The sequence below is a fragment of the Pseudorca crassidens genome, chromosome 1 (assembly GCF_039906515.1).
Source record: "Pseudorca crassidens isolate mPseCra1 chromosome 1, mPseCra1.hap1, whole genome shotgun sequence".
NCBI classification, from domain to species: Eukaryota; Metazoa; Chordata; class Mammalia; order Artiodactyla; family Delphinidae; genus Pseudorca; species Pseudorca crassidens.
Genome location: NC_090296.1, coordinates 21,910,125 through 22,054,303, shown reverse-complemented (window position 1 = coordinate 22,054,303; position 144,179 = coordinate 21,910,125).

Below are 144,179 nucleotides of genomic sequence, written 5' to 3'. Positions count from 1 at the left end.
CTGCAGGGGAGAGTATCACGAGTTTTAGCTGGTTATTTGTGATCCTCTTTCAGAACTACCTTGGAATTAGAAGAGAGTAGCTCTGACACTGGCAAATGTAGTTTTAATTCTCCTAAAAGAAATTTTCTACCTTTGGGCTTCTAGACTCTGTCAGATCAATATCCTAGCTGGGAACTCTATCCTGGCAACTTCCTCTTTTCTGCAATGTAACACTTGCCTTGTTTCATTAGAGTTTTTTCACAGCCCCTGTACGGGCATGTATTGTATGATGATCCACTGGTAGCAGATAATTTGCCCCAGAGAGTGTGACCACTTTTCTTTGTTGCCTGAGGGTATGAGAGATCCTTATTAATTTCACCGAGTCAACAGCCAGAATTGCAATAGACTTTGTGAATGCAGAAGAGAAAAAGGTACAGATCAGAGAAAGTAGTCAGTGAGGACATTTTCTTCCAAATTTACCAAGGTGGAACCTTCCTCTCTCACTTGTAAGGCTGAAAAAAAAATTAAAGAATAACTACTGAAATCTCATATCTCTTTAAGCTCTTTCATTCCTAAGAACTTAAAGTGACTCTGTAGACCTACATCTCATTTATTTTCACGACATCCCTGTGGAGTCAGAGGCTAGTTTTTCTTTTACTGTCCAGAGGAAAGGCAATGCACTAAGAACTCAAGTGACTTGTATTCAAGGTCAAAAAATGAGACAAGTTGTAAAGCCAATGCTTGAATTCAGGCTTCTGGCTTCTCACCTAGTGGCTGCTTTAAGATGATAGTATTTGGGGAAGAAACATAGATGGGAGAACTTAAAATATATGATAAAGACACGATATATTGAGGTTCAGATCTGGAAATGTTCCTTAGTTCACAGATGTAAAAAAATGCTTTCGAGGGACTTCACTCGTGGCGCAGTGGTTAAGAATCTGCCTGCCCATGCAGGATACACAGGTTTGAGCCCTGGTCCAGGAAGATCCCACATGCCACGGAGCAACTAAGCCCGCGTGCCACAACTACTGAGCCTGTGCTCTAGAGCCTGTGTGCCACAACTACTGAAGCCTGTGTGCCTAGAGCCCGTGCTCCACAACAAGGGAAGCCACCACAATGAGAAGCCCGCACACAGCAACAAAGAGTAGCCCCCGCTCGCTGCAACAAGAGAAAGCCTGCGTGCAGCAATGAAGACCCAATGCAGCCAAAAATAAAATAAAATTTTAAAAAAAATTAAAAAGAAAAAGAAGAGTGGAAGATATTGGCCATGGCACATAACTGATGCTCATTAAATTGTTGTGGAATAGAAGGGTTGTATAACAAAAAGTGCGTGAACAAAATCACCTCAGATTTGTAGGGTTGGAGCAAGATCTCCTTAGCCCCTATGGTACCTTTGTACAAATTAGGCAAAATGCTTTTCTTCCAGGTGCACACAGCCCTAAGTCAGGGTGCAGAGCTCGGTGAGTGAAGCCCTGGCTGGATTTCAGTGTCATTTATCCAACCCTTCAGCTGGATGCTCTTTATGGCAATCTTGGGGTAGAATAGCACCCTTAAAAGTCACCTAGTCCTTCTCCCCACATTCAGGGAATATAACGTCATGTCTACCCCACAATAGAAGTTAATCCACTTTTAAAGACCTCTTGGAAAAATATTTTCACTTCATCAGTTTCTCATAATATTCTGAAGTCCTTGAGGTTAGGATAAGGTTCATCTCTATATGAAGGGAAAAAAGAACAGCAACAATGAGGACCGCATAGATTATGAGCTTGCAGTGGATTTAACAAGGTTCACAAGAGGCCAGTTTATAATAAGCTTTCCACTGGAAGTGGAAAACATCAGAGGGAAGTGCTGGTATACAAATATGCAGCCTGGCCAACTTCAGACAGTCATTCAGAGAAGAGAACCTAAGTTTCCATGAATCAGGACTGTAGGTATCTGCAGCCTGTGTAGATCACAGGAAGCACTAAAGCCCCCAAGACATAACTAGTTTCTACAGAAACCCTCTTTCTTAGACTCTATTAATTTTGGTAAGAATATAATTGTAAACACATGGTCACACTAATGTTGGATGGTGGGTACATTTTAATTCACAGCTTAAGAAAAAGAGAAATGGACAGAAATGAAGTGACTAGCTCACATGGCATTAGCAAACTTTAAATTTCTAATTCCATCTTTCCGCTAAATCTGATAATTTCTAGAGTTGACCAGATAAGTCCCTGAAATACCAATAATGTGAATACTTATCATGTGTCAGTTACTGTGCTAAGTTCTTTCTATAGTGTATGGACTGAATTGTGTCCCCCCTAAAATTCGTATGTTGAAACTCCAACCCACAATGTGACTGTATCTGGAGATTAGGCCTTTAGGGAGATAATTAAAGTTAAATGAGGTCATAAGGTAGGGCCCTAATACTTTAGAGCTGGTGTCCTTATAAGAAGAGAAGGGATGCTAGAGGTGTCTTTCACACACGTGCATATGGAGGAAAGACCATATTAGGACGCACTTAGATCCTAGACTTCTGGCCTCCAAAACTGTGAGAAAATAAATTTCTGTTGTTCAAGTCCCACAGTCTGTGAAATTTTGTTATGGTATCCCTCTCTAACACATATAATTAGCTCAAATAAGCTTGTTACTGAGGCCGGTGGTATTATTTTAGGAATTAAGACTAGCGATTAACAGTACAGGTGGTTTTAGAGCCAACTATCTGACCTCAAATCCTAACTCTACCACTTTCTACTTATGTGACCCTGGGCAAGTTCTCGATCTTTCTTTATATAAGTTTTTCCATGTGAAAATTGGCAATAATAATAGTATCTTTATCATTTTCTATTCATTACTTTATTAAAAATAAAATAATCAAAAAACAAAGAGATTGCCAAATACTAAAAAACAGAAATTGTAGGAAAAGAATAGTATCTTCCTTGTTGGGTGTGAAGAGGGTTCAGTGAGTTAATGTTTAAAAGTATTGTATTGCTTGGCACAGAGAATACCCTCAGTATGAATAAGCTATTGTTATTACCCCAATTTTAGATGAAGAAACTGAGGCTTAGGAAGATTAACTAACTCAAGGTCACCCAGCTATTATGCTGGGATGTACCATTATTGTAACTAGATTCTTCATTTGCAGAAACCAAGGACTTAATCTTTACACTGTATTGACTCTGGCAAAGGACAATCAAGTGAGAAATGCAGTTAAAACCTTTTTCTAAGTGGCCTAACAATCTAAACATTTTGAAATTTGCCCACTTACACTGTAGGGCCAGGACTTTGGTGGGACTTACTTTCAACCACTTAACTTTGCTAAAACCACCAGGGTTTTGAATGTCAGAGAAGGGATCTTTTGTTATTTCTCTTCCTTCTCAACACTATCCTGACTTGCTTTCTCCTGTCCCAGCAGTTCTAGAAAGTGTCCAAAATATAGGAAAAGCACTCTTACCATAAGGTATATGAGGAAATTTAGCTAATAGAAAATGCTCCATATGAAACATTAAGTGGGCACATGGGCACTGAGAATGGCAAGGTGACCTCAGTCTACTAAGTTCATCCTAATTCTTTCCATTGGGCAGTGAGACAGGTGGGAAATGCTGAGGGATGCTAGTTTCTATGCAGCTTCTTGGCCTGTATGGAAAGCACTGAATATTGGGAAGACCAGGAAATCCCTCTCATCTTTGTCTTAGGTGAACCATTGGCTCTTCCCTCTCTGTTTGCACTTCTGCTGGCTCTGGCCTTGATTCTGTGGTTGCTTAAGCTGTGATTGCAACATACCCTACCTTCTGGGGAGCTGCTGGCCACACAGCTGTTGGCTATTTAATATACTCTTGACCTGAGACCCTCACGCATGCTAAATCTTTTTAGTGGCCAGAGGGAGGGGAATTTAATTGCTTTGGCTCATGATGGACCATCTTCTCCTCTTTGCTTCTGAAGTCTTGACAGAGACATTTTCTAACTCACTTGACCTTCCAAGATCTTTCTTTGTACACAGTTGATCCTCTGATTTCTACTTCTCTTCATATTACATCCTTGTGTCCATTTTTTAACACTTATAATAATTATCCACTATACTTCAAGGTCATTGAAGGTAAGAAATATGTATGGGTATAGCCTCATAGATGCCATGGGTTATGCTGGGCACTGGAGATATCTACAAGACTCTCTCTCTCTCTCTCTCTGTGTGTCTCTCTCTGTGTGTATGTATATATATATTAATTAATTAATTAATTAATTAATGGGTCCTACTTAGCTGCTCTTGAGAGGACCTAGCCATATATACTTCCATATTATAGGTTATTGGAAGATAAAGCATTGAATAGATATTTCTTTATATACATACACTACTTTGAATCATGGCCCAAAGTCAACATCTTCTCAGGCAAACACAATACTTCAGAACTTGATAACTTTCAAATTTGTAGGTGCTGGAAGGTTCTAAGACGATGGGCTTCATTGAAATTCTCCAGCTTTTTCAATTGTCTGAACTCAGTGCTGTTCTGAGAGGAAGCTCTGATATCTCCATGGTAACAGGGCTCCATTAAAGACATGACATCATAAAGCTGTGCTTTTTTGAGGACACCTGGGAATTTCAGGTATAGACGGAAATGCTATTAAAGGCCAATTATACATACACAGTCCGTGTAGTTATGTGCACATGTATAGATATGCCTAATTTAGTCACAGTTTTCATTTCATCCCATTTATCATTAGGCTTTTAAAGACTCAGATCTCAAACATGGATATGGTTCAAGGTGTTTTATCTTCTTGAAGAAGAGCTCATCTGAATTTTGAGATAAATATCTACTATTAATGTGCTGCTGCTCTTGAGAAGAATAGAAAAAAATCAAATCCTTTGCTTAGCTACTTACATTCCTTTTAACAAAATTAAGGGAATGTTGATTCTTAACATACCCTCTGAAATGGATAAAATATAGCATCTCTATGCAAAATTATGCAACACCATGCACCTGTCTGGCCCTTCATAGCTTAGGTCAGTTCCAGTAGCCTGCCTGAAGGGATCATTTTAGTTATGAGAAGGGATTGTACAGACAACCTGGGTCAGGTCACCTCAAGTGTCTTTTATGTTGCTTTTTCTGATTTAAAAAATTAGTCCAAATATTCAAACCATTTGTTATTTTGTAGTTGCCTCTAAATACTTTGCACAGAGTCTGATAAAGGAAAAGGTTTTTGAAAGAGAACACAGAAGGGTCCGTGATTTAAGAACGGTCTTGATTCCCTCATCATTAGGATAATCCCTTTGCTTAGTTCTGGATTCCCTTCCTATCAGAAATATTGCTTCTAATGGCTCCATTTTCATATTATACAATGTAGCCTGGAAACGTCTAAGTCAGACTGGATTCACTCTGAGAATGCAGGAAAATATGACAAGTTTAAAGGCTAGCTATGAAGTTGGTTGGCTCAGAAATAATATAAACTGGATAGGACTTATAAGAAGAAAATGTGAATAATTTGCATAGCTTGTGTTGCAGGAACATGTGTGTCTCAGTGTTTCCACTAGCTGAAGAGGTGCTCCAGCTGGAGTATTTGCCAAGGTGACTTTTCTCTCCAGGGTGTTTTTAAAGGTCCTTGCTGTACTTCCCTCGCCCCCATTCCCCACCCCCTTCCCTATAAATTCCTTGGAATTGGTAAAGATATGAGGCTGAATGCTTGGCTTTGTTTATGACATTGAATTGAACTGAGTTTTTTAAAATCAAAGTCTAATGCTGTTTTTCTAAATAATAGCTATGTATGGTCTCTTCATTGACATTCATATTTTTGTTACGAGAAACAATTTGTTACATTTTCTGCATTTCAAATGAGTCCGGAGCAGTGGTCTCCATCAGCATTTTTCTGAGGGCTAGGTGAACAAAATATCTGAGAATCAAAAATTACTTTCTCTATGTCTGTTAAATCCCATACATTTATAAGTAATTTTTTTTTCTCAGTGGAAAAAATGTTCAAATAGGAGGTTAAAGTTGGAAGGAAACTTAGAAAACATGTAGTTCAATCCCTTCATTTTTGAAAATGAAGAGACTAAGCCAGAAGAAGAAACTAAGCCAACAACTAATTTGTAGCAGAACCAGAGCAGGAAACCGGGAATCTCAGCTACTTAAGTTTCTTGCTAACATGTGGGAATATATGTATAAACGTACACATAATATATGTATGCCTACATATATGTAACTGCACATGTTTACATATATATATGTAAATATAGCTTGAATTCTAGTTTTATCTCACCCCTTATGACTCCAAATGTGGTCGGTGAACCTGCAGCCTTTCCATCACCAGGAGCTTGTTAGAGATGCATAATCTCAGGCTCTACCCCAGACCTACTGAATCTCAACCTGCCTCCTAATAGGATTCCCAGGTCATTCATATGCATTACCTTTGAGAAGCACTTTTAACAATTCCTGGTTTTCTGTGATAATGAAGTATAGTTATTCAGAACCCAGAAATAATCTAAAATGTTCATTATATATGTTGATTTCTCATCTCTCTTTCACTAAATTTTAGTCACTTCCCGCTGCTATAAGATGATATTGAAATTTGTCACTTCTCTTCCAATCCTCCCTTTTAGTAGAAAAGATTGCCTTCAGTTCAGATTTTGACTCCCTCTGTGAAATAATAATTGTTAATATGTTTTGCATGTTTGTTCTGTGCCCGAAAGTGTGCTAAGTGTTATCTCCTTTAATCCATGCAATGATGGTGTGAGGTTATAATGATCTTGATGTCTCCATTTTATGGAAGAGGAGACTGAGGCTGAAAAAGATTAACTAACAGGTTGTGTCAGGGTTTGAGCTCGAATGGAGATTTGGCTCATTCCAGAATGTAAGCATTAACCACAGCTTATATTGCTTCTGCAATTCAAAGTTCTAATTTGCTTTTTCTCCCAAGCATTTATGCCCTCTGAAAAATTAAATTATCTTACCAAGTAAAAACCAGAAGTCAAACTTGTCACAGTGCCTGGTACCTAGTGGGCCCTTGAAGAATATTTGCATAAATGTGTAAATGAATGAAAAGGCCTAGGTCTCCCTGATAAGAAAGCACAACCTCTCCATAACACCAAAAGAAAGAAGAGATGTCCAGCAGAAGAGACATTTCCCATTTTAAGGCAGTTGACATTTCCTTGAGGTCCCTAATCCCTCCACCCCCCTTCTGCTTTCCTTTACCTTTGACCTATGTATTACTGTACGTAACTTACTGTTCTTCTACATTTTCAGTTTTAATTATCTTCTGTTATCTTGAACAGTAGTCTGACTGGAGGACCGAGGCCAAATGTAGTGACATCCTTGGAAGCTCAGAGCTACTATTTCAGGGATTCTGAGAAAGTCCCATTAACCTTTAATCCTCTTGCATTTCCTGGGAATTTCAGAGCTAGAGCCTCAAGCTTTGGGTTAAGATTTTATGCTATTAGTGTTAGTGTCAGTGAAAGATCAGGAACCAGTCCCTGAGGAGGGAAGAAAAATACAGGGACCCTGAATGCCTGGGACTAAGAGAGATGGGGGATGAGGAACAACAGAGGCTGATCCATCTGAGACGTCATTCTGGGAGAACTGAAGAGGAGTGGCCTGATACCCACTTTTGAGCAGAGCTGGCTCTAACGAGGTAGAAGGTGGCAGGGACCAGCGAAGGGCAGGGGCAGCCTGCTGAATATTGGTCTCGACTGTGCAGCTGCCACTGTGTGTGTGTGGACTCGGTACCAGGAGACAAGTGTCATACCACCCTGGGTCTCATTTCCTAAGCTATAAAGTAATGGGGTTTTGGGTGTTTAGATATTTATTTCCTTTGTTTGAGAGGTTAAAAAAAAGGGGTTCTAAATTGGAACAGTGGCAAGCTGGGCTCTGTGGAGACAGGTTTGAGAGGGCCAAGTAAGGAGGGTACAGCTCACATCTGCTTGGATGGTTTATTTGGCCTGTAGTCTCCTCCCTGGCCCTTTACTCTGGTCGGTGATGCTCTTGAATTTGGGGAACAGCCCCACAGCCCCATGTTTCCTCATTGCACCAGCTGATTCTCAGACCTTCAAAGGCTTTGCACTGTGTAGATTCCCACCACATAGCCCCTCTGGGGGTTGAGGAGGGAAGAGGCACACGTAGTCTAAAGGGATGTTTTGGGATTTGCTAGAGAACATTTTTTTAAACTGCTGAGCTGACAATGCTGATCTGAATGTCATCCACTATTTTACTATTTTTATTTTGTAAATGATTAATATATTAAAAAGAATCCATGCCCTATATGCATTAATTGATTTTATGTGTTTGTGTTTGATTTAGTTCCTGGGTGGAAAAACATCTTTGCTAACCAATTTATGGTCCTTCAGCCAGGATTATATGAGAAATTGATTTAGGTCTCCTCATTAATCCATCCGTATGTGGGGCATCAGCCACATGCAGACTTCATGCAGGAATTGGAGATAAGGATAAACAAAATACAGCCTCAGCTTTTAAGAAACTCAGTATAGTGGAAAGGAGATAAGTATGCAAATAGGTAATCGTAATACGAAGACACAAATGATACAGTGGAAGTGGCAATAGAGTGTCATGGAAACGTGTAGGAGGGAGGGGCAGGCTCTGGGAAATTAGATGACGTTTCAGAGGACGTGTGATCTGGTGATAGTGAAGTCGCAATACGTAATTTGCACGTTATATTTCTAATGTCTTGAGAAGACATTCGATTGTTTGAGGGCTCGGCAACAAACCTTTCCCCTTCTCTGTGCTCCCTCTATAACCCAGCAAACAATTACAGTCAGCTGAAATGCATCAAGGCAAATAGTACGGGGTTAAAAGTAAAAGCGGCTCTTTGCTGACTTGGGTCAGCTCCTGGTAGCTGCAGAGAACACTTAATTTTAACTTTTTCTGATTAAGGCTTTCTCCATCGGCTCCTTCCGTGGAACAGGTAAGCAAAGCAAGCCTGCTAGCAAACGACGTCACAGATTTTATATTTCAGTCTCCATGCTTCTGGCGTACTTAGCAGGATGTCATCTGCCTGGTGTACAAGGAAAATAAAATTGCTTGCGTGAGGCCCTGGTTACAGGGAATCAGGAACGAATTCAATCCTTGGCTTAGAAAAATCTAATTCTCTCGATATATTGAAGTCTGCAAAGCAGTTATCTTTCTGAGCAGCTAGATGTAACCTGGAAATGCAGCTCCTAATAGCCTTGGTGAGATTAAGTGAAGTTTCTGTGATTGTGGTTGGCACACACAGGTCGTGTAGGGTTTGATTCCCTTGCTCCCAGTCAGCCTGTATCTGCAGTCCCTTCCACACTCTCCATCTACCCCACACTCTTTCCCCACTGTCCCCAATCCACTGGCATCTCTATAGGAGGAAGGAGAAATGAGTGGCTTGATAGTTTAGAAGGATACATTAACAGAAATTGATGGAAGTGGCCCAGGAAGGCCACTATTCTATTATTCTTGTGGTAAGAAAGGTTACCAGGGCTTGATGGAACCACACTCTCTTGCTGAAATATTTTGTGACGAGGAGTCTTGCTGTTTACTGGACTTGCAAGGGAAGTGGGAGAGAAGTTGAAAGGGAAATTAATATGAACTATAACTGGTATAAGGTCAGTCACAGGATGGTGGGAGGGAGCAAAGTTGAGGGATGGTTTTGTGGAGGGGTGGGAAATATTGCTCCGAAGTCGTACTAGGACCCTTTGCGGTAAGAGGTGTACTTTGTGAACAAGGGGTCAGTTGGTCGGTCTGGTTGGATTATCATCAGCATTTCAAATGGAAATATGTGTTGGTAAACATGCAAACAGATTCGGTGGCACCATTTTATCTCTAATATTCTTTGCATGTAACAGTTAATCCCTGAAGAAATTCAGACTCCTTAGACAAAAGGCACCTCAGCAGCCACTGCCTGTACTTACACTTTAGACTTGGATTTCAGTTCAGCATTTGTTCTTTCTTTTCTTTTCCCTCCTTCTTTCCTTCCTCCTTCCCTCCCTTCCTCTCTCCTCCTTCCTTCTCTCTTTCATTCTTATTTCCTTATGACTTCAGTGTCTTCTTCATATCCCTTGCCTATCCCACAATTTTCATAAATTAAAAGAGTAGAATATTTTTTAAAAATCTCTTTTTCTTTATTTCCAAAATTGAACCAAGCGGCAGATTTATTTATTTATTTATGTTTAAGATGCAGTGCCCTGAATAGCATTTGAATAGTGTCTTTTTTTTTTCCTCATTCTCTTCTTGCTCTTCCAGCAAATTGTCTTAAGGACCATTGTGTTTATTTTGTATTGTCCTCATCTATATTGTTTTATAGACTTCTAATTAAAATTTTTCATATTTTATTTTAAAAATATTTTTATATCTCTTTTAAAAAATGTACATACCCTAGATAATAGCAAAAACATTCAAAAGCCTAAATTAACATGTGGTCAGAGGAGGATGCAATAGAGATAATGACCATGGAAGTCTAAGAAGAAAATCAGGCCCTGGAATTAATGATGACTTTGTTCATTTCTGAGTGTGAATATTTGTTGTGGTAAAAGCAGCAAAAGAGATAGGAGGATTAGGTAAGATATTGCAAAATTAGGATCTGCAGCAACTTCTTGGAAAGTGCTTTTTTGAAATTTCTAAGCATTGTGAAAATGGGACTGTCTTTATTTTCTGTCTTTTATTCTTGGATCTTCAAGGACCACAAAAGTGTAGGGGCAGAGAAAAATCTTTGTAGTTTTAGCTTATTAGTAAATTACTTCTGTTTCTAAATTATTTCCATTTCTAATACCACTTTTCTCTTATTCCCCATGTTGCAATTTTCAGTCCTTCAAGACCCACCTCACAGTTAACTCTCTCAATGAAGCTATCTCTTAGTGCCCTGGCTGAAAGTCCTGTTTCTATTGGCTGTCCTCTAAAACAGTGGTTCTCAAAGTGTAGTCACTAGACTAGCAGCATCAGCAACACCTGGGCACTTATTGGAAATGCAAATTCTTCCCCGTTTTTCCCCCAGCCTACTGAGTCAGAAACTCTGAAGGTGAGGCTCAGCAATCTGTGATTTAACAAGCCCTCCATGTGATTCTGATCGAAAAGCTCTAAAATTTCGCATTCTGTCTCGTATTTACGTGGGGAATGTGTAACATCTGCTCCACTAGATAATGTGCTCCTGGGAGGATGTCTATGTCGTATTTGATTTTTAGGCCCCTATGAAAGGTAAAAGACATTGAAACATAAAAGTTTGTAGATGAATGGGCATCATAGGGTATTGATCTGATGTAAGAAAGAGAGAGGGGAACACAGCCTAATCCAGTTTCTCAATTTTCCAATTTGCCTTCTGCTTTGACTGAATGGACTGGATAATTACTAAATCCCTGTTTCACTTTATGGCCAAAACCCTGTTTTGTTTTATGCAGTGTCTGTCTGAACACAGAATAGATGTGCTCCCATGTTATGGTCACTAGATATGTGTTCACTGATAATGATCTGCCCGGCAATTGCAATACTGTTGCTTAGAGCTTTTGTGGAGTCTGTTGGTTAAATTTAAGTAAAGGGCAAATCTACTTTAAATATATAGAACAGTCTATTAAGCATTTTTGTTCTTCAGAAGACACTGTTCCATCCCGTCAAAACAGACTCTCACTTACTTCAGGTGTTGCCTGCGAGGCTGCTGAGCCCTCTGGGTGTCTAACCTTGGCCTCTTGTCATCAGCTATTAAAACTGCTAAAACAGAAGAATGCTTAACCACTCCAGCTGTTAAAACATTAGTACATGCTTTGGTGAGCTCAAATTTAAATGCTTTGAACAGCCCTTTAAGGGATCTTCCTTCTCTTTTTTAACTTATAGTCAAAATTCAGCAATGGTTTTAACGTTTTCATTTGCTGAATGTGCTCATATTTCTCCCTTTTTTCCCCTCAAAATGGACCAATTAGCCATTAGTATAAGGATTAATTTTTAAGCTGTTAGTTTTGTGCTTAATATTCACCAGTAAAGACTCTGATTACTTTTCTTGCTTTGCCTGCTCTCTGTTACTCCAAGCCTTTACAGCTTTGTTTCTTTTTTTTTTCTCTAAAATTCTAAATGATTCTTATAAGGTGGAACAGGATAATATTGGCCAAAAAGGAATCAGAGGGATCCTTTTCTTCTTACCAGTCTAATAGATCTGTGGTGCAATAACCAGCCCACATCCCATCACTGTTTCCTGAACTCTACATTAATCCCTTTGTCTTTCTTAACTTCTTTTGCACTCACGTTCAGTGTTACACAAATGTCAGCTTCTTATACATTCTTTACTAAATTTATAGTATTTTCCTTCAAATTTTCTGGTTTGCTAATTCTTCTATATATTCTCAATTTGGGCTCTCCTTAAGAAATACATTTAATGTTCCCAAATTTTATAGCTGAATTCCTTTTCTTTCTATAGAGCTCCAGATCTCTATTCTACCTGTATTCACCTTGGTTATCTAAGATCTTGCTACTCAAAGCATGGTCTGTGTTTCAGTATCATTGGCATTATTCAAGAGATGTCAGAAATGTTGGATCCTGGGCCCACCTCAGACCCACTGAATCAGAAACTGCATTTTAACAAGATTCCCCAGGTGATTCCTGTGCACATTAAAGTTTGAGAAGGACTGTTGTAATAAGCACCTCACACTTAATTAGGACAAAACAGAATTTTGGATTCCTTTTTTCTGTGCACTTCCTACCCAGGTGCTCTTTCCTATACCTGCTCCCCTCCCACCCCAATTTATTTCTTCCCTCAATCCTTTCATACACTCCATTAGAAAGTCCTATAAGATCTATCTCTGATATATATTACAAAGCCATCCATTGGTATCATTCTTCATGACAACTACCATTGTATTACGTTCATTATATCACTCGTCACTACTTGAGGTTATCTTCTCTTTCTATACTTACTTTTTGTCCTTACTCCATCTAGAAGGTAAAATCCTTGTGAGCAGAATCTTGTCTGTATTGTTCATCTCTGTATCTCTAGCACTTAAGATGATGAATGGCATGTAGAAGATGCTCAAAATATTACTTGAATCAATTAATGAGGTTTTTCACATTACCCAAACAACATCTATCATGGATTAGATGCCCCATGACAATGTGAACAGTTGATGAGTTGGGATTCAACACTGGCTTCTCTCTGGGTCCCAAATTCTGATACAGAGAAATGTTGCATACTGAAGAAGGAAATTTCATTCTGAGCAAACTTACAGGTAAATTAATAATCAATACTGAGAATCAAATCGTTTAAGTTTATATTTAGTCACATATCAAATGTGCAATTCTGGTTGTTATTTAATTTTGAGTTTTCTCATCTGTAAAAGGAGAATATTATATTACATGTAGGCCATCTGCCATATATCTTCCTGATTGAATGTATTCTATGAAAAATATTTAACCTACCCATTTTCCTTACCATAGTTTTCAATAATTATCTGGTACACATCAGCTAATTGTCTGGTACAAATCAGCTAATAGGCTATTTCTGCTCTCGTATTATTGCTACCAGGTATTATGTTAACTTTGAATCAATTATGATTTTTTTGTTTGTTTGTTTGCGGTATGTGGGCCTCTCACTGTTGTGGCCTCTCCCGTTGTGGAGCACAGGCTCCAGATGCGCAGGCTCAGTGGCCATGGCTCACGGGCCCAGCCGCTCTGCGGCACGTGGGATCTTCCCGGATTGGGGCACGAACCCGCGTCCCCTGCATCGGCAGGCGGACTCTCAAGCACTGCGCCACCAGGGAAGTCCTCAGTTACGATTTTAAATGGAAGCTGAATATGTTTAATTACATAATTTTGAGCTGTCCAGGTTTAATTTCACCAAAATTGCATCAAACTGGGACACTCTGAAAAATGACTTACAAAAAGGAAAAGTAGTATGAATAAAGCTTTGATATGTACTAACTCACCTATTAAGTCCTATTCTTGTATGCTTGGTAAGAATTTTCTCTATTTATTGTTCTTATCAACAAAATAAACTTTATGTAGCCCACATGTACATGGATTTCTGACCATGTAGCCTACAGTTAAAAAAACAACGCTCACAAATTTTGAAGGCTTTGGACTGGAGGTTCTCTAAGATCTCCATTTTAAAACACATAAATATATACACATAGGTTGCTTTGAATGGCTTATTATTTATTTTTAGCCGTGTTGGGTCTTCATTTCTGTGCGAGGGCTTTCTCTAGTTGTGGCAAGCGGGGGCCATTCTTCATCGCGGTGTGTGGGCCTCTCACTATTGCGGCCTCTCGTTGCAGAGCACAGGCTCCAGACACGCAGGCTCAGTAGTTGTGGCTCACAAGCCCAGTTGTTCCACGGTATGTGGGATCTTCCCAGACCAGGACTCGAACCCGTGTCCCCTGCATTGGCAGGCAGATTCTCAACTACTGCACCACCAGGGAAGCCCTGAATGGCTTATTAAATACATATAATAAATTACAGAAAAACAAATTTTTTCATTTTCACCAAGAACTTTTTTGAACAGCGTATTCACCCTTTTGTTCCACTACCTTCTGCCACTTTTCAGGCAACTTCATAATTCCATCTTCCCAAAACTTTTAATCTTTTTGAGCAAAGAACTGTTCCAGGTGCCTTTTACAGTCTTGCAAGGAATTGAAATTTTTTCCATTAACAGAATTTTGTAAAGACTGAAATAAATAGAAATCCGAAGGTGCAATGTCTGGTGAATACGGTGGATGAATCAGAACTTCCCAGCCAAGCTGTAACAGTTTTTGCCTGGTCATCAAAGAAACATGCAATATTGCGTTATCCTGATGGAATATTATGCGTTTTCTGTTGACTAAATCTGGATGCTTTTCGTCGAGTGCTGCTTTCAGTTGGTCTACTTGGGAACAGTACTTGTTGGAATTAATCGTTTGGTTTTCCGGAAGGAGCTCATAATGGAGGACTCCCTCCCAATCCCACCATATACACAGCATCACTTTCTTTGAAGTGATGATGAAGACCAGCCTTTGGTGTGGTTGGTGGTGGTTCATTTCACTTGCCCCACGATCTCTTCTGTTCCACATTGTTGTACAGTATCCACTTTTCATTGCCCATCACAATTTGTCTTAAAAACAGAGCATTTTCATTACGTTTCATTAGAGAATCACATGTGGAAGTATGGTCAAGAAGGTTTTTTTTGCTTAACTTATGTGGAACCCAAACATCAAAGCGATTAACATAACCAAGCTGGTGCAAATGATTTTCAGTGCTTGATTTGGATATTTTGAGTATGTCAGCTATCTCCCATGTGGTATAATGTTGATTTTCTCATATTGTTTCGATTTGATTGCTATCAACTTCAACTGGTGTACCTGACTGTGGAGCATAGCCCAGTGAGAAATCTCCAGCACAAAACTTTGCAAACCACTTTTGACACGTTCGATCAATCACAGCACCTTCTCCATACACTGCACAAGTCTTTTTGTGTGTGTTTCAGTCGTGTTTTTACCTTTCTTGAAATAATAAAGCATAATATGCTGAAAATGTTGCTTTTTTTCTTCCATCTTCAATATTAAAATGGCTACACAAAAATTCACCAATTTTGATGTTTTTTTTTAAATGCATGCTGATAGGACAGCTGTCACATACAGTGTAACAAAATTGTTTGAAATGAAGTTAAAGACAACTAAGTACTACTAGAGACAGATTATGGAAAAAACGAACGAACCTTTGGCCCACCTAATACATAGGCTTTCCAGGCAACATGAAGAAATAGGGACCAAATTTAGTTTCCTACGTGAAATAATTAAAAACCAGATTAAATTTATGAAAGACTATTCTTGAGATACCAATCAACAAATAACAAGATGAGCCCTAAAAGTTCCTGATTACCGTCTAGGCTGCAGTTCAGGGAAGGAAAATGCAAATGAGCACAGTGCCCTCCCTGAGTCAAAGAGATGGAGCTGGTTGTCTGGGGAGGCCAAGGGAGCTAGAGCCATAGAAAGGAGAGAGCTACAGAGACGGGAGCTTCAGAGACCTGAAGGTCTCCATCAGATCTTCCCTTGAGTATTGATTAGTGCATGTGTGAGGCCAGGGAAATAACCTTCCGAAATGATTCGAGGGAAGAGTGCTCAGAACTGACACAGAACCAGAAATAGTAACTGCTCCATTAGCTACAGTAGAAAATGTCATAATTCATGAATACATTGGATTGAATAAGCAGAAGGGTTTTGCTTCAGTGGTGTGGTAAAATTAGGCCTAGCCTAAATACTGATGTATTACTACATAACAAAGCTTAAAAATAAGACCTGAAAATAGAAAATTGTTTCAAAGTAAGTTTGTTCCAGAATAAAGCTCAAAAATATCTACAGGAAAACCAAAACATCCAGGACTCAACAAAATAAAATTTACAATGTCGACAATTCAATAAATTATTAAGAATGCAAAGAAGCAAGAAAATACAACACATAATAAACAGAAAAATTAATCAAGATCAAACACAAAATGTCACAGTAGACTGAATTAGTAGATAAGAACATGAAAACATTTATTTTTTCTGTATTCCATATTTTAAAGAACCTAGAGGAAAGGTTAAGCATGTTAAGTAGGGGTGTAGAACATGTAAAAAAAAACTCAAAGTAAACTTCTGGACATGAAAACTATAATGTCAGAAATGAAAATCTATTCTTGATGTGCTTAACAGCTGATTAGACATTGCAGAAAAAAGGTAAAGGAATCTGAAGACATAGCAGCAGATGCTCTCCAAAATGAGATGCACAGAGAAAAAGCCAAAAAAAAAAAAAAAAAAAAAGGAACAGAAAATGAGTTGTGAGACAACTTTAAATGATTTAATGTATGTGTAATTGAAGTCCTCCAAAGAGAGGAGAGAAGGAATTGGGACAGAATGTTTTAAAATAAATTTTGTCTGATGATTTTGTTTGATAATTTGCTAATTATGTCTGATAATTTTCACACTTTGAGGAAAACTGTAAACCCACTAGTACAAGAAGTTCAAAGCCCAGCAGACGCTAAGCATATCATAATTAAAATGTTTAAAATGAGTAACAAAGAGAAAACAAAAATAAAGCAGTTAGAAAAAAAGATGTTATATACAGTGAAGCCAAAACAGCAGACATCTTGTTGGAAAACAATGTAAGCCATAAGACAGTAAAGCAATGTCTTTAAAGAGCTGAAAGAAAGAAAGAAGGAAAGGAAAGAAGGAAATGAAGGGAAAGAAAGGAAGGAAAGATAAGGATGGAAAGAAAGAAAAGGAAGAAACAGACCTAATACTATACCCAAAAAAATCTTTCAAAAGTGAACGAAGGGACTTCCCTGGTGGTCCAGGGGTTAAGAATTCGCCTTCCAATGCAGGGGGTGTGGGTTCAATCCCTTGTCGGGGAGCTAAGATCCCACATGCCTTGAAGCCAAAACCAAAACATAAAACAGAAGCAATATTGTAACAAATTCAATAAAGACTTTAAAAATGGTCCACATCAAAAAAGAAAAAATCCTTAAAAAAAATTGAATGAAAAATAAAAACACTTTAAGATGTAAGAAAAGAAGTAATTCATGACCAACAGACCCAGACTATAAGAAATGTTAAATGAAGTCTTAGAAAAAAAAAAAAATCCAAATCAGTAGAACAGACACAAAATTGATAAATAGACCTACACCTATATGCTCCATTGTTTCTTGTCAAAGGTATAAAGGTTATTCAAGAAAGATAGGACAACCTTTTCAAGAGATGAGGCTGCCAAAGTAAAACCTTCAGCCATACCTTGCATAATAGTAAAAAATTAGAGTATAGATTTAAGTCAGAGACAAAAGTAAAATTTCTATAAACAAATATGGGAGAAAATCTGTATAGTTTTTGATTAGGTAAAGCTCTCTTAGAAAGGATACAGAAGCATGGTGTTTACAGAAAAGAATTTGAGAAGTTGGTCTTGTTCAAAGTTAAGAGAATCTGCAAAGTTAAGATATCCCATAGACTGGGAAAAATATTGGTGTAAGTCACATATAGGAAAAAGGACTTTTATACATAATATGTAAAAATTCTCAAAATTCAAGTAAGAACCATTTTTTCAAAAAAATGGGCAAAATCTTTGAATAGACAAAGCATAGATATATGAAAGCAAATGAACACGAAAAAGATGCTCAACACTGAGTTACTAGGAAAATGCCATTTAAAAGTACAGTGAGATATCACTACAAACTTATTAGAATGTCCAAAATGAAGAAGAATGAAGATATCAAGTGTTGGTAAGATGTAGATCAAATGGAACTCTTTATACTCTGCTGGTGGGAATGTAAAATGGTACAGACAGTTTGTAAAACAGTTTGACAGTTTCTTACATCATTCAGTATATACCTAGCAAATGGCCCTGTCATTCCACTCCTAGGTACTTAGCCAAGAGTAGTGAAAACATAGGTCTAGACAAAGGCTGGGTCATGGATTTTCACAGCAGCTATATTTGTAATAGGCCCAAACTGGAAACACTCTACCTGCTTATCAAGAGGTGAATGGATATTCATTCTATATATAAAAGCTTACATCTGCTAATGGAATGCTACTCAGCAATGAAAATGAATGGACTACTTATACATGCAGCAACATGAGTAAATGTTTAGAAAAGAGTTAACACTAGGAGGCTTGAGACTGCTGTCCTTAAAAAGACATGCTTAAATATTTGGCCCTTGGTAACTGGGAGCTTGAATTTCGAGAGGGTTTCCACCATTCTCAGAACTGTTAAAAAATGACTCAGTGTACCTAAACTGTTTGTGCAAACAATACAGTTCATGTTGAACACCTGCCTTCCTTCTGAGAGTCTGGAATTTTGGTTCGTATCAGACAGATACTGCCTACATGACCAGCCCCCAGTAAAAACTTCAGGAACTGAGTATCAGATAAGCTTCCCTGGTAGATAACATTACACATGTGTTGTCATAACTTGTTACTGGGAGAATTAAGTGTATCCTGTGTGACTTCAGGGAGAGAGGACTCTTGGAACCTTGTGTCTGTTTTCCTCTGGCCTTCATCTCATGTTCCTTTCCCTTTGCTGATTATACTTTGTATCCTTTATCCTGCAGCAAACCATAGCCACCAGAATGACTAGATGAATCCTGTGATTAGCAAATCATCAAACCTAAGGGTGACGCTTGGACTCCTGACACAATAAATCTCAAAAACTTTAGGCTGAGTGAAAGAAGCTAGACTTTCCCCCCTCAAACAGAAGAGTACGTACTACACAATTTTATTTATATATATTTATATATACTTATCATATTTATTTAAAATGATTCATTTATATATATAAATATGTATAAGATTCTAAAGAATAAAAACTCATCTATAGTGACAGAAAAAGAAATCAGTTGTTTCTTGGAATGTTAGTGGGTGATGGTGGGAAGAGCAGAAGGAAGGAAGTAGAGGAAGGGGCGTGAGAGAACATTGGTGGATGATGGGTGTGTTTATTTTCTGAATTATGGAGACGGTTCAATAAATGTATACATACGTTAAAACTTATCAAATTGTGCAAATTAAATATATGTAGTTTACATAGGTCAGTTATACCTGAAGGAAGCTGGTCTTTTTTTTTTTTTTAAGTACATATCACTTTCTATATAATAGGTAATATGTTCAGCACTTTCTGTGGATTGTATTTTTTTTTTTTTTAGACCTCATGAGGTAAGCACTAGTATTATTCTCAGGGGGCTGAGTTTTAGATAAGCAAGGTTACTAACCACAGCACTCAAAGTCAGAGAAAAAGCCTGAACCTCAAACCAAGTCTGCAGAATTCCAAAGCATATTCTTTATTCACTATTTTAAATTTCATAGATGAGTAACTGAGAAATTAACTTTGGTAACTATTTTGATATTTCTCTCCTTTGAGGGATCTTCCACTGGCACTTCAATTTGGGCATTACAGGATATCATTAGTTCAAATTTGTGTCCTCTGGCTCTTTGGTTTCTAAACATCCAGGCCCTGCCATGATGGCCTTAGGCCTTTGAGAGACAGCAGAGGCCAATGGCTCCTGTTTCAGAATTCACTTACCTGACTCCTGGTTTGCCTTTACTAAAGGTTCCTTACTTCATCTCCCTGTCCCTTCAACCCTTGATTCTGTTCTCCAAGTCCCAACTTCTGCTTCAGATTTCCTATTGGATTATGGATTCATTTGGTCCCTTTTCATAAGGTCATTAACTTTGGCTCTGTCCACCTTATATTTTTACTATTGAAGCCATGGGATTCTTGGCAATGACAGCACCCACTGCTCTAGGCAAGAGACCCTCTTTCCAGCCCTGCATGACTCCCATAGCTCAAGCTAAACTCCTGTTCTAGAGAAGAAAAATCAGACACTCAGGTCAATAAATCAGATGAACTTTCAAAGATTAAGCTAAAATTAAAAAAGAAAGAAAAAGACTGTCTGCTCCTCTGTTTTGATGTATGTTTAACTTACTGCTGTTAGGAGCTCTGCTGTACATCATCTGCTGTTGTCACATTTGTCGTATCAATCAGAGGCACCTATGAAACTGCCAACTCCATCCTTTTTATTCAGCAAGGATGTCTAATCCTACAGCTATTAATAACATTATCTGTCTTAGTTTATCTACTTCTTTTCCAACATTTTGATTCCTGGTACTGATACGGCTTGTCAGTTGCAGATAGAGGATGTTAGGAAATTAAACAATATTGGTTGTAGCAGACGGAAGTAATAGGGAATGATTTTCATGGTGGTGCCTGGTACGTGCATTGTACTGTAAACTAAGTGAGGTATTTTCAAATGGAGAAAAAAGATCATTTTCTTAGAGTGTAAACATGAATGTTATCACTAGATTGTGTAAGAAATAGTTTCACAGATATAGGAGATAGTGTAATCGCCAAAAATTTCATGTCATGCCATAGACTTACAGTCTGGCCAGGACTCAGAGAGTTCACATTTAATTTATCTTTCCCACATCTAATAATACTAAGGATCAGAAGTGAAAATAAATTCTTGCTTCAATAGCATTTGGAATTTTAGGTTGGCATCTAAAATTGTGCTTCCAAAAGTCTCATTTCTGTGGAGCCAGGGAGTCTATATGTGAATGTCAACTGCTAAGTATGTTCTTACACCTGGGCTGCAAGTCTCTTTCTGCCCCATGATCTTTTTTTTTTTTTGTGGTACGCGGGCCTCCCACTGTTGTAGCCTCTCCAGTTGAGGAGCACAGGCTCCGGACGCGCAGGCTCAGTGGCCATGGCTCACGGGCCCAGCCGCTCCGTGGCATGTGGGATCTTCCCAGACCGGGGCACGAACCCATGTCCCCTGCATCGGCAGGCGGAATCTCAACCACTGCACCACCAGGGAAGCCCCCCATGATCTTTCTTAATTAATGGATACGATACAGGAAGAGAGGGATGCAATTCCATGGCAGCTTATGGGAAGGAAAAAAATCTTTGAATTTTATGGTAACTTAGTTTAATAATTAGGCCAAACTCTGTGTCAGGGTTTTTTTTTTCTCTTTTTTTCTTTTCTCTTAAAGAGAAAGATTGAAGACTTGACCATTCAGTATAGCAAGAGAAAATTTTTCTTAATTTTACTTGTATCTGGATAATCCACCTTAGACTTTAAAATAATGAAATAAAAAAAAAATAAAACAAAAATAAATAAATATATAAAATCAGAAATTTTACTTAATTTCTCAAGCCCCCATCTTCTTCCTCCTCTGTATAGTAGAAATAAGTGTGTGGGGGGGTGGAGGAACCAAATGATATATTGTATGTAACCAAATTTAGCACTGCTCATGATTTTGGCCCAGTTTGTTATAGCAGGAAGGGTGGGTAGGAGTAGTTGCTCAAAATGAGTAATTGCTTAACTTTTAAAAAGAGAACAGTAGAGGTATTAATAAGAATACTTTTGCTTGCAAGTTATGGAAACTCAAGTCAAACTGACTTAAGCAAAGAGTAGACTTGGCTCATTTACCTTTTAAGTTCATGGGTAGATTTTGTTGGTCAGGGCTGGATTGAGGGGCTCAAATGATGCCTTTAGATTTGTTTCTCTCCTTCTTTATCATTTATTTATGCTTTGTCTCACATGGGATCCACTCTTAAGCATTCTCTTCCTAGAAGGTGACTCCTGGAAACTCTATACTTAAATTCTGATGGCTCTCAGTCCAACTGAAAGAACCCCCAAACACTTCTCCAAAAATTTTATTGGACCAGCTTGCATCCTAAGTCCATTCTTGAGCCAGTGACGATGGAGATTCATCACTCTGATTAGCAAGCTTGGAGCAAATATGTATGTCAGAAGTCAGGATGTAGCTATACCATTCAAACCATATACACTAAGAGTAGTAGGGAAGCGTTCTTGAAGGGAAAATGTGGATTATTTTTTCTAAAACAGAATAGATACTGGGCAAGAATTAATAGCTGATAATTATATAGTGCTTATTTGGTGCCGGGCACTGATGATCTGAATGCCTTAGATATATTAAATTACTTAATCGTCAAAATAACTAACTTTACAGATGAGGGAATTGAAGGGCAGAGAAATTAAGTAACTTGCCCCAAGGTCATACAGCTAGTAATGAACAGAGCCAGGGTTCAGATGCAGGCAGTCTGGCATTAGAGTTTATACTGTCTAAATCAATGGGGAACACTGCCTCTTGAAATTAAAAAAAAATCTACTACCACTCTGGAATTGCAACTATTAACTTTTGCCTCTTTTGCTTATAAGCCGTTAGACATGGGTAAGACCTTGATTTTATTCCTCATCTATAAAATAGTGGTGGTAATATTACCTGGAAGTTATTCTTTTTTTATTTATTTATTAATGTTTATTTTTTGCTGCATTGGGTCTTCGCTGCTGTGCACGGGCTTTCTCTAGTTGCAGTGAGCGGGGGCTACTCTTCGTTGCGGTGTGCGGGCTTCTCATTGTGGTGGCTTCTCTTGTTGCAGAGCATGGTCTCTAGGCGTGCAAGCTTCAGTACTTGTGGCTTGCAGGCTCTAGAGCACAGGTTCAGTAGTTGTGGTGCACGGGCTTAGTTGCTCCGCGGCATGTGGGTTCTTCCTGGACCAGGGCTCAAACGTGTGTACCCTGCATTGGCAGGCCGATTCTTAACCACTGCACCACTGGGAAGCCCTACCTGGAAGATTAAATAAATAAATATATTGCTAGCATATAGTAGGCACTTGACAATTGGTTACTAAAATGACAATCACATTGACATGCCCTGGGGCATTCCAAAAAAATCCCCAACCCTCTGAATTCCTGAAACACATCCATCATGGAATGTGAAATAGTACTGTCTCCTCTACTTACCAGGAAAACAGTTAAAAAGTAGATCTTAGTACTTATTCTCTTCTGCCTGATTACATTTTAGTGATTGTCTCATCACTGATTTTACATTAAATACAGAGGTATCACTAAATAATTCTGTCTTGCAGCATAAATTAAGAAAACGAATGTGCTTAGAATCACACTTCCCCTTCTCCTTTTCCTCCTGGTCAACATAAGGTACCATTTACTGAACTCCTACACACAGTGTGTGACACATCATTCTGTTCTAATTTTCTTGGCTTTTTCTAAAATGCCTTTCTTACAGAAAGGAAATAGATCACTGAAAAGTATGACATTTCCTTCCAGTAAATAAATAGGGGTTTATGTAACTCTTGAAAAGAGATAGTATAAATATGTATTTTAGTAACATTTTATTACAAATATTGGTGACATGAGTTTTCCAAACAGGAACCATATATTCAAAATAGTGAGATGAAGCTGTTAAATTTTGGAAGAAAGAGGCAACTATTTTTTGTTTTTCTGTTTCTTTGGCTACCTGTCAAAATATGTTTTCTTTTCTCCTTCATGTGTAATCTTGCTTTTCTTCTAAAAGAGAACTTTACCATCTCCTTTAAGGAGGCAAAAATGACAATAAAAAATATTATGACATATTTCAGAGTCTGGCTGTGTGAACAGGTAAATAATATAGTTCCTGATAAAACACTGGGGAACCAGAAAACGGAACTCCCTTCTTCTTTGATTAAAAGGGTGTTTGGGAGATAATATTTAGCTGAGAATGTGGAGGACACTAAAAGGAGGCTTATCTTTTCTCATGAAATGCCTGGGAATAGCCCATAACATATTGCTTAATTTTTCTGATTACATAGTCAAAACCAAAATTTCACTTTGCCTGGCGTCTGGTAATCTATGATCAACTGAAACCTGCTAAAGTAGACTTTCCATTTGAGTTTCTTTGTCCCCATATTCTCTGAAATGTTGTACAGAGAGAAGTATTATCAGTGACCTAGGCAGATTTTGGCTCCAGTACTGGCTGTCGGTATGTGTGTGCCATTGGGAAAGTTACCAGTTCTCCAGATGACCTGTTAACCAAATAACCAGCTTTTGCTAAATTTACGTAAATTTTTTAAGTTTAAGAAGAATATGAGTTACACTAAAGTTGATATGCTGAGAAAATGGTCAAAGAATTTTAAAAATGATAAAAGTTTCTGTAAGAAATGCTGTTTTCCAACCAACATTTTCCCTTTTCATACATTTTAGATTGTTTCCACTCCTGAATTTGGATGCTTTTGACTGTCATTTTGTACTTTTTTAAACTTTAAGCATTTTTAATATTCTGTTGCCAGCATCTCAAATGTTATCAGCTTTCAGTTTGTATCTGTAGCCATTTAAAATTTAAATTTAAATTCAAAAGCGTGTGAAACTTCAACTTTGAATGGAATTAAATCTTTATCTTAGATTAAGTCCAATTTTCAGTTATTTAAAATAGATTTAATTACATTAAGTATTTAAATTAAATTGAGAACTTAAACATAAATCCAAAATCATCTTGAAGAAATAAAAATAACCTAAAAAAAAATCTCATCACATAGGAAAAGCAGAAACTCTGTTTGCTGATAAGAAACAATTGGGATAGGCCAATGTGTTACAAGTTTATTGAAATACTGGACACAAAGAATTTAAGGGTTCAAAGTGTACAGAGAAAGTGGGACTGTTCAGAATATTTTGCTATGGTAGATCATAATATGATTAGTGCCTCTAATACCTAGACCATAAATCAGAAAACGTGAGGGAAGAATTTTAGAAATAGACTAAAAAAATCCTAAAATTGCTAAAATCTGACAAAACAGAAATAATGTTAACATGAGTTTAGAAATCAGTAGAAACTGAGAACTTTCCATAATACATGCTGACATTTCTATTTTGCTAAAAAAAGTTTTATTAGCAGAAGTCAAAATTCGACCTCTTTTTCAGCTTTTAAAGTATCCCTCCTTGATTTTCAGTTTCCTCATCTATTCAGACGATAAAAATCATTTTCATTGGGCTTCCCTGGTGGCGCAGTGGTTGAGAGTCCACCTGCCGATGCAGGGCACACGGGTTCGTGCCCCGGTCCGGGAAGATCCCACATGCCGCGGAGCAGCTGGACCCGTGAGCTATGGCCGCTGAGGCTGCGCGTCCGGAGCCTGTGCTCCGCAACGGGAGAAGCCACAACAGTGAGAGGCCCGCGTACCGAAAAAAAAAAAATCATTTTCATTAAACCAGTGAATTTGATAGAACAAATTAGACATTTAGGAATGTCTAATTAATTGCTAAATTAATTTTAAGGACATGAACCTACTGCCAGTTGCTAACTTCTCTAAACCTCAGTTTCCACATCTGTAAATTGAGAATGACAATAACATAGCCCCCTTCCTTCTTTGTTCTCTCACCTACATTTCTCTTGTACTGTTTATGTATTTCGATGAAAGAATCTTGTTTCATCTCTATAAATATTCCCAGGGCCTGACACATATAGAATAATAATAGCTCATTTCATGCCAGACATTGTGAAAATGTTTTACCTAATTATCTCATTTAATTCTGAGAAAAAAACCAGTGAAAAAAGCAATACTATCTTCTCACCATTGATGAGGAAACAGATGCTCAAAGAAGTGACTTATGTTATGAAAAAGAGGCACAGGTAGCAGATACGGAGCTGAACTTCAAATGCAAGTGGTATTATCCCATGTTTGTTGTACTGAATTCCGAAGTGTACTAATAGGCTTTCTCTCTTTCTCTCTCTCTCTCTCTCCCTGGTATATGGTACAGTGCTATGCTATTATATTTTCTGGTTTATAAGGCCCTCTCAGGAGGCTAATATAGCATGTAATGCAGATATTTTCTTCAGTGTATATGTGGACTGACCACATGAAGATGAGAGAGAAGGAAGGTGGGATGGGCAACGTGACCAAATGGTGAATTAAAAAACACCTACAAGGGAAGGCAACTACCCAAATGTGCTTATGTTTTGACCTACAGTAAGACTAGTGTGGATTATTCTGAATCCAAGAGAATTTCTGGGTCGTTAGTCCTCATTACATCTCACTAGCTTCTGTGGAATTACATGAAGTAGATTTGTTGAAGGTGTATAATGAGCTAGAGCCACAGACACCACTCTCTCTCTTGTTTGTAAGGAGGTCTTGATGCCTTTGCCATCTGCAGTTTACTGCTATGAATGTGGTGAATTTACACATTCTGAAAATTAACAGAGAACACCTGCAAATCCTTTTCTAGGCTGAAAGCTCACCTGATGTAAAGCGTTAGCTTGTCCATTGAAAAGGACTTGTATATTCATCTGTCCCTTAAACATTTAATGTGCTCTTACTGTGTTTCAGACTGTTGGCCTTAGAGCTACAAAGATGAAAATGATACTGCTCCTGCCTTTTGGAGTTAATAATCTAAAGGGGAGACAGACAAACAGGAAATTACTATGTAGTCAGATAAGTACAATATAAGAGATACAAGGTAAAGATAATTTCCAAATTACTGAGAGCTTAATTTGTCATTTGACATTGTCCCAGCATTTTATGTCTATTATGTAATTTTTAAAAATAAATTATTTATTTATTTATTTATTTATGGCTGCATTGGGCCTTCGCCACAGTGCGCAGGCCCCCCACTGTGGTGGCCTCTCCCGTTGCGGAGCACGGGCTCCAGGCACGCGGGCTTCAGTGGTTGTGGCATGTGGGCTCAGTAGCTGTGGCACGCAGGCTCAGTAGTTATGGTTCACGGGCTCTAGAGCACAGACTCAGTAGTTGCAGTGCATGGGCTTAGTTACTCCGCGGCATGTGGCATCTTCCCGGGCCAGGGCTCTAACCCGTGTCCCCTGCATTGACAGGCAGATTCTTAACCACTGTGCCACCAGGGGAGCCCTGTAATTTTATTTTTATAAAATTCTATGAGGTAGTTACTCTTATTATGCTGAATTAAGATGAGGAAACCAAGACACAGAGACTTTAAATAACTTGTCAAGTCACGAAGGTAACAAAGAGATAAATATTTATTTGAATCCAGATAATTTATTACCAAAGTTGGGGTACGTAAAACACTGTACAATATTACCTCTTGTATGGGAGTACAAATGGGGCTCCAATAGAAATGTAAATCACATTCTCAAGTTATAATAAAGGCTGAAGACTTAAAACAAACTTCTGCCTTTGGGAAAAGAAATACAAAATTAAATATGCATGTTTCAATTGAGATAATAGCACACAGTACTTAAGAGCTAGACTACTGGGTTGTATCTGGTCTTATCTATTTATTGCTAGCTGTGCAATTTAGGATAAATTACTTAATCCCACTGAGTCTTAGTTTCCTCATCTGTAGAATGGAATAATGTTAATGTATAGCTCATAGGCTTGTGATGAAGGTTCTGTTGATGAAAAATTAATCAATAGTTAATCTAAGAAAGAAATGGAAAATTTTTATTCATACCAACTTGGAAGACCGTCTTTCAGAAAGCTCTGAGGACAGTTCCACCCACTAGAGATCAAAGAACAGTTATATAAGTTTTTGAGACAGAGGGTTATCTGCACGTACAAAGTGAGTAGTGGGTCATTGTGACCCTTTACAAGATTAAGAAGGAATGTTATTTCCTAAGGGGTTATGGTTAATGTAGATGTACAATCACACTAAAGGGGAGGGAGGAGGACCAAACAGGCATTGAAAAATTTTCTTTAAATATTTCTTGTCTTGCCATAAGATATGAATTTTATTTCATCAGTAACATGAGATTATATTGCAAAGTACTTAGCAAGGTGATTAGAGATTAGTAGGGAGTAATGAATAAATACTAACTTTTATTAAAGGCGATCGAGGAATTTACAAATTATTTCTTTACACCATAGAAACTAGTACCATATTCATTCTGTCTGAGTTTTGAGAGGAAGTAAAATATGGTAGTGGTGAAGTAACTGGTAAGGTGGCTAGTGGGGCAAAATATCAAAGAAAAATATAATAACCAAAGGGGGGAAATGGTTTTAAGATAAATTCTAAGCTAAAAAAGCCATAATTCAAAATCGAAGAAACTTTATAAATTTGGATTGACTTAAACATTACTTAAAAGACAACAATTTCCAAAATGGCAGAATGAGGAGCTCAAAGTACTGCAAGAAGGATAAACAAAAAGATCTACACCTAGATGCATCAGAAACTAAAGACAAAAAGAAAAACTTGAAAGCAGCAAGAGAAAAACGACTGAACACGTCCCAGGGGCATTAACAATGTGAGAAATGGGTTATACCTCATCAGAAACAATGGAGCCAGAAAGCAGTGGAATAACAACATTCTGCAATAAAGACTGAGCGAATTTCTTGTGAGACCCTTTACATTATACTATCTGATGTAATCCTGACCAAAAACTTGTTAAAGTTTTCTTTTTCTCTTGTTCCTGTTTTACAGATGGGAGCACTATGAAACCAAAGAGAAGTTAAATAAATTACTTGAGGCCATATAGCTAGTGAATGGGACTTGAGCCCAGATCAGCTGGATATCAAAGGGCATCCTCAACTCACTCTGCCTTCCCATGAAGTTTCTTTCCTTTAGTCTCCGTGCCTCCAAGCTACTCTCTTTTGAGCTAGTGCTGCTGCCTGGACCCTCCTAAATATCACTTTCTTCATGTTACTTTATTATTCAGAATCCTTGAATGGCTTTTTGTTACCTATAGCATGAAGGCCAAATTCTTGAGCCTGATTTCTAAGGACTTTTAAAATTTGGCACTTAAGTACCACTGAAACATGATCTCTTAATATTTCCCAAGTTGACAGGTTTATCTCATATCTGCCAACCCTTTTCTTTCCATCAATTGAAACCTTCATTTTTGGGGGGCAGGGGCATAATTCAGAGCTCATGTCTTTTAATTCTTCTTTGCTGTTTCCCCACTCTTTCTTTATGGCCTTCCTTTTTACATACCTCCATTACCCTATTTGAGTTTATGTGTTGCTATATATATATATATATATATATAATTTATATTATATATATGGCATATATATGTATATAAATATAACTGGATTGGAAGCAAGCTCTCTTATTTTCCATTATATCTTTAGCAGGACTTAGCACAGGACTTTCTCTGTTATAGCAACTTATTAAATATTTATTGAATGATGCCTTATGGTTTTTGGATAAAAAAATTAAATATTAAAATCAAATAGTAAGAAAAAAAATCACTGTATCCTGGTACTTAACGTGGTCCCATTTGATTGGAAAATTCTCTCAGTCTGGAATCTTATTAAAATCAAATCTGAAGGAAACAAACTTTTTTCTCTTTTCTTGCTCTAGTCTCATGAGGCCGCTATAGTATTTCAGAACCAGCACTTATGAATTTCTTCTCAACCACCATTGCTGTGGATCCAGGGAAAATCAAGATAGCTGCTAGTGGTCATGGAAGCTCACAGCTCATAAATTTGATAGTTAACATGGTAGCCAGTTGCAATTTGATGGGACAGGTATGGGAAGGTTTTTTCAAATTTGGAATGTAAAACATTCTGTGAATCTCATGCTTATTATGGAGAGCAGGTTGATCCAATTAACTGACCCCCAAATAGATTCTATCTTAGATATGTCATAAAAGTAGTGTGAAGGGTTATTATTCATGGAAAAGTATTTGATTTCCTAGTGGAAGCTGAACACTTAAAAATTGCTTTTTGGGTTTTTTGTTTTTTGTTTGTTTTGTCTATGGATCTGTTTACTTCTCAAAATGTGGTCTATCTTTAAAGACACAGTTGGGTCAGTCACTAGTATGGATGTCTTTCTGTTCTTTTTCCTTAAAACTCCTTTCATCTCTTTCTCACCTCTCTCACTTTGAAAAAAAAAATCAAGAAACATCCTTTGCTGGTGTTCATACATACTAGTTTCATATATTCCATTAAAAATTCTATAACTCTCCCATTCATTTTTCTAAGTCACCCTTCTGACTATATATTCATTCAATTTACCAAAAGTAAAACAGAGTTAAACGCTGTGATTAGTGACTGGTAATTGATGTTGGTTCTCTGCCCAGACCCTGATTAAAGGTCTTATTGTCTAAGGTAGGTGAGGGGAGAGGGCTATGCAGGAAGAAGAGGGTGAGTTCAGGTGAAGAAATAGGAGGGACATTTTTTCTTGGAAAGTGTGGAGGCTGGGTCTTCATATTTTCAACGTTCTCCCATTTTTACCTGGATTGGGGCCAAAAAGGTATAAGGGTGTGCCTATAATTATTGCTATCCTGGAAATCTCAGCCAGCCAGAGGAGCCAGAATCAATACTTAAGGCAGAGCAGATACCTGTGAGGGGTATCCAAGCCACAGTCATGGGACTACATGGATTTGGATTACACACCCCACAGCTCTCAGCTGACAAACTGTATGGACTTTTTTGTTAATCTTGCAATAATGTGATAGACATTTTTTGTAAGTGAATAGTTGGACTCATACCACTCTTTAGAAGGATTTTATGCTACTTAATCCCTGCTATATGCCAGGCACTGTCCTACCTGCTTGAGATACCCACTGGTGAATTAGATAGGCATAGACCATTCCTCTTACTGCTTAGTTTAGTGGAAAGAACAAGTGCTTCTCTCCCCTTGATTTTTTTCTATTTCCAATCAATAAGAACAAAAACATTTACTCACTATCAGAGTTGTTTGTCTAAATTATGGCAATCAACCAAGCATAAAACCCTAATATTTGGGTGGAGTGATCTAACAGTAATAACAACTACAACAAAATGTATATAGAACTTTGGTATTTATAACATACTTTCACCTATATGATCTCTTTCAACCACATTGAGTTCCTGATTCCTCATCTGGAAAATAAGACATAACAGTATCTATCTTGCATGAATGGATATAGATAGACAGGGTCTATCTAGGGTCATACCTGCCAACTGTAAATGTCAGCATTTTATAGATGCTGAACCTAAACCTTAGAGAGGATATGTGAATTGTCCATGGTTGGAAATAAAGTCAAAGGAAAAAAAATAAGACTTAAAATACAGTTTTTGGACTCTAAAGTCTATGGTTTTTCCATTATATGTCAGTTGTTGCTCAATTGACCCATCAATTAATTAGTAGTTGGGAGTATCCCCTCGGAACTTCTCCAGATGTAGTATTCCAGGAAAGCTGATCACATTTCACTCCTTTTGGGAGCCTATATAATAATAGTGCAGTCAAACAGAAAAGAAAGAGGAGAGACAGAGACCGTTACTTTAATGTAAGAATACAATTCATTCACAAGCTGACCCCTAGAAATCATCAGTTTGGTGCATATTCTTCTAGTCAATATTTTAGAATGCATTAACTTTCCAGGCTGTTCTTTCTTGAGCCCTAGTCACAGGGAGCTGTTTTTGCCTTTGTTCCATAGAATATTAGAGCAGGAACTGACCTTTGAGGCTACCTAGTCAAATCCCTTAGTATTCAGATGAAGAAGTCACAGCTAGAAAAATGTATCTATAGACTAAGGCAAAATCCTCAAAAGGGAACACAATTAGTAACTTAATGAATTATTTTCTACAAGTAACTGTTTGCTTACAAAATAAACATTCTATGGCTTGCCATAGGATGATAATTGAAAATTAGTCTGAGTTTAAATTGAGATAAGATTTTGATATGTTACATCATTGTTTTAGGCCCAACAGTACCTTTGCTGGACCTGATACATGGTAGGCTCTCAAAAATATTTGCTGTGTGAATGAATGTAGCATGTATGATCTATGTATATGCTTTAAACACAATTTATTAATCGAAGACCATTTTCTTCATATTTAGTATCATCATCATCATCATCAGTGAAACTTTATTGAATGCATTCCATATACAATTGTAATAGGAATGGAAAAGAAAGGATATGGTGTAGAAATATCGATCACTTGGAATTGATTAGTGTAATGATTAAGGTTTGAGTATGTGTGTGTGTTTGTGTGTGTTCACTGGGGAAGGAGATGGTGATGGGGCTTATGAACGGGAGAGAGCAGTATAAGATGTTAACACTTGTGAATATGGTAGTGACATAAACTGATAAAGGAAATAGAAATATAGTGATTAATATTGCTCACATTGCAGGAGTCCAGTTATAGGAGAAGGTGTGGTAGTCAAAAATGTCAATTATTTTACATAGTAAAGTGAAAATAAAAGAGTCACTGAAAAAGGTACTGGACTAGTCACCAGTTTTTGAATGTCAACAACATAGAATCTTAGTATAATAATAGCAACATGCATTGAAAACTCACTATCTTCCATCCATGATTACAAGCACTTGACATGTATTCAGTGTCTTCATCCTCATCACAGCCCTATGAGGTGGGTGATAATATCATCCCCATTTTACAGATGAGAAAAATGGAGCCTAGAGAGTTTAAATAAATTGTTCAAGGTCACTCAGCTGTTACGTGGAGGATCCAGGTTTTGAACTCAGACAGTCTGGTTCCAGAGTCTATGTTCTTAGTACTTTGTTGTACTACCTACTAGAAGCGTTATTGTAGAAGGAAATTTAGGGATCATGTAGTATAATAAGCCTCACTTTACAGATGAGAAACCCAAGGCCCAGAGAAATTGAATGGTTTGTCCAGGGTTACAATGATTTTGTGACAGTCTGAACCATGACAGTTTGTGTTCATGTGTGCAAGGCTGAAATAATTGGAGACAGTTACGGTAACATTAGTCTGCAGGTACCATGCACTTTTGTTATTGTTGATGTTCACAAACCCGTCCTGAGAAGCTGGGAAAATGGAGTAGCCCACAAAGTTTTCAAACTTTCTTTCCTGTGCGAGGCACTTAATTTATTCTGTGAATGAAAAAATCTGGGTAAGTGACAGTTTCCTTTGAGGAATACACAGCATCAGTTCTTTGGATGCTCAGGTTTCTATGTATGAGAAAAGACAACACCAAAGAAAAAGTGAGTGGTGGCTCCCTGCCAGGGCAATTAATGAAAGACACCGGGGATTGAACAGGTGGTCTTAATTCTCTTTTCTCCCAGGCAGCACCCTCCACCTCTTGACACTCCAGAAGGAAGTCTGTCCACAGTATTCCCAGGAAAGAGATTCTACAACCTTCCTCTTCATTGCTGACAGAATAATAAGAAAGACGAGAAGGGCAGATCTGGTACCATTTCATCCTTCTAACTAGAAAAGCTCCTCTGGTAAATGTCTTGAGTCTGACTGGGACATGCATATCAAAGAGAATTTGGCTAACCTGAAATGTCATATTTCATGGGGAGTTCAACAGGGCAATTTATCACAATTGACCCTATCAGAGAGGGACCAACCATCCTTAGTAGACACGGGGTTGCAAAATGCCACCACATTTGGCCATAAAATTTATCATGTCAGCAGATCTATAGTCAACACTATACACTGTGAAATATGGCAGTGCTGCTGGGATATTTGTCTTTGTTGGGCCAGACAGGTTCGCCTTGCATTTCCACTTAGTCCATATTCATACCCCAGCACCATCTATAGTGACCCATCAGGACAATCTTCTTGGAAACACGACTTACAGCTCCAATAAGCTGGGAGAGGAGGAATGAAAGCCTGTACAATGCACGTATTTTGGGGGCATGCTGTTAAAATGCTGAAAATTTTTCCAGTGACTCTTTTTTTTTCAGATAATTATTTTAAGAAAAGTAACACATTAGGAGGGAATTTAGACTCTTGACAAATTAACACCATTGGAGACACATATGTTTACCTTTTCTTTCATTTTCTCATTTCACAGAAAGAAGCAGGACAGGCATAGTGAAATATCTTCTTCATTTCTGAGTCCCTCCTTGAGCAGAATTATGAGAGTGGCAAGGCTGGTTATCAAAGTTGATGCCTCCCAACTCTGTTCTCAGTGGTGTGCTGCTTCTGTTCCTAGTATTCTTGGAATCTCTGCATTATCACCTTTTCCTAAACTCTGCTCAAGGCAGTTCTTTACCCCACTATGTTGTAAGGGATGGATATAGCTTCATATCCTCTGACTTCTTTTATTATAATAAATTTAAAATTTTTGAACTAGAACACTTTGGCATTTCAATTCTTAGCTTCACCCTTGTTGTGATAGTGGTCGGACGGGAGAACTATCAGTTTACCCTGGAGTATAGCAGATTGCACATTAGGCATAGCTTAGGGGAAAGCTCAGAATTGGGTGTTACGAATTTTGGGTTTGAATCTGATCTCTGTGATTTGTGCTGATCGATGTTGGGCAAGTCCAGAAACCTCTGAGAGTCTCAGATCTGTGGAACTTTTGGGTAAATAAAAGCAACTCTTTCTCAGAATCAGTGTGAAGATAAAATAGAATTTTATACATATCTGTATATATATATATATATATGTATATATATTTTTCATAAATTGAAGGGCATAATAAAGTGATTTTTCTTTGTTGTAGAGGCAACAGAAAGAACTGGATTGGGGGTCAGAATTTGTGTGTGAAAATTCTAGCTTTCCAATTACTAATTGTGTGATCTCAGGCAAATCAGTTAGTTGCTCTGAGGCTCAATCCTTCCATCTGTTGAAATAATGAGAATAACTGTGACAAAGAGATCATAAGATATATGTGACATCCTTTGGAAATTCTAAGGGTAGTATGCAAATGTTTATTAATTTATACCTCATCATGTTACAGAAAGTGTATTCGTACCATAAGAAACTTTTATTTTGATCCCAGGTAATTTAACTCTAAGAGATCTAGCAGGCAATCTGCACAAGGGAATCTGGTTAGTTGGATAATTTGCATTTTATATAATATTAAGGCAGGTGGCATCCCTAGAAAAAGCATTTCTAATCCCTAATACTAAGACTAGAAAGAAATTTGTCCACAGGGTCCTTAAAGAGAGGACATGATGACCAATGTCCTCAACAATGTCATTATAATAAACACAAGGACAAGATTCATTGGGCTGTAAATAAATGTTCTTTTACAGTTTTTCTAGAGTTGGAATGCCATAAAACAGGCAAAGGATGGATACAGCTCCAACAGAATAGTTCTTTATTACTGCAAAGCTGTTGTAGTAAAATTCTCCCACTCCCCTAAGAATCATTGCAGACACATAGTCACAGGTACTCAAAGATGACTCAGATCAGTTGCAATGATTCCTAATTACTTTCTTGCAAAGCTCTTCTGGTTTCTATTCAACTCTCTATACTACAGTTTCTAAATGGGCAATAGAAATTACATTTCCTTGCTGAACCATTTGACCTACTTATTGCTGCTGTCATAACTAAAAGAGAAGTCCATGTACATGGTGGAAATATCTGAGTTACCTCTTTCCTGGGGAACCTATATCAAATAATCCGAGTGCTTGTTAAAAATGCAAATTCCTGCCAAATCAAAATCTTATAGATAAGAGACCTGTGTTTATAACAAGCATCAGGGGTAATTTTCTTTTCTTTTCTTTTTTTTTTTTTTTTGTGGTACGCGGGCCTCTCGCTGTTGTGGCCTCTCCCGTTGTGGAGCACAGGCTCCAGACGCGCAGGCTCAGCGGCCATGGCTCACGGGCCCAGCCGCTCTGCGGCATGTGGGATCTTCCCGGACCGGGGCACGTACCCATGTCCCCTGCATCGGCAGGCAGACTCTCAACCACTGCGCCACCAGGGAGGCCCCTGGGGTAATTTTTATGAAAATTAAAGCTTGAGACCCTTACTGGAGATTGGATAAAATACTGTGACGTAGCACCATCATGTCCCAGACAAACTCCACATATGTTCTCTGTTCTCTGTTCATGTCTGTGTACGAAAGGCTGTGTCTACAAAACATTGGAAATGGGATTGGACTTACCTAGAATTTAATCAGACTCCCAACACACAACTCTCTTGACCACAAGAAGCAAGTTAACTACCTGGGAATAGTATATTCCACAATTTCTGGATGACTTGATGTTGGGCCAGGAGGTTCAGCTAATTGCCTTGTGACCCACAGAAAATCTTCATTCTAGACACAGCCCAGATATCCCCTCTGAATTCTTGGGTTTTTTCCTTTTTTTTTTTTTTGTATTTTATTTTATTTTTTTTATACAGCAGGTTCTTATTAGTTATCTATTTCATACATATTAGTGTATATATGTCAATCCCAATCTCCCAATTCATCCCACCACCATCCCCACCCCCCCGTTTCCCCGCTTGGTGTCCATATGTTTGTTCTGTACATCTGTGTCTCTATTTCTGCCTTGCAAACTGGTTCATCTGTACCATTTTTCTAGGTTCCACATATATGCGTTAATATACGATATCTGTTTTTCTGACTTCACTCTGTATGACACTTCATCCACATCTCTACAAATGACCCAATTTCATTCCTTTTCATGGCTGTTTATATATTTTGGAGATTAAAGCTTTGCCCATTGATTCATTTGCAAATATTTTCTCTCATTCTGAGAGTTGTCTTTTCATGTTGTTTATAGTTTCCTTTGCTGTGCAAAAGCTTTTAAGTTTCATTAGGTCCCATTTGTTTATTTCTGTTTTTATTTTCATTACTCTTGGAGGTGGGTCAAAAAAGAACTTGCTGTGATTTATGTCAAAGAGTGTTCTTCCTATGTTTTCCTCTAAGAGCTTTATAGTGTCCGGTCTTACACTTAGGTCTTTAATCCATTTTGAGTTTATTTTTGTGTATGGTGTTAGGCAGTGTTCTAATTTCATTCTTTTACATGTAGCTGTCCAGTTTTCCCAGCTCCACTTATTGAAGAGACTGTCTTTTCTCCATTGTATATCCTTGCCTCTTTGTCATAGATTAGGTGCCCATATGTGCGTGGGTTTATCTCTGGGCTTTCTATCCTGTTCAGTTGATCTGTATTCTGTTTCTGTGCCAGTACCATATTGTCTTGAGTACTATAGCTTTGTAGTATAGTCTGAAGTCAGGGAGTCTGATTCCTCCAGCTCCATTTTTTTCCCTCAAGACTGATTTGGCTATTCGGGGTCTTTTGTGTCTCCATACAAATTTTAAGATTTTTTTATTCGAGTTCTGTAAAAAATGCCATTGGTAATTTGATAGGGATTGCATTGAATCTGTAGATTGCTATGGGTAGTATAGTCATTTTTCACAGTGTTGGTTCTTCCAATCCAAGAACATGGTATATCTCTCCATCTCATCCATTTGATTTCTTTCATCAGTGTCTTATAGTTTTCTGAGTACAGGTCTTTTACCTCCTTAGGTAGGTTTATTCCTAGGTATTTTATTCTTTTTGTTGCAATGGCAAATGGGAGTGTTTCCTTAAATTCTCTTTCAGATTTTTCATCATTAGTGTATAGGAATGCCAGAGATTTCTGTGCATTAATTTTGTATCCTGCAACTTTACCAAATTCATTGATTAGCTCTAGTAGTTTTCTGGTGGCATCTTTAGGATTCTCTATGTATAGTATCATGTCATCTGCAAACAGTGACAGTTTTACTTCTTCTTTTCCAATTTGTATTCCTTTTATTTCTTTTTCTTCTCTGATTTCCATGGCTAGGACTTCTGAGTCTATGTTGAATAATAGTGGTGAGAGTGGACATCCTTGTCTGGTTCCTGCTCTTAGAGGAAATGCCTTCAGTTTTTCACCATTGAGAATGACGTTTGCTGTGGGTTTGTCATATATGGCCTTTATTATGTTGAGGTAGTTTCCCTCTCTGCCCACTTTCTGGAGAGTTTTTAATCATAAATGGGTGTTGAATTTTATCAAAAGCTTTTTCTGCATCTATTGAGATGGTCATATTATTTTTATTCTTCAATTTGTTAATGTGGTTTATCACATTGATTGATTTGCATATACTGAAGAATCCCTGCATCCCTGGGATACATCCCACTTGATCATGGTGTGTGATCCTTTTAATGTGTTGTTGGATCCTGTTTGCTAGTATTTTGTTGAGTATTTTTGCATCTATATTCATCAGTGATATTGGTCTGTAATTTTCTTTTTCTGTAGTATCTTTGTCTGGTTTTGGTATCAGAGTGATGGTGGCCTCATAGAATGAGTTTGGGAGTGTTCCTTCCTCTGCAATTTTTTAGAAGAGTTTGAGAAGGATGGGTGTTAGCTCTTCTCTAAATGTTTGATAGAATTCACCTGTGAAGCCATCTGGTCCTGGACTTTTGTTTGTTGGAAGATTTTTAATCACAGTTTGAATTTCATTACTTGTGATTGGTCTGTTCATATTGTCTTATTTCTTCCTGGTTCAGTCTTGGAAGGTTACACCTTTCTAAGAATTTGTCCATTTCTTCCAGGTTGTCCATTTTATTGGCATAGAGTTGCTTGTAGTAGTCTCTTAGGATGCATTATATTTCTACAGTGTCTGTTGTAACTTTGCCTTTTTCATTTCATTTCATTTCATTTCATTTCATTTCATTCCATTTCTAATTTTATTGATTTGAGTCCTCTGCCTCTTTTTCTTGATGAGTCTGTCTAAAGTTTTGTCAATTTTGTTTATCCTCTCAAAGAACCAGCTTTTAGTTTTAAGTTTTAGTTTTTGCTACTGTTTTCTTTGTTTCTATTTCATTTATTTCTACTCTGATATTTATGATTGCTTTCCTTCTACTAACTTTGGGTTTCGTTTGTTATTCATTCTCTAGTTCCTTTAGGTGTAAGGTTAGATTGTTTATTTGAGATTTTTCTTGTCTCTTGAGTAGGATTGTATTGCTGTAAACTTCCCACTTAGAACTGCTTTTGCTGCATCCCATAGGTTTTGGATCTTTGTGTTTTCATTGTCATTTGTCTCTTGGTATTTTTTTATTTCCTCTTTGATTTCTTCAGTGATCACTTCGTTATTAAGTAGTGTATTGTTTAGCCTCCATGTGTTTGTGTTTTTTACATTTTTTTTCCCTGTAATTGATTTCTAATCTCACAGTGTTGTGGTCAGAACACATGCTTGGTATGATTTCAATTTTCTTAAATTTACTGAGGCTTGATTTGTGACCCAAGATGTGATCTATGCTGGAGAATGTTCCATGTGCACTTGAGAAAAAAGTGTAATCTGCTGTTTTTGGATGGAATGTCCAATAAATATCAATTAAATCTGTCTTGTCTATTGTGTCATTTAAAGCTTGTGTTTCCTTATTAATTTTCTGTCTGGATGATCTGTCCATTGGTGTAATTGAGGTGTTAAATCCCCCCACTATTATTGTGTTATTCTTAATTACCTCTTTTATAGCTGTTAGCATTTGCATTATGTATTGAGGTGCTCCTATGTTGGGTGCATAAATATTTACAATTGTTATATCTTCTTGGATTGATCCCTTGATCATTATGTAGTGTCTTTCCTTGTCTCTTGTAACATTCTTTATTTTAAAGTCTATTTTGTCTCATATGAGAATTTCCCATCCAGCTTTGTTTTGATTTCCATTTGCCTGGAATATCTTTTTCTATCCTTCCCACTTTCAGTCTGTATGTGTCCCTAGGTCTGAACTGGGTCTCTTATAGACAGTATATATATGGGTCTTGTTTTTGTATCCATTCAGTGAGCCTGTGTCTGTTTTTGGAGCATTTAATCCATTCACATTTTAGGTAATTATCAATATGTATGTTTCTGTTACTATTTCCTTAATTTTTCTGGGTTTGTTTTTGCAGGTCCTTTTCTTCTCTTGTGTTTTCCACTTAGATTAGTTCCTTTAGCATTTGTTGTAGAGCTGGTTTGGTGGTGCTGAATCTCTTAGCTTTTGCTTGTCTGTAAAGCTTTTGATTTCTCCATCAAATCTGAATGAGATCCTTGCCAGGTAGAGTAATCTTTGTTGTAGGTTCTTCTCTTTCATCACTTTAAATATACTGTGCCACTCCCTTCTGGCTTGTAGAGTTTCTGCTGAGAAATCAGCTGTTAACCTTATAGAAGTTCCCTTGTATATTATTTGTTGTTTTTCCTTTGTTGCTTTCAATAATTTTTCTTTGTCTTTAATTTTTGTCCATTTGATTACGCTGTGTTTTGGCATGTTTCTCCTTGGATTTATCCTGCCTGGGACTCTATGTGCTTCCTGGACTTGGGTGACGATTTCCTTTCCCATGTTAGGGACGTTTTCAACTATAATGTCTTCAAATATTTTCTCGGGTTCTTTCTCTCTCTCTTCTCTTTCTGGGACCCCTATAATGTGAGTCTTGGTGCATTTAATGTTGTTCCAGAGGTCTCTTAGGCTTTCTTCATTTCTTTTCATTCTGTTTTCTTTATTCTGTTCTGCAACAGTGAATTCCACCATTCTGTCTTCCAAGTCACTTATCTGTTCTTCTGCCTCAGTTACTCTGCTATTGATTCCTTCTAGTGTATTTTTCATTTCAGTTATTGTATTGTTTATCTCTACTTGTTTGCTCTTTAATTCTTCTAGGTGTTTGTTCTTTAATTCTTCTAGGTCTTTATTAATCATTTCTTGCATCTTCTTGATCTTTGCCTCCTTTCTTTTTCCAAGGTCCTGGATCATCTTCACTGTCATTATTCTGAATTCTTTTTCTGGAAGGTTGCCTATCTCCACTCATTTAGTTGTTTTCTGGGGTTCTATCTTGTTCCTCATTTGGTACATAGTCCTCTCCCTCTTCATTTTGTCTGTCTTTCTCTCAATGTAGTTTTTGTTCCACAGGCTGCAGGACTGTAGTTCTTCTTGCTTCTGCTGTCTGCCCTCTCTCCCCTCTGAATTCTTGATCTAAATTTATATATGTGGTAAACTTCATGTCCTGCTCGTACCTCTGACTCAAATTAACATGTACTTTCACCTCCTTTTTTTTCAGTGTTCTGCCATCTTAAATAGAAAGTCCAACTTGCCTGCATGCATGCAAGAAACCTCAGAGCCAACTCAACTTTTCTTTCTCTCCCATTTTCACACCCTAATCAGTGAACAAATTCTGTGGATTCTTTATAAACTAACAGTGTGTTGATTACAACTTTCTAGTCCTTCCAACTAGATTAATATCCTAATCTTAGCCCATCATCCTCTTGTAACTGGTCATTTGCATCAACTCCCTAATATATGTTAGAGCCTCAGACTCAGATTCAGTGAACATCCCTGAATCAGCTACTGTAACTCATCATTAGGCTGGGTATTTCCACATATCTATCTCACTTCATTCTCATAAAATTCTGTTATTATTGTTCCCGTTGGCAGCTGGAGAATTACTTCAGTAAGATTGCACAATCACTGAATGGCAAAGCCAGGATTTCCATCCCAATCTTGTAACTCAGAATTGAGCTGTCTCAGGTTTCTCACCTTGAGTCTGTTCTTCACTGTGCTACTATGGTTATCTTCCTTGGACACAGGTCAGGTCATAGTACTCCCTGCTCAAAAACTAAAATCATTCTCTAATCTCTATAGCAGTGTTTCTAAAAATTATGTACTCTATCAATAAAAAAATTTGACTATGCATCCAATGTACATAGACATGCATTTATTTATGAAACATTTGCATTCACTAAGTATACTAGTATATATTATATATATATATATATATATATATATATATATATACAGAAATATGAATTTAAAGGGAGAGAGAATTAAATATAAATAGAAGTTGTAGTATATTTTTTTCATGCCCCTGTGGATTTTTAACCTTCTCAGGGAATTTCATTGCACTTCAGACACCACTGAATTCAAGTTTAAGGGCCTCTGTGATCTGGCCTCAACCCAAATTTTTGAGCTTACCTTTTAGAAATTTCCTTTCAGTCCTCTCTACCTAAGCCTCAGTGCTTTACTCACAGTTTCTTGTAAATACAGTGCACTTTCATGTCTCTTTTTCTTTGCTCTAATTGTTTCATCAACCAGAAGTGAGCATTATCCTTTTTTTGGCAGCAGAAAACTATTCTGTTAGACTAAGCAAAAAAATTGTCTCCTTCATCAAAAGACCCTAGTCCAAACCAATCAGTCCTTGAGCACATGGCCTGTATCTCCGTCACGACATTTATTTTATTCTGCTGTTTGCTCTGTGTTTTAGAGTTGTGTACTTCTCTTTCTTATTCGTTATAGTGACATCTTTGAATACAGTATTTATGTCACATTCATTTCTGCATTTCTCATAAGGTGTACTATACTTAATTAAATAGTACATTTTTAATAAACATTTGTGAACTGAATAAGAGAATATTGGCTTTTGTGAATTCAAAGAATATCCTACATGGAAAAAAGTCAAAACAGAATCATTACAGAGGAGCAGACAGAGAGAAGGAACCAAGAAAAGAGCTGAGGAGATTGGTTCAAGGTGGCGGAGTAGAAGGACTTGCTCTCACTCCCTCTGGCAAGAGCACAAGGATCGCAACTAACTGCTAAACCGTCATTGACAGGAAGACACTGGAACTCACCAGAAAAGATACCCCACATCTAAAGACAAAGGAGAAGCCACAATGAGATGGTAGGAGGGGTGCAATCACAGTAAAATCAAATCCCATAACTGCTGGGTAGGTGGCTCACAAACAGGATAACACGTATACCACAGAAGGCCAACCACTGGAGTGAAGGTTCTGAGCACCACGTCAGGCTTCCCAACCTTGGGGTCCAGCAATGGGAGGAGGATTTCCTAGAGAATCAGACTTTGAAGGCTAGTGGGATTTGATTGCAGGACTTCAACAGGACTAGGAGAAACAGAGACTCCACTCTTGGAGGGCACACGCAAAGTAGTGTGCTCATCGGGACCCAGGGGAAGGAGTAGTGACCCCTTAGGAGACTGAACCAGAGCTACTTGCTAGTGTTGGATGGTCTCCTGCAGAGGTGGGGGGTGGATGTGGCTCACCGTGGGGACAAGAACACTGGTGGCAGAAGTTCTGGGAAGTACTCCTTGGCGTGACCCTTCCCAGAGTCCACCATTAACCCCACCAAAGAGCCTGGGTAGGCTCCAGTGTTGGGTCGTCTAAGACCAAAAAACCAACAGGGAGGGAACCCAGCCCCACCCATCAGCAGACAAGTGGATTAAAGTTTTACTGAACTCTGACCACCAGAGCAACACCCAGCTCTACCCACCACCAGTCCCTCCCATCAGGAAGCTTGCACAAGCATCTTAGATAGCCTCATCCACCAGAGGGCAGACAGCAGAAGCAAGAAGAACTACAATCCTGCAGCCTGTGGAACAAAAACCACATTCACAGGAAGATAGATAAGATAAAAAGGCAGAGTTGAAACTGTGATTTAAAATCTTCCAACAAACAAAAGTTAAGGACCAGGTAGCTTCACAGGTGAATTCTATGAAACAGTTAGAGAAGAGCTAACATCCATCCTTATCAAACTCTTCCAAAAAGTTGCAGAGGAAGGAACACTCATTCTATGAGGCCACCATCACCCTGATACCAAAACCAGACAAAGATACTCCAAAAAAAGAAAATTACAGACCAATATCACTGATGAATATAGATGCAAAAATCCTCAACAAAATACTAGCAAACAGAATCCAACAACACATTAAAAGGATCATACACCTTGATCAAGTGAGATTTATCCCAGGGATGCACGGATTCTTCAGTATATGCAAATCAATTAATCTGATACAGCATATTAACAAATTGAAGAAGAAAAACCATATGATCACCTCAATAGATGCAGAAAAATCTTTTGACAAAATTCAACCTGCGTTTATGATAAAAACTTTCCAGAAAATGGGCAGAGAGGGAACCTACATCAATGTAATAAAGGACATATATGACAAACCCACAGAAAACATCATTCTCAATGGTGAAAAACTGAAAGCATTTCCTCTAAGGTCAGGAACCAGACAAGGATGTCCACTCTCACCACTATTATTCAACATAGTTTTGGAAGTCCTAGCCACGGAAATCAGAGAAGAAATAGAAATAAAAGGAATACAAATTGGAAAAGAAGCAGTAAAACTATCAGTGTTTGCAAATGACATGACACTATACATAGAGAATCCTAAAGGTGCTACCAGAAAACTACTAGAGCTAATCAATGAATTTGGTAGTGTTGCAGGATACAAAATTAATGCAGAGAAATCTCTTTTATTCCTGTACACTAATGATGAAAAATCTGAAAGAGAATTTAAGGAAACACTCCCATTTGCCATTGCAACAAAAAGAATAAAATACCTAGGAATAAACCTACTTAAAGAGGTAAAAGACCTGTACTCAGAAAACTATAAGTCACTGATGAAAGAAATCAATCATGACAGAGATGGAGAGTTATACCATGTTCTTGGATTGGAAGAATCAACATTGTGAAAGTGACTATACTACCCTGAGAAATCTACAGATTCAATGCAATCCCCATCAAATTACGAATGGCATTTTTTACAGAACTCGAAAAAGAAAATCTTAAAATTTGTATGGAGACACAAAAGACCCCAAATAGCCAAATCAGTCTTGAAGGTAAAAAATGGAGCTGGAGGAACCAGACTCGCAGACTTCAGACTATACTACAAAGCTATAGTAATCAAGACAATATGGTACTGTCACAAAAACAGAATATAGATCAACGGAGCATGATAGAAAGCCCAGAGATAAACCCACGCACCTATGTTCAACTAATCTATGACAGAGGAGGCAAGGATATACAATGGAGAAAAGACAGTGTCCTCAGTAAGTGGTGCTGAGAAAAGTGGACAGCTACATGTAAAAGAATGAAATTAGAACACTCCCTAAGACCACACTCAAAAATAAACTCAAAGTGGATTAAAGACCTAAATGTAAGACTGGACCCTATAAAACTGTTAGAGGAAAACATAGGAAGAACACTCTTTGACATAAATCACAGCAAGGTCTTTTTTGACCCACCTCCTAGAGCAATGGAAATAAAAACAAAAATAAACCAGTGGGACATAATAAAACTTAAAAGCTTTTGCAAAGCAAAGGAAACTACAAACAGGACAAAAAGACAACCCTCAGAATGGGAGAAAATATTTGCAAACGAATCATCGGACAAAGGATTAATCTCCAAAATATACAAACAGCTCATGCAGCTCAGTATTTAAAAAAAAACAACAACAACCCAATCCAAAAATGGGCAGAAAACCTCAATAGACATTTCTCCAAAGAAGACATACAGATGGCCAAGAAGCACATGAAAAGCTGCTTAACATCACTAATTATTAGATAAATGCAAATCAAAACTACAATGAGGTATCACCTCACACCAGTTAGAATGGGCATCATCATAAAATCTACAAACAACAAATGCTGGAGAGGGTGTGGAGGAAAAGGAGTCCTCTTGCACTGTTGTTGGGAATGTAAATTGATACAGACACTATGGAGAACAGTATGGAGGTTACTTAAAAAACTAAAAATAGAATTAACATATGACCCAGCAATCCCACTACTAAGCCTATACCCAGAGAAAACCATAATTTAAAAAGACACATGCACCCCAGTGTTCATTGCAGCACTATTTACAATAGCCACATCATGGAAGCAACCTAAATGCCCATCGACAGACGAATGGATAAAGAATTTGTGGTACATATATACAATGGAATATTACTCAGCCATAAGAAGGAATGAAATTGCGTCATTTTTAGAGACGTGGATGGATCTAGAGACTGTCATACAGAGTGAAGGAAGTCAGAAAGGGAAAAACAAATATCGTGTATTAATGCATATATGTGGAATCTAGAAAAATGGTACAGATGAACTGGTTTGCAGGGCAGAAATAGAGACACAGATGTAGAGAACAAACGTATGGACACCAAGGGGGGATAGTGGCGGGGGGGGCGAAGGAGAGTTGGTGTGATGAACTGGGAGTTTGGGATTGACACGTATACACTAATATGTATAAAACGGATAACTAATAAGAACCTGCTGTATAAAAAATAAAATTAAATTTAAAAAAAGTTGAAATAGAAACTATCCCATTTTCTTTGTTGTGATGCATATTTTCTGCCAGGCAATGACATGTGGACAGTGGACCATTTTCATGAAAACTTAAAGCTGAATAAGGCACCCTTAAAGTCCATCATAATAGGAAAGTTGCTACTCTTTGAACATAGTTCCAAACTCTTGAACATTAGTTGCATTGAGCAACAACTGAAAGCATGTGAACTCTTTTCTTTCCTTTCTGCCTATTTAAAATCCTCATTGGCAAACGGAGAAGAACATTTGAACCGGAAAGAAACTTAACGAGCATGTGAATCAACTCCTTCACTTCACAGAAGCGGAAACTGAGGCTCAGAGGCTTTAAATGACTGCCCAAACGTCTGCTTCCAGTTCATGCTGAGCTAGGGCTGGAACCTGGTTTCTAGTCTTAGTCCAGTGTCCATTCTCTGGGTCAACACTGCCTCTATTGGTAGCTTTCTGTTCTGTGCATCATTAAACTGTGACACAACTTGTGGGAACGAACTGAAAGAAGTGTGGATTGTCCTACACCTGCTTCTCAAACTAGGATTTATATGTACCTTCCAGAAGTCCCTGGAGCCACAGCCTAAACATCTTACATTTTCCTGGGAGTGTAAGTTTTCCTCGAAAAAATTTTCTGGGAGAAGAAAATTATTATTTTCATATTATAACAAACACTAATTTAGAATAATTACTACGATAAATCTAGAGCAATTTTGTAGTTGCAGAATCCTATACCCCTGGATGTGCCGACATTCACACCCTCTTTGCAGTAAAGAAATTTTGGTGGAAAGTCTGAGAAGTACTGAGCTAGGTTATACCTTTGTTATAAAGGACATCTGTGGTTTACCTTTCTTGGAAGAAAGCATAAATTAAAGCTAAAAATAATTTACCTTTGCTTTTTTTAACCTCTTCTACAATCTGACTTTCATTCCAACCATTGTACAGATATGGCTCTGTATGTGGCTTATTGCTAAATCCAATGGAAACTTTTCTTCTTTTTTCTTTTTCCTCCCTCCTTCCCTCCCTCCCTCCCTGCCTCCCTCCCTCTCTTCCTCCCTCCCTCCCTTCCTTTCTTCCTTCCTTCCTTCTTATGAATAGAGGGCTTTTATTGCATTTTAAAAAATTAAAAAATTTTTGGGACTTCCCTGGTGGTCCAGTGGTTAAGAATCCATCTTGCAGTGCAGGGGATGCTGGTTCGATCCCTGGTTGGGGAACTAAGATCCAACATGCCGTGTGGCAACTAAGCCAGCGTGCCACACCTACTGAGCCCACGTGCTCTGGAGCCCACGTGCTACAACTAGAGAGCCTGCACGCCACAACTAATGATCCCATGCGCTCTGGAGCCTGCACGCCACAACTGGAGAGTAACCCACACACCGCAACGAAAGATCCCACATGCCGCAAGTAAGACCCAATGCAGCCAATACATAAATAAATATTTTTTAAAAAGTAGAAAAATTTTCATAACAGTTTTATTGAGATATAATTCACATACCACACAATTCACCCATTTAAAGTGTACAATTCCATGATTGTCTTTATCTTTATAAAATTGATTCTTTATTGAGATATAACTGACATATAACATTGTATAAGTTTAAATTATACAACATGTTGATTTGATACATTTATATATTGAAATGTGATTACCACTGTAGCTAACACCTCTATCATGTTCCATAATCAGCATTTCTTTTTTGTGGTGAGAACATTTAAGATCTAGTCTCTTAGCAACTTTGAAGTATATAAGACATTATTGTTGACAATAATCACTATGCTGTGCACTAAAATATAACAAATGGGGTTTTAGGAATCATCTCACATCTTGTTTCTATAGCTGGATAACTCCTAAATCTTCTTCATCAACCCGTTAAATTGTTCCTTTTTCAGAGGCAAAGATACCATTACAAAAGTTGAGAGTCTGATTTAATGGTCTTCATTCTCGCAGTACATGTGGCAAACAGAGAACATCTCAGTCCTTACTTTCTTGACCTCCCCACGGCATTTGACACTGCCGACTGCCTTTCCTTCCTGAAAATGTCTTTTCTTCCTTTGGCTCCATAGGCTTCACTTTCTTGCTTAGTCTCCAGCTGCTCTGGACAAAGACTCTTCCTGCCTTTTTTTTTCAAGGTGATTTTTCTTTTCTCTTCTCTTGAGCTCTAGATTCACATACACCACTGACCTCTGCACAATTCCTGTTAGAACTTAGAAAGACACTTCAACCTCAACAAATTGACCCCATTCTTTTGTTCCCCACCTCACTACCATGCCTCCTGGTTCTCTGGACTATTTTTATCACCCTGGCCCTAATTTACTATTTCTCCTGTGGTTCCTGTTTTGTGGTGTAAATAACAACTGACCAGCCAGCTACCTGAGCATCTTTCTTCATTTTTCCTTTTCCCTCACCTTCCTTATTCATTCCATCACCAGGAACTACCTCGTAAATATTTTCCAAAGCCATTCACCAAAACCACAATGACTACCACCCAAGTCTAGATCACTATTATGTCTCACCTTGTTCTCTACAACAACCTCTTCATTTATTTCACAGTCCCAGGTCTTGCTCTTCTCATAAATACAGGTTGGGAAGAAGAAAACTTTCCAGGAACTGTTAGAAATGTAATAAAACTGTCAAAATTGGTAAGACACATTCTACTCTTTTGTGACAGTTTCTAAAAGCATAGCTTAAGAAAAATCCTGGTAGACCATATGAAGAAAAAATAAGCATTTGATATGCCAACTGATAATGACACTTCAATTATACCACCCTGTGGAGACTGACCAAATCCAAGTATCTATGCCTCAAATAAAATTTTAAGCACACTATATCTATTTACAGTTTTACTATGCCTTCTGAAGCCAGACAGACTCTTCCTAACATGCAAACTATGTCCCATCCCCTGCTCCATACTCTTCAGTGGCTCCCTGTTGCCGTCTGGGTAAATTCAGAACACCTTAATTTGGTTTCTAACCCTGATCTCGTCTTCATTTACCTCTCTATTTTCATGACCCCTTTGCACTGTAGCCAGGTCTAACACCTTTCAGTTTCCCAAATTCATCATGCTCCTTGCCTCCCTCTGCGTTTCCTTTTCCAAATTTGATTGGCTAAAGCAGTGCTGTGCTGGTGAATGTTTACCAGTCGCCTATCTGGGGTGAGAAAGAGGGAGAGCCCTGATTTGCAACATTTGACAATTTCCATGATGAAAATGCTCTCACTGTGGCTGATTTCAAGCTACCTATGTCATGTCACTGAATATGAAATTGGAGAGAGACATACACAATTAACTCCAGCAAGCAGGTATGAGCCTGCTTCAGCACACCCCTGGGTTAAATCTTACAGATCCTTCAGATTCTAGCTTAGCTGTCCCTTTTGCTGAGAATGCTTTTTTGATTATGTCATATGCTTCCACTGCAGCCTGTTAATAGCCTGTTTCTACATTTATCATGTAACACTGCAATTTCCTGTGCACCTCTCTGACTCTACTGCTAGACTATGAGATCCTTAGGGGCAGAGGTTGTGTCTTATTCACCATCGTCTCTCCAGAGTCTTCCAGAGTGCTCAAAACATAGTCGTTCTTAAATAAATGTTTGTTAAATAAATGAGTGAATGTCTAAAAACTAATAATAATAACTTAATATCAAGGGCTCGCTTTATGCCAGCCACTATCCTAACTGATTTGTATGCATTACCTCATTTAATTTTCCTCAAAATCCTGTGGCAGAACGTTTCATCACTACCATTTTACAGCTGAGAAAGATTGATGCTTAGAGCAGCTAAAGCTCAAATTCACACAGTCAGAAACTAGTGGAGCCATGTATAAATGCACACAGTGTGACTCTACCTTGAACACTTATCTACTACGTTATTCTGACTTATTCTTATTCCAAGTTGAATAAAACTAGCATTTTTACATAGTTGATTTTTGTGAAGAACGTTCAAGATCTAAGTCACTTTTATTTGGGGCTTCCACAGAGGTCCGGACTCTCTCAAACACTGTCACTGACATTGTAAATTAGTGGAAACTTAATGGTCAACAGTTGGCATTATGGCCTCTTAAAGTACTGATTTGCTTTTAATCAGTTCGAGTTTTCAGAAAATAATCAGAAACATGGACAACATTTTGTGGCCAAAGTATTTATTCCTAGTGGTTTTAAAACTAACCTTTTTGCTTTAGAATAGTTTTAGATTTACAGAAAAATTGCAAGAAATAATACATAGAATTTCTATATATTGCACACACAGTTTCCCCTATCATTAACATCTCAACATCTTATGGAATATTTGTCACAATGAATAAACCAATATTGATACATTTTCTTTCTTTTTTTAAATTTTAAAAATATTTATTTATTTATTTTTGGGTGCATCAGGTCTTAGTTGCAGCATTCAGGGTCTCTTGTTGCAGCGCACGGGCTTCTGTCTATTGGTGGCTCAGTAGGCTCAGTAGTTGCGTGCGGGGCCTTAGTTGTCCTGCGGCATGTGGGACCTTAGTTCCCCGACCAGGGGTCAAACCCAAGTCCCCAGCATTAGAAGGCGGATTCTTAGCTACTGGGCCACCAGGGAAGTCCAAAACTTTGGCTTTTTTTTTTTTTTTAATGTCTTTATTGGAGTATAATTGCTTTACAATGGTGGGTTAGTTTCTGCTTTATAACAAAGTGAATCAGCTATACATATGCATATATCCTCATATCTCTTCCCTCTTGCATCTCCCTCCCACCCTCCCTATCCCACCCCTCTAGGTGGTCACAAAGCACTGAGCTGATCTCCCTGTGCTATGCGGCTGCTTCCCACTAGCTATCTATTTTATATTTGGTAGTGTATATAAGTCCATGCCACTCTCTCACTTTGTCACAGCTTACCTTTCCCACTCCCTGTGTCCTGAAGTCCATTCTCTACGTCTGCGTCTTTATTCCTGTCCTGACCGTAGGTTCTTCAGAACCATTTTTTTTTAGATTCCATATATATGTGTTAGTATATGGTACTTGTCTTTCTGTTTCTGACTTACTTCACTCCGTATGACAGACTCTAGGTCCATCCACCTCACTACAGATAACAATTTCATTTCTTTTTATGGCTGAGTAATATTTCATTTTATATATGTGCCACATCTTCTTTATCCATTCATCTGTCTGATGAACACTTACATTGCTTCCATGTCCTGGCTATTGTAAATAGAGCTGCAATGAACATTGTGGTACATGACACTTTTAAAATTATGGTTTTCTCAGGGTATATTGCCCAGTAGTGGGATTGCTGGGTCGTATGGTTGTTCTATTTTTTGTTTTTTAAGGAACCTCCATACTGTCCTCCATAGTGGCTGTATCAATTTACATTCCCACCAACAGTGCAAGAGAGTTCCCTTTTCTCCACCTCCTCTCCAGGGTTTATTGTTTGTAGATTTTTTTTTTTTTTTTTTTTAGGAGTACACAGATCTCTCACTGTTGTGGCCTCTCCCGCTGCAGAGCAGAGGCTCCGGGGGCGCAGGCTCAGTGGCCATGGCTCACGGGCCCAGCCGCTCCGCGGCACGTGGGATCCTCCCGGACTGGGGCACGAACCCACGTCCTCAGCATCGGCAGGTGGACTCCAAACCACTGTGCCACCAGGGAAGCCCTGTTTGTAGACTTTTTGATGATGGTCATTCTGACCGGTGTGAGGTGATACTTCATTGTAGTTTTGATTTGCATTTCTATAATGATTAGTGATATTGAGCATTCTTTCATGTCTTTGTTGGCAATTTGTATGTATTCTTTGGAAAAATGTCTGTTTAGGTCTTCTGCCCATTTCTGGACTGGGTTTTTTTTTGATATTGAGCTGCAAGAGCTGCTTGTAAATTTTGGGGATTAATCCTTTGTCAGTTGCTTCATTTGCAAATATTTTCTCCCATTCTGAGGGTTGTCTTTACATCTTGTTTATGGTTTCCTGTGCTGTGCAAAAGCTTTTAAGTTTCATTAGGTCCCATTTGTTTATTTTTGTTTTTATTTCCATTTCTCTAGGAGGTGGGTCAAAAAGGATCTTGCTGTGATTTATGTCATAGAGTGTTCTGCCTATATTTTTCTCTAAGAGTTTTATAGTGTCTGGTCTTACATTTAGGCCTTTAATCCATTTTGACTTTATTTTTGTGTATGGCGTTAGGGAGTGTTCCAATTTCATTCTTGTGCATGTAGCTGTCCAGTTTTCTCAGCACCACTTATTGAAGAGGCTGTCTTTTTTCCATTGTATATTCTTGCCTCCTTTATCAAAATAAGGTGACCCTATGTGCATGGGTTTATCTCTGGGCTTTATATCCTGTTGCATTGATCTATATTTCTGTTTTTGTGCTGGCACCATACTGTCTTGATGACTGTAGCTTTGTAATATAGTCTGAAGTCAGGGAGCCTGATTTCTCCAGCTCCGTTTTTCTTTCTCAAGATTGCTTTTTCTATTCTGGGTCGTTTGTGCTTCCATACAAACTGTGAATTTTTTTGGTTCTAGTTCTGTGAAAAATGCCATTGGTAGTTTGATAGGGATTGCATTGAATCTGTAGATTGCTTTGGGTAGTAGAGTCATTTTCACAATGTTGATTCTTTCAATTCAAGAACATGGTATATCTCTCCATCTGTTTGTATTATCTTTAATTTCTTTCAGTGTCTTATAGTGTTCTGCATACAGGTCTTTTGTCTCCTTAGGTAGGTTTATTCCTAGGTATTTTATTCTTTTTGTTGCAGTGGTAAATGGGAGTGTTTCCTTAATTTCTCTTTCATATTTTTCATCTTTAGTGTATAGGAATGCAAGAGATTTCTGTGCGTTAATTTTGTATCCTGCAACTTTACCAAATTCATTGATTAGCTCTAGTAGTTTTCTGGCAGCATCTTTATGATTATCTATAAGTATCACGTCATCTGCAAACTGTGACAGCTTTACTTCTTTTCCAATTTGGACTCCTTTTATTTCTTTTTCTTCTCTGATTTCTTTGGCTAAAACTTCCAAAACTAGGTTGAATAATTGTTGTGAGAGTGGACAACCGTGTCTTGTTCCTGATCTTAGTGGAAATGATTTCAGTTTGTCACCATTGGGAACGATGTTGGTTGTGGATTTATCATATATGGCCTTTATTATGTTGAGATAAGTTCTCTCTCTGCCTACTTTCTGGAGGGTTTTTTATCATGAATGGGTATTGAATTTTGTCAAAATATTTTTCTGCATCTATTGAGATGATCATAGGTTTTTTATTCTTCAATTTGTTAATATGGTTTATCACATTGATTGATTTGCATATATTGAAGATTTCTTATATTCCTGGGGTAAACCCCACTTGATCATGCTGTATGATCCTTTTAATGAGTTGTTGGATTCTGTTTGCTGGTATTTTGTTGAGGATTTTTGCATCTATGTTCATCAGTGATATTGTCCTGTAGTTTTCTTTCTTTGTGACATATTTGTCTGGTTTTGGTATCAGGGTGATGGTGGCCTCGTGGAATGAGTTTGGGAGTGTTCCTCCCTCTGCTGTATTTTGGAGGAGTTAGAGAACAAAAGGTGTTAGCTCTTCTCTAAATGTTTGCAAGAATTTGCCTGTGAAGCCATCTGATCCTGCACTTATGCTTGTTGGAAGACTTTTAATCACAGTCTCAATTTCAGTGCTTTTGATTGTTCCGTTTATATTTTTTTCTTCCTCGTTCAGTCTCAGAAGGTTGTGCTTTTCTAAGAATTTGTCCATTTCTTCCAGGTTGTCCTTTTTATTGGCATAGAGTTGCTTGTAGTAATCTCCCATGATCCTTTGTATTTCTTCAGTGTCACTTTTTACTTTCCCTTTTTCATTTCTAATTCTATTGATTTGAGTCTTCTCCCTTTTTTTCTTGACGAGTCTGGCTAATGGTTTATGAATTTTGTTTATCTTCTCAAAGAACCACCTTTTAGTTTTATTGATCTTTGCTATCATTTCCTTCATTTCTTTTTCATTTATTTCAGATATGATCTTTATGATTTCTTTCCTTCCGCTAACTTTGGGGTTTTTTTGTTCTCTTTCTCTAATTGCTTTAGATGTAAGTTTAGGTTGTTGATTTGAGATGTTTCTTATTTTTTGAGATAGGATTGTATTGTTATAAACTTCCCTCTTAGAACTGCTTTTGCTGCCTCCCATAGATTTTGGGTCATCGTGTTTTCATTTTCAGTTGTTTCTAGGTATTTTTTGATTTCCTCTTTGATTTCTTCAGTGACCTCTTGGTTATTAAGTAGTGTATTTTTTAGCCTCTATGTGTTTGTATTTTTTACAGATTTTTTTCCTGTGATTGATATCTAGTCTCATAGCATTGTGGTTGGAAAAGATACTTGATACGATTTCAATTTTCTTAAATTTATCAAGGCTTGATTTGTGACCCAAGTCAAGATATGATCTATCCTGGAGAATGTTCCATGAGCACTTGAAAAGAAAGTGTATTCTGTTGTTTCTGGATGGAATGTCCTATAAACATCAATTTAGTCCATCTTGTCTAATGTATCATTTAAAGCTTGTGTTTATTTGTATTCATTTTGGATGATCTGTCCATTGGTGAAAGTGGGGTTTTAAAGTCCCCTAGTATGATTGTGTTACTGTTGATTTCCCCTTTTATGGCTGTTTGCATTTGCCTTATGTATTGAGGTGCTCCTATGTTGGATGCATAAATATTTACAATTGTTGTATCTTCTTCTTGGATTGATCCCCTGATCGTTATGTAGTGTCCTTCTTTGTCTCTTTTAATAGTCTTTATTTTAAAGTCTATTTTGTCTGATATGAGAATTGCTACTCCAGCTTTCTTTTGATTTCCATTTGCATGGAATATCTTTTTCCATCCCCTCACTTTCAGTCTGTATGTGTCCCTAGGTCTGAAGTGGGTCTCTTGTAGACAGCATATATATGGGTCTTGTTTTTGTATCTATTCATCCAGTCTATGTCTTTTGGTTGGACTATTTAATCCATTTACATTTAAGGTAATTGTCAATAGGTATGTTCCTATTACCATTTTCTTAATTGTTTTGGGTTTGTTATTGTAGGTCTTTTCCTTCTCTTGTGTTTCCTGCCTAGAGAAGTTCCATTTGTTGTAGAGCTGGTTTGGTGGTGCTGAATTCTCTTAGCTTTTGCTTGTCTGTAAAAGTTTTAATTTCTCTGTCCAATCTGAATGAGATCCTTGCTGGGTAGAGTAATCTTAGTTGTAGGTTTTCCCTTTCATCACTTTAAATATGTCCTGCCTCTCCCTTCTGTGTTGCCGAATTTCTGCCGAAAGATCAGTTGTTAATCTTATGGGGATTCCTTTATATGTTATTTGTGAGTTTTCCCTTGCTACTTTTTCTTTCTATTTAATTTTTGATAGTTTGATTAATATGTGCCTTGGTGTGTTTCTCCTTGGATTTATCCTGTATGGGACTCTCTGTGCTTCCTGGACTTGATTAACTATTTCCTTTCTCATATTAGGGAAGTTTTCAACTGTAATCTCTTTAAATATTTTCTCAGTCCCTTTCTTTTTCTCTTCTTCTTCTGGGACCCATATAATTTGAATATTGGTGCCTTTAATGTTGTCCCAGAAGTCTCTTAGACTTTCCTCAATTCTTTTCATTCTTTTTTCTTTATTCTGCTCTGCAGTAGTTATTTCCACTATTTTATCTTCCAGGTCACTTATGCATTCTTATGCCTCACTTATTCTGCTATTGATTCCATCTAGAGAATTTTAAATTTCATTTATTGTGTTTATCATCATTGTTTGTTTACTCTTTAGTTCTTCTAAGTCCTTTTGAATCGTTTCTTGTATTTTCTTCATTCTATTTCCAAGATTTTGGATCATCTTTACTATCATTACACTGAATTCTTTTTCAGGTAGACTACCTATTTCCTCTTCATTTGTTTGGTCTGGTAGGTTTTTACCTTTCTCCTTCATGTGCTATGTGTTTCTCTGTCTTCTCATTTTGCTTAACTACTGTGTTTGGGGTCTCTTTTTCACAGGCTGCAGGTTCATAGTTCCCATTGTTATTGTTGTGTGCCCCCACTGGCTAAGGTTGTTTCAGTGGGTTGTGTAGGCTTCCTGATGGAGGGGACTAGTGCCTGTGTTCTGGTGGATGAGGCTGCATCTTGTCTTTCTGGTAGCAGGTCCACGTCCGGTGGTGTGTTTTGGGGTGTCTGTGACCTTATTATGATTTTAGGCAACCTCTTTGCTAATGGGTGGGGTTGTGTCCCTGTCTTGCTAGTTGTTTGGCATAGGGTGTCCAGCACTGTAGCTTGCTGGGCATTGAGTGGAGCTGGGTCTTAGCGTTGAGATGGAGATCTCTGGGAGAGCTTTTGTCATTTGTTTTATGTGGAGCTGGAGGTCTCTGGTGGCCCGATGTCCTGAACTCAGCTTTTCCACCTGAGAGGCACAGGCCTGACACCAGGCCAGAGCAGCAAGAACCTGTCAGCCACATGGCTCTGAATAAAAGAGAGCAAAAAAGAAAGAAGGAAAAGAAATAAAATAAAATAAAATAATTAAAATAAAAAATATTAGTATAAATAAAATAACTAAAAAGTAATTTAAAAAAAGAAAGAAGAGAGCAACCAGACCAAATAACAAATCCACCAATGATAACAAGCACTAAAAACTATACTGAAAAAAAAACCCCAAAAAGACAGACAGAACCCTAGGACAAATGGTAAAAGCAAAGCTGTACAAACAAAATCACAAACAGAAGCATACACATACATACTCACAACACTCACAAAAAGAGAAACAGGAAAAAAATATATATATGTTGTTGTTCCCAAAGTCCACCTCCTCAATTTGGGATGATTCGTTGTCTATTCATGTATTCCACAGATGCAGGGTACATCAAGTTGATTGTGGAGATTTAATCCTCTGCTTCTGAGGCTGCTGGGAGGTATTTCCCTTTCTCTTCTTTGTTCGCACAGCTGCTGGGGTTCAGCTTTGGATTTGGCCCCGCTTCTGTGTGTAGGTCGCCTGTTCTTCACTCAGACAGGACGGGGTTAAAAGAGCAGCTGATTCGGGGTCTCTGGCTCACTCAGACCAGGGAGGCAGGGGTACGTTGTGCAGGGCGAGTCTGTGGAGGCAGAGGCCGGTGTGACATTGTAACAGCCTGAGGCACGCCGTGCATTATCCCAGGGAGGTTGTCCCTGGATCACGGGACTCTGGCAGTGGCGGGCTGCATAGGCTTCCCGGAAGTGGCGTGTGGATCGTGACCTGTGCTCGCACAAAGGCCCCTTGGTGGCGGCAGCAGCAGCCTTAGCGTCTCATGTCTGTCTCTGGTGTCCGCGCTGATAGCCGCGGCTTGCTCCTGTCTCTGGAGCTTGTTTAGGCGGCGCTCAGAATCCCCTCTCCTCCTTCACCCTGAAACAATGGTCTCCTGCCTCTTAGGCAGGTCCAGACTTTTCCCTGGACTCCCTTGCAGCTAGCTGTGGTGCACTAGGCCCTCAGGCTGTGTTCACGCAAGAAACCCCAGTCCTCTCCCTGGGATCTGACCTCTGAAGCCCGAGCCTCAGCTCCCAGCCCCACCCACCCTGGCGGGTGAGCAGACAAGCCTCTCGGGCTGGTGAGTGCTGGTCGGCATCGATCCTCTGTGTGGGAATCTCTCTGCTTTGCCCTGTGCACCCCTGTTGCTATGCTGTCCTCTGTGGCTCCGAAGCTTCCCCCCCTCCCGCCCCCGGCATGCCCTGTCTCCACCAGTGAAGGGGCTTCCTAGTTTGTGGAAACATTTCCTCCTTCACTGCTCCCTCCCACTGGTGCAGGTCCCATCCCTATACTTTTGTCTGTTATTTCTTTTTTCTTTTTTCTTTTGCCCTATCCAGGTACATGGGGAATTTCCTTTTGGGAGGTCTGAGGTCTTCTGCCAGCATTCAGTAGGTGTTCTGTATGATTTGTTCCACATGTAGATGTATTTTTGACATTTGTGGGGAGGTAGATCTCCATGTCTTACTGTTCCGTCATCTTAAAGGTCTCCCGATACATTATTATTAATTAAAGTGCAAACTTTATTTTTTTAATTATTTTTTTCTTTTGCGGTACGCGGGCCTCTCACTGCCATGGCCTCTCCTGCTGCAGAGCACAAGCTCTGGACGTGCAGGCTCAGCGGCCATGGTTCACGGGCCCAGCCGCTCTGCGGCATGTGGGATCTTCCCGGACCAGGGCACGAACCCATGTCCCCTGCATTGGTAGGTGGACTCTCAACCACTGTGCCACCAGGGAAGCCCTATTTCTTTATTTTTAATCTAATAATCTTTTTTCTGTCCTAGGATCCCATCCAGGATATCATATTACATTTAGTTGTCATGTCTTTTTATTTACTTTTAAATTTAATTTAATATTTTAAAATAAATTTTTAAAATTAATTAATTTTATTTTTGGTTGTGTTGGGTGTTTGTTGCTGCATGCGGGCTTTTCTCTAGTTGCAGCAAGCTGGGGCTACTCTTCATTGCGGTGTGCGGGCTTCTTATTGCAGTGGCTTCTCTTGCAGAACACAGGCTCTAGGCATGCAGGCTCAGTAGTTGTGGCACACAGGCTTAGTTGCTCTGTGGCATGTGGGATCTTCTGGGACCAGGGCCCGAACCTGTGTCCTCAGCATTGGCAGGGGGCTTCTTAACTGCTGCACCACTAGGGAAGCCTGTCATGTCTTTTTAGAGTCTTCTAATATGTGAATTTCTCAGACTTACTTTGTTTTTGGTGACCTTGACAGTTTTCAGGAGTAATGGTCACCTTTTATGTAGGATTCTCCTCTATTAGAATTTATCAGATATTTTTATCATGATTAGACAGGGATAGTAGATTTTGGGGAGGAAAACCACAGAGGTAAAGTCCATTCTCATCACATCATATCTAGGGTACATACTTTCAACATGACTTATCACTGTTATTGTTGAACTTGATTACCTGGCTGAGGTAGTGTTTGTCATATTTCTCCACTGTAAAGTTGCTCTTTTTTCCCCTTTCCATACTGTACTCTTTGGAAGAAAGTCACTATGAGGAGTACAGAATTATACGTATCTAACTTGAGGCCAGAGTATTTATATAAATTATTTGGATTTTTTTATCCATGGAAGATGTGCCTAGTTTCCTCCACTAACATGTTGACTTAATCATTTATTTATAGCAGTATGAATTCATAAATATTTATTTAGTTTTTAAATTAATTTTTATTGGAGTATAGTTGCTTTATAATGTTGTGTTAGTTTCTACTGTACAGCTAAATCAGCCATACATATACATATATCCTCTCCCTTTTGGACTTTCCTCCCATTCAGGACACCACAGTGCATTAAGTAGAGTTTCCTGTGCTATACAGTATGTTCTCATTAGTTACCTATTTTATACGTAGTATCAATAGTGTATATGTGTCAATCCCAGTCTCCCAATTCCTCCCACCACCCCTTTTCCCCCTTGGTATCCATACATTTGTTCTCTACGTCTGTGTCTCTATTTCTGCTTTGCAAATAGGATCATCTATACCATTTTTTTTAGATTCAACATATATGTGTTATTATACAATATTTGTTTTTCTCTTTCTGACTCACTTCAGTCTGTATGACACTCTCTAGGTCCATCCATGTCTCTACAGATGCCCCAATTTCGTTACTTTTTATGGCTGAGTAATATTCCATTGTATATATATACCAGATCTTCTTTATCCATTCATCTGTTGATGGGCATTTAGGTTGCTTCCATGTCCTGGCTATTGTAAATAGTGCTGCTATGAACATTGGGGTGCATGTATCTTTTTGAATTATGTTTTTCTCTGAGTGTATGCCCAGTAGTGAGATTGCTGGGTCATATGGTAGCTCTATTTGTAGTTTTTTAAAGAACTTCCATACTGTTCTCCATAGTGGCTGTATCAATTTACATTCCCACCAACAGTACATGAGGGTTCCCTTTTCTCCACACCCTCTCCATCATTTATTGTTTGTAGATTTTTTATGATGGCCATTCTGACTGGTATGAGGTGATACCTCATTGTAGTTTTGATTTGCATTTCTCTAATAATTAGTGATATTGAGCATCTTTTCATGTGGCTCTTGGCCATCTGTCTTCTTTGGAGAAATGTCTATTTAGGTCTTCCACCCATTTTTTGATTGGGTTGTTTGTTTTTTTGATATTGAGCTGCATGAGCTGCTCATATGTTTTGGAGATTAATCCTTTGTCTGTTGCTTTGTTTGCAAATATTTTCTCCAATTTTGAGGGTTGTCTTTTCGTCTTGTTTATAGTTTCCTTTGCTGTGCAAAAGCTTTTAAGTTTAACTGGGTCCCATTTGTTTATTTTTGTTTTTATTTTCATTACTCTAGGATGTGGGTCACAAAAGAGCTTGCTGCACTTTATGTCAAACAGTGTTCTGCCTATGTTTTCTTCTAAGAGTTTTATAGTGTCTGGCCTTACATTCAGATCTTTAATCAATTTTGAGTTTACTTTTGTGTATGGTGTTAGGGAGTGTTCTAATTTCATTCTTTTACATGTAGCTGTCCAGTTTTCCCAGTACTACTATAAGACACTGATGAAAGAAATCAAAGATGACACAAACAGATGGAGAGATATACCATGTTCTTGGATTCGAAGAATCAATATTGTGAAAATGACTACAGTACCCAAAGCAATCTACAGATTCAATGCAATTCCTATCAAATTACCAGTGACATTTTTCACAGAAGTAGAAGAAAATATTTTACAATTTGTATGGAAACACAGAAGACACTGAAAAGCCAAAGCAATCTTGAGAAAGAAAAACAGAGCTGGAGGAATCAGACTCCCTGAGTTCAGACTATACTACAAAGCTACAGTAATCAAGAAAGAATGGTAGGGCACAAAACAGAAATATAGGTCAATGGAACAGGATAGAAAGCCCAGAGACAAACCCACGCAGTTATGGTCACCTAACCTATGACAAAGGAGGCAAGAATGTACAATGGAGAAAAGACAGTCTTTTCATAGAAATTTATTTTATACTTTTTTGTTATAATCCAATAGTACTTTATTTTGTTGCTCAAATTTTTCCAGCTTTGGGAGATTTTTAGTTTGGTTCCTTTGACATACTCCATCATTGTGGGAGTTTGGGGCATGTCTTTAGTTTCTGACACTATTGGTTGCTCCAGACTCACGTTGTATATTTTCTGCCCCAGTGAAAGAGACTTTGTTCCTTTTATTGAAGGATGGTGTTATAAAACATGATATGGGCTTGTTTCTACTGAGGTGTTGGTATTTTTAGGCCCTCTTAGCTGACAGAGCAAATAAATATATTTGTGTATACTAATCCATGCATATACACATATCTATAAATATTTCTAAATGTAACTGTCTATGTTTATATTAAGGTAAACATAAGTTTATACTGATGTCTCCCAACTGTAATCCATTAAAACATGGATTAGGGACTTCCCTGGTGCTCCAGTGGTTAAGACTCCGTACTCCCAATTCAGGGGGTGCAGGTTTGTTCCCTGCTCAGGGAACTAAGATCCCACGTGCCGTGTGGTGTGGCAAAAAAAAAAAAAAAAAAAAAAAACATGGATTATTTTAGCCTCCAGTCCTTGCTCATCTGTAACTTCCCATTAGAACAGTAAGAAATCCGGTTCTTACCACCCATCATTCATTACTTAATTTTTCAATTCCAATTATTCACGTAGAGTGGTTTCAGAAACGTCAATTTGTATTCCCATGAAAACAGTTTTATCAATAAGAGTACAATGCTTATGTATGGTTCCTTTTGCCTTCAGTCTTAAAGACTCCACTCATTTCCAAAGTTATTTAGGACAGAACATTTACCCCATCCCCTTCAATGAAGTTGTTTCATGCATTTATAATAGAGTTAGATTGTTTTGCCAGAGTCTGCATTCCATTATGGGATCCCTGACCTCCTAGATTATTATTTTTAAAAATTATTTTTTTATTCCATACCTTAAGATTTACTCTCTGTGCTGTAAAGTTTGATGGGTTTTGACAAATGCATAGTGTCATGTATTCACAGAGTATCATACAGAATAGTTTCACTCCTCTAAAAAGTTCCCCTGTACTTCACCTATTGAATCCTTTACTCACTCCCAAAACAACTGACAACAACTGCTCTGTTTACCATCTCTATAGTTTTCCCTTTTACAGAATATCATATAATTGACATATAGTATGACACCTTTTTAAACTGGCTTCTTTCACTTAGCAGTAAAAGATTCATCTATGTCTTTGCGTGGCTTAATAGCTCATTCCTTTTATTGCTGAATAGTATTACTTTGTATAGATGTACCATAGTTTATTCATTCACTATTTTTTTAAAATAGATCTTTATTGGAGTATAATTACTTCACAATACCACGTTAGTTTCTGTTGCACAACAAAGCGAATCAGCCATATACATACACATGTCCCCATATCCCTCCCTCTTAAGCCTCCCTTTCATCCTCCCTATCCCACCCCTCTAGCTCATCTCAAAGCATCAAGCCAATCTCCCTGTGCTATGCTGCTTCTTCCCACCAGTCAACTATTTTACATTTGGTAGTGTATATATGTCGATGCTACTCTCACTAAAGGTCATCTTCTTGCTTCCAGTTTTTGGTGATTATGAATTCCCATGATTTTTTTAAAACAATTGAACCACTGGAAATAGCAAAAATATTCAACATTGAGCAAATCTTTGAGTATAAAATAGTACATCAATATAGTGATATATTAAGGAAGATTTTAATGGCAGTGGAAAAGTAATAAAAGTAAGACACAAAGATTATATATTCAGTATATTCTCAATGATATGAAACATGCATATGTATCTGGAAGGAAATACAGCACAATGTTCATAGAAGTTAGCTCTGGGAATTGGTATAATAAGTGATAGCTACTCTTTAAATAGTTTTCATATTTTTCACATGGGTTAATTATTAATTTTATAATTAGGAAAAAATAAACCAAAAGCATTTCCAAATTACAAGTCACAATTTAGATTCTGTAGGGAATCGCATATATTCAGAAAGATTTTAGGAATTTTCTTCTTCCCTCCATTTCTTGGAGATTGCCTTTCTCCAAGACAGTTCTTGGAGAATAGTTCTTCTGTGCTCTAGATTCATTTTCATTATTTTGGCTCTTCAAAACCGCTAAGGGTTTTTATGCAACTTAGTTTCCCCTACTCCTTCCTGTTCACCTCTCATTAAAATCATGACAAATATCACCTATCAGGCCCTCTCATTTTCCCATTAGCACTAGTACATTTGGTCATGTGGCAGTCAGGACCTTTGTTGTATAGAATACCTTGCATCCTATATTTGTAAGCAAGATTATTTACATTCCCTTGGCTTATGGATGTCATAAAGCTTCAACCTATTCCATTTAAAAATATTTATTATTATTATCTTTATAGTGAGGGCTGGAGAACACAATGGCTCTTAATACCTGTGAAAGAAAAAGGGAAAGAAAATCCCCAGTTGAAGTCAATCCATGTAAACTTAACATACTACTTCTGCTTCTGTCACCTCAGCCAGCTATATTTTTCCAAAAAGGCAAAACTAATGAGGAAAGCTCACTGTGGTTTTGTAGGTGGATGATTAGAATAATAACAGAAGGTACAGGCCCTCAATTCTTGCACATTTAAAGGAGCTCTTAAATTTCTGTTTCTGTTTAAAATAGGTTGGTATAGCATGTATTAACCAAGGCCATTGGCAAAACCATTTAGGCAAACCTTGTTTCTCTTAGAAAATTTTAAATTCATTATGTTTTCACCGAATGTTGAAACTTTAATTTTAAGATTTCTCTCTCAGTACTAGGGACACCGGGAACAAATGTTTGTATTAATTTCAACTCACACCTCTTACCTCAGTGGAAGTTCTGCAATTGATGAAAATGGATACATCCAGCTGACTGTCAACACCTGAGCTCTGCTCTTGGCAGATTTATTTTGAAAGAAACACCTTTGAAATGGAGAAAGAACCGTATGTCAATAGGGTAAAAAATGGTTCTTGCCAATGTCTGACTCAGCAGTGGTTTCTAACAAAAGCTAATTCTTCTGGAAAAAGAGATGGTTCCAAGCCAAAGGAAGTTGGTTAAGGTTTTCTGAGCTTTTATTGATACTTTGCTACAGGCAGTGTGTTAATTGCTGGATTTGAAAAGATGAGTAATCCTTACTTAGTCTATCCATTCAAGGAGTTCATAGTCTAGCAAGAGAGATAGAAATACAACTCTCTATAAAACTGTGTGATAAATTATAATCTAAGACAGGAAACATAGCACTGTGAAATACTATTTCTGAGGACGTAAAGGTACCAAGAAGGATATGACATTTGAGGACTATTAAGCAGTTAGGTAATTTTACAGCTAAATGCTGAGAACTCCATGATACTGCTTTTGGAGAAGGACATCTAATCTTCATCCTCTGAAGCCCAGATCTACATTTGTTAGAGGGAAGAGGAGGGAGCTACCTTAAGTGAGGGGGCTGGGTTTTGCTCCATAGGACAAGCTCCCCTGCCCCAGGCATGATTCTTACCTTGTGTCTTTGGCTTATGCTTAGAAGTTAGAAGCAAATTTTAATGGAAAAACACTGGCTGTACATTATCATACATGTTTGGAAATCTGAGATTGTAACTGGAATGAAAGGCTGGTGCATTGTAGTCTTTAGATATCGTTGGGAAGGAAGAAATCTTCCTCTACCCTTCTAGGTTCTTCTGGCTGGTCTAAGAATTAAATTGACATAAAGCAGATTAACAGGAGACAATCAAACAAATGTTTAATCATATGTATATATGGGAGAGACCCAGAGAAACTGAGTAACTCACCAAAATGGCTAAAACCTTCACCTTAAATACCATCTTCAGCTAAAGACAAAAGAGGATGTTGGGTGTAGAGGTTTGGGACTTCAAGTGGAGAGAGGCAATTGACCCGGAATACAAAAGCAAATGTTTGCTGGGCCATGCAGAGGCAATGGGACACAGAGAGGAATTTGAACAAATTTGCTAGGTCCCTCCTTTTCTCTCATACCTACTTCATACTATAGTTATCTATGTTGATAGCTCTTTTCTGGGAACAGGTCCTTTATCTTCATTCTTTAGGCAATAAAGGGAGAGGTAAAAAGAAAGACTTCCTGAGTCTTCTGGGCCTTGATTGTTTCCTGCTGAAAATAATCCACATTCTGAAGAGACATTTGGGGGTGGCAAATTTTGCTCCCCTACAGTATCTTCTCTTGGCTACGGGAGGCCAGGATTCTAGTCAGTAGGTGGACATGATCATCAGTATCAGTAAGCAAGGCTTCCCTGGTGGCGCAGTGGTTGAGAGTCCGCCTGCCGATGCAGGGGATGTGGGTTCGTGCCCCGGTCCAGGAAGATCCCACATGCCGCAGAGCGGCTGGGCCCGTGAGCCATGGCCGCTGAGCCTGCACGTCCACAGCCTGTGCTCCGCAACGGGAGAGGCCACAGCAGTGAGAGGCCCACGTACCGCAAAAAAAAAAACCCCAAAACCAAAAAGAGCTTTCAGGTTTAGCCCTTGCTTACCCCTGAAGCTTCATCATTTGCCACTTCTGCTCCTTATCAACCCCAAGTATACTATATTCCAACCATACTGAATTTCTTTCAGTTTCTGGAAGAAGCCATAATTTTTCTTACTCTTCACTTTGGCAATGGTTCTTTCTGCCTGGAAAATCTTCCCCTCTGCCCCCTCTCCTGAATGTTTCCCACTTAGATTTTAGCCTTCATGTCCTCTGGAAAGTTTCATCGAACATCCAAGTCAGGTAGCTTCCTAAGCGTTCTTCTTTTAATGGACTATTTTTCTCTTTTTAATGTCAAACACTGATTAAGACAGTAAAGATAATAAACATGGTAGATAACAGTAACGAAACAAAATATGTATCTTGGGATTTATAAATATTTTTGAAAATTTGCTTCAAATAAGTATATTGTTGAAGACTATGGATCTGAGGCAGGACATAGATGGGTCCCTGGGGCCATTGGTTGGGGTCTGTTCCCTATGGACCGATACTCCGAGACTAGAATAACAGGACAATTGAGAGAGGAAGCTGAGTCCAGCCCAGATAGAAGATAAGAGACCACATATTCTTCACTCTTGAAGTCGGGAGACCTCCCTGACTTCACATGTGCAGAAAGGCTCCTTGGAGGTCAAAAGGGAAGTGATGCTAAGTGGCTAAATCTACCCATAGGCCTCTTCGGTAGAATCCATCTTGGCTAAGAGATGCACACGCACACATGGGAAGATCTTGAGATATACCAAATATGGACTTTGAACCAGTCAACTCAAAATGATTGGCCAAAGGATACCTGGAAGAAATGCCCCATGTAAGTGATTTAAACTGCCACAAGGGCGCTACTCTCTGAGTCTGCTCGTGTGTCTATCCACACATACTGTACTCTTTTTTTCTTAATAAATACTTTACTTGTTTCACTACTTTCTGTCTTTGTGGGAATTCTTTTTCTGCAAAGCCGTAAGGCCAGGGCCTTGTCACTGGCCACTGGTCTAGTGTCTAGGATTTGGTGCTGTCACTGCCGTGACCTGACCTCAATCACTGGCCGGGAACTGAAACCCTGCTTCAAGCCGTTGCAGGCCGAAGCCACCCGAGATCAGATCCACTAAAAGTTATATATGTATATTATCTAATTATTTTATAATGTTCATGTAGCCCTTATTGTATACCACCTTGCATTAGCCTTTCACATACCTATCATGTAATATATCTATGGGTATATTATGGGGGTATCCAATTACATATATATATATATATATATATAAACAAATTGAAGACTTAGAAACATGTTGGCTGTGTCTCACCTCTCTCCTGTTGGAACCATGGTGCCAGGTTTCCTACCTGTCAAATTTCAGTTATTGCTTAATTTTATAGAGAGTTGTTTGAGTATGTATTATATATCCAAATAGAGTGAACATTTACTGATATACCACACAATACCTAGCACGACATCAGCACATACTACTTATTAGATTTATTATTTGCTAACAGTTACATTTTGAAAATGAGAGGAGGGATTACTTTTTTAAAAAAAAGCACTTGAAAATAATGGTTATAAATTTTGAAAAGCTTAAAAAAGAGACTTTCCGTTATCAACCTCAGGAACAAGGTTCTCCTTACGCTTCTGAACCTGTTCATTTTCCCTCCAAATATTTATTGAGGTTTCTGTGGTTTTGGTCTTGAATTTACAGTGGTGAACAAAACAAATATGGAACTTTTAATCTTGCACAGACTCAGAGATTAAGAAAATAAATCAATTATTCAGGCAAAGAACAAGAACAAATAAATAATAAATAAAAGGGGGTACATCTTTAAATTGGATGGGGTTAGGAAAGGCTTATCTTAGGAAAATATATTTGACTCAGGAATTGAAATTTGAATGGAAGAGAGGTGCATTCAGAAAAGGGGGAAAAGGAGCCCAAATTGAAATTAAACAATATGCAGACCATGCAGATCTTTTTAGACAAAGAGTGTGAGAAAAAACAACTAATTCTGAGATTCTATGGTATAATACTATGTTTCCTCGTGTGTGTATGTGTGTGTGTGTGTGTGTGTATGTATGTGTGTTCCCTATTACTCGAGGTATGAATTTTGGCTTGAAAAACACCTTCAGATGTATGTTTATGTTTTAAAAAAGTGATGTATGTGAATACTATCCTTGTTTTCAAGATGTACTGTAACCAGATATGAGGTGTTTAAATGTTGAAGGAAAATCTAATTTACGCCCATTTGGCAGGTCACATCGCAGCTCCAAAGATGCTCCTAATATTTTCCTTTGTTATGATATATGTGGATTTTGCCACATTCCTCAAATTGATGAAGACTTTGAGCACTCTTGGTGGTTCATGAACATTTTAATAATGACATTTGATAGAATGTTTTGACTTCCGCTAGAACTTGTTAAATTAATTAAACAAGGAGGCCCTTAGACTGAGGTGGTTCTAATGCCTTGCATCTATGAGTAAGCAAACCAAAACCTAAGCCTGTAAATGCCTCAAGGTTATACATTGAAACCTAAGGGCAGTCAATCACAGACAGCCAACTAGGCTTTAACCTGTAGCCAATCAATAATTTCCTTGCTACGCTTCCACCTTTTGTCTGTAAGTCTTTCCCCAGCTCACATTGGAGGAGCACTTCTACCATTTCCAGTTTGGTGCTGCTCGACTGGAATCAATTTTTGCTCAAATAAACTCTTTGCCTCAATTTATCTTTTAACATACTTAATTAATGCAATCAAATTAGAATATATATATTGAACACTGGCAAGAACAAGGTCTTATATACCAAGCACCAGACCCTGTTCAAGAATCCCCATTAGGTCTGTAAGTTTTTTCTTTTATGCCTCTAGTATTAGAAACGTCATACCTCCCAAGTCTGTTTTATCAACTCTAGTTTGAAAGGCTTTTCTTACGTTAGTGTAAAATCTGGTTTCTTATAAATGCCACTCATTTTTCCCTTGGAGCAAAACAGAACAAGTCCACTTTTTAACAGAATTTCAAACATATGTATGCAATTCAATTTCTTCCCGATTCCTTTCCTAGTTAAACATAGTTTTATCCCTTTTGTCTCTTACTCATGAAATGGTCTATCCATCACTGAGTAGATCATCTTCTTTTTTATTTTATTTTTTAAAAATATACAGCCCTCCTTTTATTTTTTTTTTTAATAATTTTTTTTTTTTATACAATGATTTGGAATACTGTGCATTTTAAATTTATTTATTTGTTTACTTATTTTTGGCTGTGTTGGGTCTTCATTTCTGTGCGAGGGCTTTCTCTAGTTGTGGCAAGCAGGGGCCACTCTTCACCACGGTGTGCGGGCCTCTCACTATCGCGGCCTCTCTTGTTGTGGAGCACAAGCTCCAGACGCACAGGCTCAGTAGTTGTGGCTCGCGGGCCCAGTTGCTCTGCGGCATGTGGGATCCTCCTAGACCAGGGCTTGAACCCGTGTTCCCTGCATTGGCAGGCAGATTCTCAACCACTGCACCACCAGGGAAGCCCTAGATCATCTTCTTATATCCTAGACACTCTACACTTGACCCCATAGAACTACCTTTTGCAGTCACTTTATATCCTCCAATTATCACTCACAGCCCTTGAGTACTTGTTAATTTCCTGCTCAAAGAAAATTTAAATATTTTTTGACCCCTAGAGAGCTTTGCCTGCTTTAGAAATTTTGTGAGCTTCATCAGAAAAAAGTTCTTCCTCGTTTTTTTTTCTTTCTTTCATGTTATGATCTAATATGTTCACAGATTCTATCAAGTTGAGATTTCTGGCAGAGATGTTTTGTCAACAGGTATATCTAAAGAAGTAAAGGCAGTATTTCCCAGAAAAATGTATTTCACTTGTCTTCCAGTGATTGAAATCTTATTAGACAGAGATGGTTTTCTGTAGAATGGTTTGAGAAGGAGATGGTTTTTATAGGCCTATTGTCAATGGGCATAAATTCTTTATCCAGAAGACAATAACATATTGTGATTGGATTAAGGCATTGGCTTGTAAACTGAGCTTAGCAGGCACCCTGAGAGTTCCTGAGTTACCCACACAGGTACCACAGGGGGCTGTGTATACAAGGTATGATACCTGGCTCAACTAGGGGATGCTGTGCTTTTATGTGTGTGTGTGTGTGTGTGTGTGTGTGTGTGTGTTTTATAGTGTGTGTGTGTGTTTTATATTGGGCTTTGTCATAAGAGTTCATTGAAGAGTAGCTAAAAATTATTTTAAAAACCACTGGAACCTTCTAAATATTTTGGTTGCTATCTTAGGATTTTTTCTTATGAATAGTAGAATATTCTCATTAAGCCTCTTGCTGGGGCTGGAATCTTTGGTGGCATTGGAATTTTACTTATGACAATTAATGAAGATGCCACCTACAAGGGCTAATAACACTAAATGAAAAAAAGGATCAGGAATAGGTAAATTCAGGAGCTGCTAGGACCCTGTCGTCATGCAAATGTCCTTGACAACGAAGAAAGGGGAATGAAATTACGGTTCCTATGACTGTATAGAAATGGAATTGTTCCTATAGAGAATGCTTTCTAAAGCTTCGCTAAGGGTGTGCAGCTCTTTAAATCAGCAAGCCCCTTTTCTTTTCAATCACAAAGTGGAAAAAAATCACCTCTTTTCTCTTTTTCTCTTTCAAGAAATCCAAACTATAAGTATTGTTGAGTCACCTCATCTCTCTTTGAAGAGGGAAATGCCATCCCTATGTAGGTTGAATGTAGAATATTTATGAAGAAAAGAAGAGAAATGGATCGTAACAGCATTGTATTTAATATTTTCTTCATTTTGCAATGTTCTGCCTTGCTTGACATGTTTACTTAAACACATATTCCTGGCTCAGAGTTGCTCTCTGAACACCATGGTGCATAATTAATGTCAAGGTGGAAAATGATTGTGCTGCAACTGCTGTTCCCTCTCCTCTGAAAAGCATTTTTAAAGCCAATTTAGGTCACACATGGTTCAGTCTTTTAGAATTTTTTCTTAACTGTTCAGCTAAAGAGAATGCCTCAGGGCGTTTATTATCAGACATTCCAGTGGGCTCTCTGTCCTGGGGTGTGTGAGTGTGCTGGAGGGTGGGTGCAGTTTCTCACGGTGTGGTGGTGGGAGTGATTGTTGTAGGAGAGAGGAACCCCAAAAAGTTTATTTTGTTTTAGGCCTCAGACATGTAAGCAAAACGACAAAGAACACAATTTAGCTAAAAAGCATGTGACGCATAGTGCACTGTTTCAAAGAGGAAAACCGTTCTTATTTTCCTCACTCCAATAAGATTCTCAGGTTCACATGACAAGAAACATGTCAGGATAGGAACCAGATACAAAATACATTTTAACAATAAATAAATAAATAAATAATTGATTTTGGGCTGCGTTGGGTCTTCGTTGCTGCGCCCGGGCTTTCTCTAGTTGCGGTGAGCGTGGGCTACTCTTCGTTGCGGTGCGCAGCCTTCTCATTGCGGTGGCTTCTCTTGTTGCGGAGCACGGGCTCTAGGTGCGTGGGCTTCAGTAATTGTGGCTCTTGGGCTCAGTAGTTGTGGCTCATAGGCTTCAGTAGTTGTGGCACATGGGCTCAGTCGTTGTAGCTCATGGGCTCTAGAGCACAGGCTCAGTAGTTGTGGCGCACGGGCTTAATTGCTCCACGGCATGTGGGATCTTCCTGAACCAGGGCTGGAACCCATGTCCCCTGCTTTGGCAGGTGGATTCTTAACCACTGAACCACCAGGGAAGCCCCAAAAATACATTTTTAAATGGACCATTTCTTTTGTGTTCAGGTGTCCTTTGCTGTTCTTTCTGATTCCTCTGCTGATGGAAGAGTAGGCTGACAAAGCTTGCAACAGCAGTCAATGGGGTCGACACGATAGAAGATTCTCAAGCTTTTGGGGGCATCTATAGTCACTAAGACTGGAGTCAGAGGTGCTGTTCTAGGGGTGAGAGTCAGTGTTACTGGTGGGAAAAGGAAGAAAATGGAATTTCCGTTAGATTTATCATCTGCACAGAAGATACACCAACTTAGAGTAGAAGAACACAAGATGGCGCCCCTCCTTTCTCCTAATTCTTCTTCCCAATGTGGGGATTCGCTCGGAACTCCAGAGTTGATATGGAAGGGGATCAGAATACGCCACTTTGGCATATGGATTTTTTTGAGGTGAAGGAAATCGAGAATCAACAGGCACAGAAAGAAGCCTTCTTGAAGTTTTCCTTAAGCAGCAACTTCTGGGAAATAAAGCTACCATAAATTCCTTCTTCAGGGCAGATATTCCCCAGAAGGAGGAATGAGAGTAAAACCTACCCCACATCCCTTCTCTGGGGGAGTTTTATGGCCCTAAATGAGACAGAAAGTCCATTCATGTTTGTATAACAGACATTACAAATTTTCTTATCTCTCGATTGTTCTTCTAAAACCCATTTATCGGGCTTCCCTGGTGGCGCAGTGGTTGAGAGTCCGCCTGCCGATGCAGGGGACACGGGTTTGTGCCCTGGTCCGGGAGGATCCCACATGCCGCGGAGCGGCTGGGCCCATGAGCCATGGCCGCTGGGCCTGCGCGTCCGGAGCCTGTGCTCCGCAACGGGAGAGGCCACAACAGTGAGAGGCCCGCGAACCGCAAAAAATAAATAAAATAAAAACCCATTTATCTTTCGTTAAAAAAACCCTATTTGTCCTTAAAAGCATCTTCTCTCCCCACTACCCTCCTTTCCTTTACTAAATTAGGTATATAAGTCTCTAATTTCAACCATTTAAGAAGCCAGCTACTTCTTTTGTTGGTTCCTAAGTGCTGCAGATAAGCCCTTTTCTCTTTGTGTTTTGTCAGTTTAATTTTCATACCCCCATTACTAAATCTAAGAGGGTAGAGAAAAAAACTTTCCTGTCTTATACCAGCTTCCCAACTTCATCACATCATCACATAATACACACCATATTTCCACACATTTCTCTTAAATTGTGTATGAACACAATAAATATTCCTTGTGTACATGTACCATCTGTCTTAAGTAGGTAATTAAGAAGCAAAGTTTAAGAAAAGGATGCTTCTGTAAGGGATTTGAGGAGATAGTGCTTCAGGTAAAACCTGAAAAGGAATGAGGAAAGCAGGATGGAGTAGGGGAAAAAGCTCTTCAAAGAAGCTGATTCCACTGAAGCCTAGCCTGAGCCTGGTCCCACAGGGAGCTATGGACCATGGCACCACATGCTTGTCCCACCTTGAAGCAAGGTAGCTAGTTGTTTTATATTCCATATCAGTTAGTCACTGGCTGTGGGCTGCCCTGGAAGGAGACCATAACCTCACAAGCATTTCCAGGAGGGTGGCTCCAGTCAGCCTCCTTAGGGCAAATCTCTTGAGAAGGATGCATCTGTGAGCTGCTGAGAGCCAAACTCACAACAGTTGGGAGTTGAAGGAAATCTTGCCAGGGCACCAACAGCATCTGCTATGGCATACAAAATATCCATCTTGTATAGTAATTTGTTTATGACAGGATACTGCAGGACTGATGGCAGTTAAGCGAAAGATCTTTGTGTGAAAGGAATTATTGGAAATATAGGGCAGGGGTCAACAAATATTTGCTGTAAAGGGCCAGATAATAAATATTTTAGACTTTGGGGTCCAGATGGTCTTTGTTGCAACTAGTCAACTTTGCTGTTATAGCACAGAAACAGCCATAGGTAATGTATAAATAAATGGGCAAGGCTGTGTTCCAATAAAACTTTATTTACAAAATCAGATGGGGGCCTAGATTTGGCCCATAGACTGTAGTTTGCTGACTCCTGATATAAGGGATAAGACAGAAAAGAATCATTTGTGTTTCCAATTTGTCTACCCTCTTAAAATAGAATTAATTTTTCATTTCAAGTAAAAAGCTTATGACTAACTTATTTTCCAATTTTGGTTAAGAGTACAGGCTTTACAGTTAAAAGATCAGGATTCTACTTTTTCCACTTTCCAGACAATCAATTTCACAGGGTCATGTTGAGGAATAAAGAAAATGCATAGAATGCACTTTTAATATGATGGTTAGCACTTAGTAAGTGCTTAGTAAATAATACTTCGTTATCATTATTGTTGTCCCATGGAATATTGTTTTATAGTTACTTTCCTGGCATTTATCACTATTTTTATTCAGTGTGTGATTTATTTCTGAGATATGATGAGATTGAAAATAAAGTTTTTCAGAATCAATATGACTACACAAGGAAGGTCTGTTTTCTTTCATCAAGTTGACGCAAGACCAACATGCATGCTTTCTGATTTCCTAGTTTCCCCCTCTCTTGCTCAGCAGAGAGAGATGTAATAAAGATTATAAAATAGATCCTCATCTAGAGATGGAATTGAGGTTGTGGAGGAATTAAAATGGATGGGTGTCTGGTAGAAAATCTGACATATACATGGATGCTATTTGGTGTAACAAAGAATTACCAGAGGAGGGAAATAGGATGACCTGAGATATCACCTCGACTTGGCCATTCCCATGATCACCACTTGCCTCTGTTGTTCACTGAATGCCTGAACAAGTTTTTAGCTCCTTTGGGTGTAAGTCAAAACAGCTTTCACTTGTTTCATTTAGTTTTCATTATAGGATGGAGGCAAGCCTTGCACTGGGGGCTTGATTTAAAACAGAGCTGTCTCTCTCTATTTCTCAGGCAGGAAAAAAATGTGAGCAAAAATTACTCTTGTCTGTAAGGAGCCTGTGGAGTTGGCCCCTGTTCTGGAGAAGAAGCTTGGAAGGCTCGGCACTGCTGATGTGGATTCATTGAGGAAGTGTACTCCTCAGAGGTAAGCCATCCATCATTACTCACTCGCCGGGCTTGTGCTTCCCAGACGACTACATAATGTCCAGGTTGGACATACAACTCTGCATCAGCCCAGGGGAAACAAATGGCACCCCTTTAGTAGATTAAATGGATTGGGCCATTCAAGGGAATCTGTTTTATGGAATCACTTGGTTTACTGAATAGCCTCATGTTACAGATAAATGAAATCCTACAGCAAAGGAGCCAAGCCTGCCTTTTAGTTATTTTTCCAGAAGTAGAGCTATTTGTTGCCAGAAAAAGTTCAGCTTCATGATAATGGGGAACACTGGACCATGAGACCATTGGACTAGCAGTATCCTTTGCATTTCAAATAAAATCTTATTTTCTCATCATGGCTGTAAACGTCTGTCTCATGCTACTTATTTCTATATCCATATGCTCCAGCCACATTGGCTTTCTCTTTGTCCTTTAAATTTGTTAAGTGTATGCCATTCCAGGGACCTTGCACGTGCTGTTTCACTGTCTCGAATACCCTTTCAGGTCTTCACAAGACTGAGTCATTGTGATCATTGATGAAGCACAAATATCGCTTTCTTGGGGGAGTTCTTTGCTGACAACTCCCTCTGAGGAGGCATCCACATCACTCTCTGATATATTATCCTGAATTATTATCTTTATTAAACTTTTCATTATGTAGGGCTCTCTTATTTACTTGTTTATTGTTTGAGCCTCCCTTTTATTTATTTATTTTTTTGCGGTACGCGGGTCTCTCACTGTTGTGGCCTCTCCCGTTGCGGAGCACAGGCTCCGGACGCGCAGGCTCAGTGGCCATGGCTCACGGGCCCAGCCGCTCCGCGGCATGTGGGATCTCCCCGGACCGGAGCACAAACCCGTGTCCTGCATCAGCAGGCGGACTCTCAACTACTGCGCCACCAGGGAAGCCCTGATCCTCCCTTTTAAAGTGTAAGTTACATGAGAGGCTGTCCTTTCTCACTGTGTCTTCACCTTCTAGACAATGCCTGTCACAAGGTGATTCTTAACTAGTATTTCCTGAAAGAATGAATTAAATGCATCACATAATCTGAATCATGTTCCAAATGAGTCCTGTAAAAATTGGAGATTTTCATATTCTTGCTGGGTCTCAGTTTTCTTTAAATGAAGGGAATGGAAAATATTAAAGAACTTATATACTTGTATTTTATGACTCTATGGGGATTTTTCTTTTCACTGACTTCAAATTTTGCTGGCCATACAAAAAAATATTGTAATATTGGAATCGGGAATTAGTACTCTGTATATTTCTGTGGCTATGTCCGTACAAGGTCAAAATCACTAAATGATTCCAACAAATCTGTTTTTGTGACATCACAAAAAGTTTATTTTCAGATTATGTAGACACAGTTCAAATGAATGGTTAAAGAAGAGAGTAAACTAGAAGAGTTGGCCCTGGAAAACCTCAGATAAGAGATACGAATATTACTTTCCCCCATCATCAGCAGATGATTTTCCATTGAGAAAATCTTTAGTGATGATAGTGAAATATGACATGCTCATTTGGGTTTAGGTCAATAACATTTAAGAAATCACCAGCATTGCCTTCGATTTAAGTTTTTTTGAAGATGGTAGAAAATCTCTCCTAACACACATCCCCCCCCACAGCACCAGCCCTATCATTTATCTTGAAGATTGCACTTTTATCAGCAGGATGTTAAATTCCTCTTCCTAGAAGACTGTGGTTGTCTCGCCCAATTGCTCATTTTTGTGCTGAGATCACATGCTGTGTGCTGGTACTTGATGTTATTTGGTCAGTCTATTCATTCACACTTCATTCCATGCACATAACAGTGTGTATAAGTTTAGAAACCAAAAGAAGAGTTTTTACCTGTATATTTCATTTTTGCTCACAAATGTTTATCAAGTGTCTACTATGCCCTGCACTTTGGGGAATGTAGCGAAGAGAGTAGACAACATGGACCCTTCCCTGATTTATATTCCATATTAGATGTTACAAGCATTCATTAAACCCCTACTGTTTACTAGGCATCAGCTGGACACTTTTCTTTTAATTATGTCCTTTATTTCTAAAAACAATCATGCTTTATAAGTGTTATTGTCCAAATCTGGCAGATGGGAAAACTGAAGTTTAAAGGTTCTTGCAATTTTCCCAAGATTAAATTTATGTCAAAGCTAGTACTTAAAATTAGTTTTCTGATTCCAAGTCCAGTGCCCACTGTAGAAAGACAAATGACACACAGCATTAATGAAATGACTATAGTACAAGGCAAGTTACTTTAAGTACTGCAGGGGAGGAAAAAACATTTACTTCTATATCTCCACTTTAAGGAGATGAGTGTATTAGGTTTCTCCAGAGAAACAGAACCAATTAATTGGTTCTGAGTATTAATTAATTAATTATAAGGAATTGGCTCACACAATTATGGAAGCCGACAAGTTCTGAGAGATTTGCAATGGGCAAGCTGGTGACTTAGAATAACTGAAGGCATGAGTTCCAGTTGGAATGCCGACAAGCTTGACAGCCAGATAGAGCTGATGTTTCAGTTCAAGGCTGAGGGCAGGAAAAATCCTTTGTCTCAGTTCAAGGCAAAGAGGAGTTCTTTCTTACTTGTGGGAGGGTCAGCCTTTTTGTCCTATTCAAGGCCTCACTGATTGAGTGAGGCCCACCCACATTAGGGAGGGCAGTCTTCTTTACTCAGTCTAACCATTCAGAGGTTCATTTCATCCAGAAACACCCTCACAGACACATCCAGAATAATACTTGACCAAATGTCTAGGCACTCTGTGGTACAGTCAAACTGAGATACAAAATTAACTATCACAGTGGGTTTGCCCTACTATCTCTAGATACGAATTAGTTGCTTCTGCATTAAAATTCTTATGTCAAGATTCTTTTTTAATTGAGGCAGATGTTTGCTTTTGTTTCTTTTACACTGCCCAGCATGCATTCTCCTTTCACACCAGTTCTTGATATTCCTTTAGGTAATTACCTCTCTTCGTTTGCCTGTTCTCAGGGGACTCTAGACATCCAGGTGCCCCACTTTTCTCTACTTGAAGGGCAGACATGTGACCCAAGGTAGTCTCAACAGCCTCTCTCTGGCACTGTGAATCTTTTTTTTTTTAATTTTTTTTATTGTGGTAAAAGTCATATATAAAACATACTATTTTAACCATATTTAACTGTGCAGTTCGGTGGCACTAAGTACATTCACATTGTTGTGCAACTCTCATGATCATCCGTCTCCTGAATTTTTTACCTTCTTAAACTAAAACTCTGTACCCATTAAACATTAACTCCTCATTCCCTCCCCACCACCCCGTCCCCGGGCCGGTGGCATCTACCAATGTGCTTTCTAACTCTATGAAATTGACTATTCTAGGTACCTTGTATAAGTGGCACTCTGAATCTTGAGCAGAACAACACAAAGAGGGGAAAATGATTGGGTGCAAGTCTTTCAATGGCAGAGTCTCTTTAAGTACTTCCCGCAACTTACATGTCTGGAAACTGCCACATTTTAAGTCTGGTTCGTTGCTCTACCATCAGCATCCTTTAACTACATTTCCTTTTTGCTTAAGTTAGCTACATTTATTTTCGTTGCTTACCATAAAAGCACTGTATCGTATAGAAAAGCATTACATGATTCCCTACGCTTTTGTGTCTGGTCTCAGTGGTGATGAACATCGACTGTTTTAGATTTGCCACTGGGATGGATTTCCCAAAAGATTACATATTCATCTGAAGCCTGGACTACCATGGAGAATTCTGTATCAAGTCTATTTTTTGAAGTGCTTTCATTTTTACATTGTCAATTTTGGCTTCCTTTGACTCCTATGGTCCCCACATCCTGAGGCTGGGACTAAAGCCATTATTTTTGCTTAATCTTAAAATCTTCTTATACTACTCACTTTTCAGAGGAATTCCTGGAGTCATTCAATCTTCTGTGTTGCCTGCTTTAACAAGGAGTAAAACGACTGATTATGCAGCACTTTTCCTGCCACCTTGGTAGGGTTTCTGTATGGTAAGAACTCATTACCAAGCCCCTCCATCTCTGATGAAGAAACAAAGACCACAAGAGTCTAAGTGACCAGATGGAAAAGTAACAGCATGGAAGAAGATCCAGGAGCTAAACTCAAGGTTTTCTCCCTCGTTGGCTTTAACTACCTGGCCGTGTAGTGTTGCTCTCTCTCTCTCTGTCTTTTCTTTCTTTTTTTTTCTTTTTTGCGGTATGCGGGCTTCTCACCGTTGTAGCCTCTCCCGTTGCGGAGCACAGGCTCCGGACACGCAGGCTCAGCGGCCATGGCTCACGGGCCCAGCCGCTCCGCGGCATGTGGGATCTTCCCGGACCGGGGCATGAACCATGTGTTCCCTGCATCGGCAGGCGGACTCTCAACCACTGCACCACCAGGGAAGCCCCTCTCTCTCCCTGTCTTTTGAACACTGACCTGCACTGCTCATAGAATGCTCTGGTGTGTCTCCAACTCAAACTCCAGCATTGATATCCATGAATGCATTCTAGAACTGGATCGGGAATGCAGGCCAGGAATCAGCAACAACATCTGCTTTGGAAAACGACATCATTGTTGCCATTTCTCCTCTTGTTCCACTTTGCCTTGGCAGATGGAAAAGGTCCCCTTCGACCGTTTCATTTGGTCCCTTTAGAGCCTTACAAATCCCCAAATTGCCATCTGGATTCTCTCCTATTGCTATCAAGTGGATCTCACCATTACTGCTTTTTTGCATTCAGCATCTCATGCCTCTGTGCCCTTGTTCTCTTTGGCTCATGTTTTAGCAGTGTCATACTCAGCACAGTCTCATCCTTACTTTTCTTTTAAGTGTGTCATGTGTAAACCTTCTGCTCTTACAGTCACATCAGCAAACACTTACTGCTGCCTTTTATAACCCAAACCCGCTTTGTTATTCCTTTTACATTTCATGCCACAGTGATTTCTAAGTTTCCCGCTGTATTACAAAAGCCTGTTCAGACACTTAATCCTTGTATCCACTGGGACATCACATATTGCTAAGGTCAGAATTTTCCTTTCTGTGAGATTGTGCAGTTTTACTCCTTGCGATATATCGTGTGCTTAGGGCTCAAGCTTTAAAAAAATTCAAGTAACTTGCCTCCCTTATTATGGCAATTGAACATTTTCACAGATTTTTCTGACCCATTTAGAAAATGAATGAATCAGATGCTTAAAAGTCAGTGCTTCTTCATTGTACCTTTTTCACCCTTGGCTCAGATCCTTCAGCATCTATAATACATTTATCCTTTTAGAGTATACATTTGTGTTGTGTTTTCATTTTCAGAGACTACTTTCAGTATTTTAAGTCAAGCATATGAAGCGCTTTCATATAAACATTTCAGCAATCAGACTTAACTCATAATTATTATCTTTATACTCCCAAGATAGGAATGAGTTCTTCTTCTCAACTCCACATTTCTATTCTCATAATGATGGTGAGAAAATATTGTTTTCTTGGAAGTGACTGTGGGAGGTCAGAAGGTGCCCAAGTTTTCCAGATTTGTCTAATCCCTTGTAGACCTTCACACTAATTATAATAATCCCATCTTCTCTTTTCCAAGGTTAATCCTTCCTTCCTCTGACCCCTTGAATTGCAGTCAATCCCTCCTTTGATTGCTTCTTTGATCTCCCTTTCTCACCTAACAGATGGAACGAAGCTTCCCTCTGACTACAACTGTGCTCAGGGTTCTTCTTGTCAGAAAACCCACTTCTTTCAACCGTATTAATGTCCTCCTCTCATTTTTTACTCACTACCCAAATTTTGAACCTACAGTTTCAACTTGTAAGTTTTATTTCATCACCTCCTATTCATCCCTGAATAGTTTATAGTAAAAACTACCATATGATCCAGCAATCCCACTCCTGGGCATATACCCGGAGAAAACCATAGTATGAAAATATACATGAACCCCAATGTTCATTGCAGCACTATTTACAGTAGCCAAGACATGGAAGCAAACTAAATGTCCATCGACAGATGAATGGATAAAGATGTGGTACATATATACCATGGAATATTACTCAGCCATAAAAAGAATGAAATAATGCCATTTGCAGCAACATGGATGGACCTAGAGATATGTGAAGTAAGTCAGACAGACAAAGACAAATATTATATCACTCTTATGTGGAATTTAATTTAAAAATGTGATACAAATGAACTTATTTACAAAATAGACTTACAGATATCTAAAACAAACTTAGGGTTACCAAAGGGGAAATGTGGTGGGGGGAGGGATAAATCAGGAGCTTGGGGTTAACACATACACACTACTGTGTATAAGATAGATAACCAACAAGGACCTACTGTATAGCACAGGGAAATCTACTCAGTATTCTGTGATAACCCATGTGAGAAAAGAATCTGAAAAATAATGAATATATGTATGTGTAAAACCAAATCACTTTGTTGTACACCTGAAACTAACACAACATTGTAAATCAGCTCTAATCCAGGGCTTCCCTGGTGGCACAGTGGTTAAGAATCCGACTGCCAATGCAGGGGACACAGGTTCGAGCCCTGGTCCGGGAAGATCCCACATGCAGCGGAGCAGCTAAGCCCGTGCCCCACAACTACTGAGGCTGCTTTCTAGAGCCCGCAAGTCACAATTACTGAGCCTGTGCTCTAGAGCCCGCAAGCCACAACAACTGAAGCCCGCGTGCCACAACTACTGAAGCCCATGCGCCTAGAGCCCGTGCTACGCAGCAAGAGAGGCCACTGCAATGAGAAGCCCGCGCACCGCAATGAAGAGTAGCCCCCGCTGTCGCAACTAGAGAAAGCCCACACAGCAATGAAGACCCAACGCAGCCAAAAAATAAATAAATAAATTTTAAAAAAGAAAAAAACTATAATAAAATTAAATAAATAAGTTCTGCTACAAAGAATTAGTTTCACAATTTTAACTTTAATGTTCATATTTTATACATTATTCTTTTGAGTACAGGGTATACAAATTAAGCTGCTTTGTAAATAGAAATCTTAACTACTTTTCAAATGTAATGTGAAATTAGCTAATAACACAATACAATAAAAGCACGTGCTAAACAAACAAACAAAAAAGTTTATCGTGGACTTTGGCTGTTATTGCTCTACTAAAACTGTAAGAATGAGTGGTTGAATCTGCCAAGAGGTGGGAGTGATATTTCAGCTGGAGCTCATTGTGGGGAAGGGCATATCAGAGAGAGGGAAGGGCAAGGACAGAAGCCTGGAGGCAGGACTGAAAAGATCCATTTTATCAGAGTCAAGTGCAACGGTTGAACTTTCAGATATGAAAACAAGTTTAGTTGGTAAAAATTTTTCATCTTGTAAATTAGAGAAAATTGAAAGCAAAGCAAAACCTTTACTTGCTACATCGAAAAAAAATGAGCAGTTGGGTCAGCCCTATTTCTTCTCTGTCATCACTCTGCCCAAGATTTCCCAATGTCCAAGCGATGATTAGTAGCCCCATCTCCAGACTCGATGAACCAGTGCACAGGTTTCAACAGCTCTTTGCAGGCTACCTTTTAGGAAGACTCTTGGTTTATCCAGAAGTCCCAGTCATGGTCTGTAAACTTCTCTGGTTTATTGATCTTATTGTATACTCCCTATTAACAGCTTTTCTCTGCCTAGCAGAGATGATTGCCTCTCTCTCAGCAATACACAGTCTGGGAGAGTGTTTCCTGTCTGTTGGATACTTGTACATGAAGTCGGGCTCCATTGGGACCACAAAAATGAGATGTGCATGAAAAATAAAATTTGAAGGTAAAACTTAGAATGGACATGTTGACAAGTAGTTCTGTTCAAATCAGACAATGGGTTGTCATTTCTCTTTCTTTGGTATCTTAGGCTATCTCCTGTTGAAATTCTGAGTTCCCCACTTAAGCATAAAGTTGTCAGGTCGTAGCCTCTCCAGGTATTTATTCATGTTGTCATATAATGCTTTTTCTCTTTTCTCCTACTCAATGAGCAGAATTCATGTCAGGAGGGAACATCACATCAGGTGACTAATAAGCCTGGGTCCTGGGAAAGAATAGTATAATGGTTAAGAACATGTACTCTCATGCCAGACTGCCAAAATCAAAACCCAACCCTTCACTTATTAATTATGGTACCTTTATCAAATTACTTAACTCTTTGTGCCTTTCTCCATTTGCAAAACAAGGATAAAAATAGCATTTTTTTCATAATATTGTTGCATGAAAGTTAAGTGAATTAACACATGCACAATGTTTAGAATGACACTGTGACACTGTAATTTCAAGCTATTGTGTTATTATTATTGTTATGATGATGATGATGATGATGGTTGAGTTTCACAAGACATCAAGAGCTCCTAAGGGGCTTGAAAGTAACTTTCTAGGACAAAGGTCATAATTCACTGTGTCACACTATCCCAGTTGATCCAATTCTTTTTATAATATTCTCCACTAGTGCCACAACATGTAATAAGATGTGGACAATCACATTACTTTCTTGGAAGGGGCTGGAATTGGGAGATAATTAAATGATGCTGTCCTGGGAGAAGAGGTCTGTGGTATATATCTTATGGGAAAAATGTTGTAGACCTAAGAGATAGACATGAAGTGCCCTAATGCCTGTTTCCTATATGCCTTGTCCCTCACTCACTCCACTCAAGGATAATAAGTGTGAGCAGGGAAGCCAGATCCATGCTGGTCTTCTTTTAAATTATCCCAGGACTTAAAGGGATATAAGAATTGTTAAGGGAGCCCTGATACTGATAGTTATGTTTTCACGGCTAAGTCAGGGCTCAAACCTTAATTTTTGATGATGACAATAATGGTTAAACTTTGAAGATACTTCTTGTGTCTCTTGGAAACAACTAAGAAGATAGTTGACTACATAATTCTGGAGAAAACCTGGTTATGTCAAGTTCCATAGAGTTTTGAGCTCTTCTTGTTTCTTCTCTTTCCCCTGACGATGGATTTTCATCCTCAGAACAATCTCCTGATGTAGATTTTTCTATATCTGAGCTTTTGGATTGTTTATATTACCCGTTCCATAAAAATTATTTGGTATCTCTCTTTCCTCTCCTGTCTTCTGGGAAAATCTGGGAGGCTGTCAACAGTTGATATTGCTCTGTATCCCAATGGGTAATGATGACACTGATGGGAGGTTTGGGGTCTGCTCACCTGAGCCTTTGAGATACAGATGTTTCTCTAAGAGCTTGCTGAAGCTGACCAAACTCTCCAATGTACAAAAATTGGGGCTAAGACAACTTTGTAGGGAGAAAGAGTCTCCCAGCATTTCTGACCCTCCACCTCTAGACAGAGCTGGAAATAACAGCAGAAGCAGCCTCTCTGGTGGAATGGCCACACTTTGCTCTCTGGCTGGTGCCTTGGATTTGCAGCTTGATACCTTAAAGCACCCAAAAAGGTCAGTCAGTTCTCCATCCTGCACTGGGGTTGGGGAGTTCATTTCTTCAATCTATCCAGCTCTAACTTTAATTTTACTCCTTCCTCTTGGTTATCACAGTCCTGCCAAAGATTGCCACTGTAGTCTAGACTAAGAAAGAGAGAGAATTAAATGCTGTAGATGTTCTTTGTTCTGCTGCTCATGTCAGAAGTGCATGGTTTGAAGCACTTGAGAACCAAGTGCTTGAGCATGGTTCTTGAGAACGCTGGTTTTCAAAGCTTAAAATTGTGATCTGACGTCTGACATCTTGACCTGGGAAACAGGTTTAGCGAGAGGAGAGAGACAGTTGTGTGACCTTCTCTCAAAACCCCGAACTGAATCAAATTTAGTTTTGTTGGAAGAAAGATAATGACTGGAACAGCCGTCATTTGAAAATGACTGTCTGCACAACACTCTGCCCTATTCCATAGAGAGATTATACATTCTCCCCTGGGATGATAATCCTGTTTTCCCTAATCAGGCTTTGGTTTGTATTCAGAGGAAGAAAGGTGATATTGTAAGATTAGAGTTTGGGGGACTTTGAGAATAAAAAGTGAACTAAGTGCATTAAAAGTTTATATAATCTCCCTTGAAGAAGAACTCTAAATAATTTCTGTAGATAATTTACTCTCAAGGAAGTGGAACATTAACTCCCTATTCCTAAAGTGTGAGCTGCACATGATTACTTTTTTCCGAAGAGTACAGTATGGAGAGGGAAAAAAGAGTAACCTTATAGTAGAGAAACCTGACAAAACACTACTTCAGCTATGGGATCAAGGCCAATATGAACAATCATAAATCATGTTGATAGCACATACCCTTGACATGATATGATGAAAATGACACTTTACCTCTGTGATCTACCTCACCAAACCCCATTACTCCAGTGTCATCATGAGGAAAATATCTGACAAATTCCAGTAGAGAGTCATCTTACAAAACACCTGACTACCACTCCTCAAAACTGTCAAGATCTTCAAAAGCAAGGAAAGTCTGAGAAACTGTCAAAGACAGAGGAGCTTAAAAAGACATGACAACTATACTGAGCAAAGTATGTCAGACAGAGAAAGAGAAATTGCTTATATTCGGGACCAAAAAAAATGAACTGATTTACAAAACAGACTCATAGGCTTAGAGAACAAACTTATGGTTACTAAGAGGGAAGGATGGGGGGAGAGATAGGGAGTTTGGGATTGACATGAACACACTGCTATATGTGCCACAACTACTGAGCCTGTGCTCTAGAGCCCACGAGCCACAACTACTGAGCCCTTGTGCCACAACTACTGAAGCCCATGCACCTAGAGCCCATGCCCTGCAACAGGAGAAGCCACAACAATGAGAAGACTGAGCACCGCAACAAAAAGTAGCCCCTGTTCGCTGCAACTAGAGAAAGCCTGCACCCAGAAATGAAAACCCAACACAGCCAAAAATAAAGAAATTTATATATAAAAACAAAAAACAAAAAACAAAACCAAGCATTTAAAATGCATAGCCAACAAGGATCTACTGAATAGCACAGGGAACTCTGCTCAATATTCTGTAACAACCTAACTGGGAAAAGAATTTGAAAAAGAATAGATACATGTATATGTATAACTGAATCACTCCAATATAAAATAAAAAATTTGTTTTTAAAAAGGAAAAAAATATAAGGTGTAATACCTGGAACCAAAAAAAAAAAAAAAGGTAATTAGATGAAAACTAAAGAAATCTGAATAAACTATGGACTTCGGTTAATTTAAAAAACGTTATGATGCACCAGTCATTTTCATATATCTCAACTAATTTAATTCTCACAGTGAAATCACACCCCCTTTAAGAGATAGAATATATAGCTGGAGGCTTTGTATCCTAAACCTATGCTTTGAGAGGTAAATTGACTTGCCCAAAGTCCCACATCTTGTGAGTGACTGAGCTGGAATTTAAGCCTTAGACTATATGACGACATAGAACAGATTTGACATAATTCTGCAATGACGTCGACATCAATTTTCAATTGCTGCTGTAACGAATTAGCATAACTTTAGCAGCTTAAAACAACACGTACTTATTATATCACTGTTCTGTACGTAAGTAGTCTGGGTATCATGTGGCCCAGCTGGGTCCTTTGCTTAGAGTCTCGCAAGGCTGAAATCAAGATACAGGCAGAAGTGCTTTCCTTTCCAGAACCTTTGGGGATGAATATGCTTCTAAGATCATTCAGGTTGTCTGAAAATTCAGTTCCTTGTGGTCATAGGACTGAGGTCCCGATTTGCTTGCTGGTTATAGGCTGGAAGGCTGTCTGGACTCAAGGCCTCCTGCATTCCTCATCACATTGCCCCCTCCATCATAAAACCAGCAACAGCACATCCAGTCTTTCTCATGCTCTGAATCTCTTTGACTTCCCCTTTTGCCTTTATCCAAGAGAAAGCTCTGATTTTAAGGGATCTTGTGATTATACTGAGCTCTTTGGATAATCTGCTGGATATGAGAGTGGTAGAGTCAGGTCTCCATCTCAGTTTTTTCTACTGCAACACAACATTTTTGAAGTATAGATGACTGTAGGGCAACCACTCAGGTCAAATAATTTGTAGGCAGTAAGTTACATTCAGATCCTATTTCTAGATTTTATGAAAGTGCTAGATCCATTATTTCTCTCTTCTAAGATGAATAGTTTTTCTTTTTTGCAGGGGGAGGCCGTGCCATGTGGCTTGTGGAATCTTAGTTCCCTGATCAGGGATTGAACTCAGGCCTTCAGTAGTGAGAGTATGAAGTCCTAACCACTGGCCCGCTAGGGAATTCCCAGTTTTTCTTTTTCTTTTTAAAAAATTAATTAATTAATTTATTTTTAGCTGCGCTGGGTCTTTGTTGTTGTGCGGGGACTTTCTCTAGTTGCAGAGAGTGGGGGCTACTCTTCGTTGTGGTGCACGGGCTTCTCATTGCGGTGGCTTCTCTTGTTGCAGAGCATGGGCTCTAGGTGTGCGGGCTTCATTACTTGTGGCACCTGGGCTTAGTAGTTGTGATTCGCAGGCTCTAGAGCACAGGCTCAGTAGTTGTGGTACACAGGCTTAGTTGCTCCATGGCATGTGGGATCTTCCCAGACCAGGGTTCGAACACATGTCTCCCGCATTGGCAGGCAGATTCTTAACCACTGCACCACTAGGGCAGCCCAGTTTTTCAATTTTAACGTTTCCAAACTTAGACTGTATTTTCCAATTATTGCGTATATTTAGGTAGTAATAGTCTCCACTCCCCACCAAAATCTTAGGTTTTCTCTCCTGATTCCCTGTTCCACCATCATATATGACTTCCTGACCCTCCTCTTCCCACTGGACTGGAAGTACCATGGGTGTAGAGGCCACATCTGCTGCGTGCACCTAGAGCCTGGTGCAGTGAACACGGGAGACAGTGGGTCATTGTAGAGGAAATGAATGAATGAATAGGAATGGGCAGCACCTTAGACCAGGGAAACGGGGTGTTTTGAGAGACTAAGGAGAAGTCCTTGGTTTTTTTTAACATCTTTATTGGAGTATAATTGCTTTACAATGGTGTGTTAGTTTCTGCTTTATAACAAAGTGAATCAGTTATACATATACATATGTTCGCATATTTCTTCCCTCTTGTGTCTCCCTCCCTCCCACTCTCCCTTTCCCACCTCTCCAGGCGGTCACAAAGCACCGAGCTGATCTCCCTGTGCTATGTGGCTGCTTCCCACTAGCTATCTACCTTACGTTTGGTAGTGTATATATGTCCATGCCTCTCTCTCGCTTTGTCACACCTTACCCTTCCCCCTCCCCATATCCTCAAGTCCATTCTCTAGTAGGTCTAGTAGGACACAGTCTTTATTCCTGTCTTACCCCTAGGTTCTTCATGACAGTTTTTTTGTTTTTTCTTCTTAAATTCCATAGAAGTCCTTGTTTAAGATCACTCCTCTCTGCCTTCTCCCAAGGAGGCAGATCTGATCATTGGGTTCCAGGACCCTGACTGGGTCACATTTGCAGGGGCGATGTCTCTGTGCACCAAGGGTTACAGCCTGGCCGTGGGCCTCTCTTTCTGGTGCCCAGAACTTTCTTTTCCTCCCCTGTGGTAGAGGTTGTCTACTGACACACCAGTAACATTTCTGTAACCAACTCTCCAGCACTCTCTTCTCTGGGGCTTCTTCCTTCCATGTAACAGGGTTGAGGGTGGTAAAATTCAAGTTTGAGCTTAAGGGGAGAGAAGGAGCAATTATTTGTTTGTTTGTTTATTTATTATGGAAGTACAGTTGATTTACAATGTTATATTAGTTTCAGGTGTACAACATAGTTATTCAGTATTTTTATACATTATACTCCATTTAAAGTTATTGTAAAATGCTGGCTGTATTCCCTGGGCTGTACAATATGTCCTTGTTGCTTATGTATTCTATATCTAATAGTTTGTACCTCTTACTCCCCTACCCCTATTTTGCCCCTTCTTCTTTCTCTCTCCCTGCTGGTAATCACTATTTTATTCTCTGTATCTGTGAATCTCTTTCTGTTTTGTTATATTCATTCATTTGTTTTATTTTTTAGATTCACATGTAAGTGATAACATACAGTATTTGTCTTTCTTTGTCTGACTTATTACACTAAGCATAATACTCTCCAGGTCCATCCATGTTGTTGCAAATGGCAAAATTTCATTCTTTTTTATGGCTGAGTAATATTCCATTATATATATTCACCACATCTTTTTTATCCATCTATCTTTGATAGACACTTAGGTTGCTTCCATATCTTGGCTATTGTATTGATAAATAACACTGCTATGAACATGGGGGTGCATGTATCTTTTCTAATTAGTGTTTTCATTTTCTTCAGATATATACCCAGCAATGGAATTTCTAGATCATATGGTAGTTCTATTTTTAGTTTTTTAGGAACCTCCATACTGTTTTCCATAGTGGCTATACCAATGTACATTCCTACTAACATCATACTCAGTGGTGAAAAGCTGAGATAGAGCTTTTAAAGGAGCATGGTCTTTAACACTCAGACTCCCTGGGTCTGCATGCAGACTCTGCCGTTACCAGCTATGTAAGCTTAGCAATGCTAGTTACCCTCTCTGCTTCATTTTCTCATGTCAGGTGTTGATAATGATAGTAAATGTTTCATATGGGTGAAAATGAGATCATGCCTATAAAGCATTTTACGCAGTGCCTGGCTTCTAGAAAGTGCATCTCCTTTATAGCTACTTGGCTCACACCTTCACCTACTTTAACCATTTATTCAGATCTCACTTTCTCAGTACAGCCTCCCTGAGCATCCTACTTCATATCTCAGCCTGCTTCCCACTACCATCCAACTGGCACTCCCGATCCACCTACCTTGCCCTTGTTTTTCTTTATTCCGTAGTCTTTGTCTAAATATTCTGGTGCATTATATTTATTTTTTAATGTAAGTTATATTTTGGAGATAGCATAGGGGCTGAGATGGGAAGAGGGCTACTCTTCATGAGAATTTTGTTTTTCCCTTTCAGAGATTAAAAACAAAAAAACCCTCTAAGCTAAATACATCCCTATGGTGTCATAGCTGAAGCCTCTACTGAGCTTTAATTTAAACTTCAAATCACCTGCACATGGTGAATAAATACCAGATAAATATCTGGTGACTGTAATGTCTTTTATGTTTTCTACAAGTTCAACTCCTCTCATCCTAACTGTAGTCATCACTAAGCACAGATTATACCCACATTATATATTTATACCCATAAATGAGTAGTCTCGCTGTTCTATTTGGATTAAAGGTGCTAGCAAGTACTCCCCTTGGTCTGGGCCTGTCATTTGGGGAGGACTGTTTGGGACCACAGAGGTTCCAAGTGGCAGATTTTTTATGGAAGAGTCCTCCAGATTCCTCTAGGGTTGAAGCTCTCCTTACTTGGCAGTCTCCCTACAGCACTGTGAACCCCTTTCTTCTATAATCCCTCTTACTGATAGTTAAAGCACAGCTACCAACCCTTTCCTTCACCATCTCTTTCCACAGGCTTATCTCTTTCCAACCTCTCATCCTACTAATGCCACCCTATTTTACCGTACTACTGTGTCATTTAGAAACATGCCTTTAACACCCCTTCCCTCTGGTCATAACTGAAACTGATTTTCCTCTCACATTACCCTGTTACTGGTAACCTTTCTTGGATTAAATTTTATATAATCTACACACACATTATTGAAGCTTCTACGCAGGTTTAATTTAAACTACAGGTTACCCCCAAATGTGGCAATAAATACCAGACAAATATCTGGTGACTTCTTTTTCTTGTAATCCTTTGGCGTTCCCCAGAGCTTTGGGAACCAAGTCAGGGTTTGGTATATTTCTTGCAATATCCAGTTCAATCTTTGTACTTCTCAAGTGATAGCTCTATTTTTTTAAAGCCTTTCTTAGTCTTCCTGACAGGCTATGTTCTCTGCCTTTAGCCTAATGTCTTTATTTGAAATTATGCCCCCTTTTGACATTCTTACCTCTCTCTTTTCTCATTTTAGTCATCTCCAGTGTTTTAAATTGTGGGTCTTATTATTATTCATGTGTGGCAAGGCCATCAGATCAAGACAACTGCCATCAGAAAGGAAGTTAGTTATACACAGTTCCCAAGAGAAGGGGGGCATGCCACACCATACACAGCCATACAGGGGAGCATTGGGGTGGGTTACAAGGCAGGGGGAGCAGGGGAAAATGTAGGCAAGAACTTTCATTGTGGTTTCCATGGGGAGGAATGATGGAGGCAGAGTAAGCAGGTTCGGATTGGCTCGTTTGAATACTTTCAGTGGGCTCTGGAATGTAGAGGCTTTCCTCAGTTGCCTGGTTCCTGGCCCTGGCATGATTAGGGCAGGTAGATAGTGGCCTGGAGTGTAAGAGACAGATGTGGGAGGTAGTTAGGGGGTAGGAACTTTGGATCCATTGGTTTGCATATGAAAGGAGCACTTGAATATCTCTGGGAATTGGCCTGCCCTCGGAGGCACAGTCTCTCTAGAGTCAGCAAGACTCCAGATGTCAAAGCATCAGGAAATACAGAAAATAAACAAGTGTGATTAATATATCTGGTCTCCTAGATTCTCTTCAGATCTCTTCATGATTGGATTTCTATCTTCTTTCCCACTTAACTATCTCCCATTTCCCACCCAGTTAACTTGATATTCTGTTTTCATACTTGAGAATTTAACTTCCCATCCGTATTCTAACCCATTAGAGGACTTCCCTGGTGGCGCAGTGGTTAAGAATCTGCCTGCCAATGCAGGGGACACGGGTTTGAGCCCTGGTCCAGGAAGATCCTGCATGCCGTGGAGCAACTAAGCCCGTGTGCCACACCTACTGAGCCCACTCTCTAGAGCCCGCGAGCCACAACTACTGAGCCTGTGTGCCACAACTACTGAAGCCCATGTGCCTAGAGCCCATGCTCCTCAATTAGAGAAGCCACCACAATGGGAAGCCCATGCACCACAACGAAGAGCAGCCCCCGCTCACTGCAACTAGAGAAAGACTGCGCGCAGCACCAAAGACCCAATGCAGCCATAAATAAATAAATAAATAAATAAATAAATAAATAAATAAATAAATTCTGACCCATCAGTGCCATCAGTGCCAATGATTACCATCTTTACTTAAGCTACTGGAGCACTATATTAGATTAACTATGCTTCACACTCACTTTGGATCTTGTTCTCTGGAATTTCCCTTACCACTGGCATACCCCTTGTTCTCCTTCATCTCCATTTGTTTACTCCACTCACCAAGTTCTTCATGCTTGTTTAAGCCTACGACACCTGGAAATTCTCTCAATCCATCTTCTCTATTTTGAGTTCACAGAGTTCTCCACCACTTTCTATCAATTTTAAAATGCTTTGATTGACCTGCCCAGTATCTTCAGTTTAGCCACTCCCTTCCATTCTTACTTCCATCATGTGGTTTGTAGGTCTGGCTGCTTCCTTCCCACCAGGACCTACAAGTTTACCCTTTTTACCCTCTGAGTAGTATGTACATTGCTACTAGATTAATCTTCCCTAAATATAATTGCTACTGTGAGACTCTCTTACACATAAACATTCACTGACTTCTCTACATCCACTAGGTGAAGAACAAACAGATTATTCCAGGACTAATGGCCCTTCATTGTATGGCTTTTTGCCCTTCTCTTGGATGAAATCTGCTTTGATTTTTCCTGGCCAGGTATGAACTTTCTCTTCAAGGAACTACGTATGTAACTCTGTGGAGACACTCATATTCCGTCTTGCTTCCATTATTTGTATACCATTAGACTGTAGGCTTCTTTATGGCAGAGTCTTTATCTTATTCATCTTTGAGTTTCCTATAATGATTAGCAATAAGCCTTATAAATCGTAGGTATTAGAGATTACTTTAATGGAATAGAATCTCAAAGCACCACGCTAAGAATCCTAGTCCCTCCGCTAAATCCTTAATTAGGTGCCATTTCTAATAAGATATAGAAATTTTTATATAGAAAATAAAGGTATTTTATAAGTAATTGAACATACATACACAAGCAGTTACTCTGCAAATGTTTGTTTGAATCAAACAGTTAAACCAAGTCCCAAATTGCCACATGTACTGTAAGCTTTCCTTGTGCTTTCATCTATATATTTAATGTTTAAAAACGGGTCAAACAGATGCTCTGTGTGGTATCCAAGGGAGGGAAAATGAGAAGAATTAAGTTGTTTATATAAAAGCCAAATGAATCTGAGACACAGAAATTATCTAATACATCATCCACTCCCACACACTGCAGGTTGTGAGAGGGCAGCTACATTATCTTGTCTGGAGACAGGAGGCAGAGAACAGTGGAAAGTCTGATTTACGATCGATCCTGTGTTGCGTAGATTGGCCATTCCCTAGTTATTCACCTGGTAGGATCAGTGCAGGTAAAAGGAAGTAGGAAAGGGAGTCATAGACTTTCAGAAGTAGAAATGTTCTTAGAGGTCGTTTGGTTTAATCTCCTGCTGGTAGCAGGAATCTTTCCCATGTGCCACCAACATATGGCTTCTGTTGAACATCCCACCAAGAATGATGATTGCTCTTTTGAGGGATCTCATCTCACTTTAGGACAGAGCTAATTATTAGGAAATCCTTCCTTCTATTGAGTTGAAATATACTTCCCATAACTTTCACCCAGTGGCCCTTATTCTATCCGATGGAGTAACACAGAATAGGTTTAATTCATCTTTCTTACAATTGTCCTCCAAACAGCTGAAGCTCACTATCATGTCCTCTATCAGTCTTTTCTAGAGGCTACATAAAAATCTCCATTTCTTTCATAACTGACAATTCTAAAGCACTTTACTTCTTGTATTTGGAATTTATATCATGCCAATTAGCATATTAATTTGTGCATATTTCTGCTGTCTTTCCTCCTCTTTGCCCTATTGCTGAATTGAATTGAGGAAATTTTTTTCTGAAACTTTTATTCTTCTGGTCACCTTTCTGAAGATCCATGCTAGGTCTTCAATATTTCCTTTAAATGTAACTGCCAGAAGAGAAAGGAGACAAAAAGAGCACTGCACTCTCTTAAAGGAATGTCTTTCCATTGATTTTAAAGGGAAAATATGTTGACATCATGCTGATTAAGACTACGATGAAATTATTTTAGAGGAAGTAATGTGGAGGATGAGACTTAGCATAGAATTCAAAATGCCTTTGAGGAGGGCTTGCCCAGGCACCTTTCCACCTGTGGTGCTGCCTCTCTTTCTCTCCTGGCTGGGATGTAAAACTATGGATTTCCCTCTGCCTGAGCTCTAGAGAATTTGGGGTGACTGTGACTTCACTTGATCATGTCAGTGTAGTTCTATCAAAGCAGTCTCAAATTATAATTTCATGAATAAAACGAAGCTGATATTACTGGCTTACAGAGAGTACAAGGTCAACCAGAGCCTTCAGGACTTGACCTCCTAACTTCACTTTAAGTAATGATATAAACTGATGAAATATCCCCAAATATTAAATGGGGTACTTAATTTTTATTCATGCTAAATTTTATCATGTTACGTTTTGTCTCTTCATCTCTCTCTCATTGCCTTAAGAATCTCTTATGGCTTGATTCTGTCCTCCGGTGAAAATTTTTGTCATTTTTTCATTTGATAAATATGACATTAATGTCTTACTCTAAGCTTTAGATAAAGTTATTGAATAGGATAGAGCCAAGAACTGGATCCTTAAGTCTGCCATTTGGGACCTCCCTCCAGATAGATATGGATATTTTAATCAATATCATTTAGGTTCCAATGTCCTACCCTTTGTGAAAACTCATAAGAGTGTTATTAGTCAGCAAATATTTTTTCATTCTGCCCACAAGTGTGTCCTAAAAACTGTCACAGCTTTGCTGAAATCTTTGGTAAGATTGCATTGTCTTACCAAATTACATTATCAAAAAGAGAAGGGAATGTATTTTGTCTTAATTCATGCCAATTCCTGAGAATCATCACACTCTTCTATTGTACAAACAACATCCTCTTTAGCCATTAGGATGTGTGTGCCAGTGAAATACATGAATTTTATTAGTCTGTAATTTCTAGACGCTTTTTTCTTTTTGAATTATGAGTTATTTTCATTTGATACTTTTTGCCTTCTTGCTTATCAATGTCTCAAAGAAACTGACTTCATGATCACAACTCAAGGTTCTTTTAGTACCATGATTTAACTTATTGTGGGTTGGAAATTTGATTTATTTAACGCGTTATGATTCATCCAGGTTTTGAACTAGTTCTAGAAAAATCCCCATGCTCTCAAATATTGCCATCCAATTGAACTTGCTGTGATTATGGTAATGTCCTATATCTTCTCTGTCCAAAACAGTAGCCACTAGTCACATATGGTTGTTGAGCACTTGAACTTTGCCTAGTGCAACTAAGTGTCTGCATTTTAAATTTTCATTAATTTTAACTTAACTCTGAATAGCCACATGTGGCTAATAGCTACCATATTGAACAGCCCAATTCTAGAATTCTGGACTTTTTATTAACAAAACGTATGTTTTCAGAACCTTCTTTCTTTGTTTTCATATTGGAATAATTTGTGATTGTATAGTCAGGTTAAAAAAAATTTATTGTGCCTCTCTCATCATGGCATTACCTCTGTCTTTTCCTGGAGATGTTTAAAATCTGCTTTTCTTGGTGTGTGTAGATATTTCTACCTCCTTCTCTTCTTCTTTGACTTCCTAGAACAAAAATTGTAATATTCAGCATGGTATTCAGGAAGAGCCATTCCGGGCATGGATTGCTAAAATTCTTTCTCATTTACCGCATGTCCATTCCTCACATCACATTCCCCATCACCTTCCCGACCATCACTCTTTCAATTTGCAGGGGATGAGTTCTTGACATTTCACGGACTGGTTACAGTCTGAATAGGCAGAGAAATGTTTGCAATTAGAAAAGTACAAGAGGTTAACAAGAAATTAATGCTTGTGACAGGAACACATCTCTTAAATAAATTATTTAAAGGTTGGAGCCACAGAGTATTATAAAGAGAAATTAATGCTGTACTGAGGCCCTGATGCAATTAGAATTGGAAAGATTTTTTTTTTTTTTTTTTTTACACAAGGGCATATTGGAGAGATATGGCTTGCGTCTATATCTTTGACTTTGTAGCCTGGGTTGCTAGATGAGCATGTCATGACTTAGAAGGTGTGTGAGGGTGTGCGGGTGTGCGAGTGTGCACATATTTGTATATATACAGACACATAGAATCATACGGTATGTATAAGCAAAGCTGTACCTACAATGGCATATGTTCACTCCTACATCTGAGTTTGTTTTCCACATTTTCTTATGAATAGTTAATTCTTCTGACAAGAAAACTAGGAGGAGCCCCAGAATTTGTTAACTAATTTTGAAGCTGTGGGGTAAGGGAAAGACTGAATGCTTAAGCCTCAAAAATTCACGGATTACTCACAAAGGACAGTAATGACACCCTCCGCGCCTTTGCAGGCCTAACCATGGAGAATGTCTCACCACCTTGGGCTCCCTCTGGTGTGGCTTCTCTATTGACGTGGGGGTTAGGTTGGTCTGACAGGCACAGCTCACTCATCCACGGACACACAGTGACAAATATGCCACACCATACACCCTTTTTGTTTCCTTCCTAACAGACTTGAAGGATTAGCAAAATGACCAGACCAATCTTGGAAGGGTATCCAGTGTGAATAACGCATTAGCAAATGGTCAAGTGCTTTGAAAAAACTCCTAAGTACAGTACTAAGTGTTATTTTATGCCTCCTCCTACACAAAGTCCATTTACAGTCTCAAATCCCTTGTTGTTTTTTTGACACAGTCGGAAGAGGAACAATTAACTCTGGCCATTGTAGTCTAAGTAATTACTGATTACCCCATACCTTCTCAGAAAATTATACAGAATGGGAAATAAATCCGAACTGTGACCTGTAGGTGGTTTCTAGTGTTTGTAGCTCATAAACGCTGCACCCCCAATCCATTTACGCCTGTGTTGCTTAACTCTCCCCAGCCAGATGATGGACGATAGCACTCAGAGTCCAGAGAAAGGAGCCCTGAGGCCCTTACCGCATCACTGCACTAATGGACCCTGAACTTGTATAAGAGAGAGCAATTAATTCTGAAGCCAGCTTGGCAGCAGAAGCTTTCAGAGCTAACTTTTCTTTGTGTCCTAGAGACAACCGTTACATATCTACCCTTGGCCGCGCCTTGAAAGGGCAAACATATGTAGAGCAGAAGGGAAGTAGGGAATGTAGGTGAGCTCTCTTCCCATCCTATGTCTTTACTTTCTACTGTTTGCCATATACTTATGCTCTTTGGTAAATTCCCCCCAGGAAAGTGGGAGCTCTCTACGCTCTTAATGAGGAGTAATATCTCCTCCCTCCCTCCCTCCCTTTCTCCATCCTTTCCTTCCTCCCTCCCCATTTACTTCATAAATATTGACTGGGAATATGTGGTGTGTCAGGTACTGCATTAGGTGGTAAAGAGTGGAAGAATATGCACCCTAAAACATGCTATTTTGGCATAAGAATTATTTTGAGCTGAAGATACTTGCAAAACAGCAGGTGTAAGAAGGGCATTCTAATCTTCCCTTTTCTTCCTGAAAACAGGAGATAAAAGCTCCAGTGTGAGACATTCTTTCCCTGTACCAAGAGAAAAAGAAATTCTTCGAAAAGGAGTCAAAGCCAAGAGAATTCCATACAAACAGACAGTGTCAGAATCATTCTGATCTTGTTTTAGCCACCCAGAATATTTTAGTTACTTTTCCATAATTGCCTCTCTTCATTCAATCTAGTATAAAAGCATTTAGCCTTGCCACTTCTTTGGGTCTTCATTTCTTTATGAGGGCTCCTGTGTCATATAAAATGCATATAATCTGTATACTTTTCTTCTGTTAATCTCTCTTCTGTCAGTTTAATTGTCAAGCCCAGCCAAAAAACACTAAGAGGGTAGAGGGAAAATTTTGCGTTTCCTACAGTGGTGATGGTGTAGGGGGTATAGAGATTCATAAGGTGCCTTTCTGAAGCTGTTAGTCTCTGCACTATTGCTGTTCCATCCCCAAATCTCAGGTTCACTGGAAAGAGGGGTGCTGATTTTAGTAGAGGGAGAGAGGTTTAGTGGAATTATGGGAGAATTTAGGGATAGGAAAAGCGGACAAAAGGAAGCAAGGCATTCACGGTCTTTAGGAAACACAAAGGTTAGCTGCTTTTGTGCTAAAACCGTTAGACATGATTAACACCCTGGCAACTCCATAAATAAGAGCTTTAGTTCCTTTGAAATAATTCTGGGTGGTGGGTGGAGAGAGCAGGAGAAACATAATTAGGGGGTAAATGGAGAGGCAGGAGGGCCCTTCTAAAGCATTTACTTGAGGTGGTAGGGGGGGCTTGCTTTTTTAACTTGTAACTCAGCCAGTTCACCCTTTCATTGTTACATGCTAAATGATGCTTTATTCTTGTTCCGTAATTGAGGGAGATTACAGTTTAGAAGTGATGTTTAAAAATGGATTACCTAAATGTATACTGCTTATTATGTTGGCTCAGTACATTGTGTTTATAGGTTGTAAAGCATTTTAGGGATTAAGTTGTAATTAATTTTTTATCACTTTAATTTCTTATGTTGTTCCCTGCGCCCCTTGGACTGCAATATTCTCTAACAGGAATTTTCTAAATACCTGAATATTTTTATCCAGCAGCTAAGAAATAGCTCTTGGTACAACTCCTGTAGAGCCAACCCAGATCAAGATATGGCAACAGGGGGAAAAGGGGACAGTTTTCCTTAACAAAGTTCCTTTTGTATGTAAATAATTCATTTGTCCTAGGATTACTTGAACTAGCTGTTTAGGTTAGCTTTTATTGAAATCTGGTTGGGTTTGGGGAATTTAGTGGTGGTGGAATTTGCACAAAAATGTAGGTAACAAGCAGGGTGCACATTAAAGGCCCTTAATAGATATTTACCAAATTGGTCATAAATGAGAGGTTTCCTCACCATGACAGTTACTTTTTATACTATAATATGTTTAAATTGAGGGCTTTGTTGGGTTAGTACAGTATTCTAATGGCACCCTGCAAGGGCTCTTGTGTTGTAGATTTCTATAAAAAAGGAAATGCCCATTAATTAAGAGCCAAAATACCACATCCTAACACTAAAAGAGACTCCATTCAAACGATATTTCTAGGACAATCTGATTTTAAACAAACAGCGCTGTTACCTCTGTAATTATCCTCACTGACAATGTCAAGTTTTACCTGAGCCCTGTGTTCTTGGAAAAGAACAAAGATTGAGAAATTCCCCCCTATGCTTTGTGTTCCTGGAAATGATTTAGTGCAAAGAAACTCTCTTCCTCGTATAGCTTAGATAAGACTCATGGACACCCCGCTTTATTTACTCATGATAAGGCCAGGTGCAGCCCCTCCAAATTCCCATTCCTCACCTTGTAAACAATTAGCTGAACTGTTTTGTCTCCACTCATCAATAGAAACAAAATGTTTGTTAACCAAATTTTGGTTAAGTTTCCCTCCTTCCCCCATCACTGAACTTTGGCTCACTTCTTAGCCTGAACCTGCACACAAGCCCTCCTTAACAGTCTGTTATGGATTGAATGTTTGTGTCCCCCCAAAATTCATATGTTGAAACCCTGTGCCCCCAATGTGGTGGTATTAGGAGGCAGATGCCTTCCAGAAGTAATAAGGATTAGCTGAAGTTTTGGGGGGGAAGCCTTCACGGGTGGGATTAGTACATGAGAGAGCTTGCTTCCTGTCTCTGCTCAATGCCATGGGAGGAGACAAGAAGTAGTCAACAGTCTCCACACTGCAAGAGGTTCTCACAAGAACCCAACCATGCTGGCACCCTGTTCTGGGACTTCCAGCCTCCAGCACTGTGAGAAATAAATTTCTGTTGTTTGTAAGTCACCCAGTCTGTGGTATTTGTTATAGCAGCAACTGACTAAGACACGGCCCCTCCTGAGAATAGACTGGCCTTATGATGATACATTCTCTCATCTACTATCCTATTATACCACCTTTTCATCACACTCCCCTATACCTAGTTCTTGTAGCCTTGTTTCCTCCTCTCTTTTCTAACTCTTGAGGTGCTTATGTACCTTATGGTCAGAGTGCTCTTCCTATTGCAGTAGCCCCCCTTTCCCTATTGCAATTTTTGTCCCCACTTTTACTGCTCACAATAATCCTTTCATAAGTCTCTCCTTACCACGTCCAAATGCATTTTTTATTTGACATCACTTATACTTGTTAGGTACTGTATCCCGAGGAGCTCAGAGAAGTTGAAAAACTTCCTGAGAGATTTCGGGAAAACAAATCAGGCATGAAATTTTTCTTGCTGTTTTCAATGTTTTAGAATGAGTTATAATGATAATTCCTCCTGTAGTCTCTACTCAGAAACTCCCAACCCTCCCTCTATCTAGTCCATATTTTGTTCACTACTCTAGGCTAAAATTCTCTGTGCCCACCTTCTTCTTGAAAACAAGGCTATAGAATAGATATTAGGCACTGAGCATTTGTTTCTAGAACCTTTTATTTGATAGCAGCCCCAGGAGTGTATGGCATAAAGTGACCTCTAAGTTTCCTGAGGCCCCCATTTGAAGCTTATGTTCTATGAGACTGGGGTGGGTGGAAGTGAAAACTTCAGCCACTGTGGCTTTAGTATTTGGAAACAATGTTAAGAGAGAAATAATGCTTTAGTTGCGTCCACGTATTTTGGGACTGCTTTGGAATGCATGCTTTCTGCTATTTTCATTAGCTTCCCCAGCCCCCAGGACAGCTCTTGATATACTATATACACGCAGCAGATATTTCCTTCAATATATTATCGAAAACAACTCTATCTCGGGGCCTCCTGCTGCAGATCTAGAGGTAAAACAGTTCCGTGGCTCTTGCTGGGTTGATCAGAGTGGAGCATAGGTAAATAAGCGAGGCAGCATTTTCCTCCTGACTCCCTTACCAAGGTCAGAGTGGGAAGAGAGTGCCTATACTTTGTAGAACATTCTTCATGCGGCTGTGGCCTATCCGGTTGGGCTTAATTCTGTTCTTAATGAGCTGCACACCTGTGTCCCTGGCTGGCTGCCCTCAGCACAGTGGGAGGAGGCAAGGGAGGGTGAATTTCTACTTCATCCTGAGTCTCAGGATTCAGAGCTGTGCCTGTCTGTATTTTACTGAGCATCCCAGGTGTGGGTAGTATTCTGAACATCTTCCCATTATGCTAAGCAGCCAACATCAGCTTTGTTATGCATACTGAGGTTAAAGACAGTGAAATTTCTCAGTCATATCCAGGCACACCACAGCCCCAGCAAATTTCACAGTAACACAGGAAGTTGTACCGGATTTTTAAAAAAACTTTCTGGTTGGCGGATACTGATCTCAACTTGGAGAAGATGGTGGTGGAGACGACCCAAGCCTTGGGCTTTTAGGGGATGACCTCACAGCAAGGAATGCAGAATGAACCCTGAAAGCTGAAAGACTTTCATCAGTCAGCATTCTTTGTGGGCTTCCTTAGAAGGGTCTAGGATCAGGGGGAAGATGGACAGTAGCAATTCAGATTGCATTTGACCCATTGTCACAATTCAAGAAAATGTCTGGATGAATTTTTATTATATTTACAGGGTATATTTTGGATAGTAGAACTTAAAATGTAACCTATGGGAGGTGTGGAGAATTTATTTCATGGGGCCATAGGAGCACCTTGAGATAAACAGTCCTTTCCTGGAGAACCTGAAACCGAGATATAATTTGGAGTCCCATTGTGGGCCATGTCTGAAGACACATGCCAGACATGTTGAAATGTGTAAGGCAGAGAAAGCAAATGATGTCTACAGTGTGACTCCAAGATCCAAAGTCCTGGGAGGACACTCTGATTGTGGCTGCTTGTTTATGATTTAGGATTTTGTTTTTCCCACCTGGGCAACTCTATATGGCATCTTCCAGGGTGACGGGTGGCATGGGTATAAAAGGGAATTAGAATATGCCACTCCAAAATATGCCCCTTTGGCATAAGAATTATTTTAAGATGAAAACAATTAAGCAACAAATGAAGAAAAAGCTCTTTGTTCTCCCCATCTGCTTAAAAGCAGGGCATAAATATTCCTCCTTCTCTCTCCCATATTACTGGAGAGAAAAAGTAAGTACTGAGATCGGTCTGTATAAACAAGTCTTACTAGAATAACCCTTAACCTCCATTAGTTTCCTCCATATATTTACCTTCCCACAATTATTGCTCCTAGAATTCAAACCCCCTTTCCTTTGGTTTGTCACTTCTCCACAAATTTATTGCCCTTTGTTAAAATGATATATAACTCCTTGGGTTTAACTGATTCTTGGACTAAATTTCTTTTCTTTGAAGGCCTTCCTAAATGTAAAAATTTAAATATTAACATCAAATAAAATTCGTATGCCTTTTCTCCTGTTAATCTGACTTTTGAAGGTCTAATTTGCAGGTCCAGATGTAGAATCTAAGCGGGTAGAAGAAAGGTATTTTCCTCCCTTTTAGGTACTAGTTCAAAATCCATCTATCTTTTTTTTTTTTTTTTTTTTTTTTTTTTTTGCGGTACGCGGGCCTCTCGCTGTCGTGGCCTCTTCAGTTGCGGAGCACAGGCTCCGGACGCACAGGCTCAGCGGCCATGGCTCATGGGCCCAGCTGCCCTGTGGCATGTGGGATCTTCCCGGACCGCGGCACGAACCCGCGTCCCCTGCATCGGCAGGTGGACTTTCAACCACTGCGCCACCAGGGAAGCCCCATCTATCTTTTTCTCTATGGACTTCTAACTTGCCTAAGCCATTAGTTATCAATTTTTTTTTTTTATCCTGTAGTCTTATCAACTTACAGTAAGCATATACCTCCAATATATATTTATTTACGTATACTTGTAATGCTGCATCAGTATTTCTGTTCATTATAAAATATACATAGAAACAGAAATTTTCAATACAACATGTCAGTATGCTGATATTTCTTTCTTAACTCTCTGAAGGATCCTTGAACCCTCATCCCACGCTGAAGAGCTGGCTCCAAGATAGTCTTCTTTCAAGAGCCGCAGTAAATGTTATAAAATGTAAGTCTAATCTCATTACTCATCTGCTTCTGACTCAGGTGGCTTCCCTTTGCCCTAAGAATGAAATCCTGTGATTAGAGGCCAACCAGCCCTCCTGCCCTGTTCCAGTCTGGCCTGTCTCCTTCTGCAGCTGCTTTCTGCCACTCAGGCCCTGACTCATCAGGTTCCTGCCATATTGGTTTTCACTGAGTTTCTCGAATGCTGCAATCTCTTGCCTGTCACTGAGGTTTCATATAAGTTAGCTTGAAGGCTTTCTTCTAGTCCTCACCTGACTAATTTTCACATCATTTCCTCAAAGAAACCTTCCGTGATACCAGCCCTCTCTTCTCCCACTAATCCAAATCAGTCTTCCCTATACTGAGGTTTCATTTCATTTTAAAGATTTTCTTCATAGAACTTATTACAATGGATAATTATATATATATATATATATATACTTGTGGCATTGTTTGCTTGATATCTGTTTCCACCAATTGATAGACTTCTGTGTGTCCTGCTTGGAACTGTATCTTTTTAAAAAAATCATTTTATCCTGGTGCCTAGCACAATATTTAACAAAGAGTGAGTACCTGATACAATTTTGATAATTGAACAAATGAACAGTGACCTTATTTTCCAAACCAAACACCATGGTGTGTGGTTTTGGAAGACAAGGATCTAGTCTATTTGGGTAAAGACTTCATAAAATCCAGGATATAGGACTGGTGCATTTCCTTTTCATTCTTGTTAACTATGAATCAAGTTGGTATATGTAGCTATTGTGATATGAATATCAAAAAGAGATTATATCAAAAAATGAGCATATATTGCAGAATGCTGTGGAATAATGCTTCTCCTTCTAAATGTGCCTATCACTTCCTTTATTTTAATGCTGTCATTTTCCGCAAGGAGTTGCTGATGCTACAAGTCTAGATCTCACTTTTATTTGGTTGTCTTGATAAGGGAATAACCCAGCATTCCTAAATTATTCACAAGCTTCAGGCATAGCTGAGGACGAGCAACTGTCAAATATGGTAATTATCAGCTAGGCAGGAAGAAGGACCTGATTTAAATTTATGCATTTAAATTAACAGGAAAAGCAGAACTGGAAAAGTGACCCTATTCCTTCCTAAGTGCCCAGACAATTAAAACCAAATGGATTTCTTCAGGGTCCTGTGCTAGCTGCCCCTCATTCCTCACAAACAGAAAGGGAAATGCCATTCACGGTGTCTGTAATCCTAGGGCAGAGGGTCTGACATTGACTGAGAGTCTACAGTGTTTGGCCAGTGCTAACCTGCGTACACACATGTGATGGGAACATATTTTGAAACATCACTTGGGGCTTTTTCTTTTTTTAACTACCTTCTGTGGTAATCAAATTCCTGGTGTCTTCTGTATCCCAGCCCAGACAGCTGTACACTGCTTGAGAGGAAGAGGGAGGTCACCGTATAGTCAGAACACAAGGGTCAAAGAAACATAGCTATCTATTCATTAATTTATTTAACAAATATTTAGTACAAATCCTAAGTTGTACTAGGAGTTCTGGTTCTAGAGATACAGTGTGATGAAAACATGGTCCCTACCTCATGGACTTTATATTCTACCTGGGTAGGTAAATAATACACAGAAACTAATAAATAATCAATAAAAGTGCTGTAACAATAATGATCGTATTAATAGTAAAATCGTGTTGAAAAGATAGAAAGGGAAGTAGGTGAGGGTATTTAGATACTTCAACCTTAATGGTTTAAGGTGTCATTTAAATAGTATTGCCAGATTTGGCAAATAAAAATACAAGACGCTCAGTATATGAATTCATGGGACCTACATAAACTCAAATGTTTGTTGTTAACTGGAATTCAAATGTAACTGTAAGGCTTCTCTTTTATCTTGCAACCCTATCTTTAAACTGCACCTTGAATAATGTGAAGAAACTGGGTATAGGAAGCTGTGGAGAAAGAGCTGCATGGGTAGGAGATTAGCATGTGTAAAATGCCCTAAATCAAGAAGAAGGAGGGGACAATGTTTGGGGATGGGGATGAGAGGTTGTCTGGATCAGACTGTGTGGGGCCTTGTGAGCCATGGTATGGATTGTGTAGGGCCTTGTGAGTCATTGTATAGGTTGTGCAGAGCATTGTGAGCCATGGTAGAGATTGTGGATTTTAAGTATGATAGAAAACCACTGATGAAGTCATTTCGGAAGAAGAGGGGCATTATCTGCTTTTTACTTTAAAAATATCACTTTGGCTTCAGGGTTGAGAAGATCCCAGAGGAAAGAGAGAAAGTAGATGTAGGGGAGGAAAAATTCTTTCTTTTCTTTCTTCTGGCCATCTTAGGTTCATTAGCTGGGGCCCTGTACATTAGACTGATGAAAGACCAATTAATGAGAAAAACAAATAGAAGTTTATTGCACGCATCACAAATATACACAGGAGTACTCAGTGATGAGTAACTCAGAAGCGTGGCTAGAACTTGGGCATATATAGCATCTTAACAAAGGAATAATAAATTTGCAGTGAAGTCACAAGATAAAAGAAAGGGACTTTGAGCTTCTAGGGGTGGCAAATTGTGGGAAGGTAAATATATGGGGGGAAACTGGTAAAAGATATTGTTTTAGCAAGTTTGCTATGTAGATTGTTCAACCTTATGTAGATCTTGCTGCCTTTGGTTGATAAAAGTCTAGGGTTGTCTCCAGTGATTAAGAGTCATCCTGCCTTTCCTAGTAGAGAGGGGGTGGACCGAGAGTTTTCTTGTGTTTGATTCTTCTTAAATGCCTTCAGCTCAAATTAATCCTTATGTCAAAGTAGCATATTTTGGGGGTGGCATACTCTGAACCACTCCACAGAAAAGCAAGTGGAGGAATCTGTTACAATAGAACTGGCATAAGATGGTGGGGCTTGAAGGGGAGTGTGCATGGTGGAGGTGATGATAAGAACTTAGATTTGGTATATATTTAAAAAGTAGAGGATTTCATGTGGGGTGCTGTGAAAAGAAGAATCGAAAATGATTCCAAGACTTTTGGCCTGAGCAACCATTTCAAAAGATGCTAATGTCAGTAGGAATGACACATTTTTATTCAAATTTCCCCAGAGATTTTCCAGTTGAAGACAGATACACGATAGGCTGGAGAAGAAATGGGGAGACAGGGAGGAATAGCCGTTTGAAATGGAAAGATCTTAAGACTGATGGATTTTTCATCATTCAGAACCTCCAGGGAGCTGTGTGGAATCTGAGTCACACTTGCCCTTGCAGCTTTCTGATGAGAACTGTCAGTTGGTAACAGGTAGCAAAGTATTGGCTTTGTTCTGGAACTTGAGTTCTGAGACTTAGCTCTGCATCCATCCCAACCCATATGAACAACTATCTGCCTTCAATGGCTTGGGACTCTGAAGTATTCCCTCTTCCTCAGCCTGAATATTTAGAGTGTGTTAGTAACAATGGATGGCAAAGGCCCCATAGATGTGATAGGCAGGTAAGTAGTCCCCTAGAGATGTCTACATCCTAATCCCTAGGATCTATGAATATGTTAGGATGGATGGCAGAGGGAAATTAAGGCTGCAGATGGAGTTAATGTTGCTAATAGGCTGATCTCAGCATAAGATTTTCCTGGATTATCAAGGAGGGTCCAATGTACTCATAGGGTTTTTTAAATGTGGAAGACGGAGGCAGATAAGTTAGCACCAGGTGATGTGATGGGAGAAAGCCTCAGTCTGCTTTGGAGATGGAAGGGAGTAACAAGCCAAGGAAAGCAGATGGCCACTAGAAGCTGGAAAAGACAAGAAAACAGATTCTTTCTTCAAGGCTCCAGAAGGGAAAACAGCTCTACTGACACCTTAACTTTAGCTCATTTCAGACTCCTGACCTCTGTAACTATAAGATACTAAATTTGTGTTGTGTGGTTATAAGATACTAAATTTGTAGTAATTTGTTATAGCAGCAATGGAAAATCAAGACACTGACCAACATAGAAGTAGATAAAACCAGCAGGACGTCTTGCATGGAGTAGAGCGATGAAAGAACACGTTCGTCCTCTTATACGTAGAGGAGACACCAAATTTGACTTGGCAGAGGGAACCTAAAGTGAGACAATTACCTAGATGCTTGAGGGGAACATATATCAATAAAATTCCATGTTTCTTCCAATTTTCCAAATGCTTGCCTCAGTTAACAGTTGCTATAGACTGAATGTTTGTGAACCCCCCAAATTCATATGTTGAAATTCCAACCCGTAATGTGATGGTATGAGGAGATGGGCCTTTGGGAGGTGATTAGATCATGAGGGCAGAGTCCACATGAATGGGATTAGTGCCCTTATAAAAGAGATCTCAGAATGCTCCCTTGTCTTTCTGCCATGTGAGGACACAGAGAGACGCTGGCTGTCTGAGAACCAGGAAGAAAGCTCTCACCAGATACCGAATCTGCTGCCACTTTGATCTTGGACTTCCCAGAATAGTGAGAAATAAATTTCTGTTGTTTGTAAGTCACCCATAACAATTTCTGCTGTTTGTAAGTCACCCAGGTTATGGAATTGTGTTATAGCAGTCCAAGCTAAGACATTAGCTCAGCTTTCCAGAATGAATAAGAAGTCTTCGGGTTCAGTCTGTTCTACATAGAATACTGACTCTTCTGTAGCCTCTACCCCATGCTATAAGCTCCTTCGAAGTGCAAACTGTTTTATTCAGTAGTCCTAACCTAGCACTTAGCAAATGATTGTTGAACAGAGAGAGAAATAAATGAATGAATAAACGAGTGAGTGAATGCCTCTCTTTCCTTTCAATTTTGACAAATGAGTATGGTGGGCTGGTGTGTGTATAACAACTGTGTGTTGGAATACCACAAGTTAAGCTTGAATTCATGCAAGTCATTTTGCAAGGCCTAGTTTGACAGATCCATTTGTTATGCAAGGTCATATTGTTGTAATTGTTGTCCCTCAGCATAAATATGGGCCAGGAACCAAGCATTAAAATGCAGTAAGTCCATGGCATCTATTCTCTCCCTTTGTAGCTTAACCTGACTTCTGACAAGCCGGAGGAGAACCAGCCTGAACACTAACCTGCAGCCCCGTCAGACTGCTGTAAGAATGACAGCTTTGGCTCATGAATGCGAGCAGGGCATCGTGAGGGGGGATGTGGTCAGTCCACTGGGGAGATTGGAACTTAGTTGGCTTCGAGGACTGGGACAGAGGGCGAGGCAGGGCAGAGTGAGAGAACATTAGGAGAACTGTGAAGCCTCAGGTTGTTTCAGGTTAAATCTAAGATGCATTTGTTCAGTGATTGTTTGCTCTACTGGATGCTTTGTGCAAAGGCACCGTGCAAAATACCACGAGAGAGGCAATGAATAATCACAACTGACATTTCCTTCCTCTTTATTATGTGGCAGACACTGTGCTGAGCAGTGTTAAAGCAGTATCTCATTTAATCCTCAAAACAATTCCATGAGTGCAGAACAAGTAGGACACTCATTAAACTGATGAGGAAACTTAAGTTTCATGATAGTAGATGCCCGGGGGCACCCAGTAAGTGACACAGCTGGATGTTCAAACTGAGGTCTGATTCAAAAGCCTATTCTCCTAACTTCTGTACATATTGGCCTGGTCTTTAGCCACTGAACCTCATACTTGAATTGTTCCACTTTTATCCTAGTAGAGGAAATAAGATACACAAATACAGAAGTGATAATATGAGAAAAATGGGATAAACGCTGTAAGAAAGGAGTGAGCTCAGCATTATGGAACAGGGAGCTTCTGGGAATGCAATTCAGACAGGATTTAAGCAGCAGTAGTAAGCAAATAATAGTGGCAGCTATTGAGTGTTTACTGAGTCAGGTGTTTTACCTCCATTTAGTCATTCATTTAAAAAATATTTACTGCGCACCTACCATGCATCTGGCACATTTCTAAGAATGTGGGATCCATTAAAAAAAATGAAACAGATAAATATACCTGCCTTCTTGAATCTTGCACTGTAGTAGCGAGAAACAAAGAATAAACTATACATGTATAGTTTATACACACACACACTCACACATATATTCATATATACACACATTTTTAAATGTTAGAGGGCATTAAATACAATGGAAAAAGAGCAGAGGAGGGCAAGAGGTATTTCAAATGGGGTAATCATGAAATAAGGTGTCCTAAACTACCTCTTTGAATCCTCACAACGCTTTTGAGGCAGGTACTATTTCTGTGTCCCCTTTGCAAATGAGGAAAAAAGGCTTAAAGAGGTTAACAGGAATGCTCAAGAAAGTAGTAGAACTGGGATACCAACTTGGGTGTATGGACTCCAGAACCTGTATTCCCAATCCCTATGCCGTTCTCACTCCCCAGTAGGCTTTTAAAATTTTTCTTCTCCTTATTCTTCTAGAAACTAGTTTAGCTGTGTTAGTTTAGTTTGGCTGTCAGGGCCCTGCTTGACCTTCCCTACAACTTGCTGAGTCCCTTCTCTATTGGTCCAGCTCAGCCTCATCTACGGAGTCCCCAGCGAAGGCCACAAGAGCTTCAGCAGCTTCAGCCCCCACCATCTGCCCACCAGAAGCTACCTCTAGCCCAACAGAACCGTGTGTGTGCAGCCTCCGGGATTCAGCGTTCGTTTCTCCTGCTTTCTCTACCCTTTGTCAGGTCTCCTGGTTACTGAACCACATTTGCACCTATTATGCCCTATGGAAACTGGGTCTTGGGCCAGCAGAGGCCATTGTAGGGACCAGCTTTTGAAGCTGGGCTATTACTCTCCAGCCTGAGGATTACAAAGCAATTCCTGCCCTCTCCTGCACAAAGGCCCCAAGTTCAATAGCAGTTTGGAGCCGCTCCGAGTCAGCTCCTATTATGAGACGGCTATAGCTGAAAGAGAGCTAGATTGGAGATCTCCAATTAGCATCACAATGTGCTTTCCTGGAAAGCCTGGTCTTTGAAGAACCTGCCTGGTCTGGTCTCTGAGATCCCTTCTAATGATCTTTGGTATATAAGTGGATACTTCTGTTGGGTCTTATAAATCCACCAGGGCTAGCCTAGGGCAAGATTATCAGGTAGTTGGTATTTTAATTCATCCACAAAACAATATTTTGTCATTCAATTCTTAGTACCCAAAGAGGTAGGTACCATACTATTATCCCCATCTTATAGATGACAAAACTGAAGTACATGGAGGTTAAGTTGCCCAAGGCTAAATTGTGAGAAGCAGGGCTGGATTAGAAACTGAGTGCTGTCATAAAGCCCTTATAGTATTTTCTCTAGATGCTGGGGACATGTCCAGACAAGAGATCCCTGACCTCAGGAAACTTACAGCCTAGTAGGGAGATAGGCAAGTAAAACAAAGATATCAATAAGGGATAAAGTGCAGGTGGCATATTGGGACAGAGCGTCCAGAGGAACAAGTAGGGCTTCCCTTCTCCTTCCTCACTCACATCATTTTTGTCTCTCCAGTAGCATCATACGCTTTGTGTGACTCACTCTCTCCATAAAATCTGTCTGTTTCCCATCACCTCATGATTCTTTTAGGGGACCATCTTGAAACATGTTCAAATGAGGCAGCCAGTTTTAACAGCTAATTTGTTGCCCTAGGCTCTAATTATCTATTATTGTATAACAAACTACTCCAAAATGTAATGGCTTACAAACAGCCTTTTTGGTGTCTGTCATGATTTTCTGGGACAGGAATTTAGCAGGACTGTTTGTTTAACTTTAGCTGGGCTCTTCTGCTCCACCTGGCAGCGACTTGGCTCACTGGGTGATACACAGTTGATGGCTGGGCTGCTCTGGAGGGTCTACCATGGCTTCACTTACATGCCTGGCATCTTGCAGGGACATGTGGAAGGCTGAACTTCTCCTTGTAGTTTCAGGACTTCCCCATGTGGCTTTCTAGCAGGTAGTCAGAATTCTTAACAAGGTGACTCACCTACCAGGAGGGACCATTGTTGAAGCAGCCAGCTCTAAAGAACTGGCATGGAATGACTTCCACCATTCCCCTTTGGTTAAATCAGCTACAGGCTAGCCCAGAGCCAAGGACAAGTACACTCCACCTCTGGTTGCGAGGAACGTCAAAGATTTTGTGGCCATCTTTCATCTGCCACACTTGCTAGTTCACTTTGCGTTGAATTTGCACGAAGGATTCAACGTATTTCTAGTAAAATATTGCCTCTGAAGACTGATTGAACCCGAGTGGCTACAACCTTTAATGTATATTTAGTGTTCATATAAGATAACTAGACTTTCTCAGAGCAATGAATGTAGAGTGATTGCCTTTTCACATACACATACAAATTGTGGATTTCCAAATGATATTGTCAAAAGGAATGGGGATATTTCGATCTTCCGTGCATTTTTGGCAGAGGGAGTAAATAGTTTCACAACCCACTGGCTAAGGGTTGAGATGGGGCGGAGGCAGCTTTGGGAAGGAAACTCTAGGTCGCTAAAGGAAAACTGTGGAGAGATACTCAGAGAGAAAGTGCGTTACATTCATTCCAACAGGAGGAGCTGTTGAATTCCCGAGAAAGGCATAGAAATCAAAGGTAGAGAAAATAGCATTCCTAGAGGTTAGCACCAGGGAAATGACAACTTCTAAAACAGTTCTAGGCACATTGTAGGTGCTCAGCGTTTATTCAATGACAAAGAAATTAGTGAAGAGATGACTGTGGAGATGGCCTAGATCAGGCATCTTAGAAAGCAGACCTGGGAATAAAGGAACTCTTAGATTATTGGGGAAAATTAAATGGAATCATTTGGGTGAACCAAGAACCCATGCTTAGTACATGGCAGATTCTCAAAAAATATTAGTTGCATTCTATGTTTTACTTTTTTCTTCAGAAGTAGAAACAAGACAAAAGCTTCGCTTTGGACTGTAACAGTAAGTGGAGAATAAGAGTAGGATTAAAGAATGATTTTACCTTTGTGGGTTAAAATATAGAGCAGAGCTGTCCAATAGAGCTTTCTGCGTTGATGGAAATATTCTACATCTGTTACTGACCCTTTTGAGTCCAGCCCCAACAAGGGTCCTCCTGCCCGGTATCATTTGAGCCAATATAATGAGACCGAGTTTGGTTCAGAAGCAAAGGAACGTTTTACTCTTTTTTTTTTTTTTTCCACACACACACTAAAGTTTTACTCTTTGATCAAAGAATGGAAAGGTATAAGCTTCGGCTCTAGAGCACACCCCGTCCCCGGCTCTAGAACACACCCCGTCTCCAACAGGCCACGGGCGGGGCTGCTTTATAGGGATCTCGGGCAGTGAAGTGGGAGAGCGGAGTCTCGCGATGCTGGCACAGCTGCGCTGCTCAGGCTCCGGATCACAGGGCTGGGCTGCAGCGTCTCTGCACACAGCCTGCCTGCCGCCGCCATCTTGAATTGCAGTACCCGGCGCAGCGCTTCTGCTCACGGTTCCCGAGTTGAAGCGTCAGGCAAGGCTGTTTTGCACGGGGAACTATGGTCTGAAGTGCTGGGTTCAAGGCCTCTGCACGCTGCACCCTATGAGCAAGTGAAACTAGACTTCGCACGAAGGAAAATAAAAGGTTAGACTTTATTACCCAGATTCTATTTTTGTTTCCCATGAATTGTTAATGGGCTTCGCTGGTGACACATCTGCACTGTTCAATATACTAGCCGCTGACCACATGGAGCCTTTGAGCCCTTGAAATCTGCTGGTGTGCCTGAAGCAGTAAGTTTTAAATTTTGTTTAATTTTACCCGATTCAGATTTAAGTTTAAATAGCCTCTTGTGGCTGCTGGTTACTTTACTGGATAAAAGGATTTACTTAATACTGATTTGAAGCAAAGTCTGTAATACAAGATGGTACTCATTAACCTCAGGTGTGTAATATTGGTACCTTGAAATTCTTTCACATTCTAGCAAAATTCAGTTGGTTATTGAGTTACATTAAGGAGGTAGGAGAAAAAGTTAGGCTTTTGGCTAATAGGGAGCAAATGTAGAGGCCTAAATATAAGCATATAAGACTTAAGACTGAAAGAGGGTAGTAATTTAGGAACTAGACGGTTGCTCTGGACAGAAAAGATCCTGGAGCGTGTCAGTAACTATTTATTGGAATACTATAGTTTGGTGTAACAAAGAAATTCAGAGTGCTTTCCAAACAGCAAATTGAGTGAAATAAGTATTTATTTATATTCACCTGGCGTAAGTTGTTATTCGACTTTTACAAATGGCAGTAATGGAACTGGAACAGTTATACCATGTTCTCCAGGGTACCAGTACTACTGCCAAGAGCGGAAAACTTTCATCTTCCAAAGCCTCAATCAGCCAGTTTCTCATCTGCATCCCATAAATCATCAAGAAGGAACAAGCTCATTATCTGAGCACTAGGGACAAAAGTCTTTTACATGACACTGAACTTTTGACTACTGCAAAACATGGCAGCTTGCCATCGTATCGTTAACAGGTGTGTTGGCCCCTTTAACAGACTGGGCCAGAAGTCTGAGGTGAAGGCCTGAAATTTCAATTTTGTTATATGCTGTGACTTGTAGTGGGCCGATGTCCAAAAGTAATTGGGCCCAGTGGTCTGTGGAGTTACTTGGATGTTTTGTAGTTTTAATAGATTTGGAGAAAGAGAAGTGGGAGTTTCTCTCTCTGGAAACCTCCTCTTTGAGAGGCTAGGAATTAGGGGACCTTCTTGTTCTACTTTGGAAGGTGTTTCAATCCTGCTACTCCAGAGAGCTGGGTAGGAGCTCCCAGGTACAGCCTGTTAAACTTTCCTATACAGTTGCCCTCTGAATCCACAGGTTCTGAATTCACATATTCAACTGAGGGTCAAAAATGTTTGAAAATAAAATTCCAGAAAGTTTCAAAGAGCAAAACTTGAATTTGCCCTGTGCTGGCAGCTATTTACATAGCATTTACATTGCATTAGGTGTTATATGTAATCGGGAGATGATTTAAAGTATATGGGAGGATGTGTGAAGGTTATATATGCAAACAGGATGCCATTTTAGATAAGAGACTCGAGCATCCACAGATTTTGGGTCCTGGAACCAACCCCCTGTGGATACAGAGGAATGGCTGAGCCTACATCTTGTAGTTCCCTCTCTACATAACGGGGCTGGTTAGGTTCTGGAGCCTTCAAAATTACACAATATGTGATTCCTATGTCATATAAAATTTACTGTGAATTTTAGTAAGATAATCATATTTCCAGAAAAGGTCTCTCAATTTTCACCTCCCTTTCTAAGGACAGAAATGCTATGAGTGTTGCACGGAGGGTGTTTCAGATATGCACATTGTCTTGTTCCCTGGTCAAGAAAAGATAAGTTGGTAGAAATAAAAAAGTATAATCTATAATAGGCATGGCAAGCCTTTTCTGTAACTGTCAGATAATAAATATTTTCGGCTTTTGAACCATGTGATCTCTGTTGTAACTACTCAAATTGGTAACAAAGGCAAAATAATGTATAGATGAATGAGTGTGCCTGTGTTCCAGTAGACTTTATTTGTGGACACTGAAATTTGAATTTCACATAATATACAGTTGTGATGAATGTTCTTTTTTTTTGATGTTTTTCAAATATTTAAAAATATAAAAAGAATCATTCTTAACTTGCAGGCTGTTAAAAACAACAACAGTAAAACACAAGGTGGCAGACCAGATTTGACCTACAGGCTGTAGTTTGCTGACTTTTACTTTTTAACATACAGACATAAATAAATAAAGTGTAAATATTTCATAAACATTATTGTAGATATTGCTGGATTCTAGAATTCCAGAGTTATGAAATAACTTATGTTTCTATCCTTATATATGGAATTCAAAACCACAGTTTATTTACAATGAGCATCTTTGAAAGTGGGTAATTTTAAAACAATGAAAGAAAAACAAAACATATTGTTACAGCACATAGAAAGATGACTGATCAAGGTTGTGAGAGTCAAGGATTTTCTGCTCGGCTCTGACACTAAGCAAGGGCTTATTACTTAGATTTTCTCACCTCTAAAATGGGAATAATTCTGGCTCTCCCATCCTTATAAGGCTGTTATAAAAAAACAAATGAAGTTATACTCTGGAAAATTCCTGGAAAAGATCAAGTGCTACATGTGTGTAGAATAATTTTCCAGGAGTATCCCAAAAGTTCTTGGGCTGGCTTATTGTATAATTTCTCTCAGCAGTTGTGTGGGAAAATGCTGCTACATAAATGGATAAATATAGATGGATATTTTTATATTCATGCAGGGATGATCTGAAGAGAAAAATGATCTGTCCTGAATATTTTATATTTAGCAACCATAGCAATCTTGCCATGTGTAAATCTTTTAAAACTGTGTTACAAACTGATGTTTCATTTTGAATATTGTTTTCTCTGATTTATTGCAAACTGATAGATGGGCAAGGGGGGTGAAATATACCTGCATGCATCTCATGCATAGAAAGATACATAAAATAACGGATTGAGAGTTGGATTAAAGAAAGACAAAGGCCTCCATACAACTGGTTCTTCCTAATATTGAAAGAGTACTAATTGACAAGATAGGAAAGATGTCTTTTTGACTTTCTGCTGTTCAGGAAGGTATTGGCAACAAATGATTATATGTGTGCTTGTGTATGTGGCTGTGTGTAAATGGAAGTGAAAGGACATATACAATATTCTACAATGGGGGGATAATTTCAAGAGTGAAAATGTTCATCTTAAAATCATTCAGTTTGTTTCATTTTAGTTTAATTGATTTCATAAAATACTTATTTTTTGACCTGCATGAAATAATTCAGTGAAAGACTAGAAAACATTGTGAAAAGGGTAAATTTTTGTTTATGTTTCTTAGGGTATGAAATCACTTGTCCCCTAAATGGAGAGTTTTAATTAAAATAGATGAGAGGGCTTCCCTGGTGGCGCAGTGGTTGAGAGTCCGCCTGCCGATGCAGGGGACGCGGGTTCGTGCCCCGGTCCGGGAGGATCCCACATGCTGCGGAGTGGCTGGGCCTGTGAGCCATGGCCGCTGAGCCTGCGCGTCCGGAGCCTGTGTTCCGCAGTGGGAGAGGCCACAACAGTGAGAGGCCCGCAAACCGCAAAAAAAAAAAGATGAGAAACCAGGGAAGCAGAGGAGAAAGGCATTTAAACGTATTTTTCTTGTGTAAGCTTTTTCATGTTTTCTTCATAACAGTTGAATTTTACTTCTGGGCTTTGCAGTCTAGTTTGTATAGTTATTTTGGAGAAATGAGAAATGTGAGAAGGAAAGTGTAGTATTTTAGTACTAACCCCAAATATATGCTACATCTGGCTGATTTCAGTTAACTCTCCAAGCACTACTATGACAGTGTAGATGTCACGGATTATGATGATGTTAAGTTTTATATTTCCCACTTCTGACACTCCTTTTCACAGTGCTGGCGTCTCTGGTCACTTGTTCTTACTTTTTCTACTCTCATAATGTATATGCACATAATCCTTATCCTTTTTCATTCTTCTGTATTTTTAATATTATTATACTCTGGTTAATAACATGCCTAATCTTTTCTGATTTAGATGCTTGTCTGTGATATTGGCAGCCATGCTCAAGAAATTTACCTTCGGGTGAGACCAGCCTAATGTTTCTCTATAATCCATAGGGTGATAAAAGAGCTTTTAGTGATGGGTCAATACTAACAAAAGTTTTTCCCATTAGGTATACACCATAGAGTCCTGACATAGTTGTTGCTAGGTTTAGCTTTAGTTAGAGGAGACCATAAGACACACTGATATTAGGTTCACAGCGTCATAGTGTAGAAGTTGTAGGGACTATAAAGCCCAATGACGCCAAGTATGAGTCCAGAAACCTCCATCATGTTATATGAGAAACGCACTGAAGGAACAAACTGTTCAAAAGGAGCACAATATGTTAAATTCCAAATCCTTAGGCATAGTTTGAAAATTGGAACCAAATTTAAACTCAGAGAGTTTTGTGTATTATCTTGGGTTTTTGTAGACCCTGGATTCATAGTCTATTAAGGTCAGTGTAAATTGCCTGTGCTATGAAGGGGCAGTACCACCCAGGGGATGAGAAATCAGCTCTGGAATTAGATGTATGTGGTTTTAATCCCAGCTGTGTTCTCTACTAGCTGAGCAAATTTGAGCAAGCTATTATAGTCTCTGGACCTCAGCTTCCCTCTCTTTAAAATGGGTATAAAAATTGTACATTCTAGGGGAAATCCAAAGAAGTAAATCATATGTAATGCTTAGCACATATACAATGTTTAGTATAATGCCTGGCCCATCATAAACACTCAAAAAATATCATTAAATAGTCAAAGAATAGCGTACAGTCCTTCTAAGGGAGTACAAAAAATATTCAGCCTGCTTTCAAGGAGGTGGTGGTGTTTCTGGAGACAGAAGCCCTAACCGCAGGAATGATGTCAGGAGAGCCTCCAAACGTGCATCATTGAAGTGCCCCAGGAATAGATGTGATCAACTGAAAGTATATTAAGGATTCCAAGGAGGGACATGTCACTAGCAGAATGGAGTTATCTGGGAGGGTTTCTTCAGGTCAGTGTTTGATCTGAGTCTTTCAGAATTTAATAGACAGGTAGGAGAGGAAGAGGGCACTGAGGTAAGGACATTTTTGGCTGGGAAAATGGAAACCAGGCCCTAACGAGATCTAGTGATATAGGTCTGAACTCGTGAGAAAAGACTTGCTGCTTTTAGACCTTGTTCCAGTCACAGTCATTACAGTTATCAAAAATATGGTCAATCCAAAGATGGAAGAATTGGCTCCCTTTCAAGTGTTACGCATCTGGGACCCAGATTCATGATCCCGGGGTTTGAACCTAAGTTTGGCTAGTGTGTGATACTGAGCAAGATTCTTACCCCCTTGGTGCTTCAGTTTTCCCTCTTTCAGAGGAGGGTTTTAAGAGTTAAATTTGGTGTTATAAATGGAGATGCCTACTGTGACATTTTGTATGTAACTCTGCACTTGCTTTACGATAATCCTTCAAATCTTTAATTCCATGCCCTCTCTCTTACCTCCTCGTTTAGACACTGATTGCTTGGGGAAACATATTTGGAAAGAATTGGGATTTACTACATTTATCCTTCAAAGACAGTAGCCATTTAGAGCACCCTCCAATGTGTATCATCTCATTTGATTCTCACAACACTGGGAAGTGGACAGAGAATTCCAGTAAAGGAGAACCAGCAGAGTGGACAGGGGCTGGCTCCTGGAAGGACAGTGGGGCTGTCAAGAAAGACACAGGCCTTGCTTACTTCATCCCGGAGGGGATTTGGCTAATAGCCTGTCTGCTGCACGCTGGGAAAGCTGTAAGTCTGAGAACTACATTATCACCAAAGCAACACTGGGGCAGGAGTTTTAGCTTTTAATGTGCTGAAAGGGTTCCAAAGACAGAATGCAAAGGAAAACTGCTTTGTCAGGTATAAATTCTAGTCCATAAACAGTCTTTTAAAATTTTAGTCCCTTCTGTGGCTCTGTGAAGTTTTACTTGGAAGACTTTGCAAAACTTTGAGAAATATACCGTAAAACCCAGACAGTCTGGATTGGAAAAATGGCACGCAGGGATCCACCACAACATAACAGGGCTCATCTCATCCCCTTTGCGCTGAGGGTTCAGTGAATGGGCGTAAAGGGGGAAATCACACCCAAGTTAAGTATTTTCACCTGTGTGAAGACCCGAAGGCAGTTTGACATCCAAAGAGAGCTGCGTGCATATGTTGGGAGGTGACTTTAGGCCTGGCATTGTCCTTGGAGATCGCCTTGTGCCTCCAAGCTGTTTAGTTCATCTTCTTCCCAGGGTGGGACTTGACAAGTCATTTGTTCATGGAAGACTCTTCAGAGATAACCTCAACATTTACAATGGAGGATCCATTCCCTGCAGGAAATACATGCAGAATATAGCTATGCTTATTAAAGAGCAAATGTTCTGTTCTGAGAGGGCAAGAAACAGTTTCCCTCTCCTTTCGCTGTCGCTCGCACACACACTCTGGGGCGCCCCGTCTCATGCTGCCTGTTGCTTCTGCGGGGTTGGGGGGCATGCAGAATTATTTACTTTATTACATTATTTACATTTTTAGATTGTTCCTGGGATTAATTGCTGTTGAAGCCCACATTTAATTAGCATAAACTTCAGTAACAGCTTAATATAAATTAAATTCAAGCCATATCTCTTCGAGAAATATTAGGATTTATTAGTGATCCCCCCCAAAATAATTAGCTTGAACGGATACATTTCAGCACTAAGTGATGGAGGAAGCTTTGTGTGCAGTTATATTGAGTACGTTCCCTCATCCCCTCTCCCCTTTTTGTGTCTTCTGGTGATTAGCCTGGTGGGAGATGCCTTGTCTGTTTGCCCAAGGCCTTAGGAAAGCAATAATGGTCACCGACACAGAAATTGGCTCTATTGAGAGATAAAGGCGGAGAGGGAGGAAGAGCCTGAGAATAAGGCTCAGGTCACAGCTCATGACTTAAAAAATGGTGACGCAAAAAGAAATGAAAGTTTTAAATCCAAGAAGTATGAAACGACTTTCTCATAAATCTCTAAATGCCTAAAAGAAACTGTAGTTAAGTAATTCCTGCTTGTGCCGTGGGCCAGGAAAAAGACAGTGCATGCTCCGTGCTGTTGCCAAATTAATCTCCTAGAAGAATAGCTTGATCATATCATTGCCCTGCTCAAGAACAGACAGTTAAGGGAATTGGGACAGTTCTGAGTCCCAATTTTGCCATTTGTCCATTTGACCTTTGGCAACGCACTAACCTCTTGCTGCTTCGGTGCTTTCATGTGTGAAAAAGGTATAGTGATAGATCCTACCTCACAGGGTAATTAGAAGGATTACATGAAATAATGTAGGTAAAACTCTTAGCACAGTGACATAACAAAATCACTCAATGTTTGTTGTTATTAATAGAGGAGCTACATTTTTCTTGGCACAGCACCTAAGGTCTTTAACCATCTTGCATCCACCTGTCTTTAAGCAGGATGCCTGGCCATTCTACTCCAGGATGCCTTTCCTCCAACTAAACCAGTACCATATATTATAATCTGTTGTGTGTCCCACTTCCTCTATTAACTGGTAAGCGCTTTTTGGGTAAGAGATGAGATCTTACTCAGTTTCAGAACTCCCGGTGACCAGAAGAGTCCTTATAAAATGCAGATGCATCCCTACTTATGAAAAGAGTAGGTTTGCAAAGTCTGTTAATTTAAGCCCATGTGTTTGTAAATCTATAGTGTTTTAAAAAGGGTTTAAGCTTCTGGGTAGGACACCAGTTTGGCCTTGAGTTTTCCTGTAGTGAAATGAAAGAGTTGGATGAGATGATTCATCAGTAGGGCTCTCTCCAACTTAAAAATATTGTGATTTTATTTAATCTTGTCTTAATTTCATTGTTGTCATGTTTCCGTGATGCCAAGCATCACCAACATTAAGCCTGAAAGATTAGCCAAAATAGTGATAATTTCAAATACCCAGATGTTTCATATTATATAGAAAGCGTATATTTAAAAAAAATTTATTTTATTTATTTTTGGCTGCATCAGGTCTTTGTTGCTGCGCGCGTGCTTTCTCTAATTGCGATGAGCGGGGGCTACTCTTTGTTGCAGCGCGTGGGCTTCTCATTGAGGTGGCTTCTCAAGCGCTGGCTCAGTAGTTGTGGCATGAGGGCTCAGTAGTTGTGGCTCGCAGGCTCAGTAGTTGTGGTGCACGGGCCTAGTTGCTCTGCAGCATGTGGGATCTTCCCGGACCAGGGCTTGAACCCATGTCCGCTGCACTGGTAGACGGATTCTTAACCACTGCGCCACCAGGGAAACCCCTGTAATTTCGTCTGTTACATGCATTCTTGAATATTCTTCATAAGAAAGTAGTAAAGGCAGAGATTTCCAGCTGTTATCAATTGTTCTTGATTTTCATTTTCATTAATGGAGCTACCCTTCCCTTGTGGAAAACCTTCAGAGAGAGTGTTGACACCAGGATAACACTCCCTCTAAAATAAGAGATGGGTCATTAGTCATATGGGTGGTAGCTTCACAAAGTTGTGGAAGGTATTAGTTTCCAAAACTCTGGCTGACCTCATCTCTAGAAGTATGCTGATGAATCAAATGAGGCGAGTGTTTTCTGGAAACGAGAGTAAATAACTAATGCTTACTAAATTACCTAAATTACTAAATGGGACATTGGATTCCTTGAAGAATTAAATTTGTCTCATGTGACTGAGTGAGCAATTTCTTTCAACAGGTAATTTATTTAACAGTTAGCACAGCCAGTATTCAGTAATACAGGTCAAATCCTATTGAAGAAAAAGAATATGCATTTTAAAACACTTTCCAATTTTTCAGCCAGTAGCATGATTCTTTCACACAATATCTGAATGCGTAAAACCAGTAAACAAGTGCTCTGGTCAGCAGCCTGTAGGTGGATGAAACAGTGTTTATTGGGGTATCAAAATTAGTTCCCACATAATTGTTCCATTCTTTTGGTAAAAGTACTGAATGATTTAGAAAACCTTTTTTGTATGGTTCAAGGCAGTCTTTAATTAAAATAGAAAGTGAGAGAGTCAAATAATACAAAATGTGTGTTATAGAATGAATTTAAAAGAATTGAAGGAAAACAGTTTTATTTCCTTTACATTTTGTGGGCTGGTATATTTGAAATTGCTTCTTTCCCTGACATTTTCTGTTGCCGCAGCCCTTCCTGCAATTTGCGTTTCAGTTAAAAGATATAAAAATAAAAGCAGCACCTATTTTAATAGTACCTACTATATGCCAGGCCCTGTTCAAAGTACTTTATATTTATATTAGCCCGTGTAAAATTACAAAAGCCTCAACATGAGGTAGATACAGGCATCATCCCCATTTTACAGAGATGTTAAGACACTTTCCCAGGATCACACAGCTCCCAAGACTTAAGCAGTCTGACTCTATAGGTTCGCCTTGTGCTATGTTTGTCAAACTTCAGCATGCCTCGGAATCACCTGGAGGGCTCCTTGAGTCACAGATTGATAGGTGCCGCCCCCAGAATTTTTGAGTCAGTAGGTCTGGGGTGAGATCTGAAAATCGGCATTCTGTCAGTTTCTCAGGTGATTCTGATGCTACTGGTCTGAAGACCACACTCTAAGACCACTGTACTATGCCTCTCTGTAATATACTCATAAACCAGAAAAAGGTTGTTACGACAGAAAAACAGTCAAGGCTTTTCCATTTTGAAAGTTCAGACTGTGAGGCCACTTAGGGTATAGGAAGATGTGTGATCACTCTTTTCTGGCTTTTTTGGATCCTGAGACTAGAAAAACTTCCCAGGATAGAGGGAATGGAGGAAAGCACAGACATTGGTGGTTTCCTTTGAATCTGTCTCTGCTGGACTCTTCCCCAGGGGAGGCTGAGAGGAAATGGGGAAAAAAATAGAACTCCCCAGAACCCCCAGGTAGGGTTGGTAGACCTGAGAACAGAGAAAGCCTGTGTGCTTTGCCAGGTGGAGCCCGTGGAAGCCGCAAAGCCTTGGAGTTCCCGTTGTTCAGCATGCTGGGAAGAGACTATGTTTAGTGTCTTGGTGGACACGCTTGGAATATCATTACAGGGTTTCTTGGAGCCTCAGCAAGGGGCAGAAGCAAGCAAAGTATCCTCATGGGCATTTAGCAGGACTCAGATGTGGCTGGCAGAGAGCAGCTGACTTGCTGAGACTGTGGTGTTGGGATGAGGCTGATGAGCAGTGATCTGCACTGCTGGATGACCAAAAACCATAGCAGGATGAGGATGTCCCCTGCATGCTGTGTGCACAGGTGATGACACAGAGGACTGGAAACCTACCTTCTGCCACCTCTCCCACCCCCCAAACCTCAGAGGCTTCCTGGGGAAAAGGAGGTGGGGGGGGTTGTTTCCAGCATCTTGAGGAAAAGAAGCGTAATAAAATCCGTTAAGTTTGGTTATACACATATGAAGAGAGCTTCGTTTCTTACGGATGAGTTCGTGGGATGAAATCTATACTCGCTACACATTGGTTGCTGTGTAGAAATTTAAAGAATGCTAATGCAAGGGATATCTGTGCCTAACGGAGAAACCCAGGGACAGATAAAACCAAACCATCGTGAATCAATAGAGGTGACCCTGGGAGAGGACTGGTTTCCAGAGACGTCTCAGCAGACTTCAGAAATCCCATTATTGTATTGTAAAGAAACTTAGTCTGAAAGAGAACAACCGAACGCTTGAAATTTACAAAGCAGAAATAAAACGGGTGGCTGAAAGGAGACAGGGAGTGTAAGAGTTTACTGGTAGTTCATCTAGGGCTCAGCCTTTCTTTCCTTGGGAAGCAAAGGGGGCTTGGAGTGGCATCAGCCCAGACCAGCAAGGTAGTGGGAGGCCATTACCCACTTGAAATGGAATCTATCTTGACTTTGGTAAAGCAGTGACTTAGGACCTCTGTGGAAAGCCTGTACTTTGTAAGAACATAGGACCCCCCCACCCCCATCTATCAAGCCCCAGAGGGCTAGTCATTAGCATGTGTGAGCTATATTTTCCTTACCTATAAAATGGAAATACTACATCCCTGATAGAGTAGTTCGACTTTTATGTGACGCCAAACACATCACCCTCCTCGTGTAGCCGACACCATGTTTGTTCTGTTTTGTGATAAGTTCAAGAATAATATATTTGACTTAAAGTAAAAGGCAGAGTGATCATGCTTGGAAGCAAGAATATAAATTATATGGCAAAAAAGTAAAATTTGACATGAAAACTACTTTCAGTGAAATACAAAATTCTTGATTTTCTTTACAACATTAGCATTCTCAATTTTGCTCATCATCTAGTATGTAGGAATGAAGAACTTTTTCAACTGTAGATATTTTACTGTCTGTTTTTACAGAATGTATGACTCATAATGTGTGGGTCCATTATCTTTCTCTTTCTAAGTCATAGAACCTCTGATTTATTGAGTTGAAGTATACCCAACGGAAAATCTGTATTTCTCAGTCTCCTTTGCAGATAGGTGTGTCCATATGTCTAGGTTATAGCCAATGAAATGTGAGTGGAAGGGTTATATGGTACTTCTGGAATGCCCCTCAAAATGGAGGGTGTGAGCTTTAGCCAGCTATACAGTTTAGAGGGTACACAGTTCACACAAAACGTACTCACAGCAGGCACCAATTGCAAGTTCAGGGGGCTCTCAAACCACCTTCAGGTTTGATTGTTCACTGAAGGACTCATAAAACCCGCAGAGTAAAAAAGCTGTTATTCTTACGGTTAAATACAGGGAAAGACATGCATGAGTCAGAATCCAGTAGGGATCCAAATACAGAGCTTCCTGTTGTTATCTTCTCTTGGAGTTATTTATGAATGTTGTAAAATGCCTCCCGGCCATAACGTGTGACAATACACAGAGTCTTGGGAGAAGCTCACCCAAACCTTGGTGTCTGGAGTTTTATTGGGGCTCCATCACATACTGCGCATTGGCTGACCTGAAGTCTCTAGCCCCTCCAGGAAGTTGGGCTAATATAGTCTCCAGTTGCTCTGGTGGTTGGACCTGATACTGTATGGACCCCATCATATATCATGTTGTTAGACTGTCCAGTGGCCAAAGTCTCCAGGCAAATGAAGACATTTTATCATGTGGAGGATTTCAGGGACCAAGAGATCACCTCCCAGTAGCTGAGGGCAAAAGCCAGAACTGCCTTGGGGTAAGATCAATTCACCACTACCCAGAGGGTCAGGACTTTTCCTTCATGCTTCTATCTGAAACACCAGTTTAGTGACTGAGCTCTCACAACCATCATTTTGAGGAAGAAACCACATCCTAGAGTTGATGGAATGGTGTCTGAGAAGGAACCCAAGCCTCTGATGACTTCATGTCGCTGACATCATCCACCAGCACGGACTGACTAACTCTAAACTTTTTTTATACAGTGAGGAATAAAAATCCATCTGACTTAAGTCATTTTATTTTTTACGTTTTTCCCTCTTCACATCATTAAATATAATCCTAACCAAATCTGCATATTCTTGACTTTCGGATTTAGAAAGACAATGCCTACTCTCTTACTTTCAAACTGTCCTCATTTAAAAAAAAGTCTCACTAATTGTCAGGGATATATGACTCCAATTTTCAGTCTTCAAAGTACACATTTTTGAGAAGTATCTTAATTGCATTTGGAAAGACATTTCCTTCTAAAGGAAAAGTTCTCTCCATGCTCAGTGTTTGAGCGGATCCAAACTTACTTCCATCAGAGTTTTGTGTCCATTTTTACTGAGGATACATTTGAATGCTTCAGGCAGGCTTAGTTTTGGGCATTTTTACTTTATACGAAGACTAACATTTCCCGTAGTATTATTCACTATGTATTTATATCATGGTGACTCCTCTCCCCTTCTCATTTATTGTAAGGGGAACCTTTTATTGACAGGTAGCAATCATTTTCTGTATAGTCACCTTTTGGTGTGCTTGTACATGTTGTCCCCATCCAACTGTGTCTTTCCCCCCATCACTCATAAAAGAGATATAATAGCTGTAGTTCTCTTGCAGTCAGTCTATTGCTGCAGTTAACAAGCAGTTTATTAGAGTGTTGACCTCCATTAGCTGTGAGGCTAGGTCATTAACTGCCTCTGATAACCATTTCTCAAAGTTTATGACTTAAATAATTACTTTACTAATGACTTTTATACTTTTATCTGGATTAAAACAAAGTTTCATAGGAACTCAGAATTTAGGGGTAAAATGAGTAATATTGGTTAAGAAATATCTGTAGACTTGAACCCCCTGCATTTTGTTTTAGGGCTCTGGTGTTTGTATTAGAACCTCCAGGGAAAGATGAGTTACAGACTCTGTAACTGCCATGTACCAGGGAAACACTCTAAATGATAATGTGTATTTGTCTTCTGGGGACTAGAGTATGTAGGTAAATTAAATGTTTTCCTTTACCTGGAAATACCAGCAGTTTTAACATAAACTATGTAGCCTCAGTGTTTTGTGACTTATTCACTGCTAAGCAATTGTGTGCTACCTATATTTAGTTTTCTGTAGTAAGTGGCGAAGGGACTTCTCTTCAGCGCGAAGGGAGCTATTACTGCTAATCTCTATTTGGTATCACTAATGAGTCATGATAAAAAGGACAAAGACATTCACAGGTTTGATCATGCTACACCAGTGCTCACAAACCTCACCAATTGTCAATTGCCTATGAATAAACATTTTACTGATACAGAAGTGGCAGGTTTGGGGTGCTAACTCATAGAGTGCCAGTTTCCCTATTTCTAAGGTGGGGATGATAGGATCAATATTTTTATTCCCAGATATTTTGTGGATGAAATGAAATAATGCCTCTGAAGCATTTATGAATAGGATGAGAGATTAAAATGCCACTTCTGTTTTCATATTGTTAATATGCCTAGAAAAAATTAATGTTTTGGACTAGAGAAATGAATATTTTTTCATTGAATTCTCTCATTCAGTAATTTAGATACTTTCAACTATATAAAACTAATAAGGCATTTTTCACTTCTAACATAGACTGCAACCAATCTTGTTTTGGTTGACCTGGCTCTTGTGCAAAGGAGATTATCCAAGGAAGAGCATGAACCATTTCTTATTCATCTCTGTAGCTACTCTGGCTGGTACTGTGCCTATCTTACAGTAAGTTTTGAATAAATATTTGTGAAATTCCTTAAATATACCTGGTAAAAATTAATCTCTTCTTGATATCTTTATGAAGTAGATTTTTTCTTTCATATTCTGTCTTATGTCAGCTCTTTACATTTCTGCCTACTCTGCTAACTTGTAGTCTTACTTAGAGCAGAGACAGAGTCTCTTTCACTTGTGTCTGTCATGATGCCTACCACCATGGCTTGCCTATAGCATAGCATTTCCCAGAGGTTGTTTCACCAAAAACTAACGTAATAGGGTATCATATTAGTATTATATTTGCTGCTAGAACAAATTGCCACAGATATGTGGCTTAAAACCACCTGAATTTATTATCTTACAATTCTGAAAGTCAGAAGTCAAAAATCTGTCTCACTGTGCTAAATAAAATCAAAGTGTTAGGAGAGTTATTTCCTTCTGAGGCTCCAGAAGTCAATCTGTTTCTTACCTTTTTTCATCTTCTAGAGGCTGCCCTCATTCCTTGGCTTGTGGTCTCTTCTTCCATCTTTAAAGCCCTCAGCATAGCATATTTAAATCTCTCTGTGCTTCCGTGGCAGCATTGCCTTTCTCTCTGTTTCTGACTCTTCCTGCCTCCCTCAAGAACCCTTGGGATTATATTGGGTCTATCTAGATAATCCTGAATTATTTACCCATCTCAGTATCCTTAATTTAATCACATCTATAAAGTAACATAGTCAAAATATCTGGGGATTAGAATGTGGACTTTGGGGCGCCACTATTCTGTCTATCATAGATATTAATAGGCAATATGAAGGGAATAAAAGGATTCCATAGTCAGATGAATTTGGTAAACTTTGGCATAAATAACAGAAAACATGAGACTTTTAATGCAGGCTCAGACTTTTCCTGAGCCTTTATTCCTAACCTTTTTGGTAACAGATACCTTTTTTTTCCCCAAAGAGTATTTAATAGACTAGTGTTTGTGGTAAAGTCATGGATAAAAGTGGAAAAGAAATCTGGAAACTTTGATTGCTTTCCATTACTTATAGACAGAACTTAGATACCGAAAATGAATAATAAAATGTCTCAAAGGACCTTAGTTCTTTAGATTTTGGCTACGTCTGATGAATCAAACTTTAATTTATTCTTTATTAGTTTCCTCACCAAACTGTCCTTATCCAAAAAGGACAGTTCCTTCCAGTTTAAGCTCTAATATGTAAAGAGCTTGAAAGTTGTCACTCCCATCCTTACAACAAGAAAAACCTGGACAAACTGAAAAATCATCTACTTTGCTGGGACCCGTCAGAGAACTGAGGTTATAGGGCAAACTACTACCCTGACATCTGTAGAGTCAGGAGCATCCAGAGAGATACAGCAACTGAGATCTGCTTACCTGGAGCAGAAGCCACTGGAATTGTAAACTGGAAGGAACACTTAGATGGTGATTTTGACAGATTGCTGCAGGCCAAGTGGACTAGCTTGAGAGTGAGGAACTCCTGGAGCCCAGCCTTGTGTAAGATCTTCTGGTGACCCTGGCAGGGGGAGGGAGAAAGTAACCATTGTGAAATATGCCTTGAGACTTCTTGTTACATGGGTGTTTTCTCCAGGGGAAAGGACTTTGCCACAGCACAGGGATAAGGTAAATTCTCCCTATTTCCTTAAACCCTCATTCTTCCTGTCTCATCTAAATGGGGAACAAAACATACAGTCAACAGGAGGAGGGGGTTCAAGGAAATAGATTGGGAATGTTGCAGCTGGAGAAGGGAGTAGAGATCAGGGGGGAAGAGTTATACCATTGGATGAGGGACAGAATCACTTGTGAAGGCCACAGCCCTGACACACAGGCCTGCTGAAAGATGGAGACATAATATAAACAGTATAAAACGATCCCTCTCCCTCATATCTGACCTAATACCACACCACATACTCCAGTATCACAACAGTGGACTATAGCTATAAGGACACAGAGAAGCCCCAAAGCCAAGAGGGGAGACAAAAACAAGGACTCTAGAGGGAGTTGAAGCCTCTGTTGCTTATAGCTACAGCAGACATTTAACACAGCCCACCTCCTGGCCAGCTTAACATAAATCCTGACACTAACAGCCGACTTGAATCTTCAGGTCCTATTACTTTATGCTATATGTCCAGCTTTCAACAGAAAACTACAAGGTATGCCAACAGGCAAGAAAAATACAGAGTCTGAAGAGAAAACAATCATTGTACTAGACTCAGGTATGCCACAGATGCTGGAATTATTAGATGGGGAATTTAAAATAATAATGATTAATATGTTAAGGGCTCTAATGGTAAAAGTAGATAGTATGCAAAAACAGATGGGCAATATAAGCAGAGGGATAGAAACTATAAGAAAGAGTCAAAAGGAAATGCTAGAAATAAAAAGCACAGTAATATTAATCAAGAATGATTTGGTGGCCTCATCAGTAGGCTTGACAGTGGAGGATAAAAATCAGTGAAATTGAAGCTAGGTCAATAGAAAGTTCACAAGCTGAAATGCAAAGAGGAAAAAAAAAAAAGGAATGTAAAAGACCTGTGAGACAATGTCAAAAGGTGTAACATAAACTTAATCGGAATACGAGAAGGAGACCTAAGAGAGAACAGAGAAGAAATGGTTTAAATAATAATGGCTGAGAATTTCCCCAAAATAATGACAGACACCATCCACTAATCCAAGAAGCTCAGAGAACACCAAGCAAAATAAAGATGAGAAAACCTACATCTAGGTGTATCACATTCAAACTGCAAATAAATCAAAGACAAAAAGAAAAGCTTCATGGAAGCCAGAGGGGGAAAATCACCTTGCCTTTAGAGGAAAAAGGATACAAATTGTAGCAGACTTCTCATCAGAAATCATGCAAGAAAGAAAAGTGCAGTGAAATCTTACAGTGTTGAAAGAAAAACAAACCCACCACCCTAGAATTCCATATTTAAAAATATTATTCTTCAAAAGTGAAAAAGAAATAAGGACTTTCTCCAACAAAAATCACAACCCTCACACCTGCTCTGCAGGAAATGTTTAAAAAAGTTCTTCAGACAGAAGAAAAATAATACAGGTTAGAAACTTGGATCTGCTTTAGAGAAAGGAAGAATGTCAGAGCAAGAATTAATAAAGGTAAAATAAATATTTGTACTTTTCTTATTCTTAATTCAAAAGGTAATGATTTGTTTAAAACAATAATAGTAACAATGTGTTGGTTGATTATAGCAGATGGATACGTGAAACAAATGACATCAGTGTCACAAAGGATGGGAGGGAGGAATTGGGGATACTGTCTTACAAGGTACATGGGAATGCATGTGAAACAGTGTTGTGTTATTTGAAGGTTGGCTTCGGTTATTTAAAAATGTGTATTTTAAACTCTAGGGTAACCATCACAAAGAAGTATAGATTATATGATGAGACAGGAGATATGATGGAATTATGCAAAATGCTAAATTAAAATTAGATAAGGCAGAAAAAAGGGGGGAAAAGGAATCAAAGAAAAAATGCAACAAATAGAAAACAGTTGCAAAGATGGTCAGTATTAATCCAAGTAAATCAATAATTACTTTAAATATGGATGGTTTAATGCACCAATTAAAAGTTTGAGATTCCCAGAGTGGATAAAAAGACAATCAAACTAAGGTGGGTCTCCAGGAAACCTACTTTAATTACAAAAATTCAGATAAGTTGAGAGCAAAGAGGTGGAGAAATATATATCATGCTAATATGAATTAAATAATGATTGCTTTGACCTTTGAATTGAGAAATTTGACATGGATTACAGTTCTATTAATGAATGTGGGCAAGTTACTTAACCCCTCTTTGCCTCAATTGTACAATGCAGACAAAAATAGCTGTTAGGATTGTTCCTATGTGCGTGATTAATGCATACAGCACGCTCAGCATCATATCTGATTTGTAATAGTTGCATACAGTAACACCTATTTTTCCTCTGGCTTTTCATATTCTCCTTTCCTTGGCCTTCATCTTTCTGTTTTGTAAAATTTATGAGTTCCTCTCCTACGATTTTTCTTTACAAGTTTTAATTTTCACATGTTATATTACATCCTTCAGTCCTGGGATTGACACTATTATACAGAGTGGTGAGTAGATGACATCTAATGATTTAGATGTAGGTTTAGCAATAATCACTAATGATTGCGGCAGTCAATACTGGAGAATTTAAAAATCATCCAGATGGTTTCAAGCAATTCTGTAGAGTTAATTTTTTTGCTGCTCCAGATCGAAAAAAAAAAAAAGTATTTGGAGAATGTGAGGAGCTAGAAGTGGCTCTGCATCGAGTTCGGTGACTGGCACAGGGCAGGAAGAGTATTTGTCAGTGTGGCCTGCGAAGAATAGACAGGAAAACTATCCCTAAAAAATGAATGACCAGGATAAAGTAGAATGATGTAGTCCTTAAATAAAGTCTGAAGAAATGGCTGAAAATTAATTCCTCGTGATCAAAAGTAAAATAAATAAATTGCTTTTTTTTACCACTTATGGCTTGGAAAATAAAATTTAAATCCTCAAACTCCCCGTTGCCAAAATGAATAACAATAATTACAGGAAGCCTGCTACATAATGGTCATTTTAATTACCATGTTTTCGCTTCTGTGGTATAATTTTTTTATTTTTTGAAGAATTTGAAGGAGAGGCTTTTCCAGCTGGCTTTAGATCTTGTATATTCTAATGAGTATAATTATATCTTCCAAGCAACAATGTCCAGAATCCAAGGAAGTAAGGAGGATTAGACACTGAACATCTTGTATCTAAAACCAATTGCAAAGGCCTTTTTCAGCTACTGAGCCAGTGGAGGAAAAAATAAACTCTGTGCTTCCTTTGTCATTGGCAGGGATGACTGGCCATGCTGTAAGTTGTGCTTTGCCTTGTGAGTGTTACACTTTCTCCACTCTGGTCCAGCTTAAACCCTAATATTGAACACAATGACACTCTAAGTAGTTATTAAACAGAAGGCTGTAGAGTCCTCCACCAAGATTACCTTTCCTTCATTGGCAGCTAGAGTTTTCAGTTGGTTTCAATGTTGTTCTAAACTATATACATGAAGAGCCACCCTGTCTCAGTCAGATCATTGACAAGACCATGGAGGGGCAGTGAAGGGCTTGCTGTGGCATAACTTAGCCATAAAGGAACAGCTATAGACCACTTGATTAAGTAAGAGGCCAATTGCACAGTATGCCACTAAGGGATGTCTTTTCTTTTCTTTTCTTTTCTTTTTTACATCTTTATTGGAGTATAATTGCTTTACAATGGTGTGTTAGTTTCTGCTGATTAGTCTGTGAGCAATTAGAGTAGGTTGTAAACTCTGGGAGAGGCTATACTTGCCTTTTGTACTACGCACAGTGACTGCAGTAGCTCTTCTGGAGATGTGTCTAGGGCTCTGAGGTAGCAGTGCCCCATGGTAGCAGTTTCTAGAGGCTAATTATTACATAGAAAATGATATCCCTATATATGCTTTAAATTTGCTGCCTGTTAATTTGGAGCAGCCTTGGTTCTGATGTGATTGGATAGTGCAATTAGGCGTAATTTATGGCTCATTTCTGTACCATTTCTTGCTTTATGGCTATGGCAGTTAGTGTGGACCACTTGTTAATGTGGACCCCTCCTGCAATACGGGATAACAAGATGATAATGCTTTCCATTTGTACCATGCCTCCATCGTGGTAGAACAAAGGACCTCACTCAGACCCTCCCTTTATCCTCGTCGTGTACTGCCCACAAGGGGCAGAGGTTAATAGGCACAGTTTACCAATCATGATTCTACAACAGAGAGGGCAAGTGGCCTGACCACTGTGATCATCGGGGCTCTAGGAATCCAGTGCCACATAGATTGCTGTTACACCTTCCCTCTCAAGCCTTGGTCCCTTCTTTGCTTTCCACCCCTATTTTCTTCCTTTACATAGAAGATGTACGAAAGCGGAAAGGGAGAGACAGGGAGCATTTCTCTGTGTGTTCCTCTCTTATTTGAAAAGGAAGAAAAAAATTTCAGAAGCTGCTACTAGATTTTCCTTCAGCCGGAACTAGGTCTCATACCCACCCCTACAATAGTCACTTTCAAAGAGCTGTAAAATTACTAGAATTGGCTTAAACCAATTGTGATTCTTCCCCTGGAACTGAGTGCATTGCCCGTGAACAAATTGGGGTTCTAATGGCCTGGAAGAATGGGAAGAATAGGTGATGGTAAGGCACCCAGAATTTGTGGTCACAGCTACTTACTAACCACGGTCTCTTTGGGAGGTCTGTAAGCCTCTCTTGTCCTCTAGGTTATCATGGCTTCCTGCTTGGGGTGCAGGGGCATCAAGGCCGTCAGGATACCGGGTGGCTTTCTCTCAGGTTTCTTTGTGCTGGAGCAAAGTTGTGTTCCACCCAAAAATAGGGAGAGTGTGGTCTCTTTTCTAAAGTAGCTTTGTTGTATCCACGCCTCACAAGTTTCCTCACACAAAGAGCCCCTTCTGCGATGCCTGAAGTCCTTTCTTGATGGAGATCAGATCCAGGCCCTGGAACTGGAGTTGGAAGCAGATACCTATGCCTCTCCCACCCAGCCTTCTCTGGCAGGAGATTGTCCACCTATCTGAATCTCATTTCAGGTGCAGTGGTACATTATGCTACTTGGAAAATTAGGTATTAACAAACCAGAGCTGAAGTTGAAGCTCTCAATTTTAAGAGATCAGACTTCAGGGTTGACAAGCTAGAGGAATGCCCCCAGAATCTTTGACATGAAGAAACAAATCATAAGTTGTGTATATTTGGGAAAAAATATCAGAATCCCCACAGTAGATAAGGAGCTTGGAATGTAATTGAGATTGCCACATCAGAAACATGTGAGTCTGGAAACTGGTCAGGTTTATTAGGACGGGATACTTCTGTGACTTAGGCTCTGTTTCATGTAATGAGAAGAAAATCAGGCAGGGAAAATCCAACAGTCAGTCATGCTGGGGATAGCTTCACCACACAGAAATACTCAGAAATCAGGGAATGCCAGATGCCTAGAAGCAGATGGAAATCAAGGAAACTAAGCATACAGTAAGCACTTAATAGATGGTTAATGCCATTAAAGTTGCCTCCAGTATATCTGTTGATAACATGAACGTGTGGATTTAGCCTTTAGCATCAAATAGACCTGATTGCAGTTAACAGAGCCTGGACCCACACCCCCTCACTACAGATTCCCCCAGGGCCAGGACCACTCTGCCATAGGGATGTTAAATTTGGGAGAATGTGTGACTGCTGTGTGCCTCCTCCTTCCTGAAGATTAAGCTCCATGAGGACAGTGGCTGTGGCTGCTTTTGTTCATTATAGTATCCCTAGACCTATGGTAGGGCCTGGCTTAATAAAATATTTGAAACAAATACGTATATAGTAAATGAATGAATGAATTTATTTTAGGGTTAGGCCTTTGGGGGTTGGGAAGTACTAGTGAAAGTAGAAGAGCATGGGTACAGCTGAAGCTGAAGCTTTTGTCAAGAATTGCACACAGGTCAGATTGAATCCCATGGGACACAGAGATTTGAGATGGAGAAGCTCAGCCCTGAAGGAGTCTGTGTTGGAAAGTGTAAGTTGGGTGACCCCTCCTTGGCGGTGGAGATATGGAGTTAGAGGAGTTGTTAGGTCTTCATAGTTATTTCGGCATGATTGGAGGCTCCTTAAAGGTGGATACTTTTTCTGATTGATACTGGTTTGGCCAAAAGGTTCGTTTGGGTTCGGGTTTTCCCGTAACATCTTATGAACTTTTTGGCCAACCCAGTACTTCCATCACCTTGTGTGTCTTGCACACACAGGTAGCTGCATTATGACGGTTGAAGGAGTGAATGAATCAATAGATCAATAAAAAAATTCCAGGTTAAAAACTATCAGGATAAATGAATGCAAAGTAGGGAATTACAGATGTGTAGCTGCGCAATACAGAATATATCCATTGGATGAGTGGTGTTTTTTTTGGCTCTATATCAGAAAGGGACAGGAATTTCTCATTGAAGTTAGTAAATCTTGGGCTCAGCTGGTTTCAATATCCAACAAAAATGATAGTTGCAATTTTGCCAAATATGTCACTGACAGTCTCTAGATATGTGGTATCTGTATTGCCTCATGAATGGGAAATAGTGATTGCTGCCACGCTGATGGAGTTTTGGATGCTTGAGAGGAAAGAGAAGAAAAAAAAATGAGCAGAAACGTTGGATGCTACTGGTTTCCTACCGGATACCCACTCTCTGCTTCTTACTTACTAATTGGCCCAACTTTTTGGTTTTCCATGTACTCATGTAAAAACAAAATTTCTGAGCCTCATTTGCAGCTGGCTGACCAAGTGATAGTTGGGAACTGATGAAACCTAAGAGGGAGTTGCTAGCTACAAATATGCAAGTTGAAAATATGCTCGACTTTGTTCTTGTTTTTATTTTATTGTGATAAAACATATATAACAAAATTTGCCATTTTAATAATTTTTTCACCTTTTTATTGTAGTACAGTTGATTTACAATATTATATTAGTTTCAGGTGTACAACACAGTGATTCACTATTTTTATAGATTATACTCCATTTAAAGTTATTAAAAAATAATGGCTATATTTCCCTGTTCTGTACAACATATCCTTGCTGCTTATTTATTTTATATATTGTAGTTTGTACCTCTTAATTCCCTACTCCAATCCTGTACCTTTTCCCCTTCCCTCTCTCCACTGGTAACCACTAGTTTGTTCACTATATCTGTGAGTCTTTCTCTTTTGTAATATTCACTAAATTGTTTTATTTTTTAGATTCCACATATAAGTGATATCATACTGTATTTGTCTTTTTCTGTTTCATTTCATTAAGTGTAATACACTCTCAGTCCATCCACAATTTTGTAAATGGCAGAATTCCATTCTTTTTTTATGGCTGAGTAATATTCCAGTGTGTGTGTGTGTGTGTGTGTGTGTGTACCACATATTTTTCATTCATATGTTGATGGACACTTAGGTCACTTTTGTATCTTGCCTATTGTAAATAATGCTGCTGTGAACATTGGAGTGCATGTATCTTTTTGAATTAGTGTTCTTGTTTTCTTCAGATATCTACCTAGGAGTGGAATTGCTGAATCATGTGGTAGTTCTAGCTTTAGTTTTTCAAAGAACCTCCATATTGTTTTCCACAGTGGCTGCACCAATTTACATTCCCACTAACAGTGTACTAGGGTTCTGTTTTCTCCACATCCTCACCAACATTGCTCTTTGTAGGCTTTTTAATGATAGCCATTCTGACAGGTGTGAGGTGATATCTTGTTGTTTTGATTTGCGTTTCTCTGATGCTTAGTGACATTGAGCATCTTTTCATGTGCCTGTTGGTACTCTGTATATCTCCTTTGGAAAAATGTCTATTCAGGTCTTCTGCCCATTTTTTTTTTTTTTTTTTTTGCGGTACACAGGCCTCTCACTGTTGTGGCCTCTACCGTTGCGGAGCACAGGCTCCGGACGCGCAGGCTCAGCAGCCATGGCTCACGGGCCCAGCCGCTCCGCGGCATGTGGGATCTTCCTGGACCGGGGCACGAACCCGCGTCCCCTGCATCGGCAGGCAGACTCTCAACTCACTGCGCCACCAGGGAAGCCCTGCCCATTTTTTTTTAATAGGGCTATTTTTTGGTATTGAGTTGTCTGAGCTGTTTGTATATGTTGGATATTAACCTCTTATTGGCCATATCATTTGCAAATATTTTCTCCCATTCAGTAGGTTGTATTTTTGTTTTGTCATTGATTCCTTTCACTGTGCAAAAGCTTTTAAGTTGAATTCTGTCCCATTTTTTTATTTTTTACTTTTGTTTCCTTTGCCTTAGGAAACCAGATCCAAGAACATATTGCTACAGATTATATCAGAGGGTTCTTTTTTCTTCTAGGAGTGTTATGGTTTCAGGTCTTACATTTAGGTCTTTAATCCATTTTGAGGTTTTGTGTGTGGTGTGAGAACATGTTCTAATTTCATTCTTTTACGTGTAGCTGTCCAGTTTTCCCAGCACCACTTATTGAAGGGACTGTCTTTTCCCTACTGTATATTTCCCCCTCATAGATTAATTGACCATAAGTGTGTGCATTTATTTCTGGGTTCTTTGTTATGTTCCATTGATCTATGTGTCTGTTTTTGTGCCAGTACCATGCTATTTTGACTTCTGTAGCTTTGTAGTATAGTATAAGTTAGGAAGCGTGATACCTCCAACCCAGTTCTTTTTTCTCAAGATTGCTTTGGTGATTTGGGGTCTTTTGTGGTTCTAGATAATTTGTTCTAGATCTGTGAAAAATATTGTAGTTTTGATATGGATGGCATTAAATCTGTAGTTTGCTTTGGATAGTATGGACATTTTAACAATATTAGTTCTTCCAACCCACAAACATGGGATATCTTTCCATTTTTTGGTATAATCTTCAATTTCCTTCAGTAGTTTATAGTTTTCAGAGTATAGGTCTTTCACCTCCTTAGGTATTTTATACTTTTTGATGTGATTTTAAATGAGATTGTTTTCTTGCTTTCTCTTCCTGATAGTCGATTATTAGTGTATAGAAAAGCAACAGATTTCTGTATGTTAATCTTGAGTCCTGAAACTTTACTGAATTCATTTATTAGTTCTAATAGCTTTTTGGTAGTGACTTTAGGGTTTTCTATATATACTATCATGTCATCTGCAAATAGTGACAGTTTTACTTCTTCCCTTCCAATTTGGATGCTTTTTATTTCTTTCTCTTGTCTGATTTCTGTGGCTAGGACTTTCAATATTTTGTTAAGTAGAAGTGATGAGAGTGGACATCTTTTGTCTTCTTCCTGATTGTAGAGGGAAAGCTTTGACGTTTCACCTTTAAGTATGATGTTAGCTGTGGATTTTTCATAAATGGCCTTTATTATGTTGAGATATGTTCCCTCTACCTACTTTGATGAGAGTTTTTATCATGAATGGATATTGAATTTTGTCAAATGCCTTTTCTGTGTCTGTTGAGATGATTATGTGATTTTTAATCTTCCTTTCATTAATGTGGTATATCAGATTGATCGATTGCAGATATTGAACCATCCTTGTGACCCTGGAATAAATCCCACTTGATCATGGTGTCTGATCTTTTTAATATATTGTTGAATTCAGTTTGCTAATATTTTATTGAGGATTTTGCATCTATGTCCATGAGAGATATTGGCCTGTAATTTTCTTTTTTTGTTGTTTCTTTGTTTGGTATCAGGGTAACGTTGGCTTTGTAGAATGAATTTGGGAGTGTTCCCTCCTCTTCAATTTTTGGAGTAGTTTGAGAATGATAGGTATTACCTCTTCTTTATATGTTTGGTAGAATTCTCCTGTGAAGCCATCCAGTCTTGGATTTTGTTCACTGAGAGTTTTTTTTTTTTTTTTTAACAAACTCAATTCAATTATTTTGATTGTCCAAATTGTCTGTTTCTTCCTGATTCAGTCTTGGAAGGTTGTATGTTTCTAGAAATTTGTCCATTCTAGGTTTTCCGATTTGTTGGCATATAACTCTTCATAATATTCTCATGATTTTTTGAATTTCTGTGATGTTGGTTGGTATTTCTTCCCTTTCATTTCTTATTTTGTTTGTGTCCTCCATCTTTTTTTCCTGATGAGCTTGGCTAAAGGCTTATCAATTTTGTTTACTTTTCAAAAAACCAGCTCTTGGCGTCATTGATCTTTTCTAATTTTTTTTGGCTTCTATTTTAGTTCTTTTCTGACTTTATTATTTCCTTACTTATGCTGACTTTAGGCTTTGTTCTTTTTTTTTTTCTAGTTCCTTTTGATGGTATTTTAGATTATTTATTTGAGATTTTTCTTGTATCCTGAGATAGGCTTGTTTTGCTATAAACTTCCCTCTTAAAACTGTACTGGCTGCATCCCAGAGGGTTTGAAAAGTTGTGTTTTTACTTTCATTGACTTGAGGTATTTTCTGATTTCCTCATCGACCCACTGGTTTTTAGTAACATGTTGTTTAGTCTCCACATGGTGTTTTTCCCATTTTTCTCCCTATAATTGATTTCTGGTTTCATTACCATTGTGGTCATAAAAAATGCTTGATGTAATTTCCAATCTCTTATTTTTTGAGACTTGTTTTGTGACCTAGCATGTGACCTATCCTCAAAAACATTCCATGTGCACTTGAATAGAGTGTGTATTTTGCTATTTTTGTGCTTTTAAAATTTATTTCATTGAAGTATACTTGATTTACAAATTGTGTTAATTTCTGCTGTGCAGCAAAGTGATTCAGTTATACATTTATATATATACATTCTTTTTCATATCCTTTTCCATTATGGCTTATCACAGGATATTGAATATAGTTCCCTGTGCTATACAGTAGGACCTTGTTGTTTATCCATTCTATGTATAGTAGTTTGCATCTGTTAACCCCAAACTCCCAATCCATCCCTCCCCGAGTATTTTGCTATTTTTGGATGGAATGTCCTGTAAATATCTATTACGTCCCCTGGTCAGATGTGTTAAGACTACTGTCTGCTTATTGATTTTCTGTCTGGATGATCTGCCCATTGATGAAAGTGGTGTGTTGAACTCTCCTACTGTCATTGTATTATTGTCAGTTTCTCCGTTTATGTCTGTTGATATTTGCTTTATATTTTTAGGTGCTCCTCTATTAGGTACATGTATGCTAATGAGTGTTATATCCTTTTCTTGTAGTGATCCCTTTATCACTATATAATGTCCTTTTTTGTCTTTTGTTATAGACTATCTATTTATAAGACTTTTCCACCACCCTAAATGGAATCTCTGTACCCATTAAACAATAATTTCCTATCCCCCCTACCCCCAGCCCCTGATAACCTCTAACTTACTTTCTATCACTATAAATTTACCTATTTAGACATTCCATACAAGTGGAATCATGCAATATCTGTGCTTTGGCATCGACTTACTTGATAAAGCATAATGTGTTCAAGTTTCATCCATAATGTGTTCAAGTTTTTGTTGTTTAATTGAGTTGTAGGAATCCTTTATATGTTCTGAATATTAAACGCTTATATTTTCTCCCATCATGTGAGCTGCCTTTTCACTCTGTTGATAGTGTCCTTCGATACACAAAATTTAAAAATTTTTTTAACATCTTTATTGGAGTATAATTGCTTTACAATGGTATGTTAGTTTCTGCTTTATAACAAAGTGAATCAGCTATACATATACATATATCCCCATATCTCCTCCCTCTTGTGTCTCCCTGCCACCCTCCCTATCCCACCCCTCCAGGTTGTCACAAAGCACTGAGCTGATCTCCCTGTGTTATGTGGCTGCTTCCCACTAGCTATCTGTTTTACATTTGGTAGTGTATATATGTCCATGCCACTCTCTCACTTCATCCCAGCTTACCCTTCCCTCTCCCCATGTCCTCAAGTCCATTCTGTACGTATCCTGCCCCTAGGTTTTTCAGAACCTTTTTTTTAGATTCCATATATATGTGTTAGCATATGGTATTTGTTTTTCTCTTTCTGACTTACTTCACTCTGTATGGCAGACTCTAGGTCCATCCACCTCACTACAAATAACTCAGTTTCATTTCTTTTTATGGCTGAGTAATATTTCATTGTATATATGTGCCACCTCTTCTTTATCCATTCATCTGTTGTTGGACACTTAGGTTGCTTCCATGTCCTGGCTATTGTAAATAGTGCTGCAATGAACATTGTGGTACATGACTCTTTTTGAATTATGGTTTTCTCAGGGTATATGCCCAGTAGTGGGATTGCTGGGTTGTATGGTCAGAATGGCCATCATCAAAAAATCTACAAACAATAAATGCTGGAGAGGGTGTGGAGAAAAGGGAACCCTCTTTCACTGTTGGTGGGAATGTAAATTGATACAGCCACTATGGAGAACAGTATGGAGGTTCCTTAAAAAACTAAGAATAGAACTACCAAAATTTTAAATTTTGATGAAGTCTAATTTTTTTTCCCTTTATTGTTCATGGTTTTGTGTCATATCTGAGAATACATTGCCAAACCCAAGGTCATGAAGATGACAATGTGCTTGACTTTTACAACTTTGACACTGCATGAACGTTTTTTGTTTCTTGGATTATCACCAAACATTTATTTTCATTTAAACCCTAGGGATCACCATGTCATTAACCTCTCTATCAGTTGTTAAGACCACAGCCACGCACAGAATGAAAAAAAGTGTGTTGAGGTAGAGACAGAAGACTTGACTTCTGTTTCAGGCTGTACTGGCATGGCAGATACTTGTGGACCTTGCTGTCATCCATTTTCCTTCCTTCTGTTAACAGCCTTTGCTATTTGAGACTCTGCCTACTCTGTTCTTAGTCCATGTGCTGCCTGCAGAGTACGACTCTTACCTTAGACTTAGGCACGTGATCGAGTCACGCAATAGTTCTGGCTACAGAGTCATCAAGACACAATGAATTTTTTTTTTTTTTTTTGGCTGCGTTGGGTCTTCGTTACTATGCGTGGGCTTTCTCTAGTTGCGGCGCGGGGGGGCTACTCTTCGTTGCGGTGTGTGGGCTTCTCATAGTGGTGGCTTCGCTTATTGTGGAGCATGGGCTCTGGGTGCATGGGCTTCAGTAGTTGTGGCTTGCAGGCTCAGTAGTCGTGGCGCACAGGCTTAGTTGCTCCGCTGCATGTGGGATCTCCCCGGACCAGGGATTGAACCCATGTCCCCTGCATTGGCAGGCGGATTCTTAACCACTGCACCACCAGGGAAGTCCCCACAATGAATTTTTTTGCTGGTAATTTTGATGCAGAAGCAGATGCTACTTCCCAGTGGATTTCAATCCAAGAGAATAGGATCTGGATCTATTGACAGCTGAGAATGGAGCCAACTGAGAAGATGGGGATCAAGAACCTCGGAGAAAATTAGGTCTTGGTGAAATTTTTTGAGACTTGGCATCAAGTTAAGCCTGAAGTTGGTCTTGCTCTTAAACTTGAACCAGTAACTCTTCCTTTTGCTTAAGCTAGTTTGTTTTGGGTATGCTGTCACTTGCAACTGAAAGAGTCCTTCTGGACACAGCTAGTAACCAGATATGGGACCTTGAGTATGTCACTTCACATCTTTGTGTCTCTACTTTGAATCTGAGATGAATGACTTCTATTTTGGGAACTGGGAAATAAAGACACTGCAAGGTGAAGAAAATCATTGCTTTTTATTAAGCAGAAAACTGACTGATGATGTTTTCTGCAGACTTGCTCAGACTTGAAAATTCCAACATTACAGCAAGGAATTTGAGCCTTTAGGTAAATTACTTCATATGTTCACCCTGCTGAGCTGCAGATGGACAGAATAGTACAATACGTACTAAGAGGAGTACATGCACCCATGGGTGATGTCCTGTAAGATCTGCAAATTGAACTTGGCAAAGGAAATTAAACTTGGCTCAAAGAAAGCTTTAGGCCGTTCTGCGATATCGAATGAGCGCTCTCTCTCTCTCTCTCTCTCTCTCTCTCTCTCTCTCTCTCTCTCTCGATCTCAAATTCATGAACTCATTTTCTTTGTCTCATATTTCATCTCCCTTACAGATAGCATTATTACCCACATCTTGGCTAGGATAAGAATGTAAGACTGCCACTTTTTCTGGGATAGTTTACTTTTCTTGCAGGCTACACTCAACTGGCATATACCTGCTTGGTTGAAAAGACCCCTTCTTACACTGCAGATGCTTAGCTTTTCTTCCTTTTCTCTTTTTTCCCCCTCCCCACCCCTCCCTTTTCTTCTCGTCCCTTTCTTCCTTCTCCCTCTCTTTCTTTCTTTGACCAATTCTTAGAGAAAAATCTTTAGTATCCCCTTACACTCCCGCCTCTCCCTAGCAAGAAAGGATTTTATCTTTTCATTGTCTTCTGAATAGCTTATGGTATTTGTAGTGGCTCTCCCTTTAGAGATAACTAAAAGAAATTACTTTAAAAGTTTTTTACAAAGCAGTTTTTTTATCTCAAAACTTGATGAAAGGGAAAAATAAACTTAGATTCCTACAGAGGCAGAATTTGAAGACAGCCGAGCAATCATGAAAAAATTTAAAAAATCTAGCTCTATCTCTTCATCTTACAAATGATTGCATGAAGACCAGAGTGACAACAGGGACTGCTTAGAATTGTGCAAATAATTTTTGGCAACGTTAGTCCAATCCATATCAAAGCTTTGATACTGATACTCTGCCTTGAACAGAGCCAAATTTCCTTCTTTATAAAGAACTCCTGATTTCTAGGTTTTAAATTAGAAAATGTCTAATTAGAATAGAGCTGTAGTATTCAGAAAAACGGTGCAGATGGCCAGTTTTATGTGATATATTTTAAACGTGTATGACTTGTTATTTGCATAACCTTTGGATTACTTAGTTGTTCAGTATTCAAATTTATTCTATTATACTTTAAAAGTGTATTTATGGGACTTCCCTGGTGGCGCAGTGGTTAAGACTCTGTGCTCCCAGTGCAGGGGGCCTGGGTTCAATCCCTGGTCAGAGAACTAGATCCCACATGCATGTCACAACTAAGAGTTTGCATGCCACAACTAAGGAGCCCGCCTGCAGCACCTAAGACCCAGTGCAACCAAAAAAAAAAAAAGTGTATTTATATATATACATACATAGATTTATAATTTTCTGTAAATGCATAACTGCTATATCTAACCTACTCTTTTTTTTCTTGCTTCTTTCTCCCTGTTTCTTTCTAACAAATCATCCCTATCTCCCAGCATTTCAGGAAAAGTAGTTACTTCCTTTTATTCTCATGCTTATATGTTATATAAAAATCATCAGTGCTTCTATATAGACGAGGCACACATATACATCTCCCTAAATAGCCTTTTTGATTTTATGTTACAAAAATAGATCATATTAGACACACTTTGATACAGTTTGCTTTTGGCTTCTTGTTTAACTCTCATAATTTAATATAGGTATGATTTATTTGATTATAAATTCAAGAAGTTTTGGATTATTAATCTTAGTCAGTTTCTAGTCTCTTGCTAGTTGCCTATACTCTCTTCCATATGCTTCCCCTAATGTCCTTCACATGCTCTATTTCAATTAGGATAGAGATGAAGAGGAGATTGCATGTTGTAGGTACATAATTGATAGTTGCCAAATGGATGACAGAACTCAAGTCTTAAATGAAGACTGAAATACAAGATCATAGGGAAATGGTGGAGTGGGCTGGGGGTGCGATTTATCAAGAGTTGTAGTTCATATTGGGTGTGTGTTCCAGAGCAAAGAATAGTGAAGTTGGAAGACCTTGGAACTAAACTAGTCCAGTAGTTCTCCTACTTTTGAACATGAGAATCACCTGGGAAACTTGTCAAGAAAAATGAAATCCTTGGAACCTGATTCAGTAGGAGTTGGTGTGACTCAGGAATATGAATTTTTAAGAAGCTCACCAGGTGGTATTGCATATAGGTGATCCTCAAACAGATTTTGAAAAACTCTTGGCAGACAGGGAAAGAGAGGTCTAGGGACTCATTAACTTGCCCAAGTTTAAACAACCACGTTTAGATACTAGAAACTAATTCCCCTTCCTTAGTATGGAGTCCTAGTGACTCAGTGTATCTAAAGGTGTGTCTTATTTTCACAGTCTCTGGTAAAGGCTCTAAAAATGTTCCAGCTGACTTTCTTTCCCCAAGTCTTCAGTTGTAAGAAAACGTTCTACCAAATAAAAGATGAGAATTTTAAAATTAAAGTGGTTCTTGGGAGATGGAGACCGAATCTCATTAAACAAGTCATCTCAAAGTAATGTAACTTTTCAGGTAATCAAGGAAAAGAGATTTAGGTAAATGACTTACCTATCCATCCAGAATATTCTTTCAAAAGAATGTTAAATAATCTCATCCCACTTCCTGTTTGGTTATTTTCACTTAGAATTTCAGGAAAATAACTCTTGATATTTTTGAAACCAACTTTGAATCTTCTCTATTGAAAATGGCTTCATGCAGGTGGAAGAAGGAATCATTTGGTGAAATAAAATATGTGTTAGTATTATTAAACTTCTGGGGTTATGATATGTATTCATGGCTCATTATGAAATATTTTTATATCCCCTTGTGCTTCAGGGGATGAATAATATCACCCATACAAGTTTACAGAACTTTATGTTTAACATAAAATAGTTTAAGACCTAATGGGGCAATCTAGTTTACAATGAAAATGTCGCAGGCAGTGAGTCTCTCATTAAAAATGCAAAGTAAAACAACTCACACCATTAAAATACCTCATTCACTACTACAAACATGTACCATCTGGGGTTGTTTTGTACCTCCCAATTTCTTATTAGCAGGGGAGAGATTGGGGTTGACTTCCTCCAGAAATCAGTATGTCTTACATAATGCAGATTCATACTGCTAATGGCAAGCAGTCCTTAATTACTGACCGGAGCCTCTGACCGAGTGCTTTTGCTGGAATATGTCCTTCACCAATGCTTTAAAAATGACTCAACTCTCAAATGCCTACTGAAGTTTACTTTTCTTAATGATATTGCCTTTTATGACTAGAAAAGATAAATTTTAATTATTAAAACTTAAAAAGAAATACTCATTTTCCTCAACTCATAATAATGGTAAAAAAAAAAGCTCCTTATTATGGGTGCCAGCTTTTATGTACTAGGCACTATACTAGCATGTTCTCTTTCATCCTCTTTTAGTTAGGCATTATTGCTCCCATCTTTTAGATGGATAAACAGGCTTATAGGTAAATAGCTTGCAAAGGCAAAAATAGCTGGTGAGTCACAGATGTGGATATGATGCTTCTCTGAGGAATATTATATTGTAAAGATATTATGAGGTTGCTCTTTT